Source organism: Triticum aestivum, chromosome 2D (genome assembly GCF_018294505.1).
Source record: "Triticum aestivum cultivar Chinese Spring chromosome 2D, IWGSC CS RefSeq v2.1, whole genome shotgun sequence".
Taxonomy (NCBI): Eukaryota; Viridiplantae; Streptophyta; class Magnoliopsida; order Poales; family Poaceae; genus Triticum; species Triticum aestivum.
The window spans coordinates 257,695,096-257,839,274 of NC_057799.1; positions in this window are offsets into that span (position 1 = coordinate 257,695,096).

The following is a 144,179-nucleotide window of genomic DNA, read 5'->3' on the forward strand; positions in this document are numbered from 1 at the left end:
ATGGGCTCTTGGTTAAATCAACAATAATGCATATAAGAGCCACTATAACATTTCATTATGGTCTTCTCCTATCGACCCCCAAAGAAAAGAAAAGATGACTATTTACACGGGAAAGCTCCCAACAAGCAAAAGAAGAACGGGAAATATTTTTTGGGTTTTCTTTTAATTATTACTACTACAGCAAGGAAGTAAACTAGCTAAACGCTACAACTAATTTTTTTGGTTTTTCTTAAAGTTTATCAAACACACAAGAAGAGAGCATAAAAAGGAAAATAAACTAGCATGGATATTACAGTGAAAGAGTATGAGCACCGACAACTAGCAATGAGTGTGTGAACATAAATGTAATGTCGGTGAGAAATACATACTCCCCCAAGCTTGGGCTTTTGGCCTAAGTTGGTCTATTGCCACGGTTGGCCTGGCGGATATCCAAAGTTATAGTTGGGGTCGTACTGTGATGCAGCAGTCATTGCATCATGGGCTGCATCTTGGAGGTGAGCTATCTCAGCCCTCCTCTTATACTCTTCCGCCTCCTCTCTGGTTATAAAATATCTCCCTTTTGCCTGAAAGTCAAAGAAAGTAGAAGCAGGTGTTGGAAATATGCCCTAGAGGCAATAATAAAATGGTTATTATTGTATTTCCTTGTTCATGATAATTGTCTATTGTTCATGCTATAATTGTATTAACTGGAAACCGTAATACATGTGTGAATACACAGACCACAACATGTCCCTAGTAAGCCTCTAGTTGACTAGCTCGTTGATCAATAGATGGTTATGGTTTCCTGACCATGGACATTGGATGTCATTGATAACGGGATCACATCATTAAGAGAATGATGTGATGGACAAGACCCAATCCTAAGCATATCACAAGATTGTGTAGTTCGTTTGCTAAGAGCTTTTCTAATGTCAAGTATCGTTTCCTTAGACCATGAGATTGTGCAACTCCCGGATACCGTAGGAATGCTTTGGGTGTACCAAACGTCACAACGTAACTGGGTGGCTATAAAGGTGCACTACAGGTATCTCCGAAAGTGTCTGTTGGGTTGGCACGAATCGAGACTTGGATTTGTCACTCCGTATGACGGAGAGGTATCTCTGGGCCCACTCGGTAATGCATCATCATAATGAGCTCAATGCGACTAATGAGTTAGCCACGTGATCGTGCGTTACGGAACGAGTAAAGAGACTTGCCGGTAACGAGATTGAACAAGGTATAGGGATACCGACGACCGAATCTCGGGCAAGTAACATACCGATAGACAAAGGGAATTGTATACGGGATTGATTGAATCCCCGACATCGTGGTTCATCCGATGAGATCATCGTGGAACATGTGGGAGCCAATATGGGTATCCAGATCCCGCTATTGGTTATTGGCCGGAGAGGTGTCTCGGTCATGTCTGCATGGTTCCCGAACCCGTAGGGTCTACACACTTAAGGTTCGGTGATGCTAGAGTTGTTATGGGAAATAGTATGTGGTTACCGAAGGTTGTTCGGAGTCCCGGATGAGATCCCGGACATGACGAGGAGCTCCGGAATGGTCCGGAGGTGAAGATCGGTATATTGGACGAAGGGTATTGGAGTCCGGAATTGTTCCGGGGGTACCAGGCTATGGCCAGCATGTCCGAAAGGGGTTTCAGAGGCCCCGGCAAGCGTTGGGGGGCTTATGGGCCAAGGGGAAGGGGCAAACCAGCCCACTAAGGGGCTGTGCGCCCCTCCCAACCCCTCTCAAGTAACGTGGAGAGGTGGGGGCACCTCCCCTAGGGCAGCCACCCCTCCCGGCTTGGGGGGCAAGTTTGCCAGGGGTGGGGGCGCCCACACCCATCTAGGGTTTCCCCTGTGGCTGCCGCCCCTCCTCTAGGGAACCCTAGGGCGCCTCCTCCACCCCCTTCCCCCTATATATAGTGAGGGAGAGAGAGGGCAGCCGGACCCCTTGCTTGGCGCAGCCCCTTCCTCCTCATACATCTCCTCCTCCTCCGTAGTGCTTGGCGAAGCCCTGCTGGAGAACCACGAGCTCCATTGCCACCATGCCGTCGTGCTGCTGGAGTTCTCCCTCAACTTCCCCTCTCCCCTTGCTGGATCAAGAAGGAGGAGACGTCCCCGGGCTGTACGTGTGTTGAACACGGAGGCGCCGTCCGTTCGGCGCTAGATCGGATCTTCCGCGATTTGAATCGCCGCGAGTACGACTCCATCAACCGCATTCTTGTAACGCTTTCGCTTAGCGATCTTCAAGGGTATGAAGATGCACTCCCTCTCTCTCGTTGCTAGCATCTCCTAGATTGATCTTGGTGACACATAGGAAAATGTTGAATTATCGCTACGTTCCCCAACAGTGGCATCATGAGCTAGGTCTATGCGTAGATTCTATCCACGAGTAGAACACAAAGTAGTTGTGGGCGATGATTTGTTCAATTTGCTTACCGTTACTAGTCTTATCTTGATTCGGCGGCATTGTGGGATGAAGCAGCCCGGACCGACCTTACACATACTCTTACGTGAGACAGGTTCCACCGACTGACATGCACTTGATGCATAAGGTGGCTACCGGGTGTCTGTCTCTCCCACTTTAGTCGGATCGGATTCGATGAAGAGGGTCCTTATGAAGGGTAAATAGCAATTGGCATATCACCGTTGTGGCTTTTGCGTAGGTAAGAAACGTTCTTGCTAGAAACCCATTGCAGCCACATAAAACATGCAACAACAATTAGAGGACGTCTAACTTGTTTTTGCAGGGTATGCTATGTGATGTGATATGGCCAAAAGGATGTGATGAATTATATATATGTGATGTATGAGATTGATCATGTTCTTGTAATAGGAATCACGACTTGCATGTCGATGAGTATGACAACCGGCAGGAGCCATAGGAGTTGTCTTAATTTATTTGTATGACCTGCGTGTTAATGAAAAACGCCATGTAATTACTTTACTTTATTGCTAACCGTTAGCCATAGTAGTAGAAGTAATAGTTGGCGAGACAACTTCATGAAGACACGATGATGGAGATCATGATGATGGAGATCATGGTGTCATGCCGGTGACGAAGGTGATCATGCCGTGCCTCGAAGATGGAGATCAAAGGCGCAAGATGATATTGGCCATATCATGTCACTTTATGATTTGCATGTGATGTTTGTCATGTTTACATCTTATTTGCTTAGAACGACGGTAGCATAAATAAGATGATCCCTCACTAAAATTTCAAGGATATGTTCCCCCTAACTGTGCACCGTTGCGAAGGTTCGTTGTTTCGAAGCACCACGTGATGATCGGGTGTGATAGATTCTAACGTTCGCATACAACGGGTGTAAGCCAGATTTACACATGCGAAACACTTAGGTTGACTTGACGAGCCTAGCATGTACAGACATGGCCTCGGAACACAAGAGACCGAAAGGTCGAACATGAGTCGTATAGTAGATACGATCGACATGGAGATGTTCACCGTTGATGACTAGTCCGTCTCACGTGATGATCGGACACGGTCTAGTCGATTCGGATCATGTATCACTTAGATGACTAGAGGGATATCTATCTAAGTGGGAGTTCATTAAATAATCAGATGAACTTAATTATCATGAACATAGTCAAAAGGTCTTTGCAAATTATGTCGTAGCTTACGCTTTAGTTCTACAGTTTAAGATATGTTCCTAGAGAAAATTTAGTTGAAAGTTGATAGTAGAAATTATGCGGACTGGGTCCGTAAACTGAGGATTATCCTCATTGCTGCGCAGAAGGCTTATGTCCTTAATGCACCGCTCGGTGTGCTGAACCTCGAGCGTCGTCTGTGGATGTTGCGAACATCTGACATACACGTTTTGATGACTACGTGATAGTTCAGTGCGTAATGCTAACGGTTTAGAATTGAGGCGCCAAAGACGTTTTTGAAACGTCGCAGAACATATGAGATGTTCCAAAGACTGAAATTGGGATTTCAGACTAGTGCCCACGTCAAGAGGTATGAGACCTCTGGCAAGTTTCTTAAGCCTGCAAACTAAGGGAGAAAAGCTCAATCGTTGAGCATGTGCTCAGATTGTCTGAGTACTACAATCGCTTGAATCAAGTGGGAGTTAATCTTCCAGATGAGATAGTGATGGTTCTCCATAGTCACTGCCACCAAGCTATTAGAGCTTCATGATGAACTATAACATATCAGGGACAGACATGATGATCCTTGAGCAACTCGCGATGTTTGACACCACGAAAGTAGAAATCAAGTAGGAGCATCAATTGTTGAGGTTAGTAAAACCACTAGTTTCAAGAAGGGCAAGGGAAAGAAGGGATACTTCATGAAAGGGCAAATCAGTTGCTGCTCTAGTGAAGAAACCCAAGGTTGAACCCAAACCCGAGACTAAGTGCTTCTGAAATGAGGGGAACGGTCACTGAAGTAGAACTACCCTAGATACTTCGTATATGAGAAGGTTGGCAAGGTCGACAGAAGTATATTGGATATACATTATATTAATGTGTACTTTACTAGTACTCCTAGTAGCACCAGGGTATTAGATACCGGTTCGGTTGCTAAGTAACTCGAAATAAAAGCTGCGGAATAAACGGAGACTAGCTAAAGGTGAGATGACGATATGTTGGAAGTGTTTCCAAGGTTGATGTGATCAAACATCGCACGCTCCCTCTACCATCGAGATTGGTGTTAAACCTAAATAATTTTTATTTGGTGTTTGCGTTGAGCATAGACATGATTGGATTATGTTTATCGCAATACGGTAATTCATTTAAGGAGAATAATGGTTACTCTGTTTATTTGATAATACCTTCAATGGTCTTGCACCTAAAATGAATGGTTTATTGAATGTCGATCGTAGTGATACACATGTTCATGCCAAAAGATATAAGATAATAATGATAGTACCACATACTTGTGGCACTGCCATTTGAGTCATATTGGTATAAAACGCATGAAGAAGCTCCATGTTGATGGATCTTTGGACTCACTCGTTTTTGAAAAGATTGAGACATGCGAACCATGTCTATTGGTATATATGCATGAAGAAACTCCATACAGATGGATCGTTTGGACTCACTTGATTTTGAATCACTTGAGACATGCAAATCATACCACATGGGCAAGATGACTGAAAGGCCTCGTTTTCAGTAAGATGGAACAAGAAAGTGACTTGTTGGAAGTAATACATTTTGATGTGTGCAGTCCAATGAGTGCCGAGGCACGCAGTGGATATCATTATGTTTTACCTCACAGATAATTTGAGTAGATGCTGAGTATATTTACTTGATAAAACACAAGTCTGAATTATTGAAAGGTTCAAGTAATTTGAGAGTGAAGTTGAAGATCGTCGTGACAAGAGGATAAAATGTCTATGATATGATCATAGAGATGAATATCTGAGTTACGAGTTTGGCACACAATTAAGACATTGTGGAAATTGTTTCACAACTAATACCGCCTGAAACACCATAGTGTGATGGTGTGTCCGAACATCATAACTGCACCCTATTGGATATGGTGCATACCATGATGTCTCTCATCGAATTACCACTATCGTTTATGGGTTAGGCATTAGAGACAACCGCATTCACTTTAAATAGGCACCACGCAATTCCGTTGAGACGACACCGTATGAACTATGGTTTAGAGAAACCTAAGCTGTCGTTTCTTAAAAGTTTGGGGCTGCGACGCTTATGTGAAAAAGTTTCAGGTTGATAAGCTCGAACCCAAAGCGGATAAATGCATCTTCATAGAATACCCAAAACAGTTGGGTATACCTCCTATTTCAGATCCGGAAGCAAAAGTGATTGTTTCTAGAAATGGGTCCTTTCTCGAGGAAAAGTTTCTCTCGAAAGAATTGAGTGGGAGGATGGTGGAGACTTGATGAGGTTATTGAACCGTCACTTCAACTAGTGTGTAGCAGGGCACAGGAAGTTGTTCCTGTGGCACCTACACCAATTGAAGTGGAAGCTTATGATAGTGATCATGAAACTTCGAATCAAGTCACTACCAAACCTCGTAGGTCGACAAGGATGCGTACTACTTCAGAGTGGTACGTAATCCTGTCTTGGAAGTCATGTTGCTAGACAACAATGAACCTACGAGCTATGGAGAAGCGATGGTGGGCCCAGATTCCGACGAATGGCTCGAGGCCATAAAATCCGAGAGAGGATCCATGTATAAAAGCAAAGTATAGACTTTGGAAGAACTACTTGATGGTCGTAAGGCTGTTGGGTGCAGATGGATTTTAAAAGGAAGACAGACAATGATGGTAAGTGTCACCATTAAGAAAGCTCGACTTGTCGTTAAGATGTTTTCCGACATGTTCAAGGAGTTGACTACGATGAGACTTTCTCACTCGTAGCGATGCTAAGAGTCTGTTGGAATTATATTAGCAGTTACTGCATTATTTATGAAATCTTGCAGATGGGATGTCAAAACATTGTTTCCTCGACGATTTTCTTGAGGAAAGGTTGTATGTGATACAACCAGAAGGTTTTGTCAATCCTGAAAGATGCTAACAAGTATGCAAAGCTCCAGCAATCCTTCTAAGGACTGGAGTAAGCATCTCGGAGTTGGAATGTACGCTTTGATGAGATGATCAAAGATTTTGGGTTTTTACAAATTTTATGAGAAACTTGTATTTCCAAAGAAGTGAGTGGGATCACTATAGAATTTTTGATGAGTATATGTTGTTAACATATTGTTGATCAGAAATGATGTAGAATTTCTGGAAAGCATACAGGGTTATTTGAAAAGTTTTTTTCAATGGAAAACCTGGATTAAGCTACTTGAACATTGAGCATCAAGATCTATAAGGATAGATCAAAAACGCTTAATAGTACTTTCAAATGAATACATACCGTGACAAGATTTTGAAGGAGTTCAAAATAGATCAGCAAAGAAGGAGTTCTTGGCTGTGTTACAAGGTGTGAGTATTGAGAAAGACTCAAAACATGACCACGGCAGAAGAGAGAGAAAGGACGAAGGTCGTCCCCTATGCTTTAGACGTAGGCTCTACAGTATGCTATGCTGTGTACCGCACCTGAAGTGTGCCTTGCCATAAGTTAGTCAAGGGGTACAAGAGTGATCCAGGAATGGATCACATGACAACGGTCGAACTTATCCTTAGTAACTAGTGGACTAAGGAATTTTCTCGATTTGGAGGTGGTAAAAGAGTTCGTCGTAAGGGGTTACGTCGATGCAAACTTTGACACTAATCCGGATGACTCTGAGTAGTAAACTGGATTCGTATAGTAGAGCAGTTATTTGAAATAGCTCCAAGTAGCGCGTGGTAGCTGCATCTACAAGATGACATAGAGATTTGGAAAGCACACACGGATCTGAAAGGTTCAGACCCGTTGACTAATAACCTCTCTCACAAGCGAGATATGAACAAACCCCATGGGTGTTGGATTCATTACAATCACATAGTGATGTGAACTAGATTATTGACTCTAGTGCAAGTGGGAGACTATTGGAAATATGCCCTAGAGGCAATAATAAAATGGTTATTATTGTATTTCCTTGTTCATGATAATTGTCTATTGTTCATGCTATAATTGTATTAACTGGAAACCGTAATACATGTGTGAATACATAGACCACAACATGTCCCTAGTAAGCCTCCAGTTGACTAGCTCGTTGATCAATAGATGGTTATGGTTTCCTGACCATGGACATTGGATGTCATTGATAACGGGATCACATCATTAAGAGAATGATGTGATGGACAAGACCCAATCTTAAGCATATCACAAGATTGTGTAGTTCGTTTGCTAAGAGCTTTTCTAATGTCAAGTATCGTTTCCTTAGACCACGAGATTGTGCAACTCCCGGATACCGTAGGAATGCTTTGGGTGTACCAAACGTCACAACGTAACTGGGTGGCTATAAAGGTGCACTACAGGTATCTCCGAAAGTGTCTGTTGGGTTGGCACGAATCGAGACTGGGATTTGTCACTCCGTATGACGGAGATGTATCTCTGGGCCCACTCGGTAATGCATCATCATAATGAGCTCAATGTGACTAATGAGTTAGCCACGTGATCGTGCGTTACGGAACGAGTAAAGAGACTTGCCGGTAACGAGATTGAACAAGGTATAGGGATACCGACGATTGAATCTCGGGCAAGTAACATACCGATAGACAAAGGGAATTGTATACGGGATTGATTGAATCCCCGACATCGTGGTTCATCCGATGAGATCATCGTGGAACATGTGGGAGCCAATATGGGTATCCAGATCCCGCTATTGGTTATTGGCCGGAGAGGTGTCTCGGTCATGTCTGCATGGTTCCCGAACCCGTAGGGTCTACACACTTAAGGTTCGGTGACGCTACAGTTTTTATGGGAAATAGTATGTGGTTACCGAAGGTTGTTCGGAGTCCCGGATGAGATCTCGGACATGACGAGGAGCTCCGGAATGGTCCGGAGGTGAAGATCGGTATATTGGACAAAGGGTATTGGAGTCCGGAATTGTTTCGGGGGTACCAGGCTATGGCCAGCATGTCCGAAAGGGGTTTCGGAGGCCCCGACAAGCGTTGGGGGGCCTTATGGGCCAAGAGGAAGGGGCAAACCAGCCCACTAAGGGGCTATGCGCCCCTCCCAACCCCTCTCACGTAATGTGGAGAGGTGGGGGCGCCTCCCCTAGGGCAGCCACCCCTCCCGGCTTGGGGGAAAGTTTCCCAGGGGTGGGGGTGCCCAAACCCATCTAGGGTTTCCCCTGTGGCTGCCGCCCCTCCCCTAGGGAACCCTAGGGCGCCTCCTCCACCCCCTTCCCCCTATATATAGTGAGGGGGAGAGAGGGCAGCCGGACCCCTTGCTTGGCGCAGCCCCTTCCTCCTCATACATCTCCTCCTCCTCCGTAGTGCTTGGCGAAGCCCTGCCGGAGAACCACGAGCTCCATTGCCACCATGCCGTCGTGTTGCTGGAGTTCTTCCTCAACTTCCCCTCTCCCCTTGCTGGATCAAGAAGGAGGAGACGTCCCCGGGCTGTACGTGTGTTGAAAGCGGAGGCGCCGCCCGTTCGGCGCTAGATCGGATCTTCCGCGATTTGAATCGCTGTGAGTACGACTTCATCAACCGCGTTCTTGTAATGCTTCCGCTTAGGGATCTTCAAGGGTATGAAGATGCACTCCCTCTCTCTCGTTGCTAGCATCTCCTAGATTGATCTTGGTGACACGTAGGAAAATTTTGAATTATCGCTACGTTCCCCAACAGTAGGGAGAGCGACGTGATAGGTGCGTCGTCTGTCAAAGATTAGTCGGTACTGGAGGAACTGATCGTTCCTCTCAACAAACTGATGATGAACCATACCTCATAATCTAAATAAACAGGAGGCAACTCAATATCATCCTCACATCTGGTTACACCCAGAAAATTAGCTAAACGGGTTGCGTAAATTCCACCAAAGAAATATCCATTAAATCTATTATTATGCAACCTACGTGCAACAATGGCTCCCAAATTATAATGTTTATCTCCAAACACAGCACTCCTGAGAACACTGAGATCAGGGACACATATGTGACATGCTTCATCCTTACCATTTATGCACCTACCTATGAAGAGAGCAACATAATGTATAGCAGGAAAGTGAATGCTCCCTATGGTAGCTTGTGCTATGTCTCTAGATTCACCCACAGTTATACTAGCAAGAAAATCTCTAAATCCATTGTGGAAGTTTGCAAGCAGTGGTAAAATCCTCTAAATCCATAGTATAAGAATTTTCATAAAGATCAAATAGGATAGTTTGAGAATTGCGTGAAGATGAAAATTCAAACCTCCTCACAAAGGAACTAGTGAGATAGTGGTACTGGCGGTACTTATCTGCCTCGAAGCTCACAAGATCAACGTTACGCAAATATGCGTTAAATTCTTCCTTGGTTCCTGCTTGATCCATGAAGTCCTCTGAAGGCCATTCACAAGCCCGCACTGGAGCGTCCCTTGGTGGTTCATCATCAGCATCGCGCATTGCAAGCCTGGGTCCTTGCTTCCTTGAAGAACCACCTTGTTACATTTTCCTAAACATATTTCTTCCTTTGAAAAATTTATGAAATTTTTTAGTAACTTCAAATAAAAGTGAACCAAGCTCAACAAAATTGATAGCAACTACTCCTACAAGTGCCTAGAGCCTATTTCATGCATTAGAACTACTTGGAACCATATAAATTTGACATGCAAGCTCAAGAATAGGGTCACCTAGGCAGCACAAATTTACAATGAATAAAGCACTAGAACAAAAACTAATTGGACCATTGAAGGAGTCACATACCAAGGAACAATCCCCCAAAGCAGTTTTGTGAGAGGTGCTTTGAGCTAGGAGATCGAAAATCGCAGCAAAATGAGCTAGAACTCGTGCTTGAGCTGGTTGGTGATTTTTTTGGGAGGAAGAAGAAGTGTGTGGGTGCAGGAATAAGTGGAGGGGAGCCACCATGGGCCCACGAGGCAGGGGCGCGCCCAGGGGGTGGGCGCGCCCTGGACCCTCGTGGCCAGGTGCCAGCTCCCCCTGCTGTGTTCTCAGTGCCAGATATTCTCAAATATTCCAGAAAAAATCATATTAAATTGGCAGGGCATTTGGAGAACTTTTATTTTTGGGGTATTTTTTATTTGCACGGATAACTCACAAAATAGACAGGAATACTAATTTTACTTTATTCATTCTAAATAACAGAAAGTAAAAGGAGGGTACAGAAGGTTGTGCTTTCTAACTTCGTCCATCTCATGCTCATCAAAAGGAATCCACTAACAAGGTTGATCAAGTCTCTTGTTAACAAACTCATTCCGAATAACATGGAACCGGAGAAATTTCGAATAACACTATGTTACCTCAACGGGGATATGCACATCCCCAATAATAAGAATATCATATCTCTTTTTGACAGTAGGAAGAGGAAATTCAAAACCTCCAAAAATAATAGATGGAATTTTTCCAATAGAGTTGATGCTGTGGACTTGAGGTTGTTTCCTCGGAAAGTGTACCGTATGCTCATTACCATTAACATGAAAAGTGACATTGCCTTTGTTGCAATCAATAACAGCCCCTGAAGTATTCAAAAAGGGTCTTCCAAGAATAATAGACATACTATCGTCCTCGGGTATATCAAGAATAACAAAGTCCGTTAAAATAGTAACGTTTGCAACTACAACAGGCACATCCTCACAAATACCGACAGGTATAGCAGTTGATTTATTGGCCATTTGCAAAGATATTTCAGTAGGTGTCAACTTATTTAAATCAAGTCTACGATATAAAGAGAGAGGCATAACACTAACACCGGCTCCAAGATCACACAAAGCAGTTTTAACATAGTTTATTTTAATGGAGCATGGTATAGTTGGTACTCCTGGATCTCCTAGTTTCTTAGGTATTCCACCCTTGAAAGTGTAATTAGCAAGCATGGTGGAAATTTCAGCTTCCGGTATCTTTCTTTTATTTTTAACAATTTCTTTCATGTATTTAGCATAAGGATTCATTTTGAGCATATCAGTCAAACGCATACGCAAACAGATAGGTCTAATCATTTCAGCAAAGCGCTCAAAATCCTCATCATCCTTTTTCTTGGATGGTTTGGGAGGAAAAGGCATGGGTTTCGGAACCCATGGTTCTCTTTCTTTACCGTGTTTCCTAGCAACAAAGTCTCTCTTATCATAACGTTGATTCTTTGATTGTGGGTTATCAAGATCAACAGCAGGTTCAATTTATACATCATTATCATTACTAGGTTGAGCATCAATATGAACATCATCATTAATATTATCACTAGGTTCATGTTCATTACCAGATTGTGTTTCAGCATCAGAGATAGAAATATCATTTGGATTCTCAGGTGTGTCTACAACAGGTTCACTAGAAGCATGCAAAGTCCTATCATTTTTCGTTTTCTTCTTTTTAGAAGGACTAGGTGCATCAATATTATTTCTCTGAGAATCTTGCTCAATTCTCTTAGGATGGCCTTCAGGATACAAAGGTTCCTGAGTCATTTTACCAGTTCTAGTAGCCACTCTAACAGCAAAATCATTATTCTTCCTATTTAATTCATTGAGCAAATCATTCTGAGCTTTAAGTACTTGTTCTACTTGAGTGGCTACCATAGAAGCATGTTTACTAATGAGTTTAAGTTCACCTGTAACTCTAGACATATAATCACTCAAGTGTTCAATCATATAAGCATTTTGTTTTAATTGTCTACCAAAATAAGCATTAAAATCTTCTTGCTTAAACATAAAGTTATCAAACTCATCCAGACAATGGCTAGCAAACTTAGTAGGAGGGATTTCAGCTTTATCATATCTATAGAGAGAATTTACCTTTACTACCTGTGTCGGGTTATCAAGACCATGAGTTTCTTCAATAGGGGATGAATTAAGATCATATATTTCTTCAACAGGCGGTAAATTAAGACCATGTATTTCTTCAATAGGAGGTAAATTCTTAACATGTTCAGCTTTAATACCTTTTTCTTTCATAGATTTCTTTGCCTCTTGCATATCTTCAGGACTAAGAAATAGAACACCCCTCTTCTTCGGAGTTGGCTCAGTAGTTGGTTCAGGAAGAGTCCAATTATTTTCATTGGTCAACATATTATTCAATAGAATTTCAGCTTCATCTGGTGTTCTCTCCCTAAAAACAGAACCAGCACAACTATCCAGGTGGTCTCTGGAAGCATCGGTTAGTCCATTATAAAAGATATCAAGTATTTCATTTTTCTTGAGAGGATGATCAGGCAAAGCATTAAGTAATTGGAGAAGCCTCCCCCAAGCTTGTGGGAGACTCTCTTCTTCAATTTGCACAAAATTATATATATCCCTTAAGGCAGCTTGTTTCTTATGAGCAGGCAAATATTTAGGAGAGAAGTAATAAATCATATCCTGGGGACTACACACACAACAAGGTTCAAGAGAATTCAAACATATCTTAGCATCACCCTTTAATTAGAACGGAAATATCTTAAGGATATAAAAGTAGCGAGTTCTCTCATCATTAGTGAACAGGGTGGCTATATCATTTAATTTAGTAAGATGTGCCACAACAGTTTCAGATTCATAGCCATAAAAAGGATCGGATTCAACCAAAGTAATTATATCAGGATCAATAGAGAATTCATAATCCTTATCAGTAACAAAGATAGGTGAAGTAGCATAAGCAGGATCATATTTCATTCTAGCATTCAGAGTTTTTTGTTTAAGCTTAGCTAATAATTTCTTAAGATCACTTCTATCATTGCAAGCAAGAAAGTCTCTAGCAGTTTCTTCATCCATAACATAGCCCTCAGGCACAACAGACAATTCATATTTATTGGGAGAGTCTTCATCATCACTTTCATCAATATTATCAGTTTCAATAATTTCATTGTCTCTAGCCCTAGCAAGTTGTTCATCAAGAAATTCACCAAGTGGCACATTAGTATCAAGCATAGAAGTAGTTTCATCATAAGTATCATGCATAGCAGAAGTGGCATCATCAATAACATGCGACATATCAAAATTAATAGCAGAAGCAGGTTTAGGTGTCGCAAGCTTACTCAAAACAAAAGGTGAATCAAGTGCAGAGCTAGATGGCAGTTCCTTACCTCCCCTTGTAGTTGAGGGATAAATTTTTGTTTTCTCGTCTTTCAAGTTCCTCATAGTGACCAGCAAATATAAATCCCAAGTGACTCAAAGAATAGAGCTATGCTCCCTGGCAACGGCGCGAGAAAATAGTCTTGATAACCCACAAGTATAGGGGATCGCGATAATTTTCGAGGGTAGAGTATTCAACCCAAATTTATTGATTCCACACAAGGGGAGCCAAAGAATATTCTCAAGTATTAGAAGTTGAGTTGTCAATTCAACCACACCTGGATAACTTAATATCTGCAGCAAAGTGTTTAGTAGCAAAGTAGTATGATAATAGCGGTAACAGTAGCAAAAGTAATATTTTTGGGTTTTTGTAGTGATTGTAACAGTAGGAGCGGAAAATTAAATAAGCGAAGAACAATATGTGAAAAGCTCGTAGGCATTGGATCGGTGATGGAGAATTATGCCGGATGCGGTTCATCATGTAACAGTCATAACATAGGGTGACACAGAACTAGCTCCAATTCATCAATGTAATGTAGGCATGTATTCCGAATATAGTCATACGTGCTTATGGAAAAGAACTTGCATGACATATTTTGTCCTACCCTCCCATGGCAGCGGGGTCCTAGCGGAAACTAAAGGTTATTAAGGCCTCCTTTTAATAGAGTACCGGACCAAAGCATTAACACATAGTGAATACATGAACTCCTCAAACTATGGTCATCACCGGGAGTGGTCCCGATTATTGTCACTTCGGGGTTGTCAGATCATAACACATAGTAGGTGACTATAGACTCACAAGAAAGGATCAAGAACTCACATATATTCATGAAAACATAATAGGTTCAGATCTGAAATCATGGCACTCGGGCCCTAGTGACAAGCATTAAGCATAGCAAAGTCATAGCAACATCAATCTCAGAACATAATGGATACTAGGGATCAAACCCTAACAAAACTAACTCGATTACATGATAAATCTCATCCAACCCATCACTGTCCAGCAAGCCTATGATGGAATTACTCACGCACGGCGGTGAGCATCATGAAATTGGTGATGGAGGATGGTTGATGATGACGACGGCGACGGATTCCCCTCTCTGGAGCCCCGAACGGACTCCAGATCAGCCCTCCCGAGAGAGTTTAGGGCTTGGCGGCGGCTCCATATCGTAAAACGTGATGAATCTTTCTCTCTGATTTTTTTCTCCCCGAACATGAATATATGGAGTTGGAGTTTAGGTCGGTGGAGCTCCAGGGTGCCCACGAGGCAGGGGGGCGCGCCCCCACCCTCGTGGCAAGTGTGTGGCCCCCCTGGCCTTGACTCTTTCGCCAGTATTTTTTATTATTTCCAAACATAATCTCCGTGGAGTTTCAGGTCATTCCGAGAACTTTTGTTTCTGCACATAAATAACACCATGGCAATTCTGCTGAAAACAGCGTTAGTCCGGGATAGTTCCATTCAAATCATGCAAGTTAGAGTCCAAAACAAGGGCAAAAGTGTTTGGAAAAGTAGATACGACGGAGACGTATGCTACCTGTTGAGCACTGCGTTGGTTTTCCCTTGAAGAGGAAAGGGTGATGCAGCAAAGTAGCGTAAGTATTTCCCTCAGTTTTTGAGAACCAAGGTATCAATCCAGTAGGAGGCCATGCACGAGTCCCCCGCACCTACACAAACAAATAAATCCTCGCAACCAACGCAATAAAGGGGTTGTCAATCCCTTCAGGTCACTTACGAGAGTGAGATCTGATAGATATGATAAGATAATATTTTTGGTATTTTATGATAAAGATGCAAAGTAAAGAAAGCAATATAAAGACGACGCTAGAAATAACTTGTTGACGGGAGATTAATATGATGGAAACTAGACCCGGGGGCCATAGGTTTCACTAGTGGCTTCTCTCAAGAGCATAAGTATTACGGTGGGTGAACAAATTACTGTTGAGCAATTGACAGAACTGAGCATAGTTATGAGAATATCTAGGTATGATCATCTATATAGGCATCATGTCCGAGACAAGTAGACCGACTCCTGCCTGCATCTACTACTATTACTCCACACATCGACCGCTATCCAGCATGCATCTAGAGTATTATGTTCAGAAGAACAGAGTAACGCTTTACGTAAGATGACATGATGTAGAGGGATAAACTCATGCAATATGATATAAACCCCATCTTGTTATCCTCGATGGCAACAATACAATACGTGCCTTGTTGCCCCTACTGTTACTGGGAAAGGAAACCGCAAGATTGAACCCAAAGCTAAGCACTTCTCCCATTGCAAGAAAGATCAATCTAGTAGGCCAAACCAAACTGATAATTCGAAGAGACTTGCAAAGATAACCAATTATACATAAAAGAATTCAGAGAAGATTCAAATATTGTTCATAGATAAACTTCACATCATCGGAAAACATTGTATTGAGATCCAAAAAGATAGAAGAAGCCATCTAGCTAATAACTATGGACCCGAAGGTCTGAGGTAAACTACTCACACATCATCGGAGAGGCTATGGTGTTGATGTAGAAGCCCTCCATGATCGATGCCCCCTCCGGCGGAGCTCCGAAAAAGGCCCCAAGATGGGATCTCACGGGTACAGAAGGTTGCGGCGGTGGAATTAGGTTTTTGGCTCCATATCTGGTAGTTTGGGGGTACGTAGGTATATATAGGAGGAAGAAGTACGTCGAAGGAGCAACGTGGGCCCCACGAGGGTGGAGGGCGCGCCCAGGGGGGTAGGCGCGCCCCCCTACCGCATGCCCTCCAGGTTGATGTCTTGACGTAGGGTCCAAGTCCTCTGGATCACGTTCGTTCCGAAAATCACGTTCCCGAAGGTTTCATTCCGTTTGGACTCCGTTTGATATTCTTTTTCTGCGAAACTCTGAAATAGGCAAAAAACAACAATTCTGGGCTGGGCCTCTGGTTAATAGGTTAGTCCCAAAAATAATATAAAAGTGTATAATAAAGCCCATTAATGTCTAAAATAGAATATAATATAGCATGGAACAATCAAAAATTATAGATACATTGGAGACGTATCAAGCATCCCCAAGCGTAATTCCTGCTCGTCCTCGAGTAGGTAAATGATAAAAACAGAATTTTTGATGTGGAATGCTACTTGGCATAATTTCAATGTAATTCTCCTAATTGTGGTATGAATATTCAGATCCGAAAGATTCAAGATAAAGGTTTAATATTGACATAAAAGTAATAATACTTCAAGCATACTAACTAAGCAATTATGTCCTCTCAAAATAGCATGGCCAAAGAAAGTTCATCCCTACAAAATCATATAGTTTAGTCATGCTCCATTTTCGTCACACAAGAATGCTCTCATCATGCACAACCCCGATGACAAGCCAAGCAATTGTTTCATACTTTAGTAATCTCAAACTTTTTTCAACCTTCACGCAATACATGAGCGTGAGCCATGGATATAGCACTATGGGTGGAATAGAATATAATGATAGGGGTTATGTGGAGAAGACAAAGAAGGAGAAAGTCTCACATCAACGCGGCTAATCAATGAGCTATGGAGATGCCCATCGATTGATGTTAATGCAAGGAGTAGGAATTGCCATGCAACAGATGCACTAGAGCTTTAAATGCATGAAAGCTCAACAAAAGAAACTAAGTGGGTGTGCATCCAACTTGCTTGCTCACGAAGACCTAGGGTATTTGAGGAAGCCCATTGTTGGAATATACAAGCCAAGTTCTATAATGAAAAATTCCCACTAGTATATTAAAGTGACAAAACAAGAGACTCTCTATCATGAAGATCATGGTGCTACCTTGAAGCACAAGTGTGGAAAAAGGATAGTAGCATTGTCCCTTTTTATTCTCTTTTTTGGGCCTTTTTTTATTTGGCCTTTCTCTTTTTTTGGGACAATGCGCTATGAATGATGATCATCACACTTCTATTTATTTACAACTCAATGATTACAACTCGATACTAGAACAAAGTATGACTCTATATGAATGCCTCCCGCCGTATACCAGGATAGCAATGAATCAAGAGTGACATGTATGAAAAATTATGAACGGTGGCTTTGCCACAAATACGGTGTCAACTACATGATCATGCAAAGCAATATGACAATGATGAGCGTGTCATAATAAACGGAACGGTGGAAAGTTGCATGGCAATATATCTCGGAATGGCTATGGAAATGCCATAATAGGTAAGTATGGTGGCTGTTTTGAGGAAGATATAAGGAGGTTTATGTGTGAAAGAGCGTATCATATCACGGGGTTTGGATGCACCTGCGAAGTTTGCACCAACTCTCAATTTGAGAAAGGGCAATGTATGGTACCGAAGAGGCTAGCAATGATGGAAGGGTAAGAGTGCGTATAATCCATGGACTCAACATTAGTCATAAAGAACTCACATACTTATTGCAAAAATCTACAAGTCATCAAAAACCAAGCACTACGCGCATGCTCCTAGGGGGATAGATTGGTAGGAAAAGACCATCGCTCGTCCCTGACCGCCACTCATAAGGAGGACAATCAAAGAACACCTCATGTTTCAAATTTGTTACATAACGTTTACCATACGTGCATGCTACGGGACTTGCAAACTTCAACACAAGTATTTCTCAAATTCACAGCTACTCAACTAGCACAACTTTAATATCACTACCTCCATATCTCAAAACAATCATCAAGCATCAAACTTCTCTTAGTATTCAGCACACTCATAAGAAAGTTTTTTACTAGTCTTGAATACCTAACATATTAGGATTAATTTCCCAGTTTAAGCAAATTACCATGCTGTTTAAGACTCTCAAAATAATATAAGTGAAGCATGAGAGAATAATAGTTTCTATAAAACAAAACCACCGCCGTGCTCCAAAAGATATAAGTGAAGCACTAGAGCAAAAACTATATAGCTCAAAAGATATAAGTGAAGCGCATAGAGTATTCTAATAAATTCCGAATCATGTGTGTCTCTCTCAAAAGGTGTGTACAGAAAAGATGATTGTGGTAAACTAAAAAGCAAAGACTCAAATCATACAAGACACTCCAAGCAAAACACATATCATGTGGTGAATAAAAATATAGCTCCAAGTAAAGTTACCGATGGAAGTAGACGAAAGAGGGGATGCCTTCCAGGGCATCCCCAAGCTTCGGCTTTTTGGTGTCCTTAGATTATCTTGGGGTGCCATGGGCATCCCCAAGCTTAGCCTCTTGCCACTCCTTGTTCCATAATCCATCAAATCTTTTACCCAAAACTTGAAAACTTCACAACACAAAACTTAACAGAAAATCTCGTGAGCTCCGTTAGCGAAAGAAAACAAAACACCACTTCAAGGTACTGTAATGAACTCATTCTTTATTTATATTGGTGTTAAGCCTACTGTATTCCAACTTCTCTATGGTTTATAAACTATTTTACTAGCCATAGATTCATCAAAATAAGCAAACAACACACGAAAAACAGAATCTGTCAAAAACAGAACAGTCTGTAGTAATCTGTAACTAACGCAAACTTCTGGATATCCAAAAATTCAGCCAAAATAGGACGACCTAGACAATTTGTTTATTGATCAGAAAAAATTGGAATCAATATATTATCACGTTCTGATGATTTTTAACAATTATTTTCGTGAACAGAAAGTTTCTGAAATTTTCAGCAAGATCAAATAACTATCATCCAAGAAGATCCTATAGGTTAAACTTGGCACAGACACTAATTCAAACATAAAAACAAATCTAACCAGAGGCTAGATCAAATATTTATTCCTAAACAGAAGCAAAAAGTAAAAACTAAAAATAAAATTGGGTTGCCTCCCAACAAGCGCTATCGTTTAACGCCCCTAGCTAGCTAATAGCAAGGATAGATCTAGGTATTGCCATCTTTGGTAGGCAATCCATAAGTGGCTCTGATAATAGATTCATAAGGTAATTTTATTTTCTTTCTAGGGAAGTGTTCCATGCCTTTCCTTAACGGAAATTGGAACCTAATATTCCCTTCGTTCATATCAATAATTGCACCAACCGTTCTAAGGAAAGGTCTACCAAGAATAATAGGACATGAAGGATTGCAATTTATATCAAGAACAATAAAATCTACGGGCACATAATTCCTATTTGCAATAATAAGAACATCATTAATTATTCCCATAGGTTTCTTAATGGTGGAATCCGCAAGGTGTAGGTTTAAAGAGCAATCATCAAAATCACGGAAACCTAGCAAATCGCACAAAGTTTTTGGGATCGTGGAAACACTAGCACCCAAATCACATAAAGCATAGCACTCATGATCTTTAATTTTAATTTTAATAGTAGGTTCTCACTCATCATAAAGTTTTCTAGGGATAGAAACTTCCAACTCAAGTTTTTCTTCATAAGATTGCATCAAAGCATCAACGATATGTTTAGTAAAAGCTTTATGTTGGCTATAGGCATGTGGAGAATTTAGCACGGATTGCAACAAGGAAATACAATCTATCAAAGAGCAATTATCATAATTAAATTCCTTGAAATCCAAAATAGTGGGTTCATTAATATCTAGGGTTTTGATCTCTTCAATCCCAATTTTACCAATTTTTCCATCAAGATCTAAAGACTCCGAATTTTTGGAACGCCTTCTAGGTAAAGGTGGATCATATTCAGTCCCATCATTATCAAGATTCATATTGCAAAACAAAGATTTAATAGGGGACACATCAATAACTTTTAGATCTTCGTCTTTATTTTCATAAAAAAATTCTGCTTAGCGGCCATCTTATTAACTAAGGTGGCCTGCTTATCCGAAACTTCAGCTATTAACTTCTCAAGATGAGCAATCTGAGATTTCAAACCATCAAATTCTTTAGACATATCATCGAGCTCTTTATTCATATAACCCATAAAGCTTTTTTTTCTCTTTAAGCTCGTTTCTAAAGAAATTATTATGCTCAAATTCTAAGACCATAAAACTCCTAACATTACTTTCAATCTCTTCTAACCTTTTAAGGTGAAGATCACCAAATCTAGGTAGGGTCATCATGACAAGCAAGCGACCCAACACACGAGAAAACAAGAAGCAAGCGGAAAAAAAGCGAACGGAAAAGAGAGGGCGAATAAAATGGCAAGGGTGAAGTGGGGGAGAGGAAAACGAGAGGCAAATGGCAAATAATGTAACGCGGGAGATAAGGGTTTGTGATGGGTACTTGGTATGTTGGCTTTTGCGTAGACTCCCCGGCAACGGCGCCAGAAATGGCTCGCTGTCGGGAGTCAAATCTTGACTTGACTTGGTGTAGTCCTCTCCGGCAATGGCGCCAGAAATCCTTCTTGCTACCTCTTGAGCACTGCGTTGGTTTTCCCTTAAAGAGGAAAGGGTGATGCAGCAAAGTAGCGTAAGTATTTCCCTCAGTTTTTGAGAACCAAGGTACCAATCAAGTAGGAGGCCACGCACGAGTCCCTCGCACCTACACAAACAAATAAATCCTCGCAACCAATGCAATAAAGGGGTTGTAAATCCCTTCACGGTCACTTACGAGAGTGAGATTTGATAGATATGATAAGATAATATTTTTGGTATTTTTATGATAAAGATGCAAAGTAAAGAAATCAAAATAAAGACGACGCTAGAAATAACTTGTTGACGGGAGATTAATATGATGGAAAATAGACCCGGGGGCCATAGGTTTCACTAGTGGCTTCTCTCAAGAGCATAAGTATTACGGTGGGTGAACAAATTACTGTTGAGCAATTGACAGAATTGAGCATAGTTATGAGAATATCTAGGTATGATCATGTATATAGGCATCACGTCCGAGACAAGTAGACCGACTCCTGCCTGCATCTACTACATTACTCCACACATCGACCGCTATCCAGCATGCATCTAGAGTATTAAGTCCAAAAGAACAGAGTAATGCTTTAAGTAAGATGACATGATGTAGAGGGATAAACTCATGCAATATGATATAAAAACCATCTTGTTATCCTCGACGGCAACAATACAATACTTGCCTTGCTACCCCTACTGTCACTAGGAAAGGACACCGCAAGATTGAACCCAAAACTAAGCACTTCTCCCATTGCAAGAAAGATCAATCTAGTAGGCCAAAGCAAACTAATAATTCAAAGAGACTTCCAAAGATAACCAATCATACATAAAAGAATTCAGAAGATTCAAATATTGTTCATAGATAAACTTGATCATAAACCCACAATTCATCGGTCTCAACAAACACACCGCAAAAGAAGATTACATCGAATAGATCTCCACAAGAGAGGGGGAGAACATTGTATTGAGATCCAAAAAGAGAGAAGAAGCCATCTAGCTAATAACTGTGGACCCAAAGGTCTAAGGTAAACTACTCACACATCATCGGAGAGGCTATGGTGTTGATGTAGAAGCCCTCCGTGATCGATGCCCCCTCCGGCGGAGCTCCGGAAAAGGCCCCAAGATGGGGTCTCACGGGTACAGAAGGTTGCGGCAGTGGAATTAGGGTTTTGGCTCCGTATCTGGTAGTTTGGGGGTACGTAGGTATATATAGGAGGAAGAAGTACGTCGGTGGATCAATGTGGGCCCCACGAGGGTGGAGGGCGCGCCCCCTACCTCGTGCCCTCCAGGTTGATGTCTTGACGTAGGGTCCAAGTCCTCTGGATCACGTTCGTTCCGAAAATCACGTTCCTGAAGGTTTCATTCCGTTTGGACTCCGTTTGATATTCTTTTTCTGCGAAACTCTGAAATAGGCAAAAAACAGCAATTCTGGGCTGGGCCTCCGGTTAATAGGTTAGTCCGAAAAATAATATAAAAGTGTATAATAAAGCGCATTAATGTCCAAAACAGAATATAATATAGCATGGAACAATCAAAAATTATAGATACGTTGGAGACGTATCAACGTATCAACCCCCCTGGCCAAGTTTTCGTATTCGGTGGCTTCGCATTGCGTGCCAACTTGATTGGCCACCTTGAGCAGATCGACAGCTACGCCCCTGGTCATCAGATCAGTTTCGGGAACTTACACTATGTTGTCGATATTCGAGGAGACTTGATCTTCGAAGGGTTCGCGGCCCCGACCACCGCTCTGGCCTTAGATCCAGAGCAGACTACCAGGTCCGAAGATGGGAGTTTAGAGCCTGCCAGACTCCCTGCAATTATGGAACTTGCTACCGGAGATCTGGAGGGGACAGCGTCATCAGCAAACCCAAAGACGAACCAAACTCTACTTGTCGCTAAAGTGTCGGACTCTCCCTCGGACTCTAAATCCGAACTCTCGAGGTCTGGGTCAAGTGGGCGTGGCCAGGAGGCTCACCCCGGTCAACCCCGCAGACTCTCGCTTCTCTGTCCAAACCTCACTCTTAAACGAGGCTCTGGACTTAATGCGATCCTTCGCCATTACAGAGGAGTCGTCTCCGAATTACGTCCAGCCCGGACTAGGGGCTGAGAGCGGGGAATTTTACGTCCCACCAACCACCCACTTCATAGCCACTGTCGAAGATCTAAACGACATGCTGGACTATGCCTTCGAAGACATCAATGGCATGGACGATGATGCCGGAGACAAACAAGGCCAACACCCTCCATTTACCGGATGTTGGACGGACACCTCCACATACGACATGTACAAGGTGGACACACCCAAAGAGGATGATGACCACGGCAAGAAGGATCCGGTTGAGGACAAGCCTGCTGAAGCACCTCCGAAGCGTTGATGTCAGCGGCGCCGCTCAAAATTGCGTCGCAACAAAGACAGCAATACCGGCACTGAATACAATAACACTCCGGAGAATGCCGAAGACCCCGAAGCCCCTGTCAAGCCAACATCCGAACACGATGATTGGGAGGATGGGCAAGTTAACCCCGACGATCCAGTCAGGAACGAGGACTCGGAGGACAACAACTACCTACCGATCTCTGAAGAGGATGTGAGCCTCGGTGACGACGACTTCATCGTGCCGGAGGAACCCCTCGAGCAACGCTTTAAGCGCAGGCTAATCGCCACTGCGAGAAGCCTAAAAAAGAAGCAGTAGCAGCTTCAAGCTGAATAGGATATACTCAATGACAGATGGACTAATGTCCTGGCAGCCGAGGAATACGGCCTCGAACGCCCAACTAAGAGTTACCCAAAGCACAAGCTACTACCTCAATTTGATGACGAGGCCCTTGAGCCAATACCGCCAAAGCATAGAACTGCTGACGAACCCGACCGACCACCACGTGGACGGGACAGACCGGCTACTCACGCCGAACACCAGCCCGCGCCTCCCCGCCGTCGAGGCAAGGAGGCAACGGCCCCAGGCTATACCTATGACCTACGCAAGGATCTGGACAATAGAGCCGGTCAGACAAGATCAATCTACGGGTCGAGGGGGCATGCTCAAACGCGAGAAGATGACCATCAGGCCTGGAGTGACAGGCACAACCATACCCGGGCCAAAAACCGCATACGGACTTCATCCGAACTTCACCGCGACATCGGCCGATACAGAGGCGCAACACACCCCATGTGCTTCACTGACGAAGTGATGGAACATCAGTTCCCAGAGGGGTTTAAACCCGTGAACATTGAATCATACGATGGCATGACAAATCCCGCAGTATGGATCGAAGATTTTCTTCTCCACATTCATATGGCCCGCGGTGATGATCTCCATGCCATCAAATACCTACCGCTCAAATTAAAGGGACCAGCATGGCACTGGTTAAATAGCCTCCCAGAAAACTCTATTGGTAGCTGGGAAGACTTGGGGGATGCCTTCAGAGACAACTTCCAAGGTACCTATGTTCGGCCTCCAGACGCTGATGACCTTAGTCACATAGTCCAGCAACCCGGAGAATCAGCCCGGAAACTCTGGACTAGGTTCTTGATTAAAAAGAACCAAATTGTGGATTGTCCGGACGCCGAAGCCCTCGCAGCCTTTAAACACAGCGTCCGGGATGAGTGGCTCGCCCGACACGTCGGCCAAGAAAAGTCGAAGTCCATGGCAGCCCTTATCGCACTTATGACCCACTTTTGTGCGGGAGAAGATAGCTGGCTAGCTCGTAGAAGCAATAGCACCAGCGACCCTGGCACCTCCGAAGCCAGGGATGGCAATGGCAAGCCACGACGCAATAAGCACAAGCATCGAAGTAACAACGAAGGTACCGAAGACACGACGCTCAACGCCGGATTCAGTGGCTCTAAACCCGGTCAACGGAAGAAGCCATTCAAAGGAAACAGAGATGGTCCATCTAGTTTGGACACAATACTCGATCGACCTTGCCAGATTCATGGCACCCCTGATAAGCCTGCCAATCATACCAACATAAATTGTTGGGTCTTTAAACAGGCCAGCAAGCTCAACGCCGAACACAAGGGGAAAGGGCCGCCCAGTGAGGGCGACGATGAAGAGCCTCGCCCATCGAACATAGGGGGACAGAAGAAATTTCACCCCAAGGTCAAAACGGTGAACATGATTTACGTTACTCATACCCCTAAGTGGGAGCGCAAGCACGCGTTAAGGGACGTCTACGACATAGAGCAAGTCGCCCCAAAATTTAATTCGTGGTCTGCTTGTCCGATCACCTTTGATCGCAGAGACCATCCGACCAGTATCCGTCATGGAAGCTCAGCTGCATTGGTCCTCGACCCAATTATTGACGGATTCCACCTCACGCGAGTCCTTATGTGTAACACCCACGATGCGGCTATATCTCCCACGTGTCGAGGCACGACTTAGAGGCATAACCGCATAGTGGTTTTGTCGTAAGAAGGGTCATCTTCACACAATCCCATGTAATGAACAAGAATGGGATAAAGAGTTGGCTTACAATCGCCACTTCACACAATACATAAATATAAATCATACATCATCCAAAATACAATCATATAGACCGACTACGGTCAAAATTCAGATGAAAATAAGACAACCCCAAATGCTAGATCCCCGATCGTCCCAACTGGGCTCCACTACTGATCATCAGGAAAAGACACATAGTAACGACCACGTTCCTCGTCGAACTCCCACTTGAGATCGACGCCATCATATGCACTGGCATCGTCGGCACCTACAACTGTTTTGGTAGAATCTGTGAGTCACGAGGACTCAGAAATCTCACACCCGCGAGATCAAGACTATTTAAGCTTGTAGGAAAGGATGGAATAATGAGGTGGAGCTGCAGCGGTAAAGCATATATGGTGGCTAACTTGCGCAATTGAGAGCGAGAAGAGAAGCAACGGAACGAACGTCATCTAGCAATGACCAAGAAGTGATCCTGAACACCTACTTACGTCAAACATAACTCAGACCGTGTTCACTTCCCGGACACCGCCGAGAAGAGACCATCACGGCTACACACGCAGTTGATGTATTTTAATTGGGTCAAGTGACGAGTTCTCTACAACCGGACATTAACAAATTCCCGTCTGCCTCATAACCGCGGGCACGGCTTTCGAAAGATAATACCCTGCAGGGGTGTCCCAACTTAGCCCATCATAAGATCTCACGGTCAACGAAGGATAAACCTTCTCCCGGAAAGACCCGATCAGTCTCGGAATCCCGGTTTACAAGACATCTCGACAATGGTAAAACAAGACCAGCAAAGCCCCCGAATGTGCCGACAAATCCCGATAGGAGCTGCACATATCTCGTTCTCAGGGCACAACGGATGAGCCAGACGTCGGGTTGACATAGACCCTGGTTGCCCAGGGGGCGCCGGACATCGCTCGGTTTGGGCCAGCACTCGAAGGAGCACTGGTCCGGGGGTTTAAAATAAAGATGACCCTCGGGCTCGCGAAAACCCGGGGGAAAAGGCTTAGGCAGCAAATGGTAAAACCAAAGTTGGGCCTTGCTGGAGGAGTTTTATTCAAGGCGAACTGTCAAGGGGGTCCCATAAATCACCCGACCGCATAAGGAACGCAAACTCAAGGAACATAATCCCGGTATATCAGTAACTAGGGCGGCATGAGTGGAACAAAACACCAGGCATAAGGCCGAGCCTTCCACCCTTTACCAAATATATAGATGTATTAATTAAATAAGAGATATTGTGATATCCCAACATATCCATGTTCCGACATGGAACAAACTTCAACTTCACCTACAACTAGCAACGCTATAAGAGGGGCTGAGCAAAAGCGGTAACTTAGCCAATCAACGGTTTGCTAGGAAAGGATGGTTAGAGGCTGACATGGCAAAATGGGTGATATGATATAGCAAGTGATAGGTAGCGGAGCATGGCAATAGAGCGAACAACTAGCATAGCAAAGATAGAAGTGATTTCGAGGGGTGGTCATCTTGCCTTCAAGGTTCTCAGAGTTGTCGAAAGCTTGATCCTCGTAAGCGTACTCAACAGGTTCCTTGTTCACGAACTCGTCTCCCGGATCTACCCAAGACAAGAACACAAGAAACGGAACCACAATCAATCAAGAGAAATGCACAAGCAACATGATGCAAAACATGTATGATATGCAAGATATGATATGCGATGCATATGCGTGCTCCGGAAGGAAAATGATGAACATGGAAGTAACTTGGCAAACCAAGCATGCCACTGGAAAGATGAGATGATTTCAGTCGAAATCGATATAAAGATCACCAGGAACGGATGCACGGTTTGCAAATGGCAAGCAAAACAAGAATGACAGGAATCTGCGATAAACAGCAAGATAGCACTTAAAATGCAACAAGCAACAATGGTACAGCACTATAACATAGCAACAAAGCACATGGCAGTAATCTACAGGAGATGCTTGACAAAAGATGAACACTGAGCTACGGCTAGTTCACAACATATCAAGCCCAAAAGAGCATGGCAAAAGTGCAAAAGATTACAGGATCACAGACTTAGTGAAAAACTGGACATGGCAGAAAACAGCATCAGGTAGCAATGTTCGGAGCACGAAATCAACATGCTACAGAACTTAACATAGCAAAACAAGGCATGGCAGTGTTCTACTAAAAGCACAAGACAAAAATCCCTTACTGACCATAAGCCAAAAAGGACCAGAAGATATGATGGCAAGCATGTAAACATAGCAAGTTTCGTTATCAGGTTTCAGACTTAGCAGAAAACAGAGCATGGCAGAAATAATAATATGTAGGCCTCTTTGTGAGCTTGATTCACTCACTACAGAGCAGTGCATGACAAACCAAGCACCCCTACAGCAATATGGCATGTTTATGAAGCTAACCATGGCAAGAACAATTGCATAGCATGTATGGATCAACTACAATAAGCTTGGCAAAATTGCATATCATGTTAAGAATCTGCCAGAAATATTTTATAGCAAAAGTAGAGCAAGATTGAGTCATGCTATGGCACTCCATAATTGCAAAAAATTGCAGGAATTGATAAATTACAACTATAGCTATAAAACATCCTTACTGAACATCTCCAATATATGCATGGATCTCTCTGTAGCATCAAGTTTACATGGCAACAAAATAACAGCAGTCAAGGACTTGGAGAAATCACCAAGTCCCTGAAATCAGAAATATTACGGGGCCTACTTTGCATGCTTGTGCTAGTAACCACAGAGATCACAAAAATACATGGCATACACCCTTGGAAAGATGGCATGGCATACTTCAAAACACATGTAGAGCTCATGCCCAAAAGATGCACAGATTAAATGATACAAAAATGACAAATTTCCAAGTTCTGATAAGAACCAGAGAACAACAGCAACAAGCCCTCTTCCAACAGAGATTTGGGCATCAAGATGACCACTAATGAACATGGTGCAATTGAACAAAATGAAGAGCATCACGAGACGAACAATTTTACATATTACACGAGCGAATCGGAGCTACATGCAAGGAGTTATGGCAATACGAACAAGTGCACATGCTGTAGATATGACAAAGACTTGGCAAAAAAACGGAGGGGGTCTCGGGTCAACCTCCGTTGACCCGATCTGGATCGAGTCGGGGCCGGCTCCCGAGGGCGCTCGCCGGCGACGGGAGAGGCGAGGGAGGCCGCGGCGGCCGGAGGGGCGGCGTCAGGCGCGGCGGAGGAGGGCGGCGCCGGCGGGGCGACGGCACAGCGAGGCGGCAGGCGACGGCAGCGGCGCTGGCAGGCGGCGGCGCGGGCAGGCGAGGCGGCGGCGCGGGCAGGCGAGGCGGCGGCGCGGGCAGGCGAGGCGGCGGGGCGGCGGGTGCGGTGGCGCCGGCGGAGAGGCAGGCGGCGGCGCGCGGAGGCGACGGCGGCGGCGCGGCGCGGAGGAGCGCGGGCGCGCGGGGGAGCCGTGGGCTCGGGACGGGCTCGGGGGCGGCGTACGGGCCCGGCGGGCCGGCGGCGCGGGGACGGCGCGGGGCCACGTGGCGCTTCCCGATTGGGCGCGGGCGGCGGCGGAGATTAGTCCGGCGCGGACGGACACGTCCGCCGGCGTCGGAGGGCGAGGTTAGGGTTTGGACTGCAGATGTATTTCGGGATGCCCACATATTTATAGGTAGAGGGAGCTAGGAGGCTCCAAATGAGGTGCGGTTTTCGCCCACACGATCGTGATCGAACGACCGAGAGCATGGAAGAGAGTTTGGTGGGTTTTGGGCTGGTTTTAGAGGGGGTTTTGCTGGACACTCAAATGGACTTTGCGGATGCCCGGTTAACCGTCGGAGTACCAAACGACCTCCAAATGGAACGAAACTTGACCGGTGATCTCCAGGTGGTATATTGAGGCCACTTGACAAGCCTCGGTCCATTTCGAGACAGTTTGACACACGCACACAAAAGAAAAACAAGAGGGGTGCACCGGAGGAGATAGGAGCGTCGGATTGCAAAACAGACAACGGGGAAAATGCTCGGATGCATGAGACGAACACGTATGCAAATGCAATGCACATGATGACATGATATGAAAATGCATGACATGACAAAATACAAAACGAAAGACAAAACCCGACAACAGAGGGAAAATCATAACACATAGCCGGAAATTGCAAGAGTCGGAGTTACAAATATGGCAAGTTACATCCGGGGTGTTACATTATGGTCGGCGGCAACAGTCTCAATCTGCTTTATCAGGACACCGTACGTAAAATGGGCGTTGATCCATCAAGAATCAAGCCCACTAAAACCACCTTTAAAGGGGTAATACCTGACGTAGAAGCCCGTTGCACAGGATCCATAACGCTGGAAGTCGTCTTCGGCTCGTCGGATAACTTCCGAAGTGAAGACCTGATCTTCGATATCGCCCCGTTCCGCAGTGGCTATCACGCACTACTCGGACGAACAGCTTTTGCCCGTTTCAATGCAATCCTGCACTACGCTTATCTAAAGCTCAAGATGCCTGGACCATGTGGCGCTATAACATTCAATGGAAACATGGAGCGCTCCCTCCGTACAGAGGAGCATACCGCGGCCCTCGCAGCCGAGGTGCAGGGTGGCCTCGCCAAGCCAAATACTGCACCGACAGCCAAGCCCCCGGACACTGTTAAACGAGTCTGGTCTACCCTACAGAACGACAATCCGGCTCATCCAGAGCTAGACTAGCAATTCGGCCTGCGCCAATGCCCCAGCCTGATAGCGGCATACGTACCGCGCGTACATAACTACGCGTTAAAAATACCATGGGCAAGGACGGAGGCATGCTAAACATAAGGTCCACGATACGGCTCGACCCTATCCGGACCACCATATTGTTCCACCATTTTATTCTTGTTTTTATTTTTCAGGTTCTTTACAACCCACATCAATTTCCGGTGGCAACAAGGGCCCCCTTCTAAGCCCCTTATGTATACTCAATTGTTGCTCCTATCAAAGGATCATACACCAAGGCGAAAAGCGGCGTAGACGTGCGGCAGAGTGTCCAAAGGATCTTCAAGATCATCTTTTTAATTTTAAGGACCTGTATACAGCTTTCCCTTGCCCCCGGCATGTAAAATAGCCGTGATGCCCACTAATCAAACTATAATGGAAACAGTTTCGCCCAACCCTATCCGGTACTGGCTTATTTTTTAATCTGTTTTTCCACTTCACGTCCAAATTGGCATATACACCTTGGTACGACTGAAATCACCAGGGGCTCTATTCAGGCCATATATATATACATATATATATATATATATATCTTCAAACAATAGAATGTGTAAACACTCTTAGAGTACACTTGGGCGTCCCGAATACTGCATTATATGCATCGGCTCCGAATCACGTCTTTGGTCAATAGTTGGGTTGCCCGGCTCCTGTGCTTGCTACCTTATGTTCCGTTTTCGGCTAAGGTAGTAAAGGGAGAACTATTGCGATTGTGTTTCCGGCTGGCCCGGTTAAACACCTCAGTAGAGAAAGCCGAAAACTGACTGTCGTGATGCGGCGAGAGCTGGTCAGCAATTCAGTGACATCTTAAATCTTTAGCGATTTCTTCCGTATTACACGAAGGACTGGCTCTTTCCAGTCACGCGCTTAAGGCATCCGAATCCGTCCAGCCACATACGCACCAGGAGCTGCCTTACAGTCCTACTTGTCAAACTCCTATGGCTTCAAGAAGGTGTTAACGCCACATAGTCCGATTGCCTGGTTCACTACGTAAATCACCTCCTTTACGGACCAAGATGTTGGGTCAAGAGTTATTACACGTCATCCCGAACACCCCCATAGTACCTACGTGGGGGATGAAGCTAACGACTAGCAAACTTTTAGAATAATAATATACGGCCACACAGGAGGAAAATAGTTCAGATAAATGCATAAAAAATATTACGCAGACTTGGTTTATAATACATTGTCCGGGTAGTCCGGATACATTCACTGGAACATGATATCCTTCGAGCATTGACCCTCTATCAAACGGGCACCATCAAGGACATCCTCAAAATAGCGCTCTGGCTTACGGTGGACCTTGCCTCCGGGCGAACCCTCAACCGCCACGTCGGCGGCCTTCATCTTGGCCCTGTGCATCTTGACACGGGCAAAGGCCATCCGTGCACCCTCTATGCATGCCGAGCGCTTCACCACCTCTACTCGGGGTAAGGCGTCGCCAAGTCGTTTGACCAGGCCGAAGTAGCTACTCGAAATCGGTCCGGCTGGCCATAGCCGGACTATGATGTCCTTCATGGCCAAACCGGACATCCTATGCAACTCCGCCAGCTGCATCATCTGATTGTTCAGTAGCGCTAGTCGCTCCGGCGCCAAGTACTGCGACCAGAAGAGCTTCTCCGTCGCGTTCCCTTCTTGGGCCAGAAAATACTGGGCGACGTCGGCAGCACTCCTCGAGAGATCCGCAAAAGCGTCTGGAGCACTCCACAGTCAATTTAGCAAACCATATCTTCAACCGCCGAATATACTCTGTAAAAGAAAAGGCTTACCAGCCGCTATCGTACGTCTTGCTTGATCTCCTCGCGAGCCGCCCGGAACTCGGACCGCGCCTCCTTCGCAGCTTGAAGAGCCTTCGTGAGTTCGGCTGCTTGGGCCTTGTTACTCTCCTCCAAGGACTCACACTTGGTGGCAGCCTCCTGGAGCGCTTGCTCTACTTCGGTCACCCTCGCCTCGTATTGAAGGCGGGTGGCCTTTCCAGCCTCCACATCCCCAGCCGCCTTCTCTGCGGCTGCTTTGCTTACCCTCACCTCCTCCTTGGCTTCGGCAAGGGAACTCTTGAGGGCCTCGACCTCGGACGCGTTGCCTACAATCATTTACATAGCAACACACGAGCTTAAACTCTGAGTTTGCATTATAATTTAGGCTTGTAAGGGGTCTTCTAAAAGGCATACCTTGGGCCTCATGGAACCACTTTTATAATACGGTTGATCTCATCATCAGCCAGCTTCAGTTTCCGCTGGAGTTCGGAAACTTCCGCGTCCTTGGCTGAAGCTGTAGCAGCGAAGCCTGTTCAGCAAAATAGACAATATGTTATCTCTGGAATATTTGATCCTCTGTCCGGCCTCTTGTTCCAAAAAGCCGAACAGAGTCTCAGGGGCTACTATCTATACACAGGCATATTTTTACACATGCAAAAGCGGCTAAGACTATTAAGTCGCATACCTCAAAGCCTGTTAGCAGGCTGGTAAAAGCTTCGTTCAGCCCGCTTTTTGCGGACTGAACCTTCTCAACCACCGTACCCATTAGGGTACGGCGCTCTTCCACGACGGAAGCATGTCGAAGTGCTTCCCTCAGTGTATCCGGCGCCTCCGGATTATTGGAGGACGTCGGTGGAGTCGGAGCTCCCCCTCCTTCAAAGGGGGCTGCTCGCTCGATTTTGGAGCCACGTGAGTCTCTAGAATCACATTCGGTTGGGGGCCAGACTAGTCTGGGCCCCCGTCATTAGTTTCCATGGGGGTTGTGTCCCCCATGTTTTTGGCCGCTGAGGCACTACCCTCTGGCACCGTTTCTGCGCCTTCTGCACCTCTCCCTGGTCCGGAGAGGTCCTCTGGGACAACACCTCAGTGTCGTCCGTGGCATGAGGAGGAGAGGCTTATGGAGGCGTTTCACTCTCCATCATCTCCGGCGCCAAATAATTCCCCAAAGACGATGATTGTTGGGGGAGGTCACGGGCCGGACTGAAATACATAGATGATATGTTATCCTACAATTTATAAAAAACCGGATATATATATACTATCTTAGAATACTTATGATTCGGCCAGGGGCTTCGGCCTAGGGTGCCACTCAGGGACGTCTTCGGTGTCCGATTCCGAATCGTCCGAAAGGGAGATTTTCCCCTTCTTGGACGGCTCCGCCTCTAGGTCTGCGGAAGCCCCCCTTTTCTTCTTACCCCCTTTAGGGGAGAATTGCTCTCCTCCTCTTCCTCTGCATCTTCATCTCCCTCGTGGGAGGAGAGAGCTTCGATATCTTCGGACGTTATGTCTGAAGTACCCTTATAGCGAAGGCCAATTCTGCCCTCCTTGCCCTTCTTCTTGGCCTTCTTCTCCGGCGCCTGGTACGACGCCAGAACCAGCATCTTCGTCAGAAAAGGTATAGCTGGGTCTTTGGGCAGTGGAGTTGGACACTGGATCCCCTCAGCTTTCATCGTCCAGCCTGAAGAATGAGGGGAAAGGCTTAGCATATTCCTTGGATCTACATGTTGAGGATATGTTCGGAAATCTGAAACACTTACTGGAGCAGCCGAATGGGCGCAGTCGAGGTTGTGCGTTGTGCCGAAGAACCACTGCAAGGTCCTAGGACAGGCCGGATCGAACTCCCACATATAGAGAGTACGACGTTGGCAGGGGAGAATCCGGCAAAAAAGCATCACCTGGATCACATTGGCAAGACTGGTTTTCTTCTCCATCATGCTCTTGACGCGCTTCTGTAGCGTCATCACCTTGTCAGACGATGCCCAATCCAGGCCCTTGTTAATCCATGATGCCGGCCGCATTGGAGGACCGGATTTAAACTCAGGAGTGGCGGCCCATGTGGTGTCGCGGGGTTCCGTGATGTAGAACCACTCCTGCTGCCATCCCTTCATGGTCTCCACGAAGGTCCCCTTGGGCCAGGTGAGGTTGGGGAGCTTGCTCACCATGGCGCCCCCACATTCCGCGTGTTGACCATCGACCAGTTTTGGCTTCACGTTGAAGACCTTGAGCCACAGACCGAAGTGGGGGGGAATGTGGAGGAACGCCTCACTAGGGGTGGGCATAAAAACCGATGAACCAAACACCGAACCGAAACCGTAACCGAAAAATCGAATTTTCAGTTTATACCAATGATGCAGAAAAATTCGGTTTCTACACTCAATAACCGAATTAAGTTCGGTAGGTTTGGTTTTATTTTTGGTTAACCGGAAAAGATACCGAACAGTGGGTACGCATGTCTTCCAGCCAATTGTACGTCGCCACGGAGCATGCAATCCAGCCCGCGTGCACCTGCGCGGCCACACGCGTGAAGACCCTGCAACCAACATTCATGCAAGGCCCAAAGGAAGCTCAGCCATGTGACTGCATGAGTCCGTGGGCTTCTTTTTTATTTTATTTTAGTCGACTTAGTGGCCTTCTTGGCATAAGGCAGAGCGACCGGCCTGCAACCATCATGTTTAGTCCCACCTTGTTTGTTTAAGGAGAAGTAGACAACAAATCATCTATATAATAGGCCATGCATGAGTGGTGTTGGGAAAAGCACAAAGCACACTATTCACGTCTCGATGTATCGGTATATACCGAAAATGAACCAAAACTTTTGGTCAACCAAAATATCGATTACCTGTTTTGCATTGCAATTTTCGGTTTTCAGTTCAGCAAACCAAATTTAATAAAATACCGAACGGTAAAAACCGAATTTTCTGTTTATACCGAACGCCCAGGCCTACGCCTCACACACGACGATGAATGCCGAAATTTTGAGGAAGGAATTCGGGGCTAGATCATGGAAATCTAGCCCGTAATAAAACATGAGCCGCGGAAAAAAGGGTGCAGAGGAAACCCTAGCCCGCGAAGAAAGTAGGGGATGAATACTACCCTCTCATTGGGCTCCGGAGTGGAGACAATATGCTTTTTGGCAGGAAGCCGGTGGGCGATTTCCTTAGCCAAGTAGCTCGCTTCCCTGAGTTCCTTAATGTTCCCCTCCGTGACGGAGGAGGCCATCCACTTGCCCTGCGCTCCGGTTCGATGTAATCTTCTTTTACGGTGTGTTTGTTGAGACCGATGAATTGTGGGTTTATGATCAAGTTCATCTATGAACAATATTTGAATCTTCTCTGAATTCTTTTATGTATGATTGGTTATCTTTGTAAGTCTCTTCGAATTATCAGTTTGGTTTGGCCTACTAGATTGATCCTTCTTGCAATAGGAGAAGTGCTTAGCTTTGGGTTCAATCTTGCGGTGCCCTTTCCCAGTGACAGTAGGGGCAGCAAGGCACGTATTGTATTGTTGCCATCGAGGATAACAAGATGGGGTTTATATCATATTGCATGAGTTTATCCCTCTACATCATGTCATCTTGCTTAAAGCGTTACTCTGTTCTTATGAACTTAATACTCTAGATGCATGCTGGATAGCAGTCGATGTGTGGAGTAATAGTAGTGGATGCAGGCAGGAGTCGGTCTACTTGTCTCGGATGTGATGCCTATATACATGATCATATCTAGATATTCTCATAACTATGCTCAATTCTGTCAATTGCTCAACGGTAATTTGTTCACCCACCGTAATACTTATGCTCTTGAGAGAAGCCACTAGTGAAACCTATGGCCCTCGGGTCTATTTTCCATCATATTTAATCTCCCGACAACAAGCTATTTCTGGCGCCGTTTTTATTTTGTTTTCTTTACTTTGCATATTTATCATAAAAATACCAAAAATATTATCTTATCATATCTATCAGATCTCACTCTCGTAAGTGACTGTGAAGGGATTGACAACCCCTTTATTGCATTGGTTGCGAGGATTTATTTGTTTGTGTAGTTGTGAGGGACTTGTGCGTGGCCTCCTACTGGATTGATACCTTGGTTCTCAAAAACTGAGGGAAATACTTACGCTACTTTGCGGCATCACCCTTTCCTCTTCAAGGGAAAACCAACGCAGTGCTCAAGAGGTAGCAAGGAGCTTCCAGGTCTCTCCGTGCATTGCGCCGAGGAAGCGCTGCAGGGTCTGGGGACCTTCCGGATTGAACTCCCACATATGGAGAGGCCGGAGTTGGCAGGGGAGGATCCAGCGGAAGAGCATCACCTGAATCACGTCAGTGAGACCGGTGTTCTTGCTTATCATGTTTTTGATGCTCTTTTGCAGGTCAGCACTTCCGCGGTAGACCGCCAGTCCGGACCCTTGTTGGTCCACGACGCGAGCCTCATAGGGGGTCCGGATCTGAACTGAGGAGTGGCCGCCCACCTGGCGCCGCGGGGTTCGGTGATGTAGAACCACTCCTGTTGCTACACGTTGACGGTTTCCACGAAGGCCCCTTTAGGCCAAGTGGTGTTGGGGAGTTTGCTCACCATGGCGCCGCCGCAGTCCGCATGCTACCCATCGACCACCTCCCGTCGACCACCTTCGGCATCACATTGAAGACTTTTAGCCATAGGCCGAAGTGTGCGGGGATGCGGAGTAGCGCCTCGCACACAACGATAAACACCGAGATGTGGAGGAAAGAATTTGGGGCTAGATCATGGAAATCTAGCCCGTAATAGAACATGAGGCTGTGGACAAAGTGGTGAAGGGGAAACCCTAGCCCGCGGAGGAAGTGAGGGATGAACACAACCCTTTCGCTAGGCACCGGGGTTGGAATAACTTGCTCCTTGGCAGGGAACCTGTGTGCGATGTCCGCAGATATGTACCCCGCCTCCCAGAGCTCCTTTACGTCCTTCTCCGTGATGGAGGAGGCCTCCCACTTGCCCTTCGAGCCAGATCCAGACATGGCTGGAGAGATTGGTGGCGGTGGGAAAGATTGAAGCTTGGGCACTGGAGCTTGAGGATGGGGCAATAGGAGAAGGAAGAAGGCGTAGGGAGAAAAGAGGGATCTTTATCCACTTATATAGGCAAGGTATATCGAGCGCCCCCCTCAAGCCTTAAATCTCGCCTGTTCCCAAGGGGTCATGTGAATGAGACGGTTGGATTACCCAAACCCGTCTTGATGAGGATCCCGCGATAAACGGACACGATCTCTGTTTTGACAAGACGTGTCAATAGAGGCCGCGCCTTGAAACGCGAAGCGGGAGGCAAGAAACTGTTCGAGATGTTAAAGAGGCTAGACGTGGCGTTTCGCCAAAAAATTTGTCAGTTGACAGACATTATTTTGATTAAATATTTTTGCCTTCGTGGTTGAGGGTTGTAGCTGTCATGCAGAGCCGGATACAGTTCTTTTATTCGAAAGATTGCTTTGAAGTATTCGGGAGGAGGAACCCGCCTTGCAATGCCGAAGACAATCTGCATGCCGACATATCATCATTGAAGACTGGTTTAGGGGCTACTGAGGCAGTCCTGGATTAGGGGGTCCTCGGGTGTCCGGGCTGTGTGATATGGGCCAGACTGATGGGCCATGAAGATACAAGGTAGAAGACCTTTCCCCGTGTCCGGATAGGACTCTCCTATGCGTGGATGGCAAGATTGGCATCCGGATGTATTATTTCCTTCTTCCGCAAGCCGACTCTATACAACCCTAGGCCCCTCCGGTGTCTATATAAACTTGCGGGTTTTAGTCCGTAGGGGATATCAGAATTGACATAGGCTAGACAACTAGGGTTTAGCCATTACGATCTCGAGGTAGATCAACTCTTGTAACCCCTATACTCATCAAAGTCAATCAAGCAGGAAGTAGGGTTTTACCTCCATTAAGAGGGCCCAAACCTGGGTAAACATTGTGTCCCCTTTGTCTCCTGTTACCTCCGATCCTCAGACGCACAGTTCGGACCCCCTACCCGAGATCGGCCTGTTTTGACACCGACAGAGGGGATGAAGATGAAACGAATGAGCAGGAGTTTCAGAAGGCCACTGGCGCCCTATGCATTGACGGGGGTGCATCTCTGCACACCTCTTACCGCCAACTCAAATGGTGGGTGTGAGGTCAATGTCGTGGAACCAGCACCAGAGGCCCGGAAACCACACAAATGGTCGCGCACGCCCATCATCTTTGACGAAGAGGATCATCCTGACCATACCACTGTGGTAGGGTGTTTTCCTGTCTCGCCCAGATATGCGACCCTATCCGAGAGGAACTCGAAGGTCCCACCAAGGATAGACCCGCATATTGAAACGCTTTTGCAAGGTGGATATCATTACATCGTACCATTACACAATAGTTGAGGATACATACATAAGGCACAAACGCCACAAGAATACATCAACATCATACATGAGAACAACATCCGACTATGGATGAAACACAAACAGAAACTCAAACGACATCCACCCTGCTAGCCCAGCCTGCCGACCAGGAACCTAACCCAAGATCGACGAAGAAGAAGAAGAACGCCAACACAAGCAAACATCACTCTCGCGTCATGATCATCGCATTACCTGTACCTGCAACTATTCTTGTAGTAATCTGTGAGCCACGAGGACTCAGCAATCCCATTACCATGGGTATCAAGACTAGCAAAGCTTAATGGGTAAGGAAGGGGTAAAGTGGTGAGGTTGCAGCAGCGACTAAGCATGTATGATGGCTAACTTACGAATACAAGAGTAAGATGAGAAGCTACGCAAGCGGTCGCCAACTAGTAATTATCAAGAAGTGATCCTGAAACAACTTACGTTCAAACATAACCCAACCATGTTCACTTCCTGGACTCCGCCGAAAAGAGACCATCACGATTACACAACGTGGTTGGTGTATTTTAAAAGGGGGGTTACTTCAAGTATTCTACAACTGGATATTAACAAATTCCCTTCTACCACAAAACCGCGGGCATGACTTTCAAAAGTTTAAACCCTGCAGGGGTGTCCCAACTTAGCACATGACAAGCTCACGATCCGTGGAGACAATCCTCCATCGCGGGACATCCGATCAGACTCGGGGTCCCGGTGCACAAGACATTTCGACAATGGTAAAACAAAACCAGCAAGACCGCCCGAATGTGCCGACAAATCCCGATAGCAGCTGCACATATCTCGTTCTCAGGGCACACCGGATTATCCAAACTTCCGGTAGGCCAGCCCAGAGTTGCCCCTGGTGGCCACCGGCAGTTGACAGGTTGGACCAACACTCACGACGAGCACTGGCCCGGGGGGTAAAATAAGATGACCCTCGGGAGCGCGACTCCCAAGGGAAAAAGGCTTAGGTGAGGCAAATGTAAAACCAAGGTTGGGCCTTGCTGGAAGAGTTTTATTCAAAGCGAACTGTCAAGAGGGTCCCATACCCCTCACTGTGTTAAGGATGCAAAATCAAGGAACATAACACCGGTATGATGGAAACTAGGGCGGCAAGAGTGGAACAAAACACCAGGCATAAGGCCGAGCCTTCCACCCTTTACCAAGTATATAGATGCATTAATTAAAATAAGAGATATTGTGATATCCCAACAAAGTTCATGATATCCATGTTCCAACATGGAACAACCTGCAACTGCACCTGCAACTAGCAACGCTATAAGAGGGGCTGATCAAAGCGGTAACATAGCCAAACAACGGTTTGCTAGGAAGGGTGAAAAGGTTAGAGGTTTTCATGACAATTTGGGAGGCTTGATAAACAAGTGGTAGGTAGCGCGACATAGCGATAGCATCGAGACAACTAGCATAGCAAAGATAGTAGGGAGATCCAAGGTGACGGTCATTTTGCCTGAAATCCCGCTAGGAAGAAGAACGAGTCCATGAAGAAGATGAAGCCACGTAGATGAACCAAGCATAGACGAACGAATCCTCACGATCGTAACGAAACAGGAACTAACGGGAGGGAGCACAACTGGAAAGAAGCAAACAACATGGTAAACACACATCACATAAACATGACACGATGCTCAACCAAGTATGATGCATGAAAAGTCTATTTGATGCTACTCATGGCAAGACATGATGCATCCAAGAGCAACACAACAAGGCAAGTTTAAATGAGGCCGGAAACAACATATAACAATTCCGGTAAGTCCTCATATGCAAATTTTCAAATTGATCCAGATCTGATTACAACACAATGTTGATGTTGTTAAACATCAAGTTAAAATGCACCAAGATGATCTACACGGTTTTCTAGTCAAGTTACATATAAAGTTCGTTTAATTCAGAGCTACGGCCTAGAAGATATGAGCAAAACAAGTTAAACATGGCATTGATGCAAATGCAAGCAAAAAAACATCACGAACACTTCAAAACAAGGATGCAACAAGGTAACATGAAATTACATGCAAAACTATGCAAGTTTCATATAGAGCATGCTCAAAACGGAGCCACGGTTCAACACATACACTCTATACAAGTTTAAAGGACAAACTGTCCAAAACAGCAACTAGGCAACTTGCAAGCATCAAAACAACATGCTACAGCACCTCAACATGAAGAAAAATTACATGGACGTGATTTACATGTGAAGAATTACAAAACGTGAACACTGAGCTATCTCTATAAACCACTAGAACATGCTAAAAAGGGCATGGCAAGATTGCAAATGCTAACAGTTTCAGCAAGTGTAAAACAGCAACATGAGCATAGCATGTTGACAAGCTTGGAACAGAGGTCATATGAGGTTCAAAATTATCAAACTTGGTACAATCATAGCATAATTCAATTCATGTAAAAAGAGCATCACCAAAAGAGGCATAGATTAATCAATATCAAGCTCACAACATGGCATCATGAAGTTAACAGAAAACTGGAACATCATATAGGCATGTTCATGGCAATGCAAACATATGCTACAGGACATATATGAGGCAACCAAAGACATGGAATGATATAGAATAACACGGACATCAAAACATGTGAACTAAACATCTCCATATTATGCATGGAATAAATGTTAGCTTCAAGTTTACAAGGCATCACAATGTAACAGTTACAAACTTAGCAAAAATTACCAAGTCTCAGAAATCAGCAACATTAAGTAGCACACTTCACAAGCTTGTGATAGTCACCACACATCACATAAAAAACATTGATTTCACACCTATAAAGACGGCATAAATATACTCCTAAAACATATAGACATGATGCACAAAAGATGCACACACAAAATGCAACAAAAAAGACAAATCAGCAAGTTATGACAATCTCAGCAGGTTAACATCATATAGCACTCTTGCAACGATGATTAGGGCATCAATATGAACTCAAACAAGCATATCACAGTACAATAAAAACAATAGCATCACACGATGAACATTTTGATATATCATGCATGCAAAACGGAGCTATATGCATGAAGTTATGGCATGGCAAAGTAGCACACATGAATCTGGAATCTCAGGACTTGGCCAAAATTTACCCTCGTGAGAAGTTGGACACGGCGATGCGGGATGGAGCGGGACGAAGGGATCCGGGGGCGCGGGAGGCTGTTTGGATGGAGGGAGTGGTGGATCTGATCCACTCCCTCGGATCCGGCCGGAGTTGGCCGAGGAGAGGTCCGGCGAGGCGGGGACGGGGCGCTCCGGGCGGATCTCGCCGGATCCGGCCCGGGGAGAGGCAGGGCGGCGACGGCTACGGGCGCTGGCGGCAACCGGAGGAGGCGGCGCACTGCGGGTGCGCGGGCGGCGGCGCAGGACAGCGAGGCAGCGGCGGCGGAGGTCGGCGCCGGCGAGCGTCGGCGAAGGAGCGGGGCGGCGGAGGCGCGGGCTCGGCGGCGCGCGGGCGCGGGCCGAGGAGGCAGACGACGGCAGGGGCGCGGGCTCGCGCGGGCCCGCCCTGGGCTCCGCGGGCCGCGGCGGTGGAGGAGAGAGAGGGCGCGGGCGAGGGTGAGGTGACGGCGTGGGAGTGGCTGGCGGCGGCGGCGTGCCACTGGTCGGAGCAATGTGGAGGGGAGCGGCGGACATGTCTGGCGCGGTGTGGATGCGTCCGGAGGCGCGGAGAAGGTGGTAGACTAGGGTTTCGTCCGCGAAAAATGGAGGGGAGGTGTTTATATAGGTAGAGGGAGCTAGGAGAGTCCAAGTGAGGAGCGGTTTTTGCCCACACGATCATGATCCAATGACCGAGAGCATGGAGGGGGTTTGGATGGGCTAATTGATTATAGTGAAGAGGGGCTGGGCTGCAAAGAGAGAGGGGTTTCGGGGTTACATGGTTACTGTTAGGGCGTCAAACGACCTCCAAATGGAACGAAAATTGACAGGCGGTCTACCTACTCTAAAACAACATCGCATGCCAAGTTTCATCCCATTCTGAGAACATTTTTAAGCCACTCATGAAACAAGGTCTGAGAGGAGCAACGGGTGCGTGTGGGAGTGTCGGGTTGCAAAACGGACAACGGGGAAAAATGATCGGATGCAAGTTTAGAAAATATGAGGATGCAATGCATATGATGACATGGCAAAATGCAACACGCAAGTAAATGACATGGCAATGACGACGACTAAACGTAGGACACCTGGTGCACCGGATCCGGGGCGTTACATTGACATTGTTGGTCACTCCAACAATTCGCAACCTTATGGTCACAAAGATGGTGGACGGCGGGGCCGGGTTGAATCTAATCTCCCCAAAGGTTACCAGCAAACTTCAGATAGCAGAGGAAGAGTTAAAGGTCACTGGCACATTTCAAGGAGTTAATCCCGGCAGGGGTCATCCTAAGGGAAAGATCACGTTGCCTGTGACATTTGGAGGGGAGTTGAACTATCGGACTAAAAAGATTGTGTTTGATGTGGTCGACCTCCCCTTGCCGTACAATGGGATCCTTGGATGCCCAGCCCTGGCTAAATTCATGGCGGCATCCCACTATGCCTACAACACCTTGAAGATGCCTTGGCCAGTTGCAGTCATTTCCATCCCGTAAGATGAGAAGGACACGATCATTTGCGTGGACAAGATGTACCGGGACGCAGTCGTGGCAGAGGCAGCGGCAGCAGCAGTTCCCGCCAAGGAGAACAGAGGAAAGAAGAAGGATAGCAAGGACACAGGCAAGGAATCTGGGAAGCGTACCTCTTCGGACTATGTTGCGACTGTTGATGACTTGCCGAAGAGTTCCAACAGCAAAAGGTCCAAGGTTACTGCTCCACAAGTGAAGAAGGTCTCGGCAGGGCTGGCTGGCGTTGATGATACTTTCACCATCGGCGCCACCCTCGATGACAAATAGGAAAGCGCACTCGATGCCTTCCTGCGGGTGAATATCGATGTGTTTGCGTGGCAACCATCTGATATCCCCGGTGTTCCCAGGGAGGTAATCGAGCACCACCTTGCTGTCGGCCCACATGCCCGACCCATCAAGCAGAAAGTCCGGAAGCAGGCCTTGGAGAGGAAGCAGTTTATTGCAGAGGAGATGAAGAAGCTTGAAGCAGCTGGTTTGGTCAGAGGAGTGCTACATCCCACATGGTTAGCAAATCCAGTGGTGGTCCGGAAGGCTAACGGGAAATGGAGGCTTTGCATAGATTTCACAGATCTCAACAAGGCTTGCCTGAAGGACCCATTTCCCTTGTCGTGCATTGATCAGATCGTGGATTCCACTTCGGGCTGGGATTTGTTTTCCTTTCTGGATGCATATTCTGGGTATCACCAGATCTTCTTGTCCAAGGAAGACAAAGAGAAGACCTCGTTCATCACCCCATGTGGTACGTACTATTTAATCCGCATGCCATTCGGATTAAAGAGTGTCGGGTCTACTTTTGCAAGGGCAGTCCAGATTGGTTTCGAGCCAGAGCTGCACAGAAACATTGAAGCTTATATGGATGGCATTGTGGTCAAGACCAAGGAAGGGCATCCCTTATCCTGGATTTGGAGGAGACATTTGTGAATCTGCGCAAGATCAACTTGAAGCTCAACCGGGAGAAGTGTGTGTTTAGCGTTCCCTCTGGCAAGCTACTTGGGTTCTTTTTATCCCATCGGGGGATCGAAGCCAACCCCGACAAGATTAAAGCTATCAAGCAGATCCAAGCGCCAAGGACAGTCAAGGATTTGAGGCATCTGATAGGGTGCGTTGCCGTGCTAAGCAGATTCATTTCCAAGTCTGCCGAGCGTGCCCTGCCGTTCTTCAAAATCCTGAAGAAGGCAGGACCCATGAAGTGGACCCCGGAAGCAGATGCGGCCTTGTAAGAATTGAAGGCCTACTTGTCCTCTCTGCCCACCTTTGTTGCTCCCATGCCACAAGAGCTGTTGCTGCTATACTTAGCGGCAACCAACCAAGTGGTTAGCGCAGCCTTGGTGGACGAAGCTGAGAGTGAGCAAGGACCGACAGAGCCAGATAAGGATCAGGACAGAAGTGAGCACGGCAGCGAGATCAACCCCAAGGACATGGCAAGGAAGAAAGTGGTGTGGTGCCAGTGTACTTCGTCAGTTCCTTACTACAGGGGGCTCGATCGAGGTACTCTGGCGTGCAAAAGTTGATCTTTGGTCTCATTATGGCCTCAAGCCCATGAGATCATGGTTGTCACTCGCTTCTCGTTGCAAAGGATACTCCGAAACCCTGAGGCTACCGGCAGAATAGTGGAGTGGGCTTTGGAGTTATCCAATTTTGGTCTGAAGTTTGAGAGCACATCAATGATCCAGAGCAGGGCATTGGCAGAGTTTGTTGCGGAATGGACGCAAACCCCTGACGAGGAAGTGCCAGAAACAGTTATCCCCGGCAAGGAGGCACCCCAAGAATGGAATATGTATTTTGATGGTGCCTTTTCCCTACAAGGTGCAGGGACTGTCGTGCTTCTCGTCGCCCCCTCAGAGGAGCACTTGAAGTACATCGTCCAGATGCATTTTGCCCTGGAAGAGGCAACCAACAATACAGCAGAGTATGAAGGGCTCCTTGCCGGGCTCAGGATTGCCGAAGAGTTGGGAATCAAGAAGTTCATCATTCGAGGAGACTCACAGCTTGTGGTGAGACAAGTCAACAAGGATTACCAAAGTCCATTGATGGAGGCATACATTGAGGAAGTGAGGAGATTGGAGGAGCGCTTTGACGGATTGCAAATAGAGCACGTATCCCATGCGGAAAACAGCATAGCTGATCGTCTGTCAAAGTGTGTTGTGCAAAAGCTTCCTGTGGAACCAGGGACTTTTGTTCTCAATCTTACTCAGCCCTCTGTATCCCCAGCGATAATGGCCCAGAAAAGGAGAAAGATGGACTCCGGTAAGCCTGTCCTGGTAGAGCCTTCCGCTCCTTGCAGGGACCCTGCCAGAAACAACTCCTCACAACTTGCCGGACCGCACCCTCCAGCCGAGCCCATGGTCCCCGCGAACGAGGAATGTGCCCCTGCAGTTGAGGAGGTGCCGCTAGTCCTCGTTGCCGAGCCCTAGGCTCCAACTTGGGCAAGGCACATAGTCCACTTCCTCCAAACCGGAGAACTCCCTAGTGACTAAGATTAAGCCGAAAGAGTAGCCCGGAGGGCCAGTATGTATCAGTTTGTCGATGACACTCTATACAGAAGGAGGCCCAACGGTGTGAAATTGGAGTGCATCTGCCGGGAAGAAGGAAAGGAACTGCTGGCTGAGATACACAAAGGCATGTGCAGCTCCCATATTGGATCAAGGTCATTTGTTGGGAAAGTACTCCGGCAAGGATTCTATTGGCCCATAGCCCTCCAAGATGCGGTTGAGCTATTCACCAGATGTAAATCCTGACAGTTCCATTCCAAGCTCTTCACAGAATCACTTTATCATGGGCATTTTTGGTCTGGGGGCTCGATATCCTCGGCCCTTTCCCCCGAGCAGTCGGGGGCTTTGAATTCTTGTTCGTTGCTATCGATAAGTTTACAAAGTGGCCGGAAGTGACTTCCGTGCGAAAGGTGACTGCTTAGTCAGCTATCAATTCTTAAAAGAACTAGTGTGTCGTTTTGGAGTCCCGGCAAGGATCATTACCGACAATGGCACCCAGTTCATGAGCCACGCCTTCATGCAATATGTTCATACCCTGGGAAACAAGATTTCATTTGCCTTTATCGCACATCCCAGAAGTAATGGGCAAGCTGAGAGGGCGAACGCTGAAGTGTTGCAGGGACTCAAGACAAGAACCTTTGATATGCTGCAGAAGCACGGCAGGCGGTGGATCGATGAGCTGCCGGTAGTCCTTTGGTCCCTCAGAACGACACCAAATCGAGCTACCGGGCAGACTCCTTTCTCCCTGGTCTATGGGGAAGCAGTTATCCCCACGGAACTCATTTACGGGTCGCCTCAAGTGCTTGCCTACGATGAAGTAGCGCAAGATCAGCACAGGCGTGATGAAGCTGTGCTACTCGAGGAAAACCATCTCCGGGCTACTCACGTGATGCATGCTATCAGCAAGCCCTGCGTCGGTATCATAGCCGCAGGGTTCATGCTCGGTGTTCTGAAGAAGGCGACCTTGTCCTTAGGCACGTTCAGTCCGCCAAGGGTACAAACAAGTTGACACCGGAGTGGGAAGGCCCTTACCGGGTAGTACAAGTCACCAGACCTGGTGGAGTCTGTCTGGAGACCGTAGGTGTCATTCAATTGCAAAGGTCATGGAATATTGAGTATCTCCGCAAGTTCTACCTGTAAGGCTCGGTTGTCGGGCCCCGCCCGGCAACCACCCTTTTGTACGGGCCTTGCCTTAGATGCATGTAACCCCTTGTACAAAGCCAGGCAATGACCCTGAGCAACAGAGAAATAAACGAAGTGCTGGGGGCCCCCGACCAAGTTGCGTGCATGCATAAGCATTCCAAGAGCATTGCATAAGCATTTCATGAAAATTTACATGTGCATATAGATAGGACCGCATCCCGCATCATTCTCATCTGCATGAAGCTGCAGGTTCCTGCCGTGAACTTGGCTTCTGCAAGGAGTTGAGCAGATAGACCAGCACTGCAATCCCCGGCAAGCCAAACAGATAAGTTCTACCTCTTGTCCATAAGTGTTCTGTAAGCTGAAACTTGTGCATGAGAAAACTTCGCCACTCCTCGAAACTTAGGTGCTCCCACCCTTAGCTCGAACGTTGCTTCGGCCAGGATGGTCGCAGTGGCCTTTGATGGAAAGGAGTTGGCAGGGGGCTGGTCCCTTTATTTTTGCCCGGTAGGCTCAGATCTCCGGCAACAAAATCAAACGGGTACCGGCAGGATAGCCTACCAGGGAAAACTTGTTTTGGTTAAAATAAAGAGGCATTTCACCTCTGTATGGACATATACATGCACGGGTTCCCGGCAAGGTTCATCCTTTTCGTTAATATGTTGATCATACAAGTACAAGCCTTACAGAACACAAACATGGACTCAAGACATTACATTATTTGAATTAAAATTTGGCAAGTGCCTATAGACTTAAGATTATAAAAAAATTAATGCTCCGTAAACTCCTCTCCCAATCCCTCTTGTCCCAGGTAGTGCGGTGGGAAGAGAAGAGGGTGGGCGATGCATCGACACAACGCCACCCCGATCCCCGTCAGGAGATGCCGAACACAGCCTGACAAGATCGGGAGTGGTGAGGCTGCGAAGGAGGAAGACGGGCAGAGCACCTCAGCGGCCCGGTGGTCACCACTTCCAGGACCAAGCAGAAGGCTCCAGCACATGCACCGGCAAAGAAGGACGTCGGGGCCCGGTCAGGAGACCACTGGAGGAAGCAGAATCGCTAGGAGGGTGACCCCTTCCACGGCCACCTAGGAAACGGTGATGACGGTGCCGGGGAAGGGAAGGGGAAGGCAGAAAGACGAGGCAACAGGTCGCTGTCGGATTGTGGGTTCCGGCAAAACCCTTAAGTTTCGAACTCTGGGGTGCGCACGAAGATCTCTCCCTCCCCCTAGCTCGCTCACTCACCGCGATCTCAAAGCTCAGCACGTCAAACTCGAAGAACAAGGGACGCAAGAGTTTATATTGGTTCGGGCCACTGATGTGGTGTAGTACGCTACTCTAGTGTGGTGTGGTGGATTTCCTTGTAGGCTGAGGATGAACAAGTACAAGGGAAGAACAGCCTCCTGAGGAGAGGTGTTCTTGAGCTCGGTGAGCTTGTCTGGTCGAGGGTGATCTGAATGATCCGTCCCCTTGCTAAGGTGGTGGCTAGTCCTATTTATAGAGGCCCGGGTCCTCTCCCCAAATGTTAGGCGGGAAGGGATCCCACAACGGCCAATGTTAAGGGGGACAGCTAATACAAGCTATCCTGACAAAAGGTGGTCTTCGCCTGCTAAAGGCTCTGGTGGTGATGCCGTCGTGGGCTCCGTGATGACCTCCATCCTGCAGTCCTGCTGGTCTTGGTCTCGTTGCACCGATATGGAAACCTTTGCCTGATGCCTCGGGATTCCTCGCCTGCGCTTGCCCCTTTAGCACCAAAGAGGCAATGGGTACTCTACGCCCGCCTGGCCTTGGTCGTCGCGACTCACGTCACGGGAACCTCACGAGGTGCCCCTCGCCTTGATCTCTCCACTACTCGCGAGCCAGCCTAGTGTGGCTGCTCCTGAGGAGGTCTTGTGTCATCTGCCTCGCGAGGCTCGGCCCCACGCGAGGGTCTTGAGTGTTTGCTGGTGAAGATGGGCCATACCAGGCCACTGGAGGAGCCACATCATGGGCCGCAGGCAGGCAAGTCTGGGGACCCCCATTCCTGGAACGCCGACAGTAGCCCCTGGGCCTAAGGCGCACCTGGACTTGGCATCGAGGCGAAGCCAAAGGGCAAGTGCAGAGCGCCGCGGGCCCCAACTGCCTGCGGCCTTGATTGACGCGTGGCGACTGACGGGACGTGGGCGCCCCCGCTTCCCCATGCAGCCTTGATATCCGCCTGGCTAGGCGGCCACCGCGCCCAACACAGTTACTCCTCCGTCGTTGGCGACGCGCTCCCCCAACTCTTCCGCCTCCTCGAAACAACAGCCCCTTCTTACAATCTTGACCTGAGCTCTGTCCTCTTCGTCGCCATGGCGCCAAGCCAAACGAAGAAGGGGAAGAAGCTCCAGTCCTCAGCCGAACCACCCCCGGCCTTCGAGGTAGCTGTCGGGCGGTCGGTGGTGCTCAACCAGGAAGCCATGGGCAAGGTCCGCCCAGCGCTCGCCACCGACTTCAACGAATGGGGGAAGACGGTGGCCTGGCCCGCATCCCGCGCCTCCATTGACAGGACAGTCACTGAGGTCCACATTCTCCTTGACGCCCTATGGGCCGGCTTGATCCCCCCTTTCTCCTCCTTCTTCAACGCCATGCTTTCTCATTACCAGATCCATATGCTGCACTTAGATCCCCAATCCATCATCCTCCTTGTTGTCTTCGCCTTCATTTGCGAGGCCATGGTGGGCATTGCTCTTTCTGTGGCCCTACTTCGCCATTTCTTCTTGCTGCACCTGGCCAACCCTCGGCAGTGCTCGGGGTGCCTCAGCTTCCTGGCCGTGGCTGCGACAGCCGGCTCGGGGATTGACTTCGAGCTACCGCTGTCTGCGAGCGGGTTCCGGTAGCAGTGGGTATTCGTGGATGTCGGTGTGCTCAGCCCCCTACCCTCGCTCCCGTCGGCAACCGCCGTTCCCAGCTCTGGCTAGGGCCACGAGAGGCTCGCTAACCCGCGTCTTTCCTACGTCTGGCTCCGGTTGAAGAGGCTGAAGGATCTCGGCGTGACTGCGCCCATGGTGGTGAAGGAGTTCATCCGGCGTCATGTTGCCCCGCTCCAGCGCCATTCTCGACCAATGTGGACTTTTTCGGGCAGCAAGGACGGCATGAGGCTTCACGAGTCCGGTCTTCCTCTTGAGGCGCAACAAACTATGCTCGAGATCCTGACGGGCGACCCATTGCCAGCCGACATGCCAGAGGAGGGTTGCCTCTTGTACATCTGCTCGAACAAGGTGGATTTCACGAGGCAGATGCCCCCTTCAATGAATGGGGACTACGCCCGGCCGGTCTTGAAGGGCCTCACGAGAACCCGGTCTTCGTGGCTCCCTTGTCTGCCACCGGCGCAGCGACATCCCCGGAAGTGGGCGCAGGGGGGCGACCATCATCGGCCGCTGGCGACGCGGCTGCCGAGGGATCAGCACCGCTCAGTGCTCCCGGAGGGCCGACCCACGGCTCCTTGGAGAGTCGTCCTGATGAAGCGGCCGGAGGGGTGTCGCAGCCCGATGCTCCTGAGGCCATAGCCACCGAGGCCCCAGTGGGTCGCCGCGAGGCAGAGGCCAAGGTCTTCATGCAGTATGGCACCCATGTGGTCACCTCCTCAGGAGCTTCCCCAGCTGAGCCCGAAGCTGGTGACCGTACCCTGGGCTTCGGCCAGCTCCGGCTGAACTTTGATGCGCTCCGGAAGAGGAAAGGGTCTCCAAGCTGCAGCAGTGATGCCTTTCAGCCATTGAAACAGAGGAAATACATCGCCGTAGACGAGTGAGTACCTTATCTTTGTAGTTTCTCGAGTGCTGCTTCCCCTCTTCACTGTGGCTCCCTGATACGTCTCCAACGTATCTATAATTTTTGATTGTTCCTTGCTATTATATTATATGCTTCGGATGTTTAATGGGCTATAATATGCACTTTTATCTTATTTTTGGGACTAACCTATTAACCGAAGGCCCAGTGCAAATTGCTATTTTTTTTGCCTATTTCAGTGTTTCGCATAAAAGGAATATCAAACGGAGTCCAAACGGAACGAAACCTTCACGAGGATCTTTCTTGGAACAAACGCAATCCAGGAGACTTGGAGTGGACGTCAAGCAAGCAATGAGGTGGCAACGAGGCAGGAGGGCGCGCCCAGGGGGTAGGCATGCCCCCCACCCTCGTGGGCCCCTCGTAGCTCCACCAACCTACTTCTTTCACCTATATAAACTCTTATACCCTGAAAACATCCAGGGGAGCCATGAAACCACTTTTCCACCGCCACAACCTTTTGTACCCATCAGATCCCATCTTGGGGCCTTTTCCGGCGATCTACCGGAGGGGTATTCGGTCACGGAGGGCTTCTACATCAACACTATATCCTCTCCGATGATGTGTGAGTAGTTTACCACAGACCTTTGGGTTCATAGTTATTAGCTAGATGGCTTCTTCTCTCTCTTTGGATCTCAATACAAAGTTCTCCTCGATCTTCTTAGAGATCTATTCGATGTAATACATTTTGCGGTGTGTTTGCCGAGATCCGACGAATTTGTGGGTTTATGATCAAGATTATCTATGAACAATATTTGATTCTTCTCTGAATTCTTATATGCATGATTTAATATCTTTGCAAGTCTCTTTGAATTATCGGTTTAGTTTGGCCTACTAGATTGATCTTTCTTGCAACGGGAGAAGTGCTTAGCTTTGGGTTCAATCTTGCGGTGCTCGATCTCAGTGACAGAAAGGGAACCGACACGTATTGTATTGTTGCCATCGAGGATAAAAAGATGGGGTTTACATCATATTGCTTGAATTTATCCCTCTACATCGTGTCATCTTGCCTAATAAGTTACTCCGTTCTTATGAACTTAATACTCTAGATGCATGCTGGATAGCGGTCGATGTGTGGAGTAATAGTAGTAGATGCAGAATCGTTTCGGTCTACTTGACACGGACGTGATGCCTATGTTCATGATCATGCCTAGATATTCTCATAACTATGCGCTTTCCTATCAATTGCTCGGCAGTAATTTGTTCACCCACCGTAATTTATGCTATCTTGAGAGAAGCCACGAGTGAAACCTATGGCCCCCGGGTCTACTTTACATCATATAAGTTTACGATCTATAATTCTAAGTTTACTATTTATTTTGCAATCTTTACTTTCCAATCTATACAAAAAAATACCAAAAATATTTATCTTATTATCTTTATCAAATCTCACTTTTCCAAGTGGCCGTGAAGGGATTGACAACCCCTTTATCGCGTTGGTTGCAAGGTTCTTGATTGTTTGTGCAGGTACTAGGCGATTTGCGTGTAGTCTCCTACTGGATTGATACCTTGGTTCTCAAAAACTGAGGGAAATACTTACACTACTTTGTTGCATCACCCTTTCCTCTTCAAGGGAAAACCAACGCATCCTCAAGAGGTAGCAAGAAGGATTTCCGGCGCCGTTGCCGGGGAGATCTACGCACAAGTCAAGACATACCAAATACCCATCACAAAATCTTCTCCCTCGCATTACGTTATTTGCCATTTGCCTCTCTTTTTCCTCTCCCCCACTTCACTCTTGTCGTTTTATTCGCCCTTTTCCGTTTGCTTCTTTCTTCTTACCTTTTGTGTGTTCGCTCTTTGTGCAATTTGTTTCCACCATGTATGAAGCTGGGGAGGTTATCGTTGAAAAGGATAATAGTAACAATGGGGGAAACCTTGATGCTTTTGATAATCCTCATAAATAATCTACTATTCTACACACTAAAAAGTTTCGGATCGGTAGTGGTAATATCATTGGAAAAGGAGTTATTCAAGATTTCTTTACTTGTGCCGGTGCTTTGCCCACTATGGGAGGGTCAATTCTTCATAGGACTAGTAGTCTTGTGGATGCTATATCTTTGCTCATAGTTGAACTTGAAAGACAATTTATGCATATGCATCCTTGCATACAAAGGATTTTCCTAGAATTTTCCAATATTGAGCATTCTTCTGTCAAACGTGCAACTACTATCTTTTTGGCACATGAGTTCAGATTTATTATGAAAGAAGCCAAAGAATTTTTTGCGCATTATAGGATGGATGCTGGCCGTGCACCCATAGAGGCTATCCTTTTTTATCAGGAAGATATAATGCATTTACAATCTTTAGATCATGTTGCTTATAATGAAAACCTTAGAAAGAAGGTTCCTACCGATGTTCTAGTCAATAAAATTTCTGAGCTTAATGATAATTTTTCTATTCAGAACAACGGGCTAGGTTTTTCTCTTGAACAAAGTCTCATGACTTTTTGCCAAAAGAATTCTTATAATGATGAATTGGTAGTGCAATTTGAGGGGCCAAAGGAGGAACCAATAGCTCCCGAGCTTGATCTTGGGGACTTCTGTCCCATTAAATTTAGCCCTTTTGATTACTTTTGCTTGCCTCAAAGAAAACTTGCTGCTGAGGGTAGGGAATATGAGATGAGTTTTCGCGATTTGCCCTATCATTATTATGGCAATACTAGATCTATTCTTGTTTTATGCCTAGCTAGGGGCGTTAAACGATAGCGCTTGTTGGAGGCAACCCAATTTTATTTTTTGTTCCTGTTTAGTAATAAATAATTCTTCTAGCCTCTGTTTGGATGTGTTTTTATGTTTTAATTAGTGTCTGTGCCAAGTAGAACCAATAGGATCTTCTGGGGTGATAGTTGTTTTTCTTGCTGAAAAAGACAGAAACTTTACGCTCACGAAAATAATTGTTAAAACTCACCAGAACGTGATAAAATACCAATTCTTTTTGCAGTAGATCAATATACAAATTATCCAGGTTGTCCTATTGTTTCAGAATTTTTGATTTTTCGTAAGTATTCGAACAAATCAGATTGCTACAGACTGTTCTGCTTTTGACAGATTCTGTTTTTCGTGTGTTGTTTGCTTATTTTGGTGGATCTATGGCTAGTATCGGGGGGTAAGAACCATAGAAAAGTTGGAATACAGTAGGTTTAACACCAATATAAATAAAGAATGAGTTCATTACAGTACCTTAAAGTGGTGGTTTGTTTTCTTACACTAACGGAGCTCTTGAGATTTTGTGTTTGAGTTTTGTGTTGTGAAGTTTTCAAATTTTTGGGTAAAGATTTGACGGATTATGGAATAAGGAGTGGCAAGAGCCTAAGCTTGGGGATGCCCAAGGCACCCCAAGGTAAAATTCAAGGACAACCAAAAGCCTAAGCTTGGGGATGCTCCGAAAGGCATCCCCTCTTTCGTCTTGGTCTATCGGTAACTTTACTTGAGGCTATATTTTTATTCACCACATGATATGTGTTTTGCTTGGAGCGTCTTGTATGAATTGAGTATTTGCTTTTTAGTTTACCACAATCATCCTTGCTGTACACACCTTCTGGGAGAGACACACATGAATCGGAATTTATTAGAATACTCTATGAGCTTCACTTATATCTTTTGAGCTAGATAATTTTTGCTCTAGTGCTTCACTTATATCTTTTTAGAGCACGGTGGTGGTTTTATTTTATAGAAATTATTGATCTCTCATGCTTCACTTATATTATTTTGAGAGTCTTTTAGAACAGCATGGTAATTTTCTTTGGCTATAAAATTAGTCCTAATATGATAGGCATCAAAGATGGGTATAATAAAAACTTCCATATAGAGTGCATTGAATACTATGAGAAGTTTGATACTTCATGATTGTTTTGAGATATGAAGATGGTAATATTAGAGTCGTGCTAGTTGAGTAATTGTGAATTTGAGAAATGCTTGTGTTGGAGTTTGCAAGTCCCGTAGCATGCACGTATGGTAAACGTTCTGTGATAATTTTGAAGCGTGAAGTGTTTCTTTGATTGTCCTCCTTATGAGTGGCGGTCGGGGACGAGCGATAGTCTTTTCCTACCAATCTATCCCCCTAGGAGCATGCGCGTAGTGCTTGGTTTTGATGACTTGTAGATTTTTGCAATAAATATGTGAGTTCCATATGACTAATGTTGAGTCCATGGATTATACGCACTCTCACCCTTCCATCATTGCTAGCCTCTTCGGTAATGTGCATTGCCCTTTCTCACCTCGAGAGTTGGTGCAAACTTCGCCGGTGCATCCAAACCCCGTGATATGATATGCTCTATCACACATAAACCTCCTTATATCTTCCTCAAAACAGCCACCATACCTACCTATTATGGCATTTCGATAGCCATTCCGAGATATATTGCCATGCAACTTTCCACCGTTCCGTTTATTATGACACGCTTCATCATTGTCATATTGCCTTGCATGATCATGTAGTTGACATCGTATTTGTGGCAAGGCCACCATGCATAATTTTGCATACATGTCACTCTTGTTTCATTATCCCGGTACACCGTCGGAGGCACTCATATAGAGTCATATTTTGTTCTAGTAACGAGTTGTAATCCTTGAGTTGTAAATTGTCAGGACCCCGATTCCAAGTCACATCGATCTAGCCGGTAACACCTCATATCACTTTGCGGCCTCACGCACGGTATTCCCACGGGTGTCGCCTTACCATGGCCCGGGACCGTTTGCGTCTTTTGGCTCACGTATATGATAGTGTCGCTAGCATCCATATGACAGAGAACCCGGGCCGACATGACTAGTCGTGACCCCAAAGTGGCACTAACTTACGGGGACAGGCATACATGAATCAACATCGAGCATGTCGGTCAGCAGCGTGCGAATCCGGGCTGTAGCACTGGGCTAACAGGACTCCGGTGAACCGGGCTGTAGCAGGCTAGGCAGGACTCCGGATGTCACCGCGTGACATTTCCCCGAAGGGACAGACACAGGAACGAAGTGAATCACATGCCGGCCAGTCAAGTGTTCCGGAGCAGTAGTGCTGGGCTAGCAGGACTCCGGTGAACCAGGCTGTAGCGGACTACCATGGCTCATGGAAGCACAAGACTACATTTCCCCATAAGAGAGGCTACCAAGGATAAACAACTAGGTCGTCGGATCCCACACATACCAAGCATTTCAATCATACACACAATATGCTCGATATGTGCAAATACAACATGGCATCACAACAAGACTCTACGACTCAGAGTATTTATTCATTAGGCTCCGAAGAGCGAGATATTACAAACATGGGTCTCATGACCCAACATTCAGAGCATACAAGTCAAAGCACATGCGGAAGCTTAACATGTCTGAGTACAGACATCTATAAATGAAAAAGGCTGAGAAGCCTGACTATCTACTAGATCCTGCCGAGGGCACAAGATCGTAGCTGAGGTAACAAGCTAAACGTCGAAGTCCACACGGAACTACTAGCGAGACTGACGTCTCTCTGCAAAACATAAAATAAGCAAACGTGAGTACAAATGTACCCAGCAAGACTTACATCAGAACTATCTACATATGCATCGGTATCAACAAAGGGGGTGGTGGAGTTTGACTGCAGCAAGCCAGCTTTGACTCGGTGGCTATCCTAAACTATGACTGCAAGTAACTCTTTTGAGGTGGCGCACACGAGTCCACATATTCACCATATCAATACACCACTATGGATCCGCTCCCGTCTTCCTACGAGAACGCCATCCATAGCACTCACGCTTATCTTGCGCATTTTAGGGTATCCACTTTCACTTGTCTATGAACTGTACAGGCAACCCAGAAGTCCTTTACCGTGGACACGGCTATTCGAATAGATCATATTAACCCTGCAGGGGTGTACTTCGTCACACACGCTCTCGCCACTTACCACCATGTACACGTCGTGTACCTCGGCAACCTTCAAGCGGAAGCCTGGCGAGGGAGTCGGCCACGACCTGACTAAGCACACAAGTCTCTCGTCCAGGTTTATCGCCTATTCGGGTTCCATCCGCAAGGAGATCCGGCCGGGGTGTCGCTCACGGCCCCAAACGATGTGTGCAGGGTTCCCAAGCCCACCTCGATGGATGGATCTATGCTTGGTACACCGTGCCACGGTGCCTAGTCTGTCCCAAGCCCACCTGTACTGGGTGCCACTTGGTAGACTACTAACACTACCTACAAACACCAGAAACTAGTTGCAACTCCTGGATAGAGATCAGGTTGATTAATAAGACGAGAGAGCTTGGAGCGCCCGGAGCCCAATTTGTGGTAGTAACTGTTCATGGATCACAAACACAGAACTCAGTTCCTGAGGACGGTTTCAATGAGACAACCCACCATGTACTCCTACATGGCCTCTCACCGCTACCTTTACCAAATCGTGTTCACACACTTAGCTCTCAACAGTAAGACATGTTCACCACATTCCAATTCATTCCCGATGAATCAGACCTGACTCAACTCTAAGCAATAGCAGGCATGACAAACAAGCATGAATGAGTAGGCACATCAGGGCTCAAACAACTCCTACTCATGCTAGAGGGTTTCATCTATTTACTGTGACAATGACAGGTCATGCAGAGGAAAGGGGTTCAACTACCGCAGCAAGTAACAGATGAAACGTTGTTGTCCTAATGCAGTAAAAGAGAGCAGGAGCGAGAGAGTGGGATTGTATCGGAATGAACAAGGGGGTTTTGCTTGCCTGGCACTTCTGAAGATAGCATTGAGTCTTCATTAGTGTCAACGATCACAACGCCGGAACATCGTCTACCGAGAGGGGACAAATACCGGCAACAGAGAAGAAATACAATCAATGCAATGCACAATATGATGCATGATCATGACATGGCAATATGAATGTGTTTTGAGCTAATGCAACTAGCAACATATTAAATGGAGTTGGTTTGAATCCAAGATTCAAATTCAAACTCCATATGTGGAAATTCAAATGCCATTTACATGATTTTTCCTAAACAGCAAGGTTAAGTTGCTCTAACATGCATGAAACCAGTGCAGATGGATAGATTGGATTTTTCTGATCATTTTTCATATATTATTTGTTTCATTTGGAGCTACGGTTGAATTTCTATGGATTTTAGAAGTTTAGGGCATTTTCTGGAATTTCTGAATTGTTTTTAATCCATAAAATGATTTTCTGCGTCAGCCTGACGTCAGTGTGACGTCAGCAGGTCAACTGACCCTGTCTAGGTCAAACCTGACGTGGGGGTCCTACCTGTCATTGACACGGTGGCTAAACAGTGATTAATTAAACCTAACAAAACTAATTAGCAGCCACTAGGGCCCACTGTCAGTGACTCTAGGTGATTAATTAGGCGCTAATGACGGTGGCACGTCATCATCGCCGGACCCTGGCCGGCGGTGACCATTCCGCACGGCGGAGCTGCAGCTAGGCGGCGCTAGGGGCTGCGGTTAGGTACGGTGCGACCACCAGGAGGGAGCCCATGCTCGTCCGCATCCAACGGAGTAGGCAGCAGCGGCTGGGGTGCACTATACTCGCCGGAGACGAGCTCGCGGCGGCGGCCGAAGCTCGGGTGAGCTCGGGCGGTGGCTGTAGGGCACATGGGAAGGATCTGGTGGTGGCTACGGCTCCTGGAGAGGTGAGGAGGATGACGACGCATGCGGGAGCGGCTGGTTCGGGCTCTGGCCACGGCGGCGCCATGGCCGGCGACACGGAGCTCTCGGCTCGGGTGGCTAGGCTGGCTAGACGAGGGGAATGACTGCGGGGAGAGGGGGGAACGCTCGGGGGCTCACAGCGGTGCCGTAGGGATGTCCAGCGTGCTCGGGGAAGCCCTGTGGACGACGAATCGGCAGCGACGATTTCCGGTGCCCGACGGTGAACACGACGATGCCGGCAACGTTTTCGGGGCTTCTGGCGTTGGGAGGCTCGGTGAGGAGCAAGAGAGGAACGAGGCGGAGCTCATGAGCAGCTCCAGGGGGCGTGGGAGAGGTGGTGGCCATGGCTACGGCGAGCGGCGGCGGCGAACGCGCTCGGTGGTGCTGCGGGAGAGTGCAGAGGAGGGGGAGGGGGTCCAGGGAGAGAGCGAGGGTGTCGAGAGGGAGTGCGTGGCACTCGGGGCTAGCTCCAGAAGCGGCGGAAGTAGGAGGTGGCTCGGGCGCGTGCCCGCGCGCGGTGGCCACACGCCTCGCGTCCTTCTGGCGCGAGGTGGGAGACGGTGGCAGCTCTGGTTGGCTGGGCCAGTTAAGTGGGCCGCCAGGTAGGTTTGGGGCCAGGTAGGCTTCCTGTTGCCTTTATTTTTCTTTCTATTTTCTATTTCTTTTGCTCTGTTTTGATTTAGTAATAATACTAAACCATTTCATAAAATCCTGGAAATAATTATGGGTGACTTCTGAATTATTCCAGTGACCCTTAACAATTTCCAACATTTTTGGAGCATCTGAAATATATATAGCATTCAAATAGCTCCAATTCAAATATGTTTGAATTAATTCAAAGACCATAAATGCCTTGGAAAAATGTGCATGACCTCTGGTAAAGGTTTTAACCTTTTTCCATAAATAATGAACATTTTTGAAGGGCATTTTGGGTTTAATGAAAATATTTTTATTTTGAACCTAGTTGAATTCATTTGGTGCTAGGGTTTGGTCATCCCCAATTCAAATTCATTTGAATTAAACATGATGACATGAATGCTTTCATGCAATTAACTACAAGCAATTCTAGGGCTGTGACAACAATAAATAGAAGTGTGATGATTATCATTATTAGAGCATTGTCCCGTGTGAGAAAAAAAGGGAAAGGCCAAATAAAAAATGAGAAAGGCCAAAAAAAGAAAGGCCCAAAACAAATGAGAGAAAAAGAGAGAAGGGACAATGCTACTATCCTTTTCTTCACACTTGTGCTTCAAAGTAGCACCATGATCTTCATGATAGAGAGTCTCTTATATTGTCACTTTCATATACTAGTGGGAATTTTTCATTATAGAACTTTGTTTATATATTCCAACAATGGGCTTCCTCAAATGCCCTAGGTCTTCGTGAGCAAGCAAGTTGGATGCACACCCACTTAGTTTCTTTTGTTGAGCTTTCATACATTTATAGCTCTAGTGCATCCGTTGCATGGCAATCCCTACTCCTCCCATTGACATCAATTGATGGGCATCTCCATAACCCGTTAATTAGCCGCATCGATCTGAGACTTTCTCCCTTTTTGTCTTCTCCACACAACCTCCATCATCATATTCTATTCCACCTATAGTGCTATGTCCATGGCTCACGCTCATGTATTGCGTGAAAGTTGAAAAGGTTTGAAAATACTAAAGTATGAAACAATTGCTTGGCTTGTCATCGGAGTTGTGCATGATGAGAGCATTTTGTGTGACGAAAATGAAGCATAGCCAAACTATATGATTTTGTAGGGATGAGCTTTCTTTGGCCATGTTATTTTGAGAAGATATAATTGCTTAGTTAGTATGCTTGAAGTATTATTATTTTTTATGTCAATATTAAACTTTTGTCTTGAATCTTTCAGATCTGAACATTCATGCCACAATAAAGAAAATTACATTGAAAATTATGTTAGGTAGCATTCCACATCAAAAATTCTGTTTTTATCATTTACCTACTCGAGGACGAGCAGGAATTAAGCTTGGGGATGCTTGATACGTCTCCAACGTATCTATAATTTTTTTATTGTTCCATGCTATTATATTATCTGTTTTGGATGTTTAATGGGCTTTAATATGCTCTTTTATATTATTTTTTGGACTAACCTATTAACCGAAGGCCCAGTGCAAATTGCTGTTTTTTGCCTATTTTAGTGTTTCGCAGAAAAGGAATATCAAACGGAGTCCAAACGGAACGAAACCTTTGCGAGGATCTTTCTTGGAACAAACGCAATCCAGGAGACTTGGAGTGGACGTCAAGAAAGCAACGAGGCGGCCACAAGGCAGGAGGGCGCGCCCAGGGGGTAGGCGCACCCCCCACCCTCGTGGGCCCCTCGTAGCTCCACGGACCTACTTCTTTCGCCTATATATACTCCTATACCCTGAAAACATCCACGGGAGCCACGAAACCACTTTTCCACTGCCGCAACCTTCTGTACCCGTGAGATCCCATCTTGGGGCCTTTTCTGACGATCTGCCAGAGGGGGATTCGATCACGGAGGGATTCTACATCAACACCATAGCCTATCCGATGATGTGTGAGTAGTTTACCACAGACCTTCGAGTCCATAGTTATTAGCTAGATGGCTTCTTCTCTCTCTTTGGATCTCAATACAAAGTTCTCCTCGATCTTCTTGGAGATCTATTCGATGTAATACTTTTCGCGGTGTGTTTGCCGAGATCCGATGAATTGTGGGTTTATGATCAAGATTATCTATGAACAATATTTGATTCTTCTCTGACTTCTTATATGCATGATTTAATATCTTTGCAAGTCTCTTCGAATTATCGGTTTAGTTTGGCCTACTAGATTGATCTTTCTTGCAGCAGGAGAAGTGCTTAGCTTTGGGTTCAATCTTGCGGTGCTCGATCCCAGTGACAGAAAGGGAACCGACATGTATTGTATTGTTGCCATCGAGGATAAAAAGATGGGGTTTATATAATATTGCTTGAGTTTATCCCTCTACATCATGTCATCTTGCCTAATGTGTTACTCCGTTCTTATGAACTTAATACTCTAGATGCATGCTGGATAGCGGTCGATGTGTGGAGTAATAGTAGTAGATGCAGAATCGTTTCGGTCTACTTGACACGGACGTGATGCCTATGTTCATGATCATGCCTGGATATTCTCATAACTATGCGCTTTTCTATCGATTGCTCGGCAGTAATTTGTTCACCCACCGTAATTTATGCTATCTTGACAGAAGCCACTAGTGAAACCTATGGCCCCCGGGTCTACTTTACAGCATATAAGTTTAGATCTATAATTCTAAGTTTACTATTTATTTTGCGATCTTTACTTTCCAATCTATACAACAAAAATACCAAAAATATTTATCTTATTATCTTTATCAGATCACACTTTTGCAAGTGCTCGTGAAGGGATTGACAACCCCTTTATCGTGTTGGTTGCAAGGTTCTTGATTGTTTGTGCAGGTACTAGGCGATTTGCGTGTAGTCTCCTACTTGATTGATACCTTGGTTCTCAAAAACTGAGGGAAATACTTACCACTACAAAAAAGACACATCCGTGACATTTTGGGCCGAACGAAATTTTTTTCTGTCATACTTATGACACTTCTATGCCGATAATTGTGAAAAAACCCGGTATCATCATAGATGTGGTGGGGTCCTACTTCTATGACAAAAAATCATGATAGAAAATGGGCTTTTCGTCCTGGGCGGGCCGGAGACGCAGTTGCATGACATTCTTTGGGCCGTCCATGACAGGAAATACCGTGGTAGAAGCGAGGGCGAGGAAAATATCGGGGTGTTCCCGGTTACGGTGGGTGGTCGGGGCCGAGTGATGCGTGTTTCTCTCGTACACGCACGCACCCTCCCGATGAACAGGATCCCGTTTCGAACGTGGCCGGTCGAACACAAGGCCGTTTCCTCCGTTCTGCGGTACGCCAGGCCTCGTTTCCATCGGCTGTTCCATCCAAGCCCTCCCGATGAACACGACGACGCATTCCGTTCCGACCCAGCCGGTTGACTCCCCATGAACACGATGACGACGTTGTTTCTCCGTTTCGACACAGCCATGTGCACGAGCCCTGGCCGTACGTACGCGCGAGTAGGCGTACGAGACCCCGCCCGTATGTACGTACATGGACGTATTTACTTTCTTGCACCCTGGCCGTTGTACGTATGTGTATATGCTACATGCGCGCCTCTGCTACGACACATGCGCGCCTCTACATCGACCAGTATGTACGTACACGTTCGCGACCAGAATGACAACGCTACCTACGCTTCGACCAGGTAGGTCCCGACTGTCAGGCACTTCCTTGCGTGCGAAGATGTAGCTGGTGGGTCCCAGCAGTCAGGGGGGGCAAATCATTTTTTTTGCCCGGACGCACTTCCTTGCGTGCAAAGATGTAGCTGGTGGGTCCCAGTAGTCAGGGGGAAACGGTTTTTTCGCGAAATACGATGGCCCGTCCGGTGGGTCCCTGCTGTCAGGTGGAGGAATAATTATTTTGCGCGAAATAAGGAGGCACTTCCTTGCTGCGGCCGTGGACCCAGTTGTCAGCCTCTCCATGTATAGTACTCTTCCGATGGAAGTCGTTCCTTGACCACGTTGACCACGCCGCGCCGAGAGCGCCAGGGCGGTGGACGACGGCGAGGCCTAGGAAGGGGACGACGCGGAGCCGGGGAAGATGCGGCAGTGGAAGCCCGCGCGGAGAGGAGTACGAGGGTTCACTGGTTCGGCTGCGGTGTGAGGCTGCCGTCGCCGCAGGGCCTGGCCAGCGGTGGGAATAGTAGGGGGCGGTGAGGCCTCTGCGGCAGCACAGCCGGCCACGGGAGGCAGCAGCATGCGGCACGACAGGCGCTGCTTTGGGCGGCTGGAGCAAGAAGACCAGAGGTTGAAAAAGCACTACGGCCGTTGGATGGACATCGTACGGTCACTGGAGCAAGAATCGTTCATATTGACTAAGTTGACAAACCACTCTGTCCCCGTCAACTTAGTAGGCCCACAAGTCAGCCACCCACCAAGGTGGGTCCCAACTAGCAGGGGGAGTATTCATTTTTTGTGCGTAATAAGGAGGCACTTCCGGTGGGTCTGAGATGACAGCGGGGGGAACATTTTTTTCACGAAATACGGTGGCCCGTCCGGTGGGTCCCAGCAGTCAGGGGGGAAACGTTTTTTTACCAAATACGGTGGCCCGTCCGGTGGGTCCCTGCTGTCAGGTGGAGGAATAATTATTTTCCGCGTAATAAGGAGGCACTTCCTTGCGGCTGCCGTGGACCCAGCTGTCAGCCTCTCCACGTACAGTACTCTTCTGATGGAAGTTGTTCCTTGACCACGTTGACCACGTCGCGCCGAGAGCACCAGGGCGGTGGACGACGGTGAGGCCTAGGAAGGGGACGACGCAGAGTCAGGGAAGACGCGGTAGTGGATGCCCACGCGTAGAGGAGTATGAGGGTTCACTGGTTTGCTGTGGTGTGAGGCTGCCGTCGCCGCAGAATAACAGGGGGTGTGGGTGAGTAGAGGGATGGCCTGGCCAGCGGTGGGAGTAGTAGGGGCGGTGAGGCCTCCGCCGCATCGCAGCCGTCCACGGGAGGCAGGTGCACGAGGCACGATCGGCGCTGGTTTGGGCGGCTGGAGCAAGAAGACCAGAGGTTGAAGAAGCACTACGGCCGTTGGATGGACATCGTACGGTCACTGGAGCTAGAATCGTGCATATTGACTAAGTTGAAAAGCCCTCCGTCCCCGTCAACTTAGTAGGCCCACAAGTCAGCCTGCCACTATACTGGGTCCCAGCTAGCAGGGGGAGTATTCATTTTTTTTGTGCGTAATAAGGAGGCACTTCCTTGCGTGCGAAGATATAGCTGGTGGGTCCAAGCTGTCAGCGGCGGTAACGTTTTTTCGCGAAATACAGAGGCCCTTTCGGTGTGTCCCAGATGTCAGGTGGAGGAATCATTATTTTGTGCGTAATAAGGAGGCATTTCCATGCGTGTGGCCGTGGACCCAGCTGTCAGCCTCTCCACGTACAGTCCACTTCAGATGCATGTCGGTCGTTGACCATGTTGACCAGGCCGCACCGAGAGCACCAGGGCGGTGGACGATGGCGAGGCCTAGGAAGGGAATGACACGGAGGCAGGGAAGACTCGGCAGTTGTTTCCCACGCGGAGGGGAGTACGACTGTACGAGGGTTTACTGGTTCGTCTGCCGTCCCCGGAGAATAACAGCAAGTGTGGGTGAGTAGAGGGATGGCTAGCCCAGCGATGGGAGTATGGTGGGGTGGCGAGGCCTGCGCGGCAGCATAGCCGACCGCGGGGAGGAGAGAGCAGACAGTCCCGCCCGTGCTTGTTTGAGCGGCTGGAGCAGGAAGAGCAGAGATTGAAAAAGCACGACGGCCGTTGGATGGACATCCAACAGTCACTACTTGTGCGTCAACCTTTTTTTAGGAACGCCTCAAATCTGTGGAAAACATCATACAGCCCATCTGCCATTATTTCTAATAATTTACCGCCCATTTGCTAATTCTTAAGGTTTGTTTGGAGCCCATATTCTTTTTGTTAGCATTACAACCCATATTGTGGCCACGGTTAAAAAATTATACAAAATATTGCATGTTTCGGTGCGGTCCGAACTGTTTTTAATCCCGAAATTTCGAGTCGCATTCAAACTGATTTTAAAAATAAATGTATATCAATATAAAATCCAACAAATTGTCCACGCATAAAAATCAATGCAATTTAAAATCTCGAAATGAAAAAAAGAAATTTGAAACTAATTGCCAGTTTGATGTGTTTTAAAAATGTACAACCCATTTCTCACTACTGATAGGCCATTTTCTCGGCCAGCCGAATGAAGCTCTCCTCGTCTTGAAAGATTTGCAGCCCAACAGGCATGACAAAGCGACTTACTTGGCAAATCACAAAAAAACTGGGCTGTGGCCATGGACCCAGCTGTCAACCTCTCCACGTACAGTACTCTTCCTATGGAAGTCGGTCGTTGACCACATTGACCACGCCGCGCCGAGAGAACCAAGGCAGTGGACGACGGCGAGGCCTAGGAAGGGGACGACGCGGAGCCGGGGAAGACGCGGTAGTGGATGCCCACGCGGAGAGGAGTATGAGGGTTCACTGGTTCGGCTGCGGTGTGAGGCTGCCGTCGTCGCAGAATAACAGGGGGTGTGGGTGAGTAGAGGGATGCCCTGGCCAGCGGTGGGAGTAGTAGGGGCGGTGAGGCCTCTGCGGCATCACAGCCGGCCACGGGAGGCAGGAGCACGCGGCACGACCGGCGCTGGTTTGGGCGGCTAGAGCACGAAGACCAGAGGTTGAAGAAGCACTACTGCCGTTGGATGAACATTGTACGGTAACTAGAGCTAGAATCGTTCATATTGACTAAGTTGACAAAGCCCTCCATCCCCGTCAACTTGGTAGGCCCACATGATGCTAGGTTCCAGCTGGCAGGGGGAGTATTCATTTTTTTGTGCGTAATAAGGAGGCACTTCCTTGCGTGCGAAGATAGCTGGTGGGTCCGACCTGTCAGCGGGGGGCACGTTTTTCTAGCGAAATACAGAGGCCCTTCCGGTGGGTCCCAGATGTTAGGTGGAGGAATCAAAGACTTGAGAAGGCATATAGAACAAGCTAGTGTACCAGTAAAGAGACGTTGCTGAGTTTTAGAAAAAAGAGAGACGTGCTCGTGTAGCTGGTTCGAATCCAAACCTAGACTATGACTATATATGGTGCTATGCTACTCTGCAAGTAATGAAACTGACATATCCAACGTTCGCTTCTCCTCTTCTCTACTTACTCTGCCTAGTTAGAAGCTCTGGCCGCAGCAACCATGTCCGCTGGCTACTCGTCCACCTGCTCTTCAGCAGGCAACAACCAAATATGCGCCAAGTCGCCACCCGTACCATCGCCTGTGGGTCTCATCACACCCCCGCCAGCACGCGCACTGCAGCCGGTTGCTCATCGCAACCCGCTGCCGTTGGTGTGGTGCCACTGCTGCAAATCACGCAGAGTCATCCGTCGCGTCTCGACCACAATCCTCAACCCGGGACGAGTCTTCTACAAATGCCCGAATCATGGGCTAATAATATGTTTAAGTGTTGTTCTGCTACTTTCAGTTGCTGATTTTTTTAATAGTTTGGTTGATGATCTTCCAATTTGATTCGTGAAGAAAAGGGAAGATTCGTGTGATTTGTTTTTCTGGGAAGTTGCTGATGTGGGGGAGTGCAACTACGCTGATTATTTGGTTAGCCGAGGAATCCCAATACCAGCAGGTTCGGGTGTTGGACAAGTAACTGAAGGAACGGCAGAAGAGGAAGATGCAGAGCAGAAGGTTAAAGATGCAGTTCCTCTGATCATGGCCAAGCAACAGCTACTGAACGGCCTTGACAGCAATGAGGAGATGAAAGAGCTTGTGAAGATAATGGGCAAAATCGATGTGCTCTGTAGGATGATTGTCTCTTTATTTGCAGTGTATGTAGCACTCATGATGTATTCAGTGGCTATGACATGAGCACTTTGCTGAAACTAGTAATGAATGAAACCTGTGTAGCAGGCTGGGCGTAGTGTTGTGAACATCTAATGATTTCTATTAACGGAAATCAGGGGGTATCCCCTTTTGCTCATAAATAAATAAATAGCAGAGGCCCTTTTGGTAATAAATAAATAAATTAGCAGAGGCCCTGTCGGGTCAGCTTTGTTCTCATTCGAAGACGTCGAGCAAATTGCAGTCCAACATCAAACTATGTCATCAAATTCAAGTTTCACAGCCAAATATGAGTACAACTAAACAACAATGTCATCATGTTTTAGTCGTCATACAATCACCAAACACAAATCAGCATACATAACAAGTGATGTTCTCACAGGAAAAATACTAAACAACATGTTCATTAGGTTTCAATTGTCATAGCAAACACAATTTCACATAGTAGATAAAAAAACGTCTTCTGACAGGCAAATACGACAAAAGCAATGTAATCATTATCCGCAGCAGCAGCGTCAACATCTTCGCCATGTGTATCAGTCTGAATCGTAATTCCCCACGGTGTCATCTTCTTCTTCGTCCTCAACGTCCTCGAACGTTGGCTTCTTCTTGATCAACTCTTGTATGTCCACAGCACGATAGGCAATCTTTTCGCCGGCATCATTGACGTGATGGTTCTCAAAGATATTAGGAACATCTGTGTTATCTTGTACATCAGGAGCAGTGTAAGCATCATCTTGTTGTGCAACTTCATTAAACGAATTCCTCTGCTCAAACCTTTGCAATACTCTCCAGTCATCGCTACGTGCAAATGTGTCTTCCAAGAAAAATATCTGTGTTGCTTGATTTGCCAAAATAAAAGGCTCGTTGGTCTGGTACGCCGCCTTGACATTGATGGATTTGAAATAATCATCAACTCTGGGTTTTGCGATCCTGGAAAATAGGTTATAACAACAACAGCACAACAGAACCACACACCGATGATCCTCGAAACTGGAGATATACTGCAACTGAACAATGTATGTTATGTTAGCATACATTTCAGTTGTCTCTTTGTCATACGTATCCGTGCTCATGATGGCACGGTTTTGTGTCTTCCTCTCTTCGTCTGGTGCAAGGGTGTTGTAGCGCACATCTCCAACAACGCAAGATTCATAATGTCTTACCCGAGTATTAGGACCCACTGCTAGTGAGTAAAGGGCATCATCAACTGCCTGCCCATCCTCCCGCATCTTCTTAACCTATGGTTAGAAAATAGACAAGCTGGTCATCTTATGTACTCAATATATTAAAAAAACTGACAGTGCAATTCAAAAGCTTACATGGCTCTTGAACCATTTCGCAAATCCTGCCATAACCAGTTTGTCAATGTTTCTTGGATTTTGCGGCAGTAACTCCTTTTTGTAGATGTTGCACAACATAGTGATCGCGTCAAACATCTAAATATATAAGAATGTGCTGCAAGTTTAGTAGATTATGATGTATAAGCTGCAGTACTTTGCACTTACTTGATATAAGTTAGTATCTCAGGACAGTTATTCAACACGTACCAAACCATTTTGTCCAAATCTTTAGGTTTGTCCTCTTGTCGACTCTTCCCTGTAACTCGAACAGAATAATCGAAAACATTGAGCCCGGGATTGTCTTCATCCACCTCTTTGCTAAGCTGATCAGCTGTTTCATTGTATTTTGAGCCGAATGTCAATGCTTCTGTAGCAATGTAGGCCTCTGCAATGGAACCCTCGGGTCTAGCTCTGTTCCTAACATAGCCCTTGAAAGCGCCTAGCCGCCTTTCAATAGGGTACATCCAGCCATACTGTACTGGACCTCTAAGTAGTGCCTCATCAGGTAGATGAACAGCCAAATGCACCATCACATCAAAGAAGGCTGGAGGATATATCTTCTCAAGGTCGCATAGGATAGTCGGTATCTTGTCTCTAAGATGCTCCAAAACATCTATCCTGATATTTCTACTTCAAAGTTCCCTGAAGAATTCTTCCAACTCTGCAACTTCTTTGTATAAGTCAGGGCGGCCCAATCCTCTAAGGATAACAGGTAAAACCCTTTGAAGTAGGACGTGGCAGTCATGAGTTTTCAACCCTTGTACCTTGTTTCCATCTGCACTGACTCTCCTTTCAGGGTTGGAAGCAAATCCATGTGGGAATCTCACACGTGACAGGACCTCGTAGAATTCTTTTCTTTTTACCTAGTCCAAGACGTACACAGCTGGTGCCATATCCTGTGGTTTACCTTCATCTTGCACCTGCAAATCCTGTCTGATACCCAGGTGTGTCAAATCAATCCTAGATTTTAAGGTATCTTTCGTCTTGCCTTCAATATTAAGAAGTGTGTCGATAATGCTGTCACATATATTTTTCTCGATGTGCATCACATCAAGATTATGCCGCCGATCCAAATCTTTCCAATACTCCAACTCCCACAAAGTGGACCTGCGGGTAAACAATAATCTCTCTTTTGCCCTGCCACGCTTCCTTTTCCCGCTACCATTATCAGGATGGTTTCCTGGTGTAATATGCCTGACCTTCTCTAATTCCACTTGCAACTCATCGGTGGTGAGCCTCTTTGGCGCATCACGGTTTTCATGCTTTGCATTGAACACATGTCTTCAGTATTTTCTAGGATGCGGCTTGTCCTTGGCAAGGAAACGGCGGTGTCCAATGTAACAGATCTTGCTAAGTATTGCGTATGACAGCGGATTCCTGTCACAGCGAACACATTCATTGTAACCATGTGTCGTTTGCCCTGACATAGTGCCCAAAGCCGGATAATCATGGATGCACCAAATTATAACAGCACGCAGAAAGAAATGAGCTGGTGGGCTGCTATATAGGTCTCGAGTGAGAACACCCCTCCATAGCTGTTGAAGTTCCTCCACAAGAGGCTCCATCAACAAATCAAAATCCTTTCCAGGACTTTTTGGACCTGGGATGAGCAAGGCCATCATGTAGTTTGATTCTTTGGTGTAGACATTTGGAGGCATGTTGTAAGGGATAACAAGCACTGGCCACATGCTATATGTGGCGCACTGGTGGCCAAATGGGTTAAATCCATCTGAAGCTAAGCCAAGTCTAATGTCTCTCGGGTCAGCAGCAAACTTTTCGTGCTTCTGATTGCAGCTTTTCCACTCACTACCATGTGATGGATGGCTCATTACATTCTGATCTCTGTACTCCTGGTTCCTAGAATGCCACAGTACATCCTCTCTTGTTTCAGCATCATGAAACAACCTCTGCAATCTTGGTGTAATTGGAAAATGTCTCAGAACATTATGAGGAATGCTCTTCACAGCATCGCTATCTTTCCATCTTGATGATTTGCATTTCGGGCATTCACTTAAGTTGGCATAATCCTTCCGGAACAGAACACAATTATTCTTACAAACATGGACCATATCATATCCAATTCCAACTACACGAAGGAAATTCTTCATTTTACTGTAGGTGTGTGGCAGCTCAGACGCATCTGGGAAAGCTTTGCGGAAAGCAGCCAACATCGCATCGAATAATTTGTTGGTCATCCGCTCAGATGTCTTCACCTGAAGAAAGGTGACCATAGCTGAGAATACTGATAGCTTATTTCCTGGGGTGACAGCCACGTTGCATTGTTCCAACATGCGGGCCCACCGTTTTTCTTCTGCAGGTGAAAGTTCACGGAATGCACGAGCATTTCGTAGCATTGTTTCAATGTTGGTCAAACTCACTGGCTCCGCCACCACCTCCTCCTCCTCTACCACCTGAGCATCAGGCAGATCAAGATGGTGATCTGCTGCTTCCACGTAGTCAATAACATTGACGTTCACAGCTTCACCATGATGAACCCACCTAGTATATGTGACCAACATCCCATACAAGTGTAGATGATTTTGCACAGTTGACTAGGGTCTTGTAACTAAATTCATACAACTGCTACACTCGCAGAGCACATCTGATTTCAGACCACCGTACTCAGCTCTGATAAAGTTCATGAAGTTTTCAACCCCCTCGACATATGCAGCGGAGAATCTTCGAGAAGAAGTTATCCAAGTCCTATCCATCTGTTAGACATACAAATTAGTTCTTCTACTAGATATTACAGGAAAAACATACATGCTTTTTTATGAAGTCCAGAAGAAAATACCTAGGTCGATGTCTAAAGCTATGGCAAGATATTTGGACGAGCAGATCCAAGTAACGAAATATATGTAAAGCTAATTCAGCAAACAGATTTGAGTGCTAAATTATGGCAGGCTGTTTCGGTAGTCAATGAGGCCGAGCACACATCCATCGAACTATCGAAGGCCATAGCAGCAACAAAGATCGGATATAAAACGGTGTAGAGCTATTTCACCTAATAGATTGGCTACTAGAACATGGCAATCTACGTCACAATAAATATATGGCAGGATATTTTAGCAACTAATCGGCCTTGGCATGCCATCTCAGCTAAGCAGATTGAGTGCAGAACAGGGCAAGGAAGCTTCTTAAGCAGAGCATATTGACTGTAAACTACTTCGGCAAATAGTGAGATTAACAGTGTCTATCAGCTAACATTCAGCGCTACACCGACATGCACGGGGCCTCAGTCTAGAATGCGCGTACCGTGGGAGAAGCTAACCACCGTGCGTCTCCACACAAACGTCGCCAGCGGTGGCGGCGCTGACCGCCGTGCGCCTCCACAAGAACGTCGCCAGCGGTGGCGGCGCGGCTAGAGGACGGCAGTCTACGAGAGCGTACTGTGGGAGCGAGAGGATCGCCGTGCGTCCCCTCGACGAACCTCGGCGCCGACGTATCGGCGTGGCGGGGAGGGCGGCTTTGGTGGAGCGAATGGAGTGGAGGGGGACGGGGGGAGGGCGGTTTGGGGAATATTATTGGCCAGTTGGCCGAAGGGCGGTTGAATCTAGGATTTGCGGGAATTTTTGGGTGGGGGAGGATTTTTGCGTGGTGGGCGGGGGGAGTTTGGCGCATGGTCGGTTTCTCCAAGTGCAGTCCCACGTGTCAGTGAAGAGGCAAGCCGAAGTGCGTTCCGTTTGCGTGAGGCGTGTGCAGGACCGAACGTGTGTGGGGTGCAATGCGACCGCGACAGGGGTGCTGTGAGTGTACCGCCTTTTTTCCTTTTAAACTAGGTGCTTCGCCCCCTCAAAAAAACTTGTTGCTTTGCGCGATCCATCGATACTACTACTAGTAATCCGGTAATCCCGACTAAAACGGCGTAGCCGGGTCTTTTCCCGCGCGATATGCTGGGAGGTTGGCTTAGTTGGGTTTTTTAGGACGAGTAATGCTACACCTACGTAGTCCTAGTTACATAATTAACATAATGTGAAACGTGTGAGCTGTTGAATGTAGATTGGGGGAGGGAGGGGCCCACCACCATGAAAATCAGGGGAGGAGAGAGAGAGAGAGAGGCAATTTACGTTAACCCGTTCGTAGGTTCCCGTAGATGTGAAATGCGTGGATGTGCATTTGCAGATAAGGCCGTCCCTCGTTCATCCTTTTCTCCCACAAGATCTTGATCTTCCGTGCAACGCACGGGCATCTTGCTAGTACTCCTACAATATACTATATTATTGTGAAAGTTCATATACACTGGCCGAGATTAATGCAAACACGGCAGATTTTCATTACATTTCGAACTTTTATAGGACAGAAAAATAAAACAAACCCGACCCTAAACCTATTCTACGGCGGCGACCGACGTCCTCCATCTGCGATCTCCATGTACGGGGGCGGGGTTCAAGACCCGTGAAGTGAAGGTGCGGTCTCCGGCGAGGAAAAGTAGAACACGGGAGACGGACCGGCCAGTTGGCACACCATGCCCTGCCGCCTCCCATGCCCTACTCATCCTCGGAGGAGTCCCCGACCTCGGCGGTGCAGGACGTTGGACGGCGGCAAGTAGGACGCGCGGCTGACGGTGCTCCCGTCGTCCGCCGCCAGCGTGGCCACCACCTGTGCGGCGACTTGAGCGAGGGCGGCGACCTCGAGCTCCATCCCTGAAGACAAGCTCTCCCGCAGAGCGTTCAAGCTTGCGGTCATGGCGGATGTGCTGCCAAGTAGGAGGACGATGCGCTATGGTGTGGAGGTTAGCTAGGTGTTGCCGCTTTAAGTAGCGCATTCCGGTGAGGCCAAGCGTCCTGGTGCGTCATTAAGTCGCCGGAGTTGGTCCTCGGGCACCGAGCCTCTTAACGACAGCATACGGATGGACGGCATGAATGCGGGCAGCTGGCGCCGGCTGGGAACACACCGCGCGACGGCGCGAGGGACGAGGGTTTCTGGTGTGCCAGGGTAGTCAGCTGCGGTCGTGGCCACGTTGGAGATGCCCTTTGCTCACATGCGATCGACGCATGTCATTGAAAAAGCAAGACGACCCGGCATGGACTCAGGTCCTGAGGATGAAGTTGGTCGCGCTACACCACTCCGCGGACGCGTCGCGGCGCCCCGTGCATCCTCGACGAGCCGGGTGTTGGGGTGTGTTTGGATTGTGGCCAAAGTGCACCTTACCAAAATTTTGGTCATGACCCAAAGATTGGTCTTTGTTTGGATGGTTGCCATTTTTTTGGCATGCCAATGAACTCTAGCCAACTCTAGTTCATTTTTCTTGCCGATGTCGGCCAAATCATGGGCAACCAAAACCTCAACCAAAATTTTGGCTACCCAATGCTTTGATGGGGCAACCTTGGGCACAAACCAAACATATTGTTTGTCGTGCCACAGCACTAACGCCACCCTCGGCACACTGAAACTGACCGTGTCTAGCGACGATGAGCGTGTCGCTCACCGCGGTCGCCGTGTCCAGAGGCGGTGCTGGAGCTGCGCCACATTGTTGGCCCCCACGACCCACATGAACGGTTGCCTGCGGCGAGGAGGTCATGGGCCAGCTCCTCCATTGGACTAGTTTGCACTACGTCGTCCCGACAGGTGTGCCCCACATGTCGTTTTCCCTGTTTTCCCGGCCATATTCGAGCGTCAGTGCTCCGTGTTGCGCATTAGGCCTTTCACTATGTAGGCCAAGCGAGACAACGTATTGCTTATTTGAGCCGTTTAAGTATAATCATGTGGCGTTCGCTTATTTCTCATTCCTCTCCAACCCTCTTCTCCATCGATCATGTCGCCCTCCGGTCGAGTCCATCCTCCCGCATGCCTCATTTGAACATTCCACCGAGTATCATTCGCATGTGGGCCTAGACCATGCTTGTATTTCCAATGTTTATTTGTAATTTGTCCGGCATGCATACAAACAAACGGTTCGTTTGAAGTTTCACTTTGCCTCCACTACGTGTCGCTTCGCGTCTTAGTTTTGACATCCCATTCGATTCATGCCCCGACACATGTTGACGAGATCGATTGATGTTCAGAGATCAATTGTGTGTCGTGCAAGGAGATAAAGGTTTGGTCTATTTCTATGATAGAAATGACCCGCGCGGGGGGGGGGGGGCTGTGGGGATCAGAGGGAGTATATTGTACATTCATAAGCGAAACGAACGTATTGTACCCACCCTAGTCCTCTTTCAATCGATCTCCGGACCCCGAGATGAAATCAAGAGAGAACGAGTGGGGCATGTGTGATACCTAAGGCGGATTCAAAATTTTGAACCGGTGATCATAGCATCCGCAAATCATATATAAAGGGTATTCAATGTTCGTTTCGTTTTGGAACGTACAATATACTCCCTGCTATCCTTTCTAGTTTACATATAAGTTTTATGTGTAGTCAAAGTATCTCTACTTTGATAAAAAAGTATCAACATTCGACAACGCCCAATCAATATTGTTAGATTCGTACTCCAATTTGTTTTCAACCACATGAATGTGATTGTTCTCGCGCCTGCTCTTCCTACTAGGATTTCACCACGTATAGCCAGTCCAATAGTAACTTTTTTAAGCTCCCTGTCCAATAGTACTAGTGGAGTACTGACAACATCTTTACTAGAGTATGCAGTGCTCATAGTTGTACTCCCTCCTTCCATTTATATAGGGCCTATGTGGAGGAGAGAGATGTGAAAAAGTAAGGGGAGTGAGCTCTCATGCAAGAGCCTAGCTATATACGCATTCCTAGTTAAATACATACAATAAATATGAAGAAAGAGATGGAGAGGAGATGGATGAGGGAGTCCTGGATTAGGGGGTCCTCAGACAGCCAGACTATATCCTTTGGCCGGGCTGTTGGACTATGAAGATACAAGATTGAAGACTTCGTCCCGTGTCCAGATAGGACTCTCCTTGGCGTGGAAGGCAAGCTTGGCAATACAGATATGTAGATCTCCTCCCTTGTAACCGACTCTGTGTAACCCTAGCCCCCTCCGGTGTCTATATAAACCGGAGGGTTTAGTCCGTAGGACAACAACAATCATACCATAGGCTAGCTTCTAGGGTTTAGCCTCTACGATCTCGTGGTAGATCAACTCTTGTAATACTCATATCATCAAGATCAATCAAGCAGGAAGTAGGGTATTACCTCCATCGAGAGGGCCCGAACCTGGGTAAACATTGTGTCCCCCGCCTCCTGTTACCATCCGCCTTAGACGCACAGTTCGGGACCCCCTACCTGAGATCCGCCGGTTTTGACACCGACATTGGTGCTTTCATTGAGAGTTCCACTGTGCTGTCACCATAAGGCTTGATGGCTCCTTCGATCATCGGCAACGATGCGATCCAGGGTGAGGTTTTCCTTCCCGGACAAATCTTCGTATTCGGCGGCTTCGTACTGCGGGCCAACTCGCTTGGCCATCTGGAGCAGATCGAGAGCGACGCCCCTGGCCATCAAGTCAGGTTTGGAAACTTGAACTATACTGCCAACATCCGCGGAGACTTGATCTTCGACGGATTCGAGCCCATGTCAGGTGCGCCGCACAATCACGACAAGCATGATTTAGCTCTGCCGTCGGACAGTGTTCGGGAGATCACACCTGCAACTACTCCGGCCCTCAATCCTTAACAAATTGCGCCATCTGAGGACGGGTGGATGGACCCCGCCACGGAGGCCGCGCAATCAACGACGATAGAGCCAAATACTGACTTCACCTCCTCCGAGACCCGTGTTGCCGAACCATTGGATTCGTCCCCGGCCATGGACTCCGAGCTGCCTGCATCCGTGCCTATCGAATCCGATTGGGCACCAATCATGGAGTTTACCTCCGCGGATATCTTTCAGCACTCGCCACTTGGCGACGTGCTAAACTCGTTGAGGTCTCTCTCCCTGTCAGGAGACCCTTGTCCGAACTATGTCCGGCTAGAATGGGATGCGGACGACGAAGAAATTCGCTCCCCACCCACCACCCACTTAGTAGCCATTGTCGACGATTTAACCGACATGCTCGACTTCCGCTCCGAAGACATCGACGGTACGTACAACAATGCAGGAGATGAACAAGAATCACCGCCCACAGGGCGCTGGACCGCCACCTCATTGTATGACATATACATGGTGGACACCCCCAAAGAAGGGGATGGCGACAAGACAACAGAGGAGAATCCCTCCAAGAAGCAATCCAAGCACCGACGTCAGCGGCGCCGCTCTAAGTCTCGCCATAGCAAAAGCAGCGATACCGGCACAAGAGACAATAACGCTCCGGATAGTGCCGAAGACGACGATAATCCCCTCCAGCCAGACCTCGAGCGGGAGGATGAACAAGCTAGCCCTTCGGAACAGGCACCAGACGGAGAATCAGAGGATGACAATTACATGCCTCTCTCCGAAGACGAGGTGAGCCTCGGCGACAAAGAATTTATCGTGCCTGAGGATCCTGTCGAGCAGGAGTGCTTCAAGCGCCAGCTTATAGCCACAACAAACAGCTTGAAGAAAAAGCAACAACAGCTTCGAGCTGATCAAGATCTGCTAGCGGATAGATGGACTGAAGTCCTGGCAGCCGAGGAATACGAACTCGAGCGCCCAACCAAGAGTTACCCAAAGCGCAGGTTGCTACCCAAACTCGAGGAAGAAGCATTGAAACCTACATCACCAGCGTATGATGCGGCTGATCGGCCACCTCGTGGCCGAGACAGAGAGGCATATCAGCCCGAAGTCCAGCCCGCACCCCGCCGCAATTCAAACAAAAATACCAAGGCCCGGGGCAACACACGGGACCTGTGAAACGTATTGGAAAACAAAACATGCAAGATCGATCTACGGATCATAGGGGCGCGCCCCAACGCGGGACGATGACCGTCACGCCGGATACACTAAAAGCAAATCCGGCCGGGCCAAACACAGCACACAAGACTCGTATGAACTGCGTTGAGATATAGCCCGGCACAGAGGCGCCGCACACCCCCTATGCTTCACTGATGAAGTAATGGATCACGAATTCCCAGAGGGTTTTAAACCCGTAACCATTGAATCATATGACGGTACAACAGATCTCGCGGTATGGATCAAGGATTTCCTCCTCCACATCCACATGGCTCGCGGTGATGATCTACATGCCATCAAGTACCTCCCACTAAAACTCAAAGGACCAGCTCGGCATTGGCTGGATAGCTTGCCAGCAGACTCCATTGGCAGTTGGGAGGATTTGGTAGATGCATTCCTTGACAACTTCCAGGGCACTTATGTGCGACCACCGGATGCTGATGACTAGAGCCATATAATTCAGCAGCCAGGGGAATCGGCCAGGAAATTCTGGACCAGGTTCCTAACTAAGAAAAACCAAATTGTCGACTGTCCGGATGCAGAGGCCTTAGCGGCATTCAAGCATAACATCCGTGACGAGTGGCTCGCCCGGCACCTCGGCCAGGAGAAGTCGAAGTCTACGGCAGCCCTCACGACACTCATGACCCACTTTTGCGCGGGCGAGGATAGCTGGCTGGCTCGCAGCAACAACACATCAAGAAATCCTGGCACTTCAAATACCAACGATACTAACGGCAGACCAGTCGTAATAGACACAAGCGCCACAACAACGGCGACAACGTCGAAGACACGGCAGTCAATGCCGGATTCAGTGGCTCTAAATCCGGTCAGCGGAAAAAGCCGTTCAAAAGAAGTAATCCGGGCCCGTCCAGTTTGGACCGCATACTCGATCGCTCGTGTCAAATTCACGGCACCCCCGATAAGCCAGCCAATCACACCAACAGAGAATGCTGGGTGTTCAAGCAGGCCGGCAAGTTGAACGCCGAATACAAGGACAAGGGGCTGCATAGCAACGACGAGGAGGAGCCTCGGCTGCCGAACACAGGAGGAGAGAAGAGGTTCCCTCCACAAGTGAAAACGGTGAACATGATATACGCAACCCACATTCCCAAGAGGGAACGGAAGCGTGCACTAAGGGACGTCTATGCGATGGAGCCAGTCGCCCCAAAGTTCAACCCATTGTCCTCTTGTCCGATCACCTTCGATCGCAAGGACCACCCCACTAGTATCCGTCATGGAGGATCTGCCGCATTGGTCCTTGACCCCATCATCGACGGATTTCACCTCACTCGAGTCCTTATAGACGGCGGCAGCAGCCTGAAACTGCTCTATCAGGATACAGTGCACAAAATGGGTATAGACCCCTCGAGGATCAAACCCACTAAAACCACCTTTAAAGGTGTCATCCCCGGTGTAGAGGCCCATTGCACGGGCTCAATCACACTGGAAGTGGTCTTCGGATCTCCGGACAGCTTCCGAAGCGAGGAGTTAATCTTCGATATCGTCCTGTTTCGCGGTGGCTATCACGCACTGCTTGGGCAAACCGCATTTGCCAGATTCAATGCGGTACCGCATTATGCATACCTCAAGCTAAAAATGCCAGGAGCTCATGGGGTTATAACAGTCAATGGAAACACAGAACGCTCGCTCCGCACGGAGGAGCACACTGCGGCCCTCGCAGCAAAAGCACAAAGCAGCCTTTTAAGGCAAACCGTCAATTCGGCGATAAAGCCCCCGGACACCTTCAAGCGAGTCCGGAGTAACCTGCAACAATATCGCCTGGCACATTCAGAGCTCGCCTAGCAATTCGGCCCTCGTCCTAGTCCCAGTCAAGCGACAAAATCTGTGTCGCGCGTACATAATTACACACTAAAAATACCATGGGCATAGGCGGGGGCACGACCAGGGCACGACCCACAATGCGGCTCAACCGCCCCAGGGGCTGTATATCTTTATCATTTTCTCTCTTTCAGGACCTTACTCTCTGGAAGCCCCTTTTCGGCAGTCTGATTGCTGGACACATTACGGGAAGGAAAAACCAAGGAGGCAAGAAGCTAAGACGTACAAGGGAATCCCCAGGTGGTCTCTGATAACGATCGAAGTACCCGTTTTAAATACCCATACGCAACTTGCCCTTGGATAGGACATGTCAAATAGTCCTATTTTTTGCTTATTGCACTACTTGTACCCGTACGTTTCGACGTATTATTTAATAACAATGCATAGAGTTAGTCTATTATTGCATTACCCTTTTTTCCTTGTCTGCTTATTTACGACAAATCGCACCCGTACATTCTAGTACGACCAGTGCGCCAGGGGCTTCAGTATACCCCATAATACGGCGTGAGAAGTCCGAACACTTTCGACAGTGCGGCACCCCGAACTTATAGCATTATATGCATCAGCTCCGAATCATGTCTTGGGTCAATAGTTGGGTTTGCCCGGCTCCCATGTTTTGGTACCTTACGTTCCGCAATATCGGCTAAGATAGCACTGGGAGAACTACTGCGATTGTGTCCCGGTTCTTCCGGACGAGCACCTCAGTAGAGAAAGCCAAAAACTGACTGTCATGATAAGGCGAGAGCTGGTCGCTATTCGAGAGGTCTCAAGTCCTTAAAGACTTTTTCCGCTTCGGGCGAGGAGTCGGCCTTGCCCGACTTAGGCGTGTATAGCGCCCCAAATTCGGCCTTCCGAATACTAGGGGCTTCGCCAAAATTTAAAATTGTAGACTTCTATGGCTAAGTGAGAGTGGTAAAGCTTCATAGTCCGATTGCCTGGTTCGCTGTGCTGAACACCTCCTTCGAAGGACCCAAAATTGGGACAAAGAGTGCTCATGTTTATCCCGAACACCCTAGTACTAGTTACATGGGGGCAGAAGCCGGTGACTGGCCAACTCTCAGATTTCATAAACGGCCGCACAGAAGGTAATATTTTAAATTAACAAGCATTGCATAGCGCACATGAACTCGTTTCATATTACAGGATCACATGAGTACATTCATTCGAATATTACATCCTTAGCACATTCCTCCGCCACAAGGCGAGAACCCTTCAGGACACTGTTATAATACATTTCGGGGTGGCGATGCTCCTTGCCTTCGGGCAGCCCCTCCTTCACCAGCTTCTCGGCGTCCAGCTTCGCCTAGTGCACCTTCGCCCGGGCAAAAGCTCTGCGCACCCTCGATGCAGACGGACCGCTTTATGACTTCAAGCCGTGGGCAGGCATTCACAAGCCGCCTCACCAGACCGAAGTAGCTATCAGGCAGGGGATCGCCAGGCCACATCCAGACTATAAGACCCTTCATGGCCTGTTCGGCCGCCTTGTGGAGCTCGACCAGTTGCTTCAGCTGGTCGCTCAAGGGCATGGGGTGTTCGGTCCCAGTATAATGAGACCAGAACAACTTCTCCATCGAGCTCCCCTCCTCGGCCCGGTAGAACTCCGCGGCATCTGACACACTGCAGGGTAGATCTGCGAACGCTCCTGGAGAGCTCCAAACTCGGGTAAGTAAAAAGAAAGTTTCCTTCACATGCTTGCTTTGCATAATGAATGCCTTACCCACCGCTATCTTCTTAACCACCTCAATCTCCTGGAGGGCCTTTTGGGCTTCGGCCTTGGCATGTTGTACGCTTTCGAGGGCCTTCGCAAGCTCGAACCCTTGTGTCTTAGAGTCAAGCTCCAAGGACTCATGTTTTTTGGCGAGAGCCTGGAGCTCTTGCTGCACCTCGCCTACTCGGGCTTCTTGCTTTTCTCGCTCGATGCGCTCCTTGGTCGCTTTGTCTTCGGCCTCGGATAGCGCCTTCTGCAGGGACGCCACTTCGGTCGTGGCCCCTAGCAAAATTCATGACGATCCTATTATTCTAAAACCAAATTTTTTATAATATACAGACGGGGTATCACTTACCTTTATTCTCTTCGAGCTGCCTCTTGGCAAGGCCGAGCTCTTCCTTGGACCGCTCAAGGTCCCGCTTCAGTGCGGCGACCTTCGCAGTACGTGCGGTAGCGGCTAGCAGTGAAGCCTGCATATTCACATAGACATATTTCGATTAGACTCCTGCGGTTATTATTTGATCCTCTATTCGGCCTTTCTTCGCGAACGCCAAACAGAGCATCAAGGGCTACTGTCTATGCAGTAACATTCTCTTATAATCTAGTTACTTACCTCAAAGCCTGTTAGGAGGCTGACACAGGCTTCAGTCAGTCCGCTCTTGGCGGATTGAACCTTCTTGACCACCGCACTCATAATGGTGCGGTGCTCTTTGTCAATGGAAGCACCACGAAGCACTTCCAGCAAGTTGTCCGATGCCTCTGGATGAACAGAGGCCGTCGGCGCAGACGGCTTGCCCCCCTTAGCGAGGGGCTGCCGGACAGAATCCGGAACCACTGGAGGTTCCGACGCCATATTCGGCTTGGGGCTAGACTTGCTGCCCCCGGCATTGGGGCCCAGGGGAGTCTTGCCCCTCTTACGCCCAGCACCTCGAATGTCTCCTTGGGGCGCCTCCGAAACTGTCCCCCTTGGTTTTGTTCCCTTTGAGACAACACCTCGGCGTCGTCCGTGGGGCGGGGGGAGGAGGCGGTCGGGAGCGAATCGATGTTCATCTCTGACTCGCCCAAAGAGGGGCTGTGTGATCATGTTTGGCATGATAAGAAGCAACAAAACGAAACATACCGGAATTACTATGGTATCCGGATACTTACGACTTCGCCAGGGGCTTATCCCTGGGCAGCCACTCGTCGTCGTTGTAGGTGGCGGTTGTGGAGTTGTCCGGAAGGAGGGTCCTTCCCTTCTTGGACCCTTCGGCCGCCCTAGCCAGGGCGGCCTTCCTTTTCTTGTCTCCCTCGGCTGGGGGGGAGAACTTTCCTCTTCTTCCTCCTTGTTTTTGTGGGAGGAGTGCGCCTCGGTGCTTTCGGACGATGAGTCCGATATAACCTTGCGCCTGGCCTTCTTCTTGGCCTTCTTCTCCGGCACCTCATAAAGTGCCAGAACCAGCATCTCTGTTAGGAGAGCATCTGCTGGATCTTCGGGCAGGGGAGCCGGTCAATCGATCCACTCCACTGTCGCTACCCAGTCCTGTTAAATGGTGTGGACGCTTAGATCCCGCGCATGGTTATACTGGGGAAATGAACATCTTATAAGATATAAAAGACTTACCGGATTAGCAGGGCGCTTTGCGCTGAGTCCGCGGTCCTCGGTAAGGGGGGGAGGTACCTCGGCGCCCTTGAACAGCACCTTCCATACGTCCTTGTGCGTCGTGTCGAAGAGCTCTCGCAGCGTCTGGTGCTCAGCCGGGTCGAACTCCCACAAATTGAATGCCCGTCTTTGACACGGGAGGATCCGGCGGAAGAGCATGACTTGGACCACGTTGACGAGCTTGATTTTCTTGCTCATCATGTTTTTGATGCATGTCTGGAGTCCGGTAAGCTCTACCGGGGAACCCCAGGATAGGCCCTTCTCTTTCCAGGAGGTGAGCCGCATGGGGATTCCGGATCGAAATTTGGGGGCCGCCACCCAGTTGGTGTCGCGCGGCTCGGTGATGTAGAACTACCACGATTGCCACCCCATTAAGGTCTCCACATAGGAGCCTTTGAGCCAGGTGACGTTGGGCATTTTGCCCACCATGGCGCCTCCGCACTCCGCTTGCTGGCCGACCACCACCTTCGGTTTAACATTGAAGGTCTTTAGCCACAGGCCGAAGTGGGGCTTGATGCGGAGGAAGGCCTCGCACACGACGATAAACGCCGAGATGTTGAGAATGAAACTGGGGGCCAGATCATGAAAGTCCAGCCTGTAGTAGAACATGAGCCCGCGGACAAACGGGTGGAGGGGAAATCCCAGTCCGCGGACGAAGTGGGTAAGGAAAACCACCCTCTCATGGGGTTCTGGAGTAGGGATGATCTGCCATGCATCTGGCAGCCGGTGCGCGATATCCGCGGCCAGATATCCGGCTCCCCGCAGCTTTGTGATGTTCTCCTCCGTAACGGAGGAGACCATGCACTTGCCTCCCACTCCGGACATGCTTGGAGTGGTTTGAGGAGAAAAACGCAAACTTGGGCGCTGGAGCTAGAGTGCGCAAGAATGGATGAGCAAGGAGGAAGAAAGCGTGGGTGAAAAGGGTGAATCCTTGTCCCTTTATAAGGGCGGAAGAAGCTATGCGCCTCCCCACCTACTTGGTAAACTCGCTTATTCCCCAAGCGCCGTAATTGATGGCGCGGTTGGGTTACCCATACCTGTATTGATGAGAATCCCGTGATAAGGGGACACGATCTCTGCTTCGACAAGACGTGCCAAGGAAACCGCCTCGCAATATGTGCAGTGGCTGGTTGTGAAAAATGGTTCGAATAATGACCGGGCCGTGGTGTGATGTCATGCTGCAAAATGCGTCAGCAGATTAGATTTGTGGAAATATTATTCTCTCTACGGTGGTATGTGGAATTTGTTTTGCAGAGCCGGACACTATCCTTGTGTTCAAAATCTTCTATGGAGTATTCGGAGGAGGAACCCGCCTTGCAATGCCGAAGACAATCTGCGCGCCGGACTCATCGTCATTGAAGCCTGGTTCAGGGGCTACTGAGGGAGTCCTGGATTAGGGGGTCCTCGGACAGCCGGACTATATCCTTTGGCCGGACTATTGGACTATGAAGATACAAGATTGAAGACTTCGTCCCGTGTCCGGATAGGACTCTCCTTGGCGTGGAAGGCAAGCTTGGCAATACGGATATGTAGATCTCCTCCCTTGTAACCGACTCCGTGTAACCCTAGCCCCCTCCAGTGTCTATATAAACTGGAGGGTTTAGTCCGTAGGACAACAACAATCATACCATAGGCTAGCTTCTAGGGTTTAGCCTCTAGGATCTCGGGGTAGATCAACTCTTGTAATACTCATATCATCAAGATCAATCAAGTAGGAAGTAGGGTATTACCTCCATTGAGAGGGCCCGAACCTGGGTAAACATTGTGTCCCCCGCCTCCTGTTACCATCCGCCTTAGACGCACAGTTCGGGACCCCCTACCCGAGATACGCCTGTTTTGACACCGACAATGGAAAAAAGTACTAATACAATAGCCAACCTTATAATTTTTTTTGCGGGAAATAGCCAACCTTATAGCCCACACTACAGTATGAGTGCATATAATAGATGATGGCTATAGATGACATGGCAGTTCCTTATAGCCATCGACTGGCTATATTATTAACCATGCTCTAATGCGTTTTTCAAAACCGCATTTGACTATTGACAAGATTAATAGTACATGTGATGTATAATGTGAAAATTATATCATTGGAAGCTCCTTTCACATACGTATCCCTGCCTTACCCTCCCTTTCGGTCACTTACTGGCGGACCCCATGCTTGCTAGGCCCCGCATGTCTGTTACTCAATGGGTTTGGCCACATCAGGGGATCCTCATCCGTAGTATACTCCCTCTGTTTTTAGTTACTACGCATAAAATGACGCGGGCGGGGGAGGGGGAGGGACGTCGGTTTGCTCTCAACTGAGGTCCCACAAGCGAGAGGAAATGCAAGACAAAGCGCGTTCCATTCGGTGAGCGACGTGGAGGGTCCAGCATGCCGGGCCGCAACGCGAATGCGACAAGAGCGATGTACAGTCAAAACCGATTGACCGGTCGTCACCGGAACCACTATTCACACCAGAACCTTCGCTGCTCGGCCTACGCCAGCCACTGCCCTAAAACCACACCTAATCTCCAGCCCCTTCCCCCACCTTTCGATCCCCTAGCCCGCATCAAGCGTCCCCTAGTTCGCCGGAAAGCCATGGTGCGCCGCAAGATCACATACTACAAGATGCTGACGCCGAAGCGCTGCGCAAAAATCGCGGCGGCGGTCGGCGCTAGAGACCTCCGTTCCCAAGCTCGCTTTGCGGCGGGCCAATCCCCGAATTCTCTGGAGCCAAGCTACGAGGAGGAGGAAGCCGATCCAATGTTCATGGCAGAGGTCGCGGCGCAGAAGGCCCCCGATGGTTATGAGACGACGGACGTCGACTTCATGCCGGCGTCCGAGTCCCCCATGGTGCAGGCGGACCAGCGGTTCAACCTGGCGATACTAAAGGAGGACCGGGAGGCAGAGGCTCAACTCGATGCGGAGCGCGCGCATGCCGCTACCATCGAGGCTCTCCTGCAGGCGGAACCGGATGTCATGGATGTGAACCGGGCAGTGGAGGCTCAACTGGAGGCGGAGCGCGCGGATGCCGCTGCCATCGAGGCCCTCCTACAGGCGGAACCGGACGTCCTGGACTTGAACCGGGCGGCAGAGGCTCAACTCGACGCGGAGCGCGCGGATGCCGCTCTCATCGAGGCCCTCCTGCAGGCGGAACCGGACGTCCTGGACTTGAACCGGGTGGCGGAGGCTCGACTCGACGCGGAGCACACGGATGCCGCTGCCATCGAGGCCCTCCTGCAGGCGAAACCGGACGTCCTCGACTTGAACCGGGCGGTGCTCTCGTCCGTGCAGAGCGCCCGCACGCTCCGCGTGAATGAGTAGCTGGAGGCCGAGGACAACCACGGTGCGGAGACACACATCGGCAGCTACGGCTGGTTCGCGCCGGCAGCCAAGGACGACGAGGCCATCTCGTTCCGCGAGCAGTGATAGTTTTTCTTTATGTTGTTGTTTTTATGGATCTTTTGCTGTGTAAAAACATATATTGTTATGCAAGTCGCCTGACTTGGCTCAGCCTACCATTTCAGGCGGTTGGATGAATATCCTACGTCTCCTAACCCTTCTTCCTCACCTCTTCTTCTTCCCCAACAGACCACCGCACGGGTCATACGGATACTCCCCAACATGCGGTTGGATAAACATACTCTATGAACGAAAATTATGTGTCAGCGGTAGGACGGCTGAGTTTGGTTTGTACACATGCGACAACACGTGTCAGTGAGGGTGCGTTCCCTTGGTTGGGTTTGCGGCGTGCAAGAGCGACTGTGCATGTGAGGGTGCGGTGCGATCGCGGCGTGCAGGAGCGACCGTGTGAGGGTGCGGTGCGACCACGACAGCCGTGTGCAAGTGTACCTCCTTTTCATTTTGAAAACTTTAGGCAAGCTTGGCAAAAATGTGTGGCAAAGTATGGCAATGCAATGCCTAGACCCAAACAGGATAAGTACATAGTACTACGTACTAGGAGTACTAGTGTTAAAAAAGAAAGGCGGGGTTTTCCTTCACGGGATTAATCGATACAAATCCTCGTTTCACGTGTCAATTAATGCGTATTTTTTTCTCCAAAGCCCAAAGAGCTAACCATCTCACTCCTCATCGCTTGATTAATGCAGCGCCATGCAAACCAACCTTCTCACTTCTGCATGCATGCAGGGGATATTAATGTCCTTGGTTGCTAGTACGAGGCAAACCCAATCAATTTTGCCTCGATTAGTGTTAGTGGCCTTTTGCAAATTGTAATTTTGATATACTGGCCTTGTGTACAAAAAAATAGAGGTAGTAACTATATTTGACTTCCTTCCCCATTGCGGTGACGTCGACGATATCTCAAACATTGTGGTTTGGCGAAGTGCGTTTGACGGAGAACACCATTGAGGGATACCACGGTAAGTCGTTCGCAAGTGCCGCCTGCAAGCCGAGACAACCGCCTTATTTGCATCCAGGAAGTCCTTTGAACCAAATGATGCATAAATGTACTAGTACTACTCGTACACAATAGCGTCGTCCGTCCAACTTAGTGCGGTGAGATGGTTTCTCGAAGAAGACGATGGAGAAGCGGAGTCAGCGAACAGTGAAATGATGGTTGCTTCGTCCGTGCTTTGTGATTTGACACCTCACTGCTTTGTGATTTGTGATAGAAGGGACAGGGGAGTAGACTCTGTCCTCTATACTGTACATGCGTCCAAGCACGGGAGAGAGAGGAGAGACGTTGCATTTTTCTATTCCCTCAATCAATCAATCAATCAGGGAGCTTTGGTTCCATCCTTTTGGCTTTGGCAACACCGTCCACAATGGTTCCCACGAAGCCAAAAGCTATTTTCACATTTGGCTACACATTGTGGATGCCCTTAACCGTACCACTTGGTTTTGCTCCTGTGTGCTATCTATACAAATCTCAATTATATTGATCTAAAAAATTATCGAATCAAGATTACTAAAAAGGATGTGATTTTGCCGCGCGGATGGCGGGGGAGGTTTCTTATTTTTAGAGGATGTTGTCCTGGCGGTTTGCTAACATGCGGTCCCACGTGTCAGTGCTTCACCAAGCCGATCCGCTTCCCACATGAGGCAGAACAACGGCAGAAGCAACACGTGGTTAACTTGAAGAAGATGAGGGAGAAGCGGATTTAGCAACGAGTGAAATGATGGTTGCTTCGTCCCTCCAACTTCTTTTTTTAGCATTATTACTTCGTCCCTCCAACGTAACTGCGGGAAAGGTGCAGCTTTGTGATTTGACGCCTCATTGCTCATTACTACGCCGGCGCCATGACTGGGTGCTTCACCCCTGCTGCTCTGCACTGTATTCCGGTATGGCACGTGGACCCGGTAGCTTGATGCCCCACATGTCGGCGAAAGGGACTAGAAGATTTATGAAAGCGAGCGCTCCACTCTTACGACAGAGGAGTACACGACACGATGGCCCAGTGAACTATCACTTGTACTGTATATAGTACTATAGTTTTGCTGTTTCGCACGATCCATCGATACAAACCCGATTAAATAGGAAAGGGCGGGATTTTTCCCGCGCGGTATATGATACTGGCCATACATTTCAAAGGAAATTTTAATGTATGCAAACTGAATAATTAAGTAACAATATGATATCTAGTAAAACTAAAAACACATACGATTTATTGTGTTAGAGTGTAGTAGTAGTGCTGTATTGCATAGTTGTTAGATGTAACATGCGAGAACGTGTAGAGATGTAGTTTTGGAGGGCCTACAGAGAGAAAAGCGTAATACGTTCACCGAACTTCAGAATAAGCTGAATACGGTCACTATATACGTTTTGCGGTGATTATACGGTCACTTGCTCACGGTTCAGCATCAGATTGCACTCTGTTGACCGGCCAAATAGTCTGCGTGGCACCATGTTGACTAGCTAAATTGACCATGTTCCTAGTGGGTCCCACCTGTCAGTTCGCATAGGGAAAAGGTCAGATAAACAAAAATTTATGCAGGCGCGATAAGACTCCACCCCGTGCGCGGGAATCACCTGGTTGTGTATGTGTCTGTCAGGGCCTGATGTGTGCGCATGCACGTGTAGGTTGAGCACTTGAGCGTGAGAGTGTGTGTTGGTCGTGTGATGTACTGGTGTGTGCATGCATGCGTGCGTGTGTGCGTGTGAGTGTTGCGTGCATGCGTGGCTGCGTGTGTACGTGTGAGTGTTGCGTGCGTGCGTGGGTGCATGTGTTCGTGTGAGTGTTGCGTGCATGCAGTTCGTGTGCATGTGTGTGTGTGTGTGTATAATCACCACACCAGCTCCTCTGTGTTAAAACAGATGGCTCAGCATACCAATACAAGGCTACCTTGTCTGTTGTGCCCGCGGTCATGACTTCGAACCACCGTCCAATATTTTTTTGTCGTTTGTTTTCATTCTTACTAGCAAGATGCCCGTGCGTTGCATGTAACATCAAGATGCATTTGTATGACTAGTTTATCTTGTGAGAGAAAAGGATGAACAAGGGAAGGCCTTATTTGCAAATGTGGAGAGGTGTGTAGGTACCTTTTTGCAAAATTGTCATAGTTTCTTTCCTATCCGTCAGATATAAATCGGACGGCCTATATTGCAGGATGGCAGGGACACCATCATCACCAACTCTGTTTTTTATAAGAGTCTATTTTATCCCTACTCTTATAAAAAGCATAGTCGGTGATGATCGTGTGCCTGCCATCCTGCAATATAGGTCGCCCGATCTATATCTGACGGATAGGAAGGAAACTATGGCAATTTTATAAAAAGATACCCACACCCCTCTCCACACTTGCAAATAAGGCCTTCCCTTGTTCATCCTTTTCTCCCACAAGATAAAATACTCATACAAATGCATCTTGATATTCCGTGCAACGCATGGGCATCTTGCTAGTATTTTATAAGAGTGTAGATGTAGAGTAGATACAAGCCGACAGGTGGGCCCGATGGTAGTGAGATAATGTGATGCAACACTAGAGGTGCCATGTGGAGCGTTTAACTGGTCAACTAGTCGTGTCTTGAGAAAATACAGAGTTGTACGGTGAGCCCGTGATTGTATAATAACCGCAAAACGTAAATGGTGACCGTAATGAGTGGATTCTGAAGTCCAATGTACGTATCGTGCTTTCGCTTCAAATACAATGATCGTCACTGTATATATTGCGAGAGAAAGATGAAACATGCGTGAATGTGCTGGGGGCTTACTTTTAGAGGACCTGGAGATAGTTTGTGTGCGTACATGAAAGGGGCATAGAGGGGGGGTATGTGATGGAGAGAGAGATGCTCTTCGTTTCTCTTTATTATGACTAACTTTATATATAGTATAAATAAATACCAATTCATAGTGCGGAATAAATATCATTGTGGACACCATGTAATGCAAGCGTTCATACTCCTCCATAGAACTTTGTAATGTTGTATATATGTAGAAATTCTAAAATATGTTTTTGGCCACACTTTATTCAAAAGGAATGTTGTATGCAAAATAAATGTGAAGAGAGGGCTTTTTAGATCAATGGGGTACGTGATGTAACATGTGTGAATGTGTAGTTGATGCATTTGGCAGGGCCTAGAGAGGTATGTGTGTGTATTACGTATTCGAGAGAGGCATGGATAGAGGGGCTGGCAGGGGGCGTGGGAGAGATAGCACGAGAAATGAGAGTGGTCTAGAGAGAGAGAGAGAGACGGATATGACATCACGGCGGGAGATTCCCTTGAGTGTGTATATGCAAGGGGGGAGTGGACAGAGGCACCAGGAGAATATTTTTTCGTGTGTGGTGTCTGTGTTGGTATGTGTGGGTGTGAGAAGATAACGAGACATGGGGGCAGAGGGTGTGTCACCGCGTGAGGTCCGGTGGGTCAAGGTGAGGCCCTTCGTTCGGTTCCGTCCTGCGCCACATTGGTCGGCCCGTGACGCATTTAGGGAGACCCATGGATGACCAGTCATACAAGACAAAGATAGCATAATTGTGAAGGACTCTATGTCCACTGACAAAGCCAGCTAGGATTTGTAACCCTAGGTTCTCGGACTAAGGTAACCCCTTTATCTCTGATATTACTATTCATCCAACCTAACTTTAAGGGGCATCCTACAGAATGCTCTGCTAGAATCATACTCGTCGATTAGGAAGAGAGGTGTGAGACAATGAGTTAGAGACAGGCCTAAAGATAATGTGCGTACAGGAGACACGTAGGCAGGTTTATGTATATAGAAAGGGTTGATGGGGAGTGCGTGTGTATGCTTGCGAGAGGGCGAGTGCTTGTGACAAAGGTTAGTGAAAACGGTCGTAAATGGTTACGAGAGGGAGGGAGGGTTATATCGAGAGCATGTGTGCGAGAAAGACACCTCGGGAGAGAGTGTGTGAGCATGTGTGAGAGACCACCAATGGAGAGTGAAACTACACGTACAAGACTGCTGTACACATTGATTAAAGATATAAATTGTATCCAAATATTACGATGGGATCATGATATTTGCAATTCGCGTAAGGAACGGTCATTGATCCATCAGACATCTAGATTGTATCAAATTTGAGCATGTCTATGTTATTATTCGACACAATTGATCCACATAGTTAGTATTTTGAACTCCAGACAATGCATCGCTTTAGCAATCGAATATAAACGTGAGTATAGTTCATGTTGTGTGTAAAGCACATTATACATACGAAAGTTACACAATGAACATTATAAATAGCTACCTATGAAATAGCATACATTTGAATTCAACTTAAGGTGGTTTAAAAAATCGAATTCAACATGAAGTCCATTCAATTATTTGAATTTGATATCATGGCATTTGTAAATCATACCTAAATTATGGGGGCACCAATCTTTGCTCTGACTTTGTACATAATAGCATATGTAGTCGTGTAAAAAATAGATTCTAATTTAGCTCCTCCATTCCAAAATAATCGTAGTTATAGGATTTTCAAGTGTCAAAATTTCAAAAAGAAGCGGATAATTTAATGAGGTTTTCAAACATACAAGGTCAAATTTAACGTTGTCTATTTAGGTCAATCCTCAAAGTTCAAGAGTACTCTGAACGTGAATGCTTGTGTTTCAAAATTTCGAACGAAGTGCCAAAAGAGCCTCTACTCGCCCGAAACTGCATGAGACCAATGTTTGGTAGTACAAGGAAATTACTTTTCTAATAACTCCGACCCGTGAAACCTACCGGCCCGACGTCCAAAGGTCTAAACCGGGGTAGGTTTATAGCTTCATCTAGATGCCACGCAACCGCCTCCGAAAAACATTCATACACAATGGCCGCCTAAGCACACATGCGCGCGGCCGAAATCGCTCCCGCCCACTATTTGGGACACCTGGGATTACCATCCTACCCCCGACCCGCAGTAGGTCTGAAATTTAAGAGGGGGGCAAAGTTTGTACTTTCCCCAAATTTCTAACAAGCGCATCCCATCTTCTGTTCAAAAAAGCCAAAAACAAGCGCGTCCCACACCGAAACATGGTTCTCCCCCCTCCCCCCGCCCACCCGTCCGATTCCCCATTCGTACTCCGTGGGCGCAAAAACTACCTCTCCACCAGCCGCGAAACCCCGGCGTCCTCCGTCCGCCACCCCATTCCACGCATCAACCGTCGCCCTCGTCCATCATGCCGGAGCCGATACCCCAACGTCGTCGTCCACCGCAACGCCGTCCACGGCTAGTAGTTGAAGCCGAGGCCGAGCCGTCCGTACCTGAGCCAGTTCAACCACGCCGTCCTGCGCCTCACCGCCGCCGCTCCAACTTCGCCACCCTCCACCGCACCGGAGCTATTCCTGCTACGCCGTCCTTCGCCGCCTCGGATCTGCTTCCCCTCCGCTGACATACGGCCACGGCAACACAGTCAACAATTTGTCCATGGGTTCGTCCAAGCCTGCACCCTCCTCCAGAACATCGGTTTCCCCGGCAAAAAGAAGAAGATCGGCGTGACATGTGGAGGCGACCACACCAGCAACCGAAAATGGTACTCCTCTTCCCTAATTCGCGCAAATCTTACGTGTCTGCTTGCACGGTATTCATCCCACAGAAGACACTAGTTGACCGCTTCTTCTTGATACTAGATTTTCCTAGTAACTCGCGATGCACAAGGTTTCTCCTCATATACTATTTTACCTTAGCTAGAGGTCCGTCACCCCCCTGAATTTCAATTCCTGGTCAGTTGATTCCCAATTAACGGAAGCCTTCCCCGGCGTAACAGGCGCTAGTCCGCCTATTACACCGGGGAAGCAACGCCTCGGTGTTTATCTTAGGGGCGTGTGGGGCCTAGAGCTACTGGCGCCCGATCTGGAGGTTGGCCGGGATTAAAGGGATGGCCTGGGGGCGCTACCAAGCACGACAGTGGTGTGAGGTCGAGGGGAGGGCGGGGAGGCGGAGGCAGGGGTCTGGGCCGGTGGTCATTGGCGGTTCGAGAAAGATCGTCAACAGTGACTGGCGGGAGTAGACGAAGGCCATCTGCCCGTTCCTTATAGATCGGACGATTCATTAAAAAAATCGACTGACCTATTTATTTTCAGTCGACTGTTATCTTGATATGACCACATGTGGTGGTGTGCTGGAGGAGTACCTGCATTTCCTGTGCTGATATATTACAAAATCATACGGAGAATCTAATTTTGTTTGCCATGCAATGTTGTAGAGCTATCATATGTCTCCTGTCATTTATTTTTTAGCCACCTGCTATCTGTACTTTTACAGTGCACTAGTTCTGCACACACTTCACCCATACTCTCACTATTGTGTTTTTATGTAGGGTATTTCAGACTCCGCTGCTATGAGAGAAGCAAAAAAGAAAAGAGAGAAGTCGCTCCAGCGTCGTACGCGGATAGGCCAGACACGTTTCAGCCTTATAATAGGTGCAGTGTCAGCAGATGGAGACGGTAAACGTAGCTCTGAAGTTGATGACCTCGCTCGCAATGAACCACCATCCCAGGTGCTTGCTTTAACTTCGCGGTGTCATATGTGGTTGCATGTTCCATATGGTGTCTAGCTTGTATTCGAAAGGCCGAAGTCGGTCTTTATTAAGATAAGGAAAGATATTTTTTACATGAACCACCATCCCGTGAGCACCAGAAGACAAATAGCTAGTCAGGGCACTGGTCGAGCCAGTGACAAGCCTAGCAAAGAGAGGCATCACCTGGAAGCCAACTAAAAAGCCGCGACGGTGGCGAAGCAGCCCGCCTCCCACCAGGCTCTCAGGTCCTAGATGATCATGCTCACCACTCCAGCAGGATGTCTAGCTTGTATTGCTTCCAATTGGTTAAATTGCATCTGCTTAGCTTACACATTATACCTTTGAATATGACATGTCTTTCTGTTTTTGGTACGTACTAGTACATCTGTGTATTAACCATGTTCTTACATCAAACTAATGTTCTTGTGTATCCCTCATCAATCACTTATGATGAGGCAGTCAGGCAAGTGGATTACTCCTCATTTAAAGAATGCGGCGTCAGCCTCCCGACATGATTCTCAAGAAACAGCAAGGCTAGATGAAGATAGTGAACGTAGCTCTGTAGTTGATTACCGCATTTCCCCTACACTAGCATCGCAGGTGCTTGCTCTCACTTGGCAGCATGATATGTGGTTGCATGTTGCATATGGTGTCTAGATTGTCATTTTTTCAATCTGGTTAAACTGCATGTGCTATTCTCCTTAGCTTATACATTATACCTGTTAATGTGACATGCCTTCCTGTATTTAGTACATAGTACATCTGTCTATTAAGCATGTCCTCACATAGAACTATTGTTTTTTTGTATCCCGCATAAATCAATATGATGAGACACCTTCAGTATATGCAGTGCGATATTAGTTGCATCTTTGATATGATTTATAGCATGCACTGCTTCTAATTTGTTGAAATGCCATTTATGATGGGACACTTTTAACTTGGCAGAGTCATATTGGTTGCATCTTTCACGTGGTGTCTAGCTTGCATTGCTTCTTATTTGGTGAAATGGTTTCATGTGTTTGCCTTACATCAAAGTAGTGATTATCAGTATCATGCACGAATGAGTTCTGAAGAGTGAATTTTATTGCTTTTTCTTTTCGGTTTTACTTGACAATTCAAAATCAATAAAGCGGAAGGAAGTTAGCAAGGCAGCGGATGAAGGTGCTCCTTCCAAATGGAGGGCCTCTACAGATTCTACTCCTCCATCCCCCCAAGATGATTTCCAAGACAACACATGCATAGACACTCAACGTAGTTGTGTTGGTGATGAGCACGTCTCCCCAAGTGCACCATCACAGGTACTCCCTCTAACTTGGCACTATTATATGTGGTTGCATGTTATGTATGATGTCTAGCTTGTATTGCTTCTAATTTTGTTGAATTTCATCTGCTTACTTTACACATTATACTTGTGACTAAGACACGCGTTCCTGTTTCTAGAACATACAATATCTGTCTATCAGACCATGTTCTTACATCAAAGTACATTAGTTCTGAAGAAATAAATTGTTATTCATTTTTCTTGTCGGCTTGACTTAACATGGCACAGAGAAAGAGGAAGCAAGACAGAACGACAGGGAAAGGGAAGCGGAACAATCCTGCAGATTCTGCTGGTACTGATGGTGCAATAGAAGGTCAAAGTACAGCGGAAAATTGTACCGACAGGGTATCCCATGCTACACGAGCTGCAGAACAAGCCAAATAGAAACAAATGTTGCCACCAAACAAGCAGAGACAACCCTAGTTGTTGCAACACCTTCCACAGTACCACCAGCTGCACGATTTACTCGTTGGTCAACTCAGCGAGCAGCACGTTCCCAAGCTCCCTTGCCACCTGACACTACTTCCGAAGCACTCTTGACACAAGATTAGTTGGCAAGATCAGATGAACTTGTGAGCTTCAACAGCAAGAAGGTAGTTGCTGGAGTCAAGTTACAGTTGCATGCTTCTTTATATGTAGTCTCACAGTCTAATGTACACTAACACTTCCTATGTTTGTTGTTGGACTAGCACCTAGGCGCAACAGGAAACAAACATCAGGGATAATGCTTGATAGGTTAACTAAATCTAGAGGAGGAAGAATGGAGATCCGTTTTGAGGCAGGTTTAAAAAGGCCACGTGATGCTATAGAGTCAGCCAAGTTAGTATCAGAGGCAGCGGTTCCTGTTAGGTGTCATGTACGTATCCTCCCAACATGGATTCAGTACAGGAATGACAAAGACGAAACCCAGTTCAACACCTTCCTCGACCATTTATCTGTAAGTATGGTTATGTATGGAAACTAGTAATATCGTCTTGCTCTGTCCAATACTTTCTAGGTTGCTGATAATGAGACTCCCATAATTTTCAATAGATGAGGTTCAAGTTGGATGCCAAGATGATGCAACCAGACAAGCTTGCACCCATGTTTTCAAGTCTGCTCTACGACAGTATCGGTATAACTTGAGGAAAACTCACTTTGAAGGCAAGGCTAACAGTGAACTTGCCCAAACATCTCCAGTGGAAAATATATCTGATGAAGACTGGAGAGGCCTCGTTAAACACTGGTCCGATCCGAAGTATCAGGTACATTATATATATGTGATTAGATCACATGTTGAAGTCCTATTTACACATGTGCCACACAAATCTATCTTCTTGTAGGTGAACTGTTCAAAGAACAAGGCCAACCGTACGAAAGTGAAATTCCAACAGACGACAGGATCTCGTAGCTATATTGCACACTGTGAGGCTCTTGTAATTAGCTGTTGTTTCACTCTTTTCGTTGTACCATATTATCAGATCTATATTGACTTGTTCCAAATGCAGAGGAAAGCCCGCAAGGACCAAAAAGTACCTGAACCAAATGCTGTGGAAATCTTCAAAGACTGTCAAACCAGCAAGAAGAAGGGCATGACTACACCAGTCAAAGCCGCTGTTGTAAGTCCTTAATCCTCATGCCTTTTAACTACTACTTACTCTGACTTGTGCCTTGAACTGCATGGTTTGCAGCCAATGTCTAGTACTCTTTTCAATTTTATACACAATTGTCTTAGTGTATCATTGCACCTTACAAGGTTTAAAAGAGAGGAGTGATGTTCCTTTGATCTTGACCTGTAATCTAGTTCCGTGCTGGACTTGCCCACACAACGTTACAATCGCTTGTTTGTCTGTTCTCAGTTGTTTTTTGATATGAATGATGTCATACTATGCTTACCGTATTATAAACTTCGTCTCTTTATCCTTAGCCCTCAATACAATGTGAAGAAATAGACAATACATTAGAGATGGTACATGGTCATATGTTTGGAACCTGGTTTTATTATGTACTTTGCAATAAAATACAACTATTATTTTACATGGGTTCACCAGAATAAGTTCTGTATATAGACCAAAGCTATTTTGTTTGGTTTTGCTGCCTCCTTAATATCTTCAGTTCTGGTACTACTAATGTAAAACCTCAACTTTTCAGCGAGCTATGGAAAAAATGGTGGAACCGCCACCTTCTGAAGGTGGCGAGGCAACTATAACCGCGATGTCAGCTCTTGCTGCAGTGGGTCAGTACCTGTCCACTAACAGTGCCAAAAGCACGTTCCTGCGTAATACTGGCTTGGTTGTTAAGGCAATCTCGTCCAAACTGCCTCATGATCAAGATATGCAAGCTCAAAACAATGTTGTATCTGTGCTCCAGACACAAGTCCATTCCCTAATAGAGACCCTTTGTGAAACAAGGAGAGACATTGTTCGATGTTGTCAAGATATGCATGGTTTTGAAACCAAACTATCAGACATTTACTATGTTGTTCAGGAGCCTAGGAGAACTGAAGGCGAAGGTTATGGTGCTCCATCGGACAATACAGCATGAAAACGTAACAGTCAGGTCAAATGAACTGAGCTTCTGAACTTCTGGTGGTGCATTTATCTGCTAGACTGTTAACTTTTATGCCAACCTTCCTTTTGTTTTATAGTTGTAATTTGTTGGTGCGATACAAAATTTGTTCTTAACATGCAGCCACCGGCTAAAGAAAACAGCAAGCCATTTATGTATAGTGTAGGGTGTTCCCTATATTTGCACTGGTGGCGAACTTTGATGCCCAGCGGTTGTAGTTAACATGGGCCTCCTACCGGCCGTAGGAACAATGGGCCTTCTAAGGGCCGTAGAAACAATGGGCCTTCTAAGGGCTGTAGAAACAATGGGCCTTCTACGTGGCGTAGAAACAATGGGCCTTATACGGGTCATAGACACAATGGGCCTTCTATGGGCCGTATCATCAAGGTGCCTTCTACGGGCCGTATGATCGGTTGGCCAAACATGGGCCAATAACAGACCACATTGTGGCCGTAAATGGGCTAGAGTTGAAATCATTCGTCCATGGGCCGACCATCCCGCGCCGTCGTTAATCGGCCGTATTTTGATGACGCTATGAAAACGGCCCAACGTACTAACGGGCCACAAACAGGCCGACTGTAACCACGGGCTGAATTTGGCCCACAAGCAGAAAATGACAGTAACGGGCCGTAAGTAAATGAATGTGGAAATGAGCCCAAGAATAAATGGGCCCCGAAAAGGCCGAAAGATAACATGGGCTGGAAACGGCCCAACGGAATAATGGGCCGTTAATGGGTATAAAGTGATACACTATTCATTACGGGCCAGTTTCACCACGTGCCGTTAATGGGTATAAAGTGATACACTGTTCATTATGGGCCAGTTTTACCACGGGCCGTTAATGGGCCAAGAGTAATAAGGGCCTCATATGGGCCGAAAGACGTCATGGGCCATACATGGGCCGGAAGTTAAAACGGGCTGGAATTATATTGGACGGCCCAGATGACGCTACTCGGCCTAATTTGGATAGGCCGTAAACGGGCCCTGGGTTAGCGGGCTGTAAATGGGCTATATGCGAACAGGCCATTAACAGGCTTGCCATGGGCCGGGCCGCCACCTTTTGACCAAGTCAAACAGGCCGACGTTTTCATGGGAATGGGCCTCTGTTGGGCCATGCCACGTGTCGACGTATCATAGGCGCTTTGGGTCCAATGAGTGGATGACATCTGTCCCAACGGTGAGCCGACATGTGTTTCCTCCAACCAATGATGATTTTACACGAGGAAAATCCCCATTGGTCAGGGCTGTTAATGGGTTATCGGATCCAAAACCGGACCCGATAGCTTAACGGTTTTCCGTTACGATGGATGCCATGTGTCGGTCACCCTTGACGAAAGCACTTCTGTGACGCGCAATTTATCGTCATAGAAGTGGACACTTCCATGATTATAATTTTGGTAATGTCATGGAACACTTCTAAGACAGCACAGGTATGACTATCTTGATTCTGTCATAAATTTGTCATGCATGTACATGCATGACAGAAAACGTGACCTACTGTGACAAACACGTATCATCACGGAAGTGTATTTTTTTGTAGTGTACGCTACTTTGTTGCATCACCCTTTCCTCTTCAAGGGAAAGCCAACGCATGCTCAAGAGGTAGCACTCCCCAGGGTCCCTTCTGCTAAGGCGGCGAAATCTCGTGAGAAGCAACCTCCTCCTGCCTCAAGTCCCCTGCTGGCCTTGAGCGCCTCAAGCCAGCCTGCCGCGCATGGCGCGAGGTCGGCCAGAGAGGCAAGCGCGCCAGCCTGGTGCCTCGAGCCCGCGTTCTTGCCATCTCTCCTTCGTGGCCTTGCTTGGGGCGCGGAAGGCGTGCCAAGGTCTCCTCCTTTGGTTTTCGACCACGGCTGGGTGGCCTTGCTTGGGGCGCGGAAGGCGTGCCAAGGTCTCCTCCTTTGGTTTTCGACCACGGCTGGGTGGCCTCAGCCCTGGCCTCTTCTTCAGGTGACGAGCCGCTCCTCCCCGGGGCTCTTGATAGGGCCCAAGGGGCGCCCGGCAAGGCACCAGCCCCCCACTAGGAGGAGGCGAGCCCCCTCGGACCTCTTCAATGACTTCCGGCACGAGGGACGGGCCTGGTCATGCGTTCGGGCTCGCGCACAAGCGGGGTGCTGTCCGCCACGAGCTCTTCCAGGAGGCAATGGGTGCGCTGAGCCGGCTCGGGGAAGAACTCGCAGACGCCGACGCCCGCCTTGAAGCTGAGGGTCTCCGGCTGGTGGACGAATGGCATCGACTGAAGGTGGCCATCAACCTCGGGCGCCTCCAGCGCGAGCATGCCAACGCGAAGGCCGAGGCCTCCCTCACAACCTTGCACGAGGCCACCGCCCGGGCCTTGGAGGAGGCCAGGGAGGCTGACCTCCATCGCGAGGCCACCGAGAAGCACAAGCAGGAGCTCCTGGCCGTGAATGCCTCCTTGGAGCAGCAAGTGAAGGCGCGCAGGGCTGCCTTGGCGTCGATGAAGGGGGCGCCATCTGATGAGGAGGAGATCTTGAGGCACGAGGAAACGCTGGTGCTGGAGGCTACGGAGAGCAGCCTCAAGCTTGAGCGGTTGGAGACGAGGGAGCGTCAGGTCGCCGAAGCGGAAGATGCTGCCGACGCGCGCGAGGCTATGACCCAGGAGGATGTTGACCGCAGAGTGGCTGGGGCTCGTGCTGATCTCGCCAACAGGTACGATACGAAGCTGAAGTTCGTGGAGGCCGAATCTGAGGGCAGGACCACCGCCCTCAGGTCAGGGTTGGCCAAGGCGGAGCAGCGCGAGAAAGCCGCAGCAGCTTCCTTGATCTCTGTGCAAGCCGAGCTGGCCTCCGCCCATGCTGAGCTGCTCCTGCTTCAGCAGCGGGTTACCAGCGCCGAGTCCTTCGCGCAACAGAAGAGGGAAGAGGCGCTTCGCCGGCAGACGCTATTGCGCGAGCATGTTCCCATGCTTCGGGACCTCAGGACGAGGGCCAATTAGGCGCTAGGTACCATCTGCAATGAGCACGCCCCTCACCCCCACGCCGAGGACTACGCCAGCCATCTTCGCTTCTTCACCGACGTCGTGACGCGCCTGGAGAACCGGGCTGAGAGGGCTCGTGAGCTTGCGGACGAAAAGAGCCGAGGCCTCCTCGGGCGCGCACTCTCCCGCGTCTTCTGCCGTCTCCTGAACACCAATCATGACTTTAACTTTGACGCCGCCATTGCCCCAGTGCCTGAGGTCATCCGGGATAACCTAGCGCGCTGGGTGGACAACAATGTGGATGCTCTAGTTAGGGCATTTTCTTCTAATGACGACACGGTGGTGGTCGTGGCGGATGAGGGCGGCGTGGTTGGCGACGGTGAAGATAGCGCGGGCGACAGCGCCCGCAGCATGTCTGAGAGCGACTCGGAAGATGCAGCGAGCGACATTTCCGACTGAGCCCGCTTTATTTTGAACTTGCACGCAAAAGCTTGGGCACGGCCCCTCACAATGTAAGAGCATTTTGGGGAGGGGGAGCCCCTCATGTAAATGGACCACCATTTTACTCTGTAGGCTAGGCTTAAAACATGCTCTTGTGTGCTTGCGAGCCCCTTGTGGGCTGGCTGTCGTAACTTACTTTTGTCCAGTCGGGCTTCAAGCTGATTTGGCAGCTGCGGATGTGCATTTCTTCTGAGGGGAGTCCCTTGCGGGCTCGCGAGGTTTTGGTTTCCTGAGGGGTCCGCTAGTCCACCCGAGGGGTCTTCTCGAGAAGCGAGCGCCAGTCATGGCGGGGTGTGCGCATAGTGTGTGTATGCCGCGGCCAGCCCCCGCTCGTGAGGTGCTCGGAAGGGGGGAGATAGCGGACGCAAATCTCAAAACAAAGCACAAATCCAGAAACTCATGAAATCAACACGAACGAGAAAGGATGCCCCCCACGATTGCCGATGGAAATACAACTTCAAATTCAAGATCAAAGGTTGCAAATTTGAGCTACAGAAAAGAGGTCAAATGCAAATGGCCGCGTCCGGCACCTAGCTAGTCTTCTTGTCTTCCCACCAGCGCGGAGCTATGTGCTTTCACTTGTTGTGAGCATAGTCATTGTGGGACAGTGTCGACGGCCAGCGCGGAGCATGGTGCTTCCACTAGGACGTGGGCGGGAGCCCCCGTGGCCCGAGGGCGGCACTCCGGAGACTCCAGGGCATGTAAAGCCCCACTCATTATTACGTGAGAGTGTCACGAGCGGAGACCTTCACAGGTGTGAGCCTTGCTTCATATCGCCAGACGAGGGCCCCGCCTTGCGCCACCCTCGACCACCGTTGGGGCGTCTGGAAACCAGGACGACGCCAAGGGGCAAAGGGGACGCTAGCGGCGACCACGGACCCTCTGCCGGGGGGAAGGCTCACCAGTGCCTCCCCGACAGAGGACCTACCTTCGGGCGACGCTTTGCTCTGTGCGATGCGGAGAGGGGCCTTGCTCCAGGCTCCTCCCAGGCAGCCCCCAGTGCGCTTCCCCTGGTGGAAGGGAGGCTGCCATGCTGGGGCCGTCGTCCACAGCTGTGACCTGATCCACTTGTGACCCATGGTTAGCGTAAGCCTGCTCCTGAGAGATTAGTGGTACCCTGCAGTTGTTGTCGCCGGCGGGGTCGGCGAGGCTCCTGGGTGGCTCCTGGAAGGCCTCAACTTCCAGCATCTCCTCTTCCCAACCCGGCTCGAGGAACAAGCCGGGGTCATCCTCCGGCGTGTACTCTCGGTCCATCATCCGGGGCACATAGGCCTCCGGAGCCGCCATCCCGGAAACCCCGCCGAAATGCCCCGCGCTCCACGCCACCGGGCCCAACGCGCCGCCCCGAGGATGGAAGGGCGGGATCCTGCTGGGGCCGTAGGGGGCAACGTTCGCCACTGCACCCACCGGGGGAGGCAAAAGTGTGGCTGGGTGCCCGGCTCCGCCGGCCGCGTCCTTGCCGATGAACCCTCCTGGTGCGCCTGGGAGCACGCGGGCACGGCGAGACCCACCGTGCGATATGGCCACAACTTGAGGCGTAGGTAGGGAGCAAAAAGGTGGCGTACCCCTGGTCACAGCGTCCAACAGCTCAGCGACGCGCTCCAGCAATGCATCACGGCCGCTCTCTGCTAGTCGGCACCGCAGCAGCTCCCGCGCCACTATGAGAGCGGCCCTCATGTTTGATTGCTCCCATCAGGTGTGCGTCACCATCGCCGCAGCGTAGCTCGAGGCCCTTGCGGCGGCCCGCGCGCGCCGCGGGGTAAGGGTGGAAGGCGTGATACGTCTCCAACGTATCTATAATTTTTGATTGCTTCATGCTATATTATCTTCTGTTTTGGACATTATTGGGCTTTATTATCCACTTTTATATTATTTTTGGGACTAACCTATTAACTGGAGGCCCAGCCCAGAATTGCTGTTTTTTGCCTATTTCAGAGTTTCGCAGAAAAAGAATATCAAACGGAGTCCAAACGGAATGAAACCTTCGGGAACGTGATTTTCGGAACGAACATGATCCAGGAGACTTGGACCCTACGTCAAGCAACCAACAGGGAAGCCACGAGGTAGGGGGCACGCCTACCCCCCCCCCCCAGGGCGCGCCCTCCACCCTTGTGGGCCCCCTATTGCTCCACCGACGTACTTCTTCTTCCTATATATACCTACGTACCCCCAAACGATCAGATACGGAGCCAAAAACCTAATTCCACCGCCGCAACCTTCTGTACCCACGAGATCCCATCTTGGGGCCTGTTCCGGAGCTCCACCGGAGGGGGCATCGATCATGGAGGGCTTCTACATCAACACCATAGCCTCTCCGATTATGTGTGAGTAGTTTACCTCAGACCTTCGGGTCCATAGTTAGTAGCTAGAAGGCTTCTTCTCGCTTTTTGGATCTCAATATGTTCTCCCCCTCTCTCGTGGAGATCTATTCGATGTAATCTTCTTTTGTGGTGTGTTTGTTGAGACCGATGAATTGTGGGTTTATGATCAAGTTTATCTATGAACAATATTTGAATCTTCTCTGAATTCTTTTATGCATGATTGGTTATCTTTGCAAGTCTCTTCGAATTATCAGTTTGGTTTGGCCTACTAGATTGATCTTTCTTGCAATGGGAGAAGTGCTTAGCTTTGGGTTCAATCTTGTGGTGTCCTTTCCCAGTGACAGTAGGGGCAGCAAGGCATGTATTGTACTATTGCCATCGAGGATAACAAGATGGGGTTTTTATCATATTGCATGAATTTATCCATCTACATCATGTCATCTTGCTTAACGCGTTACTATGTTCTTATGAACTTAATACTCTAGATGCATGCTGGATAGCGGTCGATGTGTGGAGTAATAGTAGTAGATGCAGGCAGGAGTCGGTCTACTTGTCTCGGACGTGATGCCTATATACATGATCATACCTAGATATTCTCATAACTATGCTCAATTCTGTCAATTGCTCAACAGTAATTTGTTCACCCACCGTGAAATACTTATGCTCTTGAGAGAAGCCACTAGTGAAACCTATGGCCCCCGGGTCTATCTTCATCATATTAATCTTCCAACACTTAGTTATTTCCGTTGCTTTTTACTTTGCTTTTATTTTACTTTGCATCTTTATCATAAAATTACCAAAAATATTATCCTATCATATCTATCAGATCTCACTCTCGTAAGTGACCGTGTAGGGATTGACAACCCCTTATCGCGTTGGTTGCGAGGATTTATTTGTTTTGTGTAGGTGCGAGGGACTCGCGCGTAGCCTCCTACTGGATTGATACCTTGGTTCTCAAAAACTGAGGGAAATACTTACGCTACTTCGCTGCATCACCCTTTCCTCTTCAAGGGAAAACCAACGCAGTGCTCAAGAGGTAGCAAGAAGGATTTCTGGCGCCGTTGCCGGGGAGGTCTACGCAAAATTCAACATACCAAGTACCCATCACAAACCCTTATCTCCCGCATTACATTATTTTCCATTTGCCTCTCGTTTTCCTCTCCCCCACTTCACCCTTGCCGTTTTATTCGCCCTCTCTTTTCCGTTCGCTTGTTTTCCGCTTGCTTCTTGTTTGCTCGTGTGTTGGATCGCTTGCTTGTCACGATGACCCTACCTAGATTTGGTGATCTTCACCTTAAAAGGTTAGAAGAGATCGAAAGCAATGTTAGGAGTTTTATGGTCTTACAATTTGAGCATAATAATTTCTTTAGAAACGAGCTTAAAGAACAAAAAAGCTTTATGGGTTATATGAATAAAGAGCTCGATGATATGTCTAAAGAATTTGATGGTTTGAAATCTCAGATTGCTCATCTTGAGAAGTTAATAGGTGAAGTTTTGGATAAGCAGGCCACCTTAGTGTAACACCCAAAAAAATTTGGCCTTGTTTTATTTATTAAAATGTTGCCAGGAAATAAAACTTTTCCAATTGTCAAGATTTACCTTTTGTGATTTTGGATTTTTGCCTCTAGTGGTAAAACTCTCAAAAGGAATTGTTGGACTTGATTACTCTCTAAAATAAAAACAATTATTTATCAGTGGATCCAAATGTTGCAAGATTTATTTTCCTCAAAGCTTTATTCCTTTAAAATGATTTCTTTTGCATTTGGAGCCTGTTTTGCACTGCAACCTTTTGACAAATGCATTCTAAATTTCCACCAAAATTTGGGGATGTCATGTGATGTTCCCACATCACTTTTATGCAAAAATACCTCTTGGCCATTGGAGATTTTGAGCTCTACACCAACTTTCCAATCTGGTCCAGTAGGCACTTTTGCACTGCAACCCATTTAAATATTTCTTTAAAAATTCTTCCAAGTGTTTGAAGATGTCAATGGATGCATACAATTCATCTTCAAGCAAAAACCCAGTGATGTTCCTTGGAAGATTTGAGTGGATCAGCCTCTTTTGCATTCTGGTCCAATTTGGTGATTTGTACTACAACCATATTTTTCCTTGCTCTAGTGACCCTGAGCTTTTTCCTACTTGTAGCCCTCCCTACCAAACTCTTAAGTCCAGGAGATTGGGCTCATTGGAGGTTTTGAAGTGCATGCTCTAAACCCTTCTGTTTTCTGTCCAAAACTGGTGTTTTGTAAAACTTGCACTAACAAGTTTCTGGTTTTGCCCAAGTGACCTTACCACCATCTCCTGTATCTAAAGAGACCCTGATCTGGAAACTTGGGCCACTCCAAGAGTTGCCTAAGTGCACTTGACATTCTGTCGAACACCTGGTGTGCACAGTCAGTTTTGGGCAAGCTCTCTGGTTTGCATTGTGGACTTGAACCCCTGACCTACCCACCTTGTCCACTGAGTGCCTTGTTACCCCTACCTCCATCCTGTGCAGTGCCAGCTCCACCCTCGAGCTCTAGAGTGCGCTGGCATTTCGTCGAACAGGTGCCGTGCGTGCTCTGGGCGCGCCCAGAGCGCACGTTTTGCACGCGCGCGCACTACGCCGACACGCCGCACTGCCGCCCTCGTCGCGTCCCATCTCTGACCCCTGCTCGCCTGCCGAACCCCGCCAGGCACTCGCCCTCTCTCCAGTACCCTCCAAGCTCTCCCTGGCACCCTGCAGCACCGCCTTGGCAGCACGCCGGCGTCGGCAGCGGATTCCGCCGCGGACGGCGCCGCCCAAACCACCAGCGCACGCCAGCTGCCCCAGAGCACAGGCCGTGCTTATCCTCCCGCTCGTCGGCACGCTTTCATCGCCGCCATGATGCCCTGCAACTACAGGAAAGTGGTCACCGGCGATCTTATCTTCTGCCGCCACAGAGCCAGCCTCGCCACGCTGTATAAAGGAACCCCGAGCCCCTCCGAGCACTCAGGCGACATCAGACACTCCCCGTAGAGCTTCCCACGCAGTAGATCGACCCATAGTGGCCGTCTTCCTCAACTCCGGCCAGCTCGGCCGCCGCTAAGCTCCGGTGCGATTCGTCGCAGCCGACCACCCTTTCGCCAATCCAGCGCCACCAAGAACCTCCCCGTAGTCTTGCGGAGCTACCCAGCTACCCAACTTCGGTCGGAGACCACCGGAGCACCAAAGTCACTTCACCACCGTGGCTTTTCTCCGCCGCGGAGCTCGCCGCCGGCGATTCCTTCCACCTCCGACGACCCATCAACCACCCCGAGGACCGCCTCGGTCTTGCCGTTCCATCCCCGCCCTTGGATGCCCGTGAGGCGCTGCCGTTCGTCGACGGCGATCGCCGGAGCCTCGCTCCCGTCGGGCAGAAGAGAGGAGAAGGAGGGAAGAAACGGTCAAACCTGACCAGTGGGCCCTCTGGACCCGCTGTCAGCGACCCGCACGTCCGCCCTCTCTCTGTTTAAGTGAAGGCGCAAACTCCCGAGTGCGTTTCTCTGCTGCGTAAGCGTATTTCCCTCGAAGCGTTTTCCTTTTTCTGATTTTAATAAAAACAAGAGTTTGACCAAACTTTGACTGGCTATAACTTTTAAAATAAAACTCCAAATGAGTTGATTCTTTTTCCTACCTCCCTCAAATTTCATCTAGTTTATTTTAAGATTTATTTCAAAAATATTTGAGACAGGTTTTGGTACTGTGTTTGAAATATTTGTTATTTGTGTATTTTGCAAAATAGGATTTTTGGAGGAAAAGGAAAGCCTCCAATAAGTGCATCCTTTGCATACTCTTGAAGGCAAGCATTTCTGAACTCTGGCATAATATTTTGTTGTGGTGTTTGGATGCGATCACAACACCTTTTGACTTGGAGTGTGTGATAGTTTATGTATCGATATGGTCTCGTGCATGAGTGCACTTTGGAGTTGTTTTGTGTGGTCAGCAAGGATACACTAGTGATCTGGGTCATCCTCGTGAGCTTCTCTTGCACACCGGTAGGAAGCCGGGAAAGTCGTGGTCTTGGGTAGACACGAGCTTGTCCCTAATCCCTCGTTGAGACGAGTATGCCCGGCATAGCATGGTGAGGCTCGAGGAGTGGTGATTTATTTCACTAGTGGTAATGTTGTTAGTAGATGCTTGGACCACCTGAGTCGGTAGTAGACCGAGTCTTGATCAATAGCTTCCTTCTTTGTCGGTACCACCACTTGTCCCTGCAGGGGACAGGGTATGGTTCAGTAGGTTGTCAACCCCTTTCCAAAGCACACACCGTACAGAGAGGCCGTGATGAGGGTCCCATGGCCATGGATTAAAGCCAGTCATCCGGTCCGGGGGCATGGGTGTTTCGGTTGTAGCCGAAGGGGATAGCTTCCCCAGTTTGCGCGCGGTATAAATTTTGTGATCCCATGCTACGTCGAGGTTGTAGCCTCCCCACTTAGAGTTTTGCTTGGCAGGTGTCGTGGGTGATTCCAGACACTGGTGAGTTAAGCTGGTGTGTGCAGGTCAGGCGTGTTTTCAATTAAAAGACCATAGACGGAATTAGTCCCGAGGGACTAAGTAAACCCGTTACTCGTGGAAAATGGTATTCCCTCTGCAGAGGATACATCCTGTTGGATAGTCTTGTTTTTGAGTAAAAACCACAGTCTGAGTTGAGTCTCTGTAACGGTATTCGGATGGAGGACGATTAATCTAGAACTCTGTAACGGTATTCGGATGGAGGACGATTAATCTAGAACTCTGTAACGGTATTCGGATGGAGACACGGTTAACTGGATCGTAGTAACGGTATTCGGATGGAGATATAGCTTGACTAAATTATCGGTTTTCGGATGGAGAAACGACTGTACTAAATATTACTTATGATTGTGGCACGTATGGATTGTGATCTTTATTACTCTGGGCTAACCTTTTATTTTATGTACATGATTGAGTATCCCTGGGATGGTCCTACCTCCTGGATGTTCGCTGTGATTATTTTTCTTATAAGCCCTTTCTGTGGTGTCGCTCAGACACCCGGCTGCGGCATTACTATTCCGCATTTTCCGCTCGAGGAGTCTTTCAGACACTCGTTTGGCACCTGTATTATTATTCCGCATTTTCCGCTCGAGGAGTCATTCAGACACTCGCTTGGCACCTGTATTATTCCGCATTTTTCCGCTCGAGGAGTCATTCAGACACTCGCTTGGCACCCAGTATTTTATTTTGGTACATTTTTAACCATACGTGTGCATCTTGGTTTTTCTTATATATTTCGTGACAGACGTGTGACCATCTAATTGATCCGGATCATGTTTGATATATTATACCCGTGTTCTTAATGTTTGCGAGTACATTCAAACGTACTCACTGGCTTGTCCCTGGCTATTGTCTTGGCCAGATTCCTTGCGTGGAGATAAGCATCGCGGTGACAACCTCGGAAACCGCGTATTGACGTGTGCAACCTCGCGAAGATAGGAGTTATCCTGGTCAGCTGTTCTTGTGGGAAATGGAGTCCCATAGACACAGATGAACCACAGACCGCTTCCGCCATCAACCACTAGCAAACCTAATGTTGTACTCCTAGGCCTAAATGGTCTTGTACTACATATTTTTTTGTACTTGCTTGGAATTCTTGTATCAAGTTGGTACCTCATCAGCTAACAGTAATCCTGGGGCTGATGAGCGCACAGGCCGTTTTTCTGGGAATTTGTATCCCAAAATCCGGTCGTGACACTTAGTTAATAAGATGGCCGCTAAGCCGGAAATTTTTTATGAAAATAAAGATGAAGATCTAAAAGTTATTGATGTGTCCCCTATTAAATCTTTGTTTTGCAACATGAATCTTGATAATGATGGGACTAAATATGATCCACCTTTACCTAGAAGGCGTTCCAAAACTTGGAGTTTTTAGATCTTGATGCTAAAATTGATAAAAGTGGGATTGAAGAGAACAAGACCCTAGATATTAATAAACCCACTATTTTGGATTTCAAGGAATTTAATTATGATAATTGCTCTTTGATAGATTGTATTTCCTTGTTGCAATCCGTGCTAAATTCCCCTCATGCTTATAGTCAAAATAAAGCCTTTATCAAACATATCGTTGATGCTTTGATGCAATCTTATGAAGAAAAGCTTGAGTTGGAAGTTTCTATCCCTAGAAAACTTTATGATGAGTGGGAACCTACTATAAAAATTAAGATTAAAGATCATGAATGCTATGCTTTGTGTGATTTGGGTGCTAGTGTTTCCACGATTCCAAAAACTTTGTGCGATTTGCTAGGTTTCCGTGATTTTGATGATTGCTCTTTAAACTTGCACCTTGCGGATTCCACTATTAAGAAACCTATGGGAAGAATCAGTGATGTTATTATTGTTGCAAATAGGAACTATGTGCCCGTAGATTTTATCGTTCTTGACATAGATTGCAATCCTTCATGTCCTATTATTCTTGGTAGACCTTTCCTTAGAACGATTGGTGCAATTATTGATATGAAGGAAGGGAATATTAGATTCCAGTTTCCATTAAACAAAGACATGGAACACTTCCCTAGGAAGAAAATAAAATTACCATATGAATCTATCATGAGAGCCACTTATGGATTGCCTACCAAAGATGACAATACCTAGATCTATCCTTGCTTTTACGCCTAGCTAGGGGCGTTAAACGATAGCGCTTGTTGGAAGGCAACCCAATTTTATTTTTAGTTTTTTGCTTTTTGCTTCTGTTTAGGAATAAATATTTGTTCTAGCCTCTGGTTAGATGTGTTTTTATGTTTTAATTAGTGTTTGCGCCAAGTTAAACCTATAGGATCTTCTTGGATGATAGTTATTTGATCTTGCAGAAATTTCCAGAAACTTTCTGTTCACGAAAACAATTGTTAAAAATCACCAGAATGTGATAAAATATTTATTCCAATTGGTTCTGATCAATAAACAAATTGTCTAGGTCTTCCTATTTTTTCTGATTTTTTGGAGTTCCAGAAGTTTGCGTTAGTTACAGATTACTACAGACTGTTCTGTTTTTGACAGATTCTGTTTTTCGTGTGTTGTTTGCTTATTTTAATGAATCTATGGCTAGTAAAATAGTTTATAAACCATGGAGAAGTTGTAATAAAGTAGGTTTAACACCAATATAAATAAAGAATTAGTTCATTACAGTACCTTGAAGTGGTCTTTTGTTTTGTTTCGCTAACGGAGCTCACGAGATTTTCTGCTGAGTTTTGTGTTGTGAAGTTTTCAAGTTTTGGGTAAGAGATTTCATGGATTATGGAACAAGGAGTGGCGAGAGCCTAAGCTTGGGGATGCCCATGGCACCCCCAAGATAATCTAAGGACACCAAAAAGCCAAAGCTTGGGGATGCCCCGGAAGGCATCCCCTCTTTCGTCTACTTCCATCGGTAACTTTACTTGGAGCTATATTTTTATTCACCACATGATATGTGTTTTGCTTGGAGCGTCTTGTATGATTTGAGTCTTTGCTTTTTAGTTTACCACAATCATCCTTTCTGTACACACCTTTTGAGAGAGACACACATGATTCAGAAATTATTAGAATACTCTATGTGCTTCACTTATATCTTTTGAGTTATATAGTTTTTGCTCTAGTACTTCACTTATATCTTTTAGAGCACGGTGGTGGATTTGTTTTATAGAAACTATTGATCTCTCATGCTTCACTTAGATTATATTGAGAGTCTTAAATAGCATGTTAATTTGCTTAAATAATCCTAATATGCTAGGTATTCAAGAATAGTAAAAATTCTTATGAGTGTGTTGAATACTATGAGAAGTTTGATGCTTGTTAATTGTTTTGAGATATGAAGATGGTGATATTAGAGTCATGCTAGTTGAGTAGTTGTGAATTTGAGAAATACTTGTGTTAAATTTTGTGATTCCCGTAGCATGCACGTATGGTGAACTGTTATGTGATGAAGTCGGAGCATGATTTATTTATTGATTGTCTTCCTTATGAGTGGCGGTCGGGGACGACCGATGGTCTTTTCCTACCAATCTATCCCCCTAGGAGCATGCGCGTAATACTTTGCTTTGATAACTTGTAGATTTTTGCAATAAGTATATGAGTTCTTTATGACTAATGTTGAGTCCATGGATTATACACACTTTTCCTCCTTCCACCATTGCTAGCCTTTCTAATACCGCGCACTTTTCGCCGGTATCATACACCCACCATATACCTTCCTCAAAACAGCCACCATACCTACCTATCATGGCATTTCCATAGCCATTCCGAGATATATTTCCATGCAACATACCACCGTTCCGTTTAATATGACACGCTCCATCATTGTCATATTGCTTTGCATGATCATGTAGTTGACATTGTATTTGTGGCAAAGCCATCGTTCATAATTCTTTCATACATGTCACTCTTGATTCATTGCATATCCCGGTACACCGCCGGAGGCATTCATATAGAGTCATATTTTGTTCTAAGTATCGAGTTGTAATTGTTGAGTTGTAAGAAATAAAAGTGTGATGATCATCATTTTTAGAGCATTGTCCCAAGTGAGGAAAGGATGATGGAGACTATGATTCCCCCACAAGTCAGGATGAGACTCCGGAAGAAAAAAAAGAGGCCATAAAAAAAGGCCCAAATAAAAAATTGATGAGAGAAAAAGAGAGAAGGGACAATGTTACTATCCTTTTACCACACTTGTGCTTCAAAGTAGCACCATGATCTTCATGATAGAGAGTCTCCTATGATATCACTTTCATATACTAGTGGGAATTTTTCATTATAGAACTTGGCTTGTATATTCCAATGATGGGCTTCCTCAAAATGCCCTAGGTCTTCATGAGAAAGCGAGTTGGATGCACACCCACTTAGTTTCTTTTGTTGAGCTTTCATATACTTATAGCTCTAGTGCATCCATTGCATGGCAATCCCTACTCACTCACAGTGATATCTATTGATGGGCATCTCCATAGCCCGTTGATACGCCTAGTTGATGTGAGACTATCTTCTCCTTTTTGTCTTCTCCACAACCACCATTCTATTCCACATATAGTGCTATGTCCATGGCTCACGCTCATGTATTGCGTGAAGATTGAAAAGTTTGAGAACGTCAAAAGTATGAAACAATTGCTAGGCTTGTCATCGGGGTTGTGCATGATTTAAATATTTTGTGTGGTGAAGATAGAGCATAGCCAGACTATATGATTTTGTAGGGATAACTTTCTTTGGCCATATTATTTTGAGAAGACGTAATTGCTTAGTTAGTATGCTTGAAGTATTATTATTTTTATGTCAATATGAATTTTTGTCTTGAATCTTTCGGATCTGAATATTCATACCACAATTAAGAAGAATTACATTGAAATTATGCCAAGTAGCACTCCGCATCAAAAATTCTGTTTTTATCATTTACCTACTCGAGGACGAGCAGGAATTAAGCTTGGGGATGCTTGATACGTCTCCTACGTATCTATAATTTTTGATTGCTTCATGCTATATTATCTTCTGTTTTGGACATTATTGGGCTTTATTATCCACTTTTATATTATTTTTGGGACTAACCTATTAACCGGAGGCCCAGCACAGAATTGTTGTTTTTTGCCTATTTAAGAGTTTCGCAGAAAAAGAATATCAAACGGAGTCCAAACGGAATGAAACCTTCGGGAACGTGATTTTCGGAACGAACGTGATCCAGGAGACTTGGACCCTACGTCAAGCAACCAACAGGGAAGCCACGAGGTAGGGGGCGCGCATACCCCTGGGGGGCGCGCTCTCCACCCTCGTGGGCCCCCTGTTGCTCCACCGGCGTACTTCTTTCTCCTATATATACCTACGTACCCCCAAACGATCAGATAAGGAGCCAAAAACCTAATTCCACCGCCGCAACCTTCTGTACCCACGAGATCCCATCTTGGGGCATGTTCCGGAGCTCCACCGGAGGGGGCATCGATCACGGAGGGCTTCTACATCAACACCATAGCCTCTTCGATGATGTGTGAGTAGTTTACCTCAGACCTTCTGGTCCATAGTTAGTAGCTAGATGGCTTCTTCTCTCTTTTTGGATCTCAATACAATGTTCTCCCCCTCTCTCGTGGAGATCTATTCGATGTAATCTTCTTTTGCGGTGTGTTTGTTGAGACCGATGAATTGTGGGTTTATGATCAAGTTTATCTATGAACAATATTTGAATCTTCTCCGAATTCTTTATGTATGATTGGTTATCTTTGCAAGTCTCTTCGAATTATCAGTTTGGTTTGGCCTACTAGATTGATCTTTCTTGCAATGGGAGAAGTGCTTAGCTTTGGGTTCAATCTTGCGGTGTCCTTTCCCAGTGACAGTAGGGGCAGCAAGGCACGTATTGTATTGTTGCCATTGAGGATAACAAGATGGGGTTTTTATCATATTGCATGAATTTATCCCTCTACATCATGTCATCTTGCTTAAGGCGTTACTCTGTTCTTATGAACTTAATACTCTAGATGCATGCTGGATAGCGGTCGATGTGTGGAGTAATAGTAGTAGATGCAGGCAGGAGTCGGTCTACTTGTCTCGGACGTGATGCCTATATAGATGATCATACCTAGATATTCTCATAAATATGCTCAATTCTGTCAATTGCTCAACAGTAATTTGTTCACCCACCGTGAAATACTTATGCTCTTGAGAGAAGCCACTAGTGAAACCTATGGCCCCCGGGTCTATCTTCATCATATTAATCTTCCAACACTTAGTTATTTCTGTTGCTTTTTACATTGCTTTTATTTTACTTTGCATATTTATCATAAAAATACCAAAAATATTATCCTATCATATCTATCAGATCTCACTCTCGTAAGTGACCGTGTAGGGATTGACAACCCCTTATCGCGTTGGTTGCGAGGATTTATTTGTTTTGTGTAGGTGCGAGGGACTCGCGTGTCGCCTCCTACTGGATTGATACCTTGGTTCTCAAAAACTGAGGGAAATACTTACGCTACTTTGCTGCATCACCCTTTCCTCTTCAAGGGAAAACCAATGCAGTGCTCAAGAGGTAGCAAGGCGTCGGACCGTGCCGCCCGCGCCCCGCAGCGTTCGGCGGTGCGCGTGCCACTTGGAGCATGGAGTTGAGGTCTTCTTGGGCAGACGGTGCCGCCCGGACTGGCCAAGCTGCCCAGTGGTCGGCGTTGGCCCTCGGTTCGTTATACATCGGCACCGCGGAATGTTGGCGGGTCTGCTGATGGAAGAGAGGCTTCGGCGCACCCCTACCTAGCGCGCCAAATGTCGGATTGTGGGTTCCGGCAAAACCATTAAGGTTTGAACTTTGGGGTGCGCACGAAGATCTCTCCCTCCCCCTAGCTCGCTCACTGACCATGATCTCAAAGCTCAGCACGTCGAACTCGAAGAACAAGGGACGCAAGAGATTATACTGGTTCGGGCCACCGATGTGGTGTAATACCCTACTCCAGTGCGGTGTGGTGGATTGCCTTGTAGGCTGGGGATGAACAAGTACAGGGGAAGAACAACCTCCTGAGGAGAGGTGTTCTTGAGCTCGGTGAGCTTGTGTGGTCGAGGGTGATCAGGATGATCCGTCCCCTTGCTAAGGTGGTGGCTAGTCATATTTATAGAGGCTCGGGTCCTCTCCCCAAATTCTAGGCAAGAAGGGATCCCACAACGGCCAATTTGAAGGGGGGCAGCTAGTACAAGCTATCCTGAGAAAAGGTGGTCTTCGCCTGCTAAAGGCTCTGGTGGTGATGCCGTCGTAGGCTCCATGATGACCTCCGTCCTGCCGTCCTGCTGGTTTTTGTATCGTTGCACCGATATGGAAACCTTTGCCTGATGCCTCGGGACTCCTCGCCTGCGCTTGCCCCTTTAGCACCAAAGAGGCAACGGGTACTCTGCGCCCGTTGGCGCCCGCCTGGCCTTGGTCGTCACGGCTCATGTCACGGGAACCTCACGAGGTGCCCCTCGCCTTGATCTCTCTGCTCCTCGCGAGCCAGCCTAGTGAGGCCGCCCCTGAGGAGGTCTTGTGTCGTCCGCCTCACGAGGCTCGGCTCCACGCGAGGGTCTTGAGTGTTTGCTGGTGAAGATGGGTCATACCAGGTCGCTAGAGGAGCCATGCCATGGGCTGTAGGCAGGCAAGTCTGGGGGCCCCCGTTCCCAGAATGCCGACAGTCGCCAGTGCGAGACGAGCACGTTGATGCAAACGTACTCTGACTGGACAGCCTGCCTCCCGCCTTCTCCTTCCTCCCTGGCTTCATCTTCATCAACACCGCTCCAAGGAAGCACCGACCTTGCAGTCCGACGCCTTTCCTGGAGAAACGGCAAGCAACCAAGACGGACATGGGGCTCGAAGCGCGCCGCTCCCCGCCTTGATGGGCAGGAAGGCGCGCCTCTCGTCGACATCAACCCCAGGACCTCCGGAAGGGGCAGTGCTGGGATTACCAACGATCCCCGGCCCTGCCTCCCGGGAAAGCTCCAAAGACGCCGAGGACCCGAAGGCCCGGCCCATGAGCAGCAGTAGCCCGGAGATGGGCACCGCACTACTCAATAGGCAGCCAACCGTGGTGGAAGGAGCAAGTGATTCCCCACAATAGGGAAGCTCGATATCTCCCGCGCCACGGGTGGTTCGTCCACGACGCCTTCTCCGAATGTGGACCAGGTTCACTCCCCAAGCGCCAACGCAAACATTCGACAACTCTAAACGCGAGCTGGAGCCCGGGGCTTGGCCCCAGGCTCTTCTCATCAACATGACCGACGAGAGGCAGAAGACAGGGAAGAGAGGATGCAGAGATGGATGGCCCAGCCCTCCCTTTACCCATCCTTTTATAGGCAGGCCGAGGAGGGGAGTCGCTCCCTCAACGAGCGACCACCGTCCTCCTCCGCCAATTCAAGAAGACCGGGTTCTCGCCCTGATGCTCTCCCGCAACACGCGCCTCCGTTACCTACCCCGCGTGATGCATGCGGCATACGTGGCTGAGGATAAGGGTGTGGTGGGAAGAGTGAATTGGCAGATTCTACGCCGTGTGTTAAAGTCATTCACAGGCCATTATAAGAGCGGCCCCACCACTATTGGCTTTACACGACGCGCGGAGAAACCAGAAACTGGTCCAAACTCAAGATTAATGAAGAAGCAAGAGCAGCCCCACCATTATTGGCTTTACACGACACAGCAGGATAGAGGTCATCACGGAGACCACTGCAGCGTCACCACCAGAGCCTTTTGCAGGCGAAGACTACTTTTGTCTGGATAGCTTGTACTAGTTTTCCCCCTTCAAATTTGGCCGTTGTAGGATCCCTTCCCGCCTACATTTGGGAAGAGGACCAAGGCCACTATATATAGGACTTAGCCACCACCATAGAGGAGGACGGATTGATTCCTCCCAAACCACCTCACCAGCTCATCGAGCTCAAGAACACCTCACCTCCTGAGGCTGTTCATCCACTGTACTAGTTCATACTCAGCCCCTCGAGGCAATCCACCACAAAGCTGGAGTAGGGTATTACACCGCAAGGTGGCACGAACCAGGATAAACTATTGTGTCCCATGTCCCTTGGGTTCATCGAGCTAGGCTGTGGAATCGTTGAGCAGGCAGACTGGGAAGAGGGAGTTCTTTACACGCACCCCAGAGTTCGAACCTCTCAAGGGTCTGCGGAACCCTGAATCCGGCATTTGGCGCGCCAGGTAGGGGTGCATCGAAGTCTCTCTTCCATTGATCGACCTGCCACTGCTCCACTGTTTCCATGGCTGATGCTCGTCAAGCCAGCGCTGAGCGTCGAGCCTCTCTCGCCGCTCACGTCGCCCAGACGGCGCCCGTCGGCGGGCCTCCCCGCCGTTCTCCATCACCCGCTGCCAACGCCGCCACCGGCCCGGCGGGGCACGAGCAGCAAGCTTCGTCGCTGCACCCGTTTGTGCGGCGGGACGGAAACCGTCGCTGACTCCAGCCGGCTCGTCGTCCCACGCTCGTCACAGCCCGGCGAACGCGCAGGCTGCCTTGCTCATGGCGCGTGAGCTCCTGCGCTACCGCCTAGTCGACGACCTCTACAAAGACTGGCTGGACCGCATCGCCGAGCTAGACAACGCGGCTGGGGCTCGCCTGCATCGTCCCTCTTGTTACCTCGCCCGCCGCCTGCTGCGGGCGACGTAGCCCATGGAGCGCCTCCGCCACCTCCCCGTCAGGACATCTCCCTCAATCCAAGACGCGCGGCCCCATGGCATGACCCATCGTGCAGGGCGCCCGCACGCGAAGAAGAAAGCCGCCGGGAGATCCAACGACCGCAAGAAGGTGCTCCAGCGCTCCCTCCACCACCACGTCAAGACCATGCGCCGCCTGCAGTGGTGGCGCGTGAGCACCAAGGTCAGGCTCCACCTCCACGACGGGCTCCGGTGACCACAGCGGGTTGCCGCGCCTTCACCCCTGAGCTACGCAGCGTCGTCTGGCCGGGCAAGTTCAAGCCCGACCCGCCTCCACTCTACGACGGCACTCTCGACCCTGCGGAGTTCCTGCAGCTCTATGAGTTGAGCATCAAGGCGGCCAGCGGCGACGAAAAGGTCATGGCGAACTGGTTTCCCATGGCCCGCAAGGATGGCGCGTGCTCGTGGCTCCTGAATCTGCCCGCGGGATCGATCTCCTCCTGGGGCGAGATGCGCGAGCGTTTTGTCGCCAACTTCCAGGGCACGTCTGACCGCCCGCCTACCGCGGGTGACCTGCGGCGCATCAAGCAGCAGCCAGGGGAGACCCTGCAGAAGTACATCCAGCGCTTCAACAGCGTTCGCCTCAAGATCCCTAAGGTTTCGTACGAAGCCATCATCTCGGCGTTCTCCGATGGCATCCACGATGTCAAGAAGAAGGAGGAAATCACCATCCATGTGGAACTGTGCACGGCTCTGGAGATGTTCAACATGGCAACCAAGTGCGCGAGAGCTAAGGAAGGGTGCCTCTCCCTCCTCGGACTCCCAGCGGCCGACCCAGAAGACAAGAAGGCCAAGGCAAAGGACGTGAAGCGCAAGGGGGCTGCCATGCTCGCGGCTGAACCAGAAATGAAGCGCGGATGCGACCACCCAGAATCGTCCAAGGGCAGACGTCCATTATGCGTCTTCCACAACGTACACATCCACAGCACCAATGACTGTCATGAGCTCAGGGCCATCCACAATTGTTGCCTCGGTCGACGCCCCGAGCACAATGACCGAGGCTACGACCGCAGAGGAGGCGGAAGAGGAGGACGTTGGGATGACCATGGTTCCCGCCAGGAGTGGCGTGACCAGCCTCGCGAGGACCGCTTGCAAGGCCAGCCTCGTGAGGACGCCTGGAGAGACCAGCCTCGTGAGGACCGGCCTCCCTCCGCTGCCACCACCACCAAGAAGGAACGACGACCACCATCAGGACGAGGGGGATGGGGGCTTCCAGGAGCCTCGCGCCATCACCTGCATCTTGGGTGGCGCTCGTGAAGTGAACGCGGCCCTCCCCAGGCTCGAGGCCACGCGTCCACTCGGGTGGTCCAAGTGCACCAGCACCTTCACCTCGTCCGACCAGCTCAAGTGCGCGGCGACTGCTGGTGCCCTCCCGATGCTCTGCTTGCCCGTTATCAGCAACGTCCTTGTCACTAGACCCTCATCGATGGTAGTGCGGGGCTCAATGTTCTTTCTGTCAAGACGTTCGACCGCCTCCAAGTTCCATATGATCAGCTACTACCCACTAAGCCCTTCTCGGGAGTGACCGACGGCCCCACCACTCCGATAGGGCAGATCCACCTCCCTGTCACCTTCGGTCAGCGCGACAATTACCGGACCGAGCTCATCGACTTCGACGTCGCCCACATCCGCCTTCCATACAATGCCATCCTTAGATATCTGGCCCTGTCCAAGTTCATGGCGGTGACCCACCATGGCTACAACATCCTCAAGATGCCAGGGAACTGCGACATCATCACGATCGCCGGCGAGAAGAAGGATGCGGTGTGCTCCCTCGAGCGCGCCTACCAGGCTGCGGCAATCGAAGACCTAGACCACGAAGGCGCCATCTACCCTCCTGTGGCTGTCCCAAAGAAGAAGAAGCAGCTGCTATGCCAAGAGCCTCAAGAGAGCGGTGTCTCCAGCCGCACCACCTCAAGACCTGCGCCCACGGATGGGCGCCTCCCTCCCTCGCATAGGAAGGCGCGCCCGGCACCCTCCTCGGGCTGGGCTCGGGGGCTCTCTTCTGGAGGGCCTCTGACTTAGCCAACGTCACGAGGGAGGCGCTCGGGCACCACATGGAGGCATGCTTCATCGCACGCTTCCCTCACGAGGGCACAACGCACGGGGTGCCAGGTGCTCAGGAGTTCATCCACAAGGCAACCGAGGAGCTTCAAGAGGCGAGAGCCATGCGCAGCGACCACCACCCACCGTCTGGCGCGGCTCCTTGTCCTGGCGAGGACAATGAGCTGCGCGTCTGTGTCAACATTCTAGGGCTCAATAGAGCCGCATCCCAGGAGCACTTCTGGCCTTCGCGTGTTGGTCGGTGTGAAGGCCCACCTCACAGCTACGTTCGCATGCCCATGGGCCTCCCGAGCGCGGCTGTTACCTTCCAGCGCCGCCTGCGAAACATCATGGCGGCTTAGGAGGCCACGCACCACGCGGTCCTGGAGGAGATGGTGACGGTTCTTCACGAGCCTCCCGAGCCTCCCAAGGTTCAGGACCCAGACGACTCGTGAGGAGCAGCCCTTCAGCATGCGTCCCCTTAGGCTGCATCATCCCCAGGCCGCGTGGGTCTGTCCCTGCAGCATGTATCATTCTTGCATCTATCCGAACTAGCTTTACCTCTTCCCACGAGTTGCTTTATGATTATCATATTCCTGCCCGGTACTTCGATACCATGAACGTCGTACGCCCTTGCGAACCCACCCACGACCGGCTCATGACTAAGGGCTGGGATGGCGTCTGTGCTCAGGTCCGTCCCTGCAGCGTTGCTAAATCCAAGAGGCTGAGCTCTAGCTCGCGGGCCAGCTCCCATGTACGTCACCTCCCATGGTCCTTGGTGCCTTGTTCTCGCATGAGCTAATCGCGGGCGGATGAGCTAGGGTGCGTGACTCGGTGCCTCGCCACCATGGGAGCCGCGCGCCGGTTGTCTTTCTTTAGGATTTTCGCATGAGAAGACTGGGCACGGCGTCTGTGCTCAGGTCCATCCCTGCAGCATCGATAAGCCCAATGACTGAGCTCTGTCTGGCAAGCCAGTCGAGTTCCCGTCACCTGCTAGGGTCGTTTGTGTTTGGCCTTCTCATGTGATTACCTCAGGAAATTCATTTGGCGCATGTTGTCTAACCACCTCGCAGGGCCATCACAGCTGTCAAGAATCAAATTCAGGCGCAACCCGCCTTGAGGTAGGGCCTCGTGAGTCTCGTGCCAGCTCATGAGTGCCCAGACACACCTCGTCTAGCCCTGCCTTGCAAGCCACGTGTCAGGGCGGGGCTGTACACGCCCCGGGGGTTCCACTCAAAGGGAGCCCCCACCCACACACTGTCGGCGTCCTGGGAACGGGGGTACCCAGACTTGCCTGCCTACAGCCCAGGGCGAGGCTCCTCCAGCGGCCTGGTATGGCCCATCTTCATCAACAACCACTCAAGTCCCTCGCGAGGGGCCAAGCCTCGCGAGGCGGACGACACAAGACCTCCTCAGGGGCAGCCTCCCTAGGCTGGCTCCCGAGGAGCGAAGATATCAAGGCAAGGGGCACCTCGCGAGGTGCTCGTAACGTGAGCCATGACGACCAAGGCTAGGCGGGCGCTAGCGGGCGCAGTGTACTCGTTGCCTCTTTGGTGCTAAAGGGGCAAGCGCAAGCGAGGAGTCCCGAGGCATCAGGCAAAGGTTTCTATATTGGTGCAACGAGACCAAGACAAGCAGGACGGAGGGACGGAGGTCACCACGGAGCGCAAGACGGCATCATCACCAGAGTCTTTGGCAGGCGAAGACCACCTTTTGTCAGGAAAACTTGTACTAGTTGTCCCCCTTCAAATTGGCCATTGTGGGATCCCTTCCCGCCTAATATTTGGGAAGAGGACCCGGGCCTCTATATATAGGACTAGCCACCACCGTGGGAGGCATCTGATCTTGCACTGGATCCATTCCGCCAAGGCCACCACAAAAGCTCACCGAGCTCAAGAATACCTCTCCTCAGGAGGCTGTTCTTCCCTTGTACTTGTCCATCCTCAGCCTGCAAGGCAATCCATCACACCACACTGGAGTAGGGTATTACACCACAATGGTGGCCCGAACCAGTATAAACCCTTGTGTCACTTGTTCTTTGGGTTCGACGAGTTAAGCCTTGAGATCGTTGCTAGAGCGAGCTAGAGAGAGATCTTCATGCGCACCCCAGTGTTCGAACCTCAAGGGTTTGCGGGAACCCAGAATCTGACATTTGGCGCGCTAGGTAGGGGGCTGGGGGCTTCCAAGAGCCTCGTGCCATCGCCTGCATCTTGGGTGGCGCTCAAGCCCCAGCCTCGCAGCGCATCTTCAAGCAGTTTGCCCATGAGGTGAACGCGGCCCTTCCCAGGCTTGAGGCCACGCGCCCGCTCAGGTGATCCAAGTGCGCCATCACCTTTAGCTCGTCAGACCAGCTCAAGTGCACGGCAACAGCCGGCGCCCTCCCGATGCTCTGCTCGCCCGTCATCAGCAACGTCCAAGTCACCAAGACCCTCATCGACAGAGGCGCAGGGCTCAATGTCCTGTCCGTCGAGACATTCGATAGCCTCCAAGTGCCATACGATCAGCTGCAGCCTACCAAGCCCTTCTAAGGAGTGACCGACGGCTCTACCACCGATAGGGCAGGTCCGCCTCCCTGTCACCTTCGGCCAGCGTGACAACTACTGCACTGAGCTCATCGACTTCGACGTCGCCCACATCCGCCTGACGTACAATGCCATCCTTGGGTATCCAGCCTATGCCAAGTTCATGGCAATACCCACCACGGTTACAACGTCCTCAAGATGCCAGGGAGCGGCGGCATCATCACGGTTCCGTGTGAAGAAAGATATGTGGTGTGCTCCCTCGAGCGCGCCTACCAAGCTGCAGCAGTCGAAGACCCCGACAACTAAGGCATCGTGTACCCTCCTGAGGCCATCCCCAAGAAGAAGAAGCAGCTAATCCACCCAGCGCCTCAGGGAAGTGGTGTCTCCAGTGGCACCACCTCAGGATCTGCGCCCGCAGCCGGGGCGCCTCCCTCTCTCACCTAGGAAGGCGCGCCCGGCGCCCTCCTTAGGCTGGGCTCGGGGGCTCTCTTTTGGAGGGCCTCAGACCTAGCCAATGTCACGAGGGAGGAGCTCGGGCACCACGTGGAGGCATGCTTCGCTACATGTTTCCCTCAAGAGGGCACAAGGCGAGGAGCGCCTAGTGCTCAGGAGTTCATCACCCAGGCAATCCAGGAGCTTCAAGAAGCAAGGACCATACGCGGCGACCGCCGCCCACCACCCGGCGCAGCCCCCATCCTGGCGAGGACGGCAGGTTGCGCGTCTACGTCGACATTCCAGGGCTCAACAGGGTCGCATCTCAGGGACGTTTCTGGCGTTCACGTGTTGGACGGTGCGCGGGTCCACCTCACAGCTACGTTCACATGCCATTCAACTTGCCGAACGCGGCCGTCACCTTCCAGCGCCACCTGCGGAGCATCCTAGCGGCTCAGGAGGCCAGACATCACGCCGTCCTGGAGGAGATCGTGACGGTTCTCCAGGAACCATCTGGGCCCGCGGAGCCTCCTGAGGCTCAGGACCCTGGCGGCTCGTGAGGAGCAACTCTTCAACATGCATCTTCAGCTACTCCAACATCGCTCCGGCTACGGTATCAGGTGACTCTTTCCCGTTCATTCAGTTGGGGCGCCCCTCGGGCAGCATTATCCCCAAGTCGCACGGGTCTGCCCCTGCGACGTGTATCCTTTTGCATCTTTAGCTTACTCTTCTGGGAGCGCCCCTCGGGTTGCATCTTCCCAGGCCGCTCGGGTCCGTCCCAGTGGCATGTATCGTTCTTGCATCTATTTAAGCTAACCTGCCTCTTTGCTTGAGTCATTTCATGATTATCACCTGCTTATCTGTTGCCCTTCGCGGCTACTCGGGGCTACACATGCTGGCACGGCGCTTGTGCTCGGGTCCGTCCCTACAACGCTGACAAACCTGAGCGGTCGAGCTCTAGCTCGCGCCACGCCCCGCGCACGTCACCTCGCCAGGCCCTCAGTGCCTTCATCTTCTTGTGGAACGACCAGCGGTAGACCAGCGGACACGGTTGCAATCCATGCCCCCCTCCTCACATTAACCTGCAGGAACCTCTGGAGGCTAACAGCGGGCGGCACCGCAGGCTCCTTCCTTTTTTTCACGCAATTCGCTTGCGCGTTAAAGAGGGGGCTCCTGAGCATCGCGACTCAGGAGCTCTTATTTGCTCTCCAGCCCTCACCCCCTGGCCTTGACCATGGCATTGCGACCTGGCATACCAACGGCGGCTGAGCTCGCTCGAGGGCCGGGACCCAAGGACGTGGAGCACACAGAAGAGCGTGAAAAAGAGAGGGAGGCTCACACGGGCCTAACCTGGCTACGCTATGGCCACTGGCGCGCGAACCTGGCACTGCGCAAGGGATCGACTCTGTACCGCTAAGATATGTCTCGCACTCGGATCAACCAAGTGATGCGACACAGGATTCCCATCACTTGCAGCCTTGCTACGGCAACGCCGCCTTCCTTTCTTGCCTTCAGGTAGTTTCTTGCACGCTAAAGGGACCTCTTGAGCATCGCGCCTTAGGAGCTCTTACTGGACCTCGGGCCGCTCACCTCCTGGCCTTGACTGCGGCATCGCGACCTGGCATACCAGCGACGGCTGCAGCCTGCCTGGGGACCGGGACCTATCGGCGTAGAGCACCAAGCTACCGCGAGGTTGGGAAAGGGGGGACTGAGCCGAAGCAAGACACGCAGTCGTAGATCTTCATAATAAGGATAATATTAAAAAAAGGCACTACAGATCCTTTACACGCCCCCATGGGGTTCATCTTGATTCCTTGCGGGGAACAAAAGGGAAGGTTTCTAGGAGCCCTATCTACGAGCGTCGCCGCCGACGCCATCATCAACAGTGGGCCACGGGAGGCCGACGCCAACCCCATCCAGATCAACGGCGGCGATGGGCGGACGCTGCTGCTGCGCTCCAGGCACGGCGGGAGCTCGGGGGCACGTAGCTGTCGTCACTCGTCTCCGGAGTCTCGTAGGGCTCGGGAGAGCCACTGGACTCCCAAGCCCCATCGCTGCTATCGGTGGAACTGCTGGCGAGGCCAGCGGCGGGCCCGGCTCCTGCCGCTATGCCGTCTCGATGGCCCCCTCCAGGGCAGCACTCTAGGCGGCGGCCTTCCTCATCGAAGACCTTGAAGAACATCGTGGAGGCACTAGCGTATTAGAAGTGGATGGCGAGGGTGCCCTCTGCGCGGCAAGCTCGGGTGACCTCGCCCCATCCGCGGGTCATGAAGATCTTGCCCGGGGAGACGACCTCAACCTCCGCCCCCGTCGCCGGGGCGTCACACTCGGCGTGCTGCAGCCACAGCTCGAGTGGATCCCTCAGCGGCATCTCGGCGGAGAAGAACTGCGGGAAGCGAATCCAAGAGCGCGGTGTCATCGCCGCCCACACCACAAGTTCACGCGAGGAGCTGTTGGCGTGGGTTCCTATGGCGGTGGCGCGCACCGCCGCGATCAGCGCAGAATGCTGCCTCCTCCTTCGGAGCCCTCTGCCTGGCCGTACAAAGGCAGCGGGTAGCCGGGGGGAGGCCGTTCATGCCAAGGCCTCGTCACCTCCGGCCTCACGACGACGTCATGGGAGCAGGCCAGCCTCTTCTTCGGTGGGAGTGGCCCTGGCTCTTCGTGGGGAGCTTTCCCCTTTTCAGCAGCAGAGAACCTCCGTATCGGCGCCATGAGTATCGCGGCAAGGAGGAAGAAGAAGAAGCAGGCGGAATGGAGGAAGAGATGAGCAACGGGGGCTCTGCCCCTCTCCTCATTTATAGCCAGAGGGAGGCCAACCGCCGGCCTCCACAATCGAAGGTAATGATGGTTTTTCTGCATGCAGTAGGGACTCGTCAAGTCGAGCGGTTGCCGTGGTTGCGTGGGGAAGCGGAGGCGCCCACGTCCTGTCAATCGCCACACGTCAATCATGGCCGCACGCTATTGGGGCCCGCGGATCTCCGCACATGACCCTTGGCTTCACCGTGAAGCCAAGTCCGAGTGTTCCTTGGGCCCGGGGGCTACTATCGGCGTCCTGGGAACGGGGGTACCAAGACTTGCCTGCCTGCCGCCCAGGGCAAGGCTCCTCCAGTGGCCTGGTACGGCCCATCTTCATCAACAACCACTCAAGACCCTCGCGAGGGGCCAAGCCTCGCGAGGCGGACGACACAAGACCTCCTCAGGGGCAGCCTCCCTAGGCTGGCTCCCGAGGAGCGGAGATATCAAGGCAAGGGGCACCTCGCGAGGTGCTCATGACGTGAGCCATGATGACCAAGGCCAGGCGGGTGCCAGCTGGCACAGTGTACTCGTTGACTCTTTGGTTCTAAAGGGGCAAGCGCAGGCGAGGAGTCCCGAGGCATCAGGCAAAGGTTTCTATATTGGTGCAACGAGACCAAGACCAGCAGGACGGAGGTCACCAAGGAGCCCACGACGGCGTCACCCCCAGAGTCTTTGGCAGGTGAAGACCACCTTTTGTCAGGATAACTTGTACTAGTTGTCTCCCTTCAAAATGGCCGTTGTGGGATCCCTTCCCGCCTAATATTTGCGAAGGGGACCCGGGCCTCTATATATAGGAGTAGCCACCACCGTGGGAGGTATCTGATCTTGGACTGGATCCATTCCGCCAAGGCCACCACACAAGCTCACCGAGCTCAAGAACACCTCTCCTTAGGAGGCTGTTCTTCCCTTGTACTTGTCCATCCTCAGCCTGCAAGGCAATCCATCACACCACACTGGAGTAGGGTATTACACCACAACAGTGGCCCGAACCAGTATAACCCTTGTGTCACTTGTTCTTTGGGTTTGACGAGTTAAGCCTTGAGATCGCTGCTAGAGCGAGCTAGAGAGAGAGATCTTCGTGCGCACCCTAGTGTTCGAACCTCAAGGGTTTGCCGGAACCCAGAATCCGACACGCACTAGTGGAAGCACCATGCTCTGTGCTGGCAGTCGACACGGTCGAGGAGCGGCTATGCCCGTGCAAGTGCGGAAGCGCCATGCTCCGCGCTGGTGATAAACAACTGAGGGTTGCCCCCTGGCTGCATCAACCTCAGGGAGCTGCCAGGCTCAGTGTCCAGCCTCATCGCAACACTTTCCCCTCAGGAGAGTCACGAGAGGGGGCTGGGCACGGGGGCTACGCTCAGGTCATGCCTAGCGCACGCCACCCTGCCAGTTCCCTCGGACCTGGTCCTCGCGCGCCCCTCCTGAGCGGGACATCGGTGAGGAAAGGTATGGAGGTATGTTTGTACGTCAAGGGGGACTCCTGAGCATCGTGACTCAGGAGCCTAACTGGTCACGTAGCCTGTCATTCTTGGTCTCGTCCTGGTGATCCACACGACCCAATGGCAGCTAAGGTACGCGCGGGGCCGGGCCCTGCCGACGCAGAACGCTAAGGCCTACTCTTGCATCTCCTTCCCACGGGTTGTTTGTACGTCAAGGGGGACTCCTGAGCATCGCGACTCAGGAGCCTAAATGATCACATAGCCCCTCACCCCTTGGTCTCGTCCAGGTGATCCGGATGACCCAACGGCGGCTGAGGTATGCGCGGGGTCAGGCCCTGCCGACGCACAACATCAAGCAAGCGGGAAGGAAATCGCAAAATCCTAGCAAATTATTACAAGAAACGCTGTCTCTTAAAAAGCGCAGACACATAAAGTTTTAACGCCTCCATGAGTCACGGTGCATGTTGCAGGAAATAAAAATTGAGGGAAGCGCTACCAACAAGCCTCTTCTTCAGCCTTGGGCGCTGCCATCGCCCGCAAGGAGTGCCCCGCCGTCGACAACGTCGCCGTCACCTGTACCATCAGCTGTGGCTGTAGGTTTGGCGGTGCCATCAGTCGGAGGCGCGGGGTCAATGGCGAGGACCTTATTTAGCAGGGCCTCCACTTGGTCCTTCACGGCTTTGGCCGCGGCGGTGCAGTGCTCCGCGTGCACATGCTCAAGCAGGGCTCCGAAGTCGGTGCTGGGGTCGCGAAGATGGAGGTGGCTGAAGATGCGCGTCATAGCCGAAGCGGAGAGCGCGCGGGCTTCCCCCTCCACCATGGGGCCGACTCCATCAACAACGCCCTCGAGCACCGCAACAAGCTGGGGAGCAGCTCGGCGGGGCCTTCCTCAGCAGTCACCAATGGCTCCTTCAACCCCCTCCCATAGAGTTCCCGCAATGCCTTGCGGGACCTCTGCTCAAGAGAATTGAAGGCGGCACGATCTCCGGCAAGAACCCTCACCTGGGCCTCCAGCTGGGCCTTCTCCGCCTCCATCTCCTTCTTCAACTTCTCCAGGCGGTCACGCTCCGCGGCCTGCTCCCACGCCGATTGCGCCAGCTCGATGCATGACCGGCGACCGCGCCTTCTTGCGCTGACGGGCCTCGGCGGCACGCTCGGTGCACAGGGTCTCCAGCTCGGCCTTCGCCACCCGGCAGCACTCCTTGGCAGCCTTGACGTCCTTCAACGCCGCGTCACGGGCTGCCGCAGCCAAGCCGGCAGCCCATTCACCCTCCTCGGAAGCTGCTACGGCCCGGCTCCACGACGCCCTGATGGACACGTCGGACCGCAGCCATCCCGAGACCAACTCTAGGAGCCCCGACGCCAGGTGACGGTCGGCGCCTTGAAGGTCGTCGCGAAGCTGGGTTAGTGCAGAAAGAGCCTCCTCCAGAGCATCAGGCGAAGCAGAAGAATCACGGCCCAGCGGCGTGATGGAAGGGGGAGGAGGCAGCACCGGCGCCAGGGTCAGCAAGTTAGCAGCAGCAGAGGGGGCCGGGGGATCCAGAGCCTTCGGTACCTCATTAGGCAAGCTGAGGGCGGGCGCCTCCGGAGCTGGCTTGACTACAGAGACCACTTTCTCCTGAGGCTGGGCCTCCTAGTCTTGCGAGGATAACCCTACCGCAGAAGCGCGGGGGCCATCACCGTCCTTCTGTGTCAGGGGTGGTGCGGCCGCGGCAAGCTGCTGAGCTACAGGGACCACAGTCGTCTCCTTCTTCTTCTTCACCACCGGCGTCGGCCTAGCAGTACCAAAGGGAGGCATCAAGATACTACAACAAGAGAAAAGAACGAAGATCAGGGAAGAGCACTTACTGATCCACGGTGGTGTAATCTCTCGCCCTCTTTAGAAGCACCATGCTCGAGGCCTTCGCGGGCTGGGGCACTGGCGCACGAGCCCCAGGGGCAGACAGGGGCGTGACAACCGAGCCTGCGGCAGCGCTGGCTGGTGACGAATCGAAGGCGCCACCTCGGGAGATCAGCGCCGACCGGCTCTTCTTTGGGACCCCCGGCTTCAGCTTCTTCGGAGGGGTGCCCCTGGATCTCGTGGTGGCCCCGGCGGAGTGCAGGGGCTCCTGTGCCGGGTGCTCGCCGGCGTCGACATAATCATCAGAAACGACGAGGAGGAGGTCGCGTTGGCGCGGGGGGGAGGTCTCCCCCGCACCTTCCACAGTCTCCTCCGAGTCCTACCCCTCCTCGTCGGACTCACCAGAAGCCGCCACCACCGGGGAGCCCGGGCGCTCGGTGCGCGCCAGCGGTACGAGCCCGCGCTCGTTGAACACAAGCATGGCGGCGGCGATCTTCGCCCCATCCGGGCGGCGGTATAGCGGAAGATGAGTATCTCGCAGGCAACCCTGGTCCTTCCCGACCAGGAGGCGCAGGGCCTTGACCAGCTCCCCGTCGGACAAGGCGTCCGGGCGTAGGCGGAGGTCGCCTCCCTCGTCCATGAGCTTCCACAAGGGGCGCGAGCGCGGCTGGAGCGGAACTAGGCACTGCATCAGGAACTCCTTGACAATCATGGCCCCTGTCAGCTTCTCCGCCCTCGGGTCGTCAGGCTTGAGGTCGGCCACCATCCTCTCCATCATCTGCTCCGCCCGGGGATCGGTGAGGTTCGCATGATTCCATCCCACGTGAGGCGCTGGCATCCCAGTCGGCAGCGCCAGCCGAGGGTAGGAGCGCTTGGCGTCCATGAAGATCCACTTGTTCCCGAAGTCATCCACCTTCTTCCCGGCTCGCGAGATCGCATTGCTGCCGTTGGCCGCGATGAAGTTGGCACACCCCGAGCACGGGCCCTCCTTGACCCGAAGGAAGAAGAAATGGCAGAGCAGCGCCACGAACGGCATCACCCCCACGAATGCCTCGCCATAAAAGGCAAAGATAGACAGGAGGAGGACGGAGTTGGGATGAAGATGCAGGGCGTGGAGATTGTAATGGCGAAGGATGGCATAGAAGAAGCCGGAGAAGGGGGCGACCAGCCCTGTGAAGACAATGTGCAAGAAGAAGGGATAGAAGGTACCGCCCAAGGTTTCTGGCTTGGCGGAGCCGGCCCGAAGCGCCGTCTCTCCCCCCTCGTTGCCGCCGTCACTAGGAGCGCGACAGCGAGGTTCTTCTTCGAGACCGTGGACATGCTCAAGGCAGGCTCGAACCACGAGGGCAAATGCACGCCCTTCGCCTTGTCGGTGGCCATCCGCTGCGGGCTGGGGGAAGAGTTTCGGTGGATCTGGGGCTCTCTGGACGAGAAGGAGAAGGGGGATCTGGAGCAAGACGAAAGGAAAGCAATGAAAGCTCTGTAGCAGGCGCCAGCCTTTTTGTCAGCCAGGAGCGGTTGCCGAGGCAGCATGGGGAAGCGGGGGCACCCACGTCCCATCAATCGCCACGCGTCGACCAAGGTCGTGATACGTCTCCAACGTATCTATAATTTTGGTTGTTCCATGCTATTATATTATCTGTTTTGGATGTTTAATGGGCATTAATATACTCTTTTATATTATTTTTGGGACTCACCTATTAACCGACGGCCCAGTGCAAATTGCTGGTTTTTTGCCTATTTCAGTGTTTCGCAGAAAAGGAATATCAAATGGAATCTAAACGGAACGAAACCTTCGCGAGGATCTTTTTTGGAACAAACGCAATCCAGGAGACTTGGAGTGGATGTCAAGGAAGCAACGAGGTGGCCACGAGGCAGGAGGGCGCGCCCAGGGGGTAGGCACGCCCCCCACCCTCGTGGGGCCCTCGTGGGGCCCTCGTAGCTCCACCGACCTACTTCTTTCGCCAATATATACTCTTATACCCTAAAAACATCCAGGGGAGCCACGAAACCACTTTTCCACCACCGCAACCTTCTGTACCCGTGATATCCCATCTTGGGGCCTTTTCCGGTGATCTGCCGGAGGGGGATTCGATCATGGAGGGCTTCTACATCAACACCATAGCCTCTCCGATGATGTGTGAGTAGTTTACCACAGACCTTCGGGTCCATAGTTATTAGCTAGATGGCTTCTTCTCTCTCTTTGGTTCTCAATACAAAGTTCTCCTCGATGTTCTTTGAGATCTATTCGATGTAATACTTTCTGTGGTGTGTTTGTCGAGATCCGATGAATTGTGGGTTTATGATCAAGATTATCTATGAACAATATTTGATTCTTCTCTGAATTCTTATATGCATGATTTGATATCTTTGTAAGTCTCTTCGAATTTTTGGTTTAGTTTGGCCTACTAGATTGATCTTTCTTGCAATAGGAGAAGTGCTTAGCTTTGGGTTCAATCTTGCGGTGCTCGATCCTAGTGACAGAAAGGGAACTGACACGTATTGTATTGTTGCCATCGAGGATAAAATATGGGGTTTATATCATATTTCTTGAGTTTATCCCTCTACATCATGTCATCTTGCCTAATGTGTTACTCTGTTCTTATGAACTTAATACTCTAGATGCATGCTGGATAGCGGTCGATGTGTGGATTACTAGTAGTAGATGCAGAATCGTTTCGGTCTACTTGACACGGACGTGATGCGTATGTTCATGATCATGCCTAGATATTCTCACAACTATGCACTTTTCTATCAATTGCTCGGCAGTAATTTGTTCACCCACCGTAATATATGCTATCTTGAGAGAAGCCACTAGTGAATCCTATGGCCCCGGGGTCTACTTTACATCATATAAGTTTCCGATCTACAATTCTAGTTTACTATTTATTTTGCAATCCTTATTTTCCAATCAATACAACAAAAATACCAAAATATTTATCTTATTATCTTTATCAGATCTCACTTTTGCAAGTGGCCGTGAAGGGATTGACAACCCCTTTATCGCGTTGGTTGCAAGGTTCTTGATTGTTTGTGCAGGTACTAGGCGATTTGCGTGTAGTCTCCTACTGGGTTGATACCTTGGTTCTCAAAAACTAAGGGAAATACTTACGCTACTTTGCTGCATCGCCCTTTCCTCTTCAAGGGAAAACCAACGCATGCTCAAGAGGTAGCAAGAAGGATTTCCGGCGCCATTGCCGGGGAGATCTACGCTCAAGTCAAGACATACCAAGTACCCATCACAAACTCTTATCCCTCGCATTACATTATTTGCCATTTGCCTCTCGTTTTCCTCTCCCCCACTTCACCCTTGCCATTTTATTCGCCCTTTTTCGTTCGCCTCTTTTCGCTTGCTTCTTATTTGCTTGTGTGTTGGATTGATTGTTTGTCACGATGGCTCAAGATAATACTAAATTGTGTGACTTTTCCAATACCAATAACAATGATTTTATTAGCACTCCGATTGCTTCTATTACCGATGCTGAATCTTGTGACATTAATGCTGCCTTGTTGAATCTTGTCATGAAAGATCAATTTTCTGGCCTTCCTAGTGAAGATGCCGCTACCCATCTAAAAAACTTTGTTGATTTGTGCGATATGCAAAAGAAGAAAGATATGGATAATGATATTGTTAAATTGAAACTATTTCCGTTTTCGCTTAGAGATCGTGCTAAAACTTGGTTCTCACCTTTGCCTAAAAATAGTATTGATTCATGGAATAAGTGCAAAGATGCTTTTATCTCTAAGTATTTTCCTCCCGCTAAGATCATCTCTCTTAGAAACGATATTATGAATTTTAAGCAACTTGATCGTGAGCATGTTGCACATGCTTGGGAGAGGATGAAATTAATGATACGTAATTGCCCTACACAGGGTTTGAATTTATGGATGATTATACAAAAAAATTATGTCAGATTGAATTTTGCTTCTAGAAATCTTTTAGATTCGGCCGCGGGAGGTACTTTTATGGAAATCACTTTAGGAGAAGCTACTAAACTCCTAGATAATATTATGGTTAATTATTCTCAATGGCACACCAAAAGATCTACTAGTAAAAAGGTTCATGTGATTGAACAGATTAATGTTTTGAGTGGAAAGATGGATGAACTTATGAAATTGTTTGCTAATAAGAGTGTTTCTTCTGATCCTAATGATATGCCTTTGTCCACTTTGATTGAGAATAATAATGAATCTATGGATGTGAATTTTGTTGGTAGGAACAATCTTGGTAACAACGCATATAGAGGAAATTTTAATTCTAGGTCTTTGCCTAGTAATTCCTCCAATAATTATCGTAATTCCTACAACAACTCTTATGGAAATTTTAATAAGATGCCCTCTGATTTTGAGACTAGTGTTAAAGAATTTATGATTTCGCAAAAAAAAATCAATGCTTTGCTTGAAGAAAAATTGCCTAAGATTGATGAGTTGGCTAGGAACGTGGATAGAATTTCTCTTGATGTTGATTCTTTGAAACTTAGATCTATTCCACCTAAGCATGATATCAATGAGTCTCTCAAAGCCATGAGAATTTCCATTGATGAGTGCAAAGAAAGAACCGCTAGGATGCGTGCAAAAAAAGATTGCTTTGTGAAAGCGTGTTCTTCTAGTTTTCATGACACTAATAATGAAGATCTAAAAGTGACTGATGTGTCTCCTATTATATCTTTGTTTTCCAATATGAATCTTTATAAAGATGGGACTGGAGATGAGTCAACTTAGTTAAAAGGCGTCCCAATGATTCAGAGTTTTTAGATCTTGATGCAAAAATTGGTAAAAGTGGGATTGAAGAGGTCAAAACTTTACGTAGCAATGAACCCACTATTATGGATTTCAAGGAATTTAATTATGATAATTGCCCTTTGATAGATTGTATTTCCTTGATGCAATCCGTGTTAAATTCTCCTCATGCTTATGATCAAAATAAAGCTTTTACTAAACATATCATTGATGCTTTAATGCAATGTTATGAAGAAAAACTTGAATTAGAAGTTTCTATCCCTAGAAAACTTTATGATGAGTGGGAACCTACTATTAAAATTAAGCTTAAAGATCATGAATGCTATGCTTTATGTGATTTGGGTGCTAGTGTTTCCACGATTCCAAAAACTTTGTGTGATGTGTTAGGTTTCCGTGAATTTGATGATGGTTCTTTAAATTTGCATCTTGCGGATTCCACCATTAAGAAACCTATGGGAAGGATTAATGATGTTCTTATTGTTGCAAATAGGAATTATGTAACGCCCCAAGACCGACGCTTCAGAAGACTTCCTTATTTTCGTGATCAACCGCGTGTTTCTTTTGGTGCTTGCTCTTTTATTTTTGCATTCCATCATGTCATTAATCTTTGCATCAAAACTCAACTAAATAAATTGCATGGATCTTCGATCCATTTAAATCGAGGGATTTCACATGGTGATTTCTCTTTATAACATATCCTCCTAATATTTATGGAGCTATTATAAATATTCCATTAATTGGAGTTCACCTTAACACACGTGCAAAATTAATCCTATGCCTTTTCTGCTTGGAGTCGATCTCTCTAACCTGGCCAATAATTCTTTTTCCATTTGTCGAGGCTCTTCCTAAATTCCCAACATTTTTGGCCACTCCTAAACCTTGTCCTTGTTCAAATCATTTGAATTTATATCAAATGAGTTTGAATTTAAATCTTTCAATCATGGCCTTTCTATTTTCTCGGAACAAGCACATTTTTATGAGTCCGGGGAAATAGCCTCTTGCCCAAATCCTTCCCCCCCCCCTTTATTTTCTCTCCTTTCTTTCATTGTGATTTTTCTGTTTTTCGGAAAGGTTTTTGAAAGAATTAAGGGGGAGAGAGAGATCCAGCGCAGCCCACCTCCTGCTGACCTTTTCCCCTCTTCACCGAGATGGCCCAAGGCCCAGCCGCCGCACCCCTACCTAACCATAGCCCGACCATCGCTCGTTCCCCATCTCTCCCTTCGTTCTCCTCATGCGCCGCCACACACCCATCGCCCGATCCCCATCTCCCGCTCTTCTCCTCCCTCGCGCTGCCTCCCACACAGAAAGAGAGAGGAGCAGAGCCTCGCACTCCTCCCCCCTCTCGATCTCTCCCTCCACTCTCTCCCTCGCGCCCGACCCCCTCTCAGCCTCCCGCGCGCCTCCCTCTGCAGCACCAGGCCGCGACCGCGCCTACTCGCCAATCCCTGTTGCCCGAGCGCCCGAGGAGAGGAGCTCCTCGAGCTCCCGCAAGCTGCGACCTCCTCTGCCCAGCAGGCCAACCGCACTGCGCCCTGGCCTTCTTCCCCGCCTCCTCGTCATGGCCGCGTGCCACTCAAGCCAGCAGGCCGCTGCCCTGCGTCGTCGCGCCCGAGCCTCCTCGCGGCTTGCTGCAACCGAGCAAGTAGAGGAGCTCATGCCCGAGCTCCCTGCTTCCTCCCTCCATGGCGCCCGGCCTCCCGCGCCTCCGCCGAAGCAGTCATCCCCGCCCACAAGCCGTCCGGCCGTCGCGTTGCCATCTTCCAGTGACCTCGCCGCCTTCCTGCACACGCGTGCCCGCTGCTGGTCTCGTGTGAGAGCCCCTCCTCACGGTCATGGCGTCCATCGTGGCTGTTCAGTGCCCGCATGTTGCTGCTGCTTCGCCGCCCGCCTCTTCGTTGACCGCCAAGACCCAGACGTTGTGCTGCCTCGTTTGGCTCATCCCAAACCTCGATAGACCCGGGGCCTCACTGCACTTAACCGTCGTCGTTCTGTTGCTTCTCCGTGAAGACCGAGACTGCAAGTACATGGATACGCCAAGTTTCGCTCCGAACATGTACGACTACACCTGCTGATGCGTCAAGTACCTTGGAACGTCTACGACTACGCGGACTCGCCAAGTACCTCTCCGAAAACGAACGTGTGCCACTACTTCCACTACCGTCGCCGAAGACCCGTGTAACAGAACCGTCAAGTTCGACTACCTTCGTGTGTACCACTACTTCCACTACGACCGTCCCGAGAACGTCTACTTCCCTCAACGGACTTGATCCGTTCCAAAAATGCACGTTTCGAAGGTATAACCGCCGAGATGACGCCCGTGAACGGATGCATGTGTTGTATGAGTCGCTCGTGTGTGCACCGTTTCCGAGAGAGGACTTTGCACGTTCCTCGTTTGCCATGCCGCCGCTCCGTGGGAACCCGGAATCCGGGAGCACCCCACCATCCTTGTATGACACGCTCACGCCCACTTCTTTTGCACCGGTATCTCTGCGAGTTATCGGAACCGGGACGTTGCCATGGCATCGTTTCCGTTTTCATCGCCGTGGCACCCAATTCTTTCTGCCATGGTGACCAAATGCTCCTAATCATCTTCATGTCAACATTTTCATAAAAATTGCTTAAAACTTGCATTGTCATCCGCATCATGATAACAACATTTAAATGTTTAAAATCGTGTTTGTTTTAAATTGCTAAATGACATGAGGATTTATCGGAATTGTCGTTTGTTATTTCCGGCCTCTTTTAAACTTGCCTAGATAGGTTGTTTAATTATGCTTCACCTCTTGCCATGGTTAATAACATTTAATATTGTTGGGTATATAAACGAGAGAGAAATAAATAATTAAATGTGGTGTTTCGTCAATATGCAACTCGTTGCATATTGAGCTCCACTTAATTTGTAGTGTTGTTTGTTGCACTTTGCCATGCCATGCCTTTTTAAACCGGACATGCATCATATTTGTTTGTGCATCATGCCATGTGTATGTGGTGCTTGTTTACTATGTTGTTTGTTTCTTTCCGGGTTGCTTCTCTCGTTAGCTTCGGTTCCGTTCCGGAGTTGTGGGGACTCGTTCTTCTTCCTAGCGGGATTTCAGGCAAGATGACCATACCCTCAAAATCACTTCTATCTTTGCTTGCTAGTTGTTCGCTCTATTGCTATGCTGCGCTACCTACCACTTGCTATACATGCCTCCCATTTTGCCATGAACCTCTAACCTTTGTTACCCTTCCTAGCAAACCGTTGTTTGGCTATGTTACCGCTTTTGCTCAGCCCCTCTTATAGCGTTGCTAGTTGCAAGTGAAGATGAAGATTGCTCCATGTTGGATTATGGTTATGTTGGGATATCACAATATCTCTTATATTATTAATGCATCTATATACTTGGTAAAGGGTGGAAGGCTCGGCCTTATGCCTGGTGTTTTGTTCCACTCTTGCCGCCCTAGTTCCGTCATACCGGTGTTATGTTCCTTGATTTTGCATTCCTAACGCGGTTGGGTGATTTATGGGACCCCCTTGACAGTTCGCTTTGAATAAAACTCTTCCAGCAAGGCCCAACCTTGGTTTTACATTTGCCTTACCTAGCCTTTTTCCCTTGGGAGTCGCGCATCCCGAGGGTCATCTTATTTTACCCCTCCGGGCCAGTGCTCGTCGGAGTGTTGGTCCAAACTAGAGCCCTTTGCAGCGCCACCTCTGGGAAACTTGAGGTCTGGTTTTAGTTGTACGGACTGCTCATCCGGTGTGCCCTGAGAACGAGATATGTGCAGCTCCTATCGGGATTTGTCGGCACATTCGGGCGGCTTTGCTGGTTTTGTTTTACCATCGTCGAAATGTCTTGTAACCGGGATTCCGAGACTGATCGGGTCTTCCCGGGAGAAGGAATATCCTTCGTTGACCATGAGAGCTTATAATGGGCTAAGTTGGGACACCCCTGCAGGGTATTATCTTTCGAAAGCCGTGCCCGCGGTTATGTGGCAGATGGGAATTTGTTAATATCCGGTTGTAGAGAACTTGACACTTGACCTTAATTAAAATGCATCAACCGCGTGTGTAGCCGTGATGGTCTCTTCTCGGCGGAGTCCGGGAAGTGAACACGGTTTCTGGGTTATGTTTGACGTAAGTAGGAGTTCAGGATCACTTCTTGATCATTGCTAGTTCACGACCGTTCCGTTGCTTCTCTTCTCGCTCTCATTTGCGTATGTTAGCCACCATATATGCTTAGTGCTTGCTGCAGCTCCACCTCACTACCCCATCCTTTCCTATAAGCTTAAATAGTCTTGATCTCACGGGTGTGAGATTGCTGAGTCCTCGTGACTCACAGATACTTCCAAACAGTTGCAGGTGTCGAGGATACCAGCGCAGGTGACGCAACCGAGCTCAAGTGGGAGCTCGATGAAGATCTTGTTCGTTGTGTTGTTTATTTTCTTGTTGATCAGCAGTGGTGCCCAGTTGGGGCAATCGGGGTTCTAGCAGTTGGGTTGGAGTGGACATCAAGGAAGCAACAAGGCGGCCACGAGGCAGGAGTTCGCGCCCAGGGGGTAGGCGCGCCCCCCACCCTCGTGGGCCCCTTGTAGCTCCACTGACCTACTTCTTTCGCCTATATATACTCTTATACCCTAAAAACATCCAGGGGAGCCACGAAACCACTTTTCCACTGCCACAACCTTCTGTACCGGTGAGATCCCATCTTGGGGCCTTTTCCGGCGATCTGCCGGAGGGGGATTCGATCACGGAGGGCTTCTACATCAACACCATAGCCTCTCCGATGATGTGTGAGTAGTTTACCACAGACCTTCGGGTCCATAGTTATTAGCTAGATGGCTTCTTGTCTCTCTTTGGTTCTCAATACAAGTTCTCCTCGATGTTCTTGGAGATCTATTCGATGTAATACTTTTTGCGGTGTGTTTGTCGAGATCCGATGAATTGTGGGTTTATGATCAAGATTATCTATGAACAATATTTGATTCTTCTCTGAATTCTTACATGCATGATTTGATATCTTTGTAAGTCTCTTCGAATTTTCGGTTTAGTTTGGCCTACTAGATTGATCTTTCTTTCAATGGGAGAAGTGCTTAGCTTTGGGTTCAATCTTGCGGTGCTCGATCCCAGTGACAGAAAGAGAACCGACATGTATTGTATTGTTGCCATCAAGGATAAAAAGATGGGGTTTATATCATATTGCTTGAGTTTATCCCTCTACGTCATGTCATCTTGCCTAATGCGTTACTCTGTTCTTATGAACTTAATACTCTAGATGCATGCTGGATAGCGGTCGATGTGTGGAGTAATAGTAGTAGATGCAGAATCGTTTCGGTCTACTTGACACGAACGTGATGCCTATGTTCATGATCATGCCTAGATATTCTCATGTTGATGAAGACGATCACCATGGCGATGATTCCCCTCCCGATGGCACTCTGGCGCCACCGAGAGAGAGGAGGAAAGGTTCTCCCCCATCTGCTTCCTCCTCCATGGCCCCCCCCTGGATGGGGAGAGATTCTCCCTCTGGATCTTGGCCTTCACGGCGATGATGGCCCCTCCGGGATCCTCCTCCATGGCTTCCGGTGATGATGGCCCCCTCCAGCAGGGTGCCAGAGAGGGCCTAGATTGATTTCTCGTGGCTACAGAGGCTTGCGGCGGCGGAACTTCCGATCTAGGTTATTTTCTAGAGGTTTGGGTATTTATAGGAGACACTGGCGTCGAGAACAAGTCAGGGGGCCCCACGGGAAGTCCACGAGGCACAGGGGCGCGCCCTAGGGGGTGGGCCCGCCCTCCACCCTCGTGGGGCCCATGGGCCTCCCCTCCGGTAACTCTTTGTTCTAGTATTTTTTATATTTTCCAGAAAATTCTCCGTTCATTTTCATCGCATTCTGAGACCTTTTATTTCTGCACAAAAACACCACCACCGCAGTTCTGCTGAAAATAGCGTCAGTCCAGGTTAGTTCTAATCAAATCATACCAAAATCATATAAAACTATTGTAAACATGGCATGAATACTTCATAAATTATAGATACGTTGGAGACGTATCAACGTCCCTCGTACTCTTGATCCAGCTGAGGCCGAGGGAGAGTTTCGTCAGCACGACGGCATGATGACGGTGATGATGAAGTTACCGACGCAGGGCTTCGCCTAAGCACTACAACGATATGACCGAGGTGGAAATCTATGGAGGGGGGCACCGCACACGGCTAAGACAACTGTCAACTTGTGTGTCAATGGGGTGCCCCCCTCCCCCGTATATAAAGGAGTGGAGGAGGGGAGGGCCGGACCTCTCTATGGCGCGCCCCAAGGGGGATTCCTACTCCTAGTAGGAGTAGGTTTCCCCCCCCCCCCTCCCTAGTTGGAGTAGGAGAAGAAGGAAGAGGGAGAAGGAGAGAAGGAAAGGGGGCGGCCCCCTCCCCAATTCGGATTGGGCTTGGGGGGGTGCGCCCCCCTCTTGGCCGCCTACCCCTCTCTCCCACCATGGCCCATTAAGGCCCATTGACTCCCCGGGGGGTTCCGGTAACCCCCCGGTACTCCGGTAATTGCCCGAACATATCTGAAACCATTCAGTTGTCCAAAATAGCCTTCCAATATATCAATCTTTACGTCTCGACCATTTCGAGACTCCTCGTCATGTCCGTGATCACATCCGGGACTCCAAACTACCTTCAGTACATCAAAACACATAAACTCATAATACCGATCGTCATCGAACGTTAAGCGTGCCGACCCTACGGGTTCAAGAACTATGTAGACATGACCGAGACTCACTTCCGGTCAACAACCAATAGCGGAACCTCGACGCTCATATTGGTTCCTACATATTCTACGCAGATCTTTATCGGTCAAACCGCATAACAACATACGTTGTTCCCTTTGTCATCGGTATGTTACTTGCCCGAGATTCGATCGTCGGTATCATCATACCTAGTTCAATCTCGTTACCGGCAAGTCTCTTTACTCGTTCCGTAATGCATCATCTCGTAACTAACTCATTAGTCACATTGCTTGCAAGACTTATAGTGATGTGCATTACCGAGAGGGCCCAGAGATACCTCTCCGACAATCGGAGTGACAAATACTAATCTCGATCTATGCCAACTCAACAAACACCATCGGAGACACCTGTAGAGCATCTTTATAATCACCCAGTTACGTTGTGACGTTTGATAGCACACTGAGTGTCCTCCGATATTCGGGAGTTGCATAATCTCATAGTCATAGGAACATGTATAAGTTATGAAGAAAGCAATAGCAATAAACTAAACGATTATAGTGCTAAGCTAACGGATGGGTCAAGTCAATCACATCATTCTCTAATGATGTAATCCCGTTCATCAAATGACAACTCTTGTCCATGGCTAGGAAACTTAACCATCTTTGATTAACGAGCTAGTCAAGTAGAGGCATACTAGTGACACTCTGTTTCTCTATGTATTCACACATGTACTAAGTTTCCGGTTAATACAATTCTAGCATGAATAATAAACATTTATCATGATATAAGGAAATATAAATAACAACTTTATTATTGCCTCTAGGGCATATTTCCTTAAGTAGTTGCTACCATCATGTTTCAACTTAGCTTTCTCTAGGAACGCATTAAAATTCAATGGAACAATAGCACGGGCCATTTATCTACAACAACATAGACATGCAAAATACTATCAGGTACTAAGTTCATGATAAATTAAAGTCCAATTAATCATATTACTTAAGAACTCCCACTTAGATAGACATCCCTCTAATCATCTAAGTGATCACGTGATCTATATCAACTAAACCATGTCCGATCATCACGTGAGATGGAGTAGTTTTCAATGGTGAACATCAATATGTTGATCATATCTACTATATGATTCACACTCGACCTTTCAGTCTCAGTGTTCCGAGGCCATATCTGCATATGCTAGGCTCGTCAAGTTTAACCCGAGTATTCCGCGTGTGCAAAACTGGCTTGCACCCGTTGTATGTGAACGTAGAGCTTATCACACCCGATCATCACGTGGTGTCTCGGCACGACGAACTGTATCAACGATGCATACTCAGGGAGAACACTTAATTATACATTGAAATTTAGTGAGAGATCATCTTATAATGCTACCACTGTACTAAGCAAAATAAGATGCATAAAGGATAAACATCACATGCAATCAATATAAGTGATATGATATGGCCATCATCATCTTGTGCCTTTGATCTCCATCTCCAAAGCACTGTCATGATCACCATCGTCACCGGCTTGACACCTTGATCTCCATCGAAGCATCGTTGTCGTCTCGCCAACTATTGCTTCTACGACTATCGCTACCGCTTAGTGATAAAGTAAAGCAATTACATGGCGAATGCATTTCATACAATAAAGCGACAACCATATGGCTCCTGCCAGTTGCCGATAACTGTTACAAAACATGATCATCTCATACAACAATTTATATATCATCACGTCTTGACCATATTACATCACAGCAAGGCCTACAAAAACAAGTTAGACATCCTCTACTTTGTTGTTGAAAGTTTTACCTGGCTGCTACGGGCTTAGCAAGAACCGTTCTTACCTACGCATCAAAAACCACAACGATTTTTTGTCAAGTGTGATGTTTTAACCTTCAACAAGGACCGGGCGTAGTCACACTCGATTCAACTAAAGTTGGAGAAACAGACACCCATTAGCCACCTGTGTGCAAAGCACGACGGTAGAACCAGTCTCATGAACGCGGTCATGTAATGTCGGTCTGGGCCGCTTGATCCGACAATACCGCCGAATCAAAGTATGACATGCTGGTGAGCAGTATGACTATTATCGCCCACAACTCTTTGTGTTCTACTCGTGCATATAACACCTACGCATAGACCTGGCTCGGATGCCACTGTTGGGGAACGTAGTATTTCAAAAAAAATCCTACGATCACGTAAGATCTATCTAGGAGAAGCATAGCAACGAGCAGGGAGAGTGTTTCCACGTACCCTCATAGACCGAAAGCGGAAGCGTTAAGTAACACGGTTGATGTAGTCGAACGTCTTCGCGATCCAACCGATCAAGTACCGAACGCACGGCACCTCGGCGATCTGCACACGTACAGCTCGATGACGTCCCTCGAACTCTTGATCTAGCTGAGGCTGAGGGAGAGTTTCGTCAGCACGACAGCGTGGTGACGGTGATGATGAAGTTACCGGCGCAGGGCTTCGCCTAAGCACTGCAACGATATGACCGAGGTGTGTTTCTGTGGAGGGGGGCACCGCACATGGCTAAGAGAAACTTTGTGTGCCTTTGGGGTGCCCCCTCCCACATATATAAAGGGGGGAGCGAGGAGGAGGCCGGCCAAGGGGAGGAGGCGCGCCATGGGGGGGCAATCCTACTCCAAGTAGGATTTGCCCCCCCCCCCTTTCCTATTCCAACAAGGAGAAGGGGGAAGGAGAGGGAGGAGAGAAGGAAAGGGGGGCCGGCCCCCCTAGTCCAATTCGGTTTGGGCTAGGGGCACGTGCCACACCTTGGCTTGCCTCCTCTCTTCCACCAATAGGCCCATGAGAACCAATATCCCCCCGGGGGGTTCCAGTAACCCCCCGGTACTCCAGAAAATACCCGATGCACCTCGGAACTATTCCGGTGTCCGAATATAGTCTTCCAATATATCAATCTTTATGTCTCGACCATTTCGAGACTCCTCGTCATCTCCGTGATTTCATCCGGGACTCCGAACTACCTTCGGTACATCAAAACACATAAACTCATAATACCGATCGTCATCGAACGTGAAGCGTGCGGACCCTACGGGTTCGAGAACTATGTAGACATGACTGAGAATCATCTCCGGTCAATAACCAATAGCGGAACCTGGATGCTCATATTGGCTCCCACATATTCTACGAAGATCTTTATCGGTCAAACGCATAACAACATACGTTGTTCCCTTTGTCATCGGTATGTTACTTGCCCGAGATTCGATCGCCAGTATCACTATACCTAGTTCAATCTCATTACCGGCAAGTCTCTTTACTCGTTCCGTAATGCATCATCCCATAACTAACTCATTAGTTACATTGCTTGCAAGGCTTATAGTGACGTGCATTACCGAGAGGGCCCAGAGATACCTCTCCGGCAATCGGAGTGACAAATCCTAATCTCGATCTATGCCAACTCAACAAACACCATCGAAGACACCTGTAGAGCATCTTTATAATCACCCAGTTACATTGTGATGTTTGATAGCACACTAAGTGTTCCTCCGGTATTCGGGAGTTGCATAATCTCATGGTCAAAGGAACATGTATAAGTCATGAAGAAAGCAATAGCAATAAACTAAACGATCATAGTGCTAAGCTAACGGATGGGTCATGTCAATCACATCATTCTCTAATGATGTGATCCCGTTCATCAAATGACAACTCATGTCTATGGCTAGGAAACTTAGCCATCTTTGATTAATGAGCTAGTCAAGTAGAGGCATACTAGTGACACTCTGTTTGTCTATGTATTCACACATGTACTAAGTTTCCGGTTAATACAATTCTAGCATGAATAATAAACATTTATCATGATATAAGGAAGAAATAACAACTTTATTATTGCCTCTAGGGCATATTTCCTTCACAAGGATGATTGTGGCAAACTAAAAAGCAAAGACTCATATTATACAAGACGCTCCAAGCAAAACACATATCATGTGGTGAATAAAAAAATATAGCCTCAAGCAAATTTACCGATGGAACGAAGACGAAAGAGGGGATGCCATCCAGGGCATCCCCAAGCTTAGATGCTTGGTTGTCCTTGAATATTACCTTGGGGTGCCTTGGGCATCCCCAAGCATAGGCTCTTGCCACTCCTTATTCCATAGTCCATCAAATCTTTTCCCAAAACTTGAAAACTTCACAACACAAAACTCAATAGAAGACTCATGAGATCCGTTAGTATAATAAAATGAATCACCACTTTAGGTACTGTTGTGAACTCATTATAAATTTATATTGGTATAATATCTACTGTATTCCAACTTCTCAATGGTTCATACCCCCCCCCCCATACTACTCATAGATTCATCAAAATAAGCATACAAAACATAGAAAACAAAATCTGTCAAAAACAGAACAGTCTGTAGTAATCTGTAAACTTCGTATACTTTTGTAACTCCAAAAATTCTGAAAATTTAGGACAACATAGGAAATTCATATATAAATCTTGTGTAAAAAATTCAAGAATTTATCACGTTCCAGTAGCTCAGATTAGTTCTGTTACTGGGCGCAAAAGTTTCTGTTTTTCAGCAAGATCAAATCAACTATCACCATAGATCATCCCAAAGGTCTTACTTGGCTCAAACACTAATTAAAACACGAAAACACAATTACTACAGAGGTAATAATGTGTATTTATTGAAAAACAGAACCAAAAATCAAAAACATAAGAAATAAAATCGGGTTGCCTCCCAACAAGCGCTATTGTTTAACGCCCCTAGCTAGGCATAAAACATAGATCTAGGTATTGAAATCTTTGGTATTCTTTTCCATAGATGTGTTCTTGTCGGAAGGTTTTGCAAAGATAACTTGGAACACATTATCCATAGAAATTTTGGCATCGTCAAGCTGCCCATCTACGTATCCCCTTTGATTTCCGGCTACAATCCAAGAATACTATTGATTAACATCGTTGAAAATTTGTTGGGTCATATCTAAAACAGGGATTTTCTTTTTAAGGTTCTCATCAAAAATTTGATTATTTCCAAACAAATGTTTCAAAGTATAGTCACTATTGTAAAGAATCTCATCTATCGGCGGTTTTTCATGGCTCATACCATAATGATCAAAAAAATCCCTAGCTTCCCGTACTATGTGATCAAGTTCATTCATAAGAACTTGGGTAGCTATCTTTTTAGCCTTAGGATCTTCTATAACGGGTAACTCATAAAACAATCTTTGCAATGTAGGATGAGTACAGATAAATCTACTTCTGAATTTCAGAACTAGTGCTGAAATAGCTTCCGCATAAGTTTTAGTTCTTTTAAGTATGGGAGTATCATCCAGAGGCAGATTGCCTACACAATTAAAAAAAATCATGTATATGTTCTTTTCCCATAAAATTCCCTTGTCCCAAAACAGATGTTTTAGCATCCAGATTGCCAGTTCATCAAATTTTAAGA